Source organism: Camelus dromedarius, chromosome 9, assembly GCF_036321535.1.
Source record: "Camelus dromedarius isolate mCamDro1 chromosome 9, mCamDro1.pat, whole genome shotgun sequence".
Taxonomy (NCBI): Eukaryota; Metazoa; Chordata; class Mammalia; order Artiodactyla; family Camelidae; genus Camelus; species Camelus dromedarius.
The window spans coordinates 49,566,168-49,692,946 of record NC_087444.1 but is presented as its reverse complement, the minus strand read 5'-3'; the positions used below and the strand labels follow the sequence as shown (position 1 = coordinate 49,692,946).

General features: G+C 47.5%; 2 protein-coding genes across 17 annotated transcripts; one reads left to right on the top strand and one right to left on the bottom strand.

Moving 5' to 3' along the window:
* The first annotated feature begins 5,169 nt into the window (after nucleotides 1-5,169).
* On the top strand, nucleotides 5,170-66,920 carry ADCY7 (adenylate cyclase 7). 14 transcript variants are annotated; one of them, XM_064489179.1, is made up of 26 exons: nucleotides 5,170-5,305; nucleotides 38,875-39,310; nucleotides 40,654-40,857; nucleotides 42,130-42,291; nucleotides 43,054-43,203; nucleotides 43,514-43,662; nucleotides 44,671-44,782; nucleotides 48,193-48,320; nucleotides 49,767-49,925; nucleotides 50,140-50,272; nucleotides 53,254-53,448; nucleotides 53,792-53,826; nucleotides 54,346-54,429; nucleotides 54,714-54,786; nucleotides 55,932-56,122; nucleotides 57,051-57,135; nucleotides 57,578-57,703; nucleotides 58,547-58,645; nucleotides 59,575-59,768; nucleotides 60,658-60,748; nucleotides 61,135-61,290; nucleotides 62,025-62,171; nucleotides 62,794-62,898; nucleotides 63,258-63,372; nucleotides 63,972-64,096; nucleotides 64,308-66,920. In XM_064489179.1, the coding sequence occupies exons 2-26, from the start codon at nucleotides 39,140-39,142 to the stop codon at nucleotides 64,452-64,454; spliced, it is 3,336 nt and encodes a 1,111-aa protein (XP_064345249.1). In that variant the 5' UTR covers nucleotides 5,170-5,305; nucleotides 38,875-39,139; the 3' UTR covers nucleotides 64,455-66,920. The 14 variants fall into 14 exon arrangements, 13 of the variants coding, with proteins under 13 accessions (XP_064345249.1, XP_064345248.1, XP_064345247.1 ...); XM_064489178.1 differs by having other exon boundaries at nucleotides 5,174-5,305; nucleotides 38,872-39,310; XM_064489177.1 differs by lacking the exon at nucleotides 5,170-5,305 and adding an exon at nucleotides 5,806-5,883.
* Nucleotides 66,921-67,975: 1,055 nt separating this feature from the next.
* BRD7 (bromodomain containing 7) lies at nucleotides 67,976-108,316 on the bottom strand. 3 transcript variants are annotated; one of them, XM_064489184.1, is made up of 18 exons: nucleotides 108,032-108,316; nucleotides 107,386-107,594; nucleotides 94,753-94,882; nucleotides 94,350-94,407; nucleotides 91,591-91,735; nucleotides 88,219-88,329; nucleotides 83,644-83,828; nucleotides 82,504-82,627; nucleotides 81,763-81,838; nucleotides 79,185-79,292; nucleotides 78,650-78,785; nucleotides 76,424-76,535; nucleotides 71,695-71,751; nucleotides 69,550-69,664; nucleotides 69,107-69,250; nucleotides 68,736-68,879; nucleotides 68,358-68,422; nucleotides 67,976-68,140 (listed from the first exon to the last, which is right to left on the bottom strand). In XM_064489184.1, the coding sequence occupies exons 1-17, from the start codon at nucleotides 108,078-108,080 to the stop codon at nucleotides 68,367-68,369; spliced, it is 1,959 nt and encodes a 652-aa protein (XP_064345254.1). In that variant the 5' UTR covers nucleotides 108,081-108,316; the 3' UTR covers nucleotides 67,976-68,140; nucleotides 68,358-68,366. The 3 variants fall into 3 exon arrangements, with proteins under 3 accessions (XP_064345254.1, XP_031314347.1, XP_031314348.1); XM_031458487.2 differs by lacking the exon at nucleotides 67,976-68,140 and having other exon boundaries at nucleotides 68,186-68,422; XM_031458488.2 differs by lacking the exon at nucleotides 67,976-68,140 and having other exon boundaries at nucleotides 68,186-68,422; nucleotides 69,550-69,661.
* Nucleotides 108,317-126,779: the final 18,463 nt, after the last annotated feature.

The following is a 126,779-nucleotide window of genomic DNA, read 5'->3' as shown; positions in this document are numbered from 1 at the left end:
AGCACTCAAAGTAGCTGAAACGTTATCTTCACGCACCTATGTTTTCTAAAATCCAATTCAAGAAAACTGCTTTCATCTAAGTAGGCAAGACATCTCCACAGGGAGACCCAAGTGATGGGAAAAAGGTGACCCAGAACAGCCTGTGCAGACAGGGGTGCAAAGCGGCCAGGCCGGCACAAGGGGACCCTGGGGAATCCGGCTAGGCCCTGTCAAGAAAGTGCAAAGCAGGTGGATGGAGAACAGCAGTTTTGTTATAGTTTAAAACCAAGTTGTCTCCCCTTCCCTTCCTCTGCTTTCTCCCTATCCACTCCCGACTTTTGGTGGGTTTTTTTGGGAGGAGTGGAGGGGGTGTGGAGAGTTTACCTCCATGTCTCTAAATAATATACCTCTAATGCCACTTCTTGATTTTTTTGTTCTTGAAATTTTTTTTTTTTTGTTCTTGAAATTACGTGTTGACTTCCCACCACCCCTGACCTTCTGTGCCCCGAGTTCCCAACACAGTTGTACCGGATTTTGTTTAGCATGATACACAGTGGTTATTTTATTGTGACTGTGTACATGCTGTTCTTACCCATTCAGCTGTATGCTGAAATATGACTCTTGTTTCTGCATCTTTTGGGGGGGTGCTTTTTTGGAGTTTTTTGTTTTTAGTTTTCCATGTGCAGTCACCCCAAACTCTGCCAATTTTCTAAGCCACCTCAAACACTCGGGTGCGTTAGTTATTTTATCCCTTTTGTCTTTTCAGAGGTGTCTCTCCTGCAGTTTCTGGCCAGCTGTGCCTGTGCACACGTCACCCTGGTCTCTGCAGCCTCCACCTGGATGTTCCCTTCATGTATCCTGTGTTGCAGCTCCTGTTCTCTGTATCCCGTGTTTAAACTCTCTCCTTTCATCAGCACACATCACCCAGTAGCTTCCTGGGAAAGGGTGCATGGCCAGTACACATCTGAAAATGTCTTTGTTCTTCGTTTATGCTCAACTGATAGTTTAGCTGGGTATAGAATTCTGGGTTGGGAAATATTTTCCTTTCCAAATTTGAAAACATTTCTTCGTCACTCCCGTTGTTGTTATGAGAAAAGCTAGTGTAACTTTTTTTTTCTTTCTTTCTTGAAATGTTTAGGATCTTTGATTCCTAATAGTCTAAAATTTCACTACTATTGAAAGTAAGTGGTTCTGTTTCTGTCTGTTATACTGGGCACTAGATGGTAGGGACCCTTCCGATCTGGAACTGCATTGCATAAACTTTATGACTGGGAAATCTTGAATTCTTATTTTTATTTTCCACCTTTCTGTTTTCTGTTTTCTCAGGACCTCCACAATTATTCAGATATTGGGTCTCCTGGACCAATCTCTTGCTTTCTTATCTCTTCTTCCCCATTTTCCACTCTGACTTCTTATTCAATTTCATTTTCCAACTCTTCTGTTGGCTTTTCATTTCTGCTATCATGTTTTTCACGAGTTTTTTTTTTTTCTTCTGTCCTTAGATGTTCCTTGTTAGAAATAGTATCCTGTTTGATTTCATGGTTATATTTTTTGAATCTCTAAAGATATTAATATTATTAACAGTTTTTGTCTGGCTGCGTAGTCTCTGTGAACTCTTGTTCCCCTTTTCTTGTCTTGTTTTTTGGGTTAGAGGCTTTCCTTGGACTCCTGGTGTTTTCTGGTTGCCTGCACATGTGTACGAATGGGGCCTAACAAGCTCATGGGATGCTCTGGACTCAGGGTGGCAACCAGCTGTGTGCTTCTCTCAGGGTGATCAGACTTGGTTGGGGGGAGGAGAGGATCTTCAGGGATTCCTCAGAGAATCCCTCCAGCCTGGGAATAAAGGTCTGGCTGCCAACATCCTGGGAGCTGGCTGAGTCCCCGGGGAAGAGGGCTGGCTTGGGGGTGTGGGTAGGGTATGTCTCAGCTTCCTGTATAAATCTGCCTTTTAAATTCCTCTTTTCCTACAGCTGGGCTTGGTGTGGTCTAACCCAGAGACTCTCTATTTTAGCTTTTCCAGAGAAAAACCCTTCAGCTTCTGCCTGGGTGGGGATGGGCATTTACTCAGCTGGGTGGTGGTGGCGAGGGATGGGGGAGAAGTTGGCACTCTTAACTGCATCTTAGGTTTCCAACCTACCTCCTTTCCTTGAGCTCTACCCTGCTTCCTGTGATACCTGGCACTTCGCCTTTCTCAGACTTTGGAGCTTACTCCAGTGTAACTGGCACTGAGTCTTAGTTTTCCCAGCTGTCAGTGAAGGATTCAGTTTCTTCTGTCTGCCAAGTCAGTACCACTGGTCCACTTGCCTTCCACCTTCCAAATTCGTATTGTTTACTTCCCCTTTCATTTTCTCCATTCTTCAGGCCTTAAAAAAGTCCTTTCATTGCTGTTTTAGTGGCTTTAAGGAGGCAGCAGGAGTAGATGACGGGTTCATACACCATCTTTTCTGGACAGTTATTTTTTCCCCCAGTTTTATTGAGCTATGACTGACATACAGCACTGTGTAAGTTTAAGGTGTATGGCATGATTTGCTTTGGCGAGTTTTCTAATGTAAAATTGGGTTGCCAGGGAGAAGGATGTAGAAAGAGTATGCCCCAAACACTGAGAACAAATCAATCTCAGGGAGTGGCATGAAGGAGAGGAGAGAGTTCCAGTCCTTCACATCTTTGGATTGTTTCATTTTTATACTGTGACACACGTATCCCCTTTCTAACATCCACAGCTGCATAGCCCGTCCACAGGTGCTCACACGGCATCTGTCCAAGCAAGCACTGCTGGAGGGAGTGAGGGCAAGGAGGAAGCTCCTTCTTCCCCAGGGGTAAGGAATAAGGACCACCTGGCTGGGCAGGCTAGCGCTGCGCCACGCGGCGATGAGCGAAGTTGTAAACCTCGGGACTGAAGCCTCGTGAAGCTTGCCTGTTGCCCCGCTTGGCCGGCTAAAGAGAAGGGTTGAGTTCACTGAGATGAGCGAATCATAGCTTCTGTTGCGGTGATTTATTTTAGATTTTTGAATCTTCCTACACAAGTGAAACAAGGCCCCTGAACTGCTGCCTATCACAGAAATCCATTCAGGCAACAACTGCTGATCATTCTCCAGCAGCACACACTGGCCCTGCGTGGGGGACACTGCCCCTAGGGCGGTTAACGAGGGAGTCTTCAGGCAAACGTGCTCTGGAGGTTTTCAGCACAGTGGATGATGAACATCACAAACATACTAGGTGTGGACATTCGGAGAGTCCCCTCACCCGGATAGAGACAAACCTTTAACTGCAGCACTTCAGTGTGGATCTGATTTCCTATGCAGTCTTCTCCACTCCAAACCCATACTAAAATATCTTCTTTTACAAGGTTTGTCTTCATACACAAATATCTTTAACCTATGGGTTGGCTGTTGATGTTAATGCTGTTGTTTCAGTCTGGTGTGAGGTGCTATCTATTAGTTTTGCCTCAGTGGTAGCCAATTCATCTGACACTGCGCATTGAAGAAACCATTCCTTTGGTATTGATTTCAGATGCCATCCTTGTCACTAACTAAACTCACTTGGGCTTTTTAGTAACGCATATTCGCAGACCCACCCCAGGATCAGAATATTTGGGAGTAGGATCCAACCATACCTGGAGACCAGTCCCTGAGAACCAGAAGCATCCTCATCACCTGGGAGCTGGATAGAAGGTAAAACTCTTAGTGACCGCGCCAGAACTGCTCCTTCAGAAACTCGAAGTGGAACCCTGCAGTGTGCGTTTTCACCAAGCCTCTGGGGGGTTCTGATACTGGCTACAGTTTGAGAATCTCTGACTGAGGACTGAGGTGATTGCCCCTGAGGTGACCACAGTGCAGAACGGGGTGGTGGAGGTATCCTGGCACTTAATGGTGAACACTGATGCAAATGTCATGTTTAACTCACTTTCTCCAACTCTGCTTTCCTGTCTGCTCTCAGAAGAGTTGTTCGTGACACACACATGACAGGGTGGGAAGTCATAGCATCGCTCCTCGCTCCACACACACATTGCAAAGGGCTGAGGGCTTCTAGCACTCTGCTCAGAGGCCAGTGGAGAGAGTGCTGAGCGCTCAGGTCCTAGCTGGGCCATTCCATCCATGCCCAGGGCTCCACTTCACTCTCCAAGGCTGACCTCCACCAGCAGAACACACCGCCTCTGGGCTGAAGCACTCACTGTTCCTGTGGCTTTGGGGCAAACAGGTGGGTCCGCTCACTTTGTGCTTGGTTGAGGGGGCGGGGCTGTGGGAGGTAGGCGGGGCCCAGTTCCCAAGTTGGCTCTGCTGAGGAGGGTCTTTAGGCTGCAGTACTTCCCATTTCCCGTGGAGTGAAGTTCTAGCTGCTGGGGGGTCCTTCCCCTGTGAGCCCTTGGGAAGCAGCAGTGTCCTCTACAGGGCTCCAGCCCAGAGGGCCAGGGGCCACCATCTGGACACGCAGAGGCTGAGGGAGCCCAGAGGAGGAGGCTGACCCATCTCTGGGGGATCAGAGAGGGCTTGCTGCTGAGGGACAGAAGTCTCAGCTGGGATCTTCCCACTCGCCACGTGGAATTGAAATCAGATTTTCACCTTCCAGCCTCCCATCATCTGATTCCTCCTAACAGTTCCAGAGTACCTGGCCTCTGTGCCGGGCTGTGGGCTCAATGCAGGGGGTCGAGGCTGTGACACACCCAGGATCTCTTCTCTCTGGGATAAGCTGGGGTACCTAGCTCCAGGATTCCACCACAGGGTTCCAAATGGAGTTCATGAACGTGAGTTCATCAACCTGCTTGTCATAGGATCACCCCGGGGGCTCGTTAAACAGCAGATTCCCAGGAATCTTTCCCGTGGGGTTCTGGCTAGGGCCTCTGAAGTTGGACCTGAGAAATGGGTGTAACAGATGCTCACCTGGTTCCTCTCAGCAAAGTGGGAACCCCTGGCTACCACAGAGGGCATCCGTTTTGGACACGTGGGAAGGGAGAAACTCAGAAAGGTCTATGAGTAAAAGGCCCTCCTGGTCTTGATTACCTCTTCAGTCAGCCTCCTTTGTCCCTCCCAGCGGTGACTCAGAGGAGTGCTTTCTTGCTTTCCCAGCCTGGGTGCCTCGGAAACAGGACAGATTTTTTTTTTTTTTTTTTTTTTTTTTTGCTGCCAACTCGGGCCCCACCCTGGCTTTAGGCAGCAGTGAGTGGGGTCAAGACGAGGTTACGACACCTACTTTCTGAGGACAACTACTTTCTGAGGCGGGCTTGGTCTTCCTGGTGCCAGAGAAGACACCAAGAAAGGCCCGACTCCGGCGGGTGCTGGGGTGGCTCCCACCTCTGGACCACCTAGGAGTTTAAGGCCCGAGTGAGACAGTAGGTTTCGACTTCTTCAGTTTCCCTCATCTTTGCAGGAGGGCACTAGATCTCAGTCTGGGGATCCTTCTAGAAACGGGCGTTGCTGGCAGGGGTGGGGTGGGAATCTGGAGCAGAAACAGCTGAAAGAGTTTGCTAGAAAGTGTTTCCCTCTGGGGGTGGGGCTGCACCTGGCTCGTCCGAACACGTGCGTGACTTTGAAGAAGAAAGTGTGTTTTTAAAAGGCTTTATTTCCTGCTCACGTTCCAATAAGATGCCTGGCCGTTCGCTTTCACAGCCGCGCTGGGAGGCGGGCGGCGGCGGTGGGATGTTTGTGCGTTTCCAGCGTTTCTAGAGAAAACCGAGCAGGGTGGCGGCACGCGGCGCCTGAACCGGGGCCGAGGCGTCGGGCCGCTCTCCCTCCCCGCCGCGGGGCTCGGGGCTGGGCCTGGCGGCCAGCGGGGGGCGCCTGCGGCCGCTCCACCGTCCCCGCCCGCACAGCGGGATCCCGCCCGCGGCCGCGCGGCTACTCGGGCGGCGGCGGCGGCGGTGGCGGCAGCCGGAGCGGGAGCGGAGCTGAGCGGCGGCGGCGGCGGCAGGTGAGCGCGGCGCGGGCGGGGAGCGGCGCGGCGGGCCGGCCAGGCGGAGGGGGCGCGCGCCTCACTTCGGGGCCCGGGGACTCGCCCGCCGGCCGGGTCCTTCCTCGTCTTGCGCCCGGCCGGCCGCACCCGGGCGGAGGGGTGGGTGTGAGTTGGGCGGCTGCAGGCGGGCAACTCACTCGGCCTGCCTTCCCTGGCCCCGGGAGCGGCGGAGAGGTGCGGGGCCCACCGACCCCCCACGCCAGGCCCGCGGAGCCGCCCTTTCCCCGCCCCCTTTCCCGGTCTTGCTCTTTCTCCGGCCGAAGCTTGCGGTTGGTCTTCTCAGATGTCCCCTTTCTCAGGCACTGCGAAGGAGGTGGGGGGGTGGGGCAGTTCACAGGCAGGACCCCAGCTGGCAGGGACTGGGGCCCAACCCCACTTTCCGGATGACAAGACTGAGACCAGCCAGGGACGTGGCTCTGTGCCCTCCTGGGCCCGGCACCCCCGGACCACCCTGTTGGAGCGCCCATTGGTTTATGACGCTAAAGAGGGGCTGGTTTGTAAGGTTTTCCAGACTCTGGCAAGGCAGGGGCCTCTGGAGGGTCAGTATATCCTGTTTAAAGTGAAAAATAACTCAAAGGGAGAGCACTCAGTTGAAGGCAAGACTAGGGTTCAGGTTTGGAAGCAGTCCAACCACAGCCAACAGTGAGCAGCACCCTTCACCAGCTTAGGGGGGTCGTTATGTGGATGGGAGAGCCGGCAAGGCATTTGCTCCGACTTGGATCCCCAGTGGGGAAATTCTGAAACCTAACCATTCAATTGAAGGAGATGGGCAGTGGTGGTAACCCACCCTGGTTGGGGGCCAGATAGATGCCGGAGTCTTTCTCAGTGTGGCCTGGAGTTGTTCTCTCTTTTGTTTTATATCTTGGGTCCTCTCCCTCAAAGGCTAAGAACTCGTTCTTTCTGAGTCCCAGAGCCAAAGTTGGAAAATGAGAGTTTGGGGCCCTGTTCTTAGAAGTGGAGCCTTTAAGATGAGGACCACAGATGCCTTTGGTGGTTGGGCTGTGCTTGGAGTGACCAGATCTGAACTGGCTTTAGGTTCAGGGCCCTCATCACTTCCTGAAGCCCCCCTCAGATCTGATCCAGGATGCTGCTCAACAGAAGTATGAATGAATGAATCAGTGGATGACCAGCTGGACCACAGGGGTCTCAGGGTATGAGAGTGAGGGGGCTTGGCAGGCTGGGGCTTTGGGCTCTGAGATGAGAGCCTCTAGTATTGTCACTGCTTTCACACGTGGGCAGATGCCCTCATAGGAGAGGGGAGCATGTCTGCTGTGGACCTGGAACTCTGGGGACAAACCCTCAGTGTAGTGAGGAGGTCCCACCCAAGTGGCCAAGCTGGGCCTGTGAGGCAGAGATGGGTTCACAGGGAGCTTTTTGGAGCTGCCTCCCCCAGTGCTGAAATTTCAGGATCTTCAGACAGCAGGTCTCCTTCCTCAGCCCTTGCTGCTCTCAGGCTTTCGAGAGAGATTGCTCTTGGCCTTTAATGGAGGAAGGCAAGGAGAGGTGGGAGAGCTCCAGTTTCTGAGGTCAGATGGCTTATAAAGCTGTGGCATGTTCCTTGTATCGTTCAATCCTGTGAGTTAGGGCTGGAATGATCAGCACCATTCTGGGTGGGAAAAGCTGAAGTCATCAAAGGTCTCATAGCAAGTTAGGCCTGGAGCTGAGACTAGGGTCTGGGCTCCTGGTCTTCCCATCCTGTTCTGGTCTGGTTCTGGTAGAGTCCGTTTGAGTACACATCGGGAGCCTGATCCCACCCCAGCAGGCAGTCTCAAGAGGGCCCGTTAGATCCCCCTCAAGGACAGAACATACTGCCTTCCTGCCAACCTGTCCGCTCTCCCTTCCTCCTATTCCTACCCCATACCCGGGGATGCTCTGGGGCTTTGCTATGGACCCCATCTCTTGGAGCCCCTTCTTCTGTAGCTGGGCTCAACTGGACTGCTAGTTTGAGGATAATGGCTTATGTTGATTCCGTGGCCCACTCCAGCAAGGGTGCCTGGAATGGCCTGCCTGGGCAGGAGGCAGAGAAACAAGATAGGCGTGGTCCCTGCCCTCATAAGCCCACTGGCCAAAAGGGGTCATGGAGTGATTACACCTTGAACCCAAATACCTGTAAAGAGAGACTCACACAACAGGCAGGCCAGTCTGTGCACTGGGAACTGGAAGGATTGACAAGAGGGGTCTTCATTGGGATATCTTTGGGGGAGTTTGTTGATAGATAATTTTCTTATTTATTCATGCTTTCTGTATTTTCAAAATTGTCTACAATGAAGAAGAAAAGCAAAACTATTCCTTTTTTTATTGTTTTGGGAAACTTTCAAGAGCTGTTCTGCTTCTGAAAGTTGGAATTGGGTTTGCAGGTGAGGTCTGGAAACTTCTGAATTTAATAGGGCTTCCAACAGGAATGTCCCAGGATTTGGAGATATTTTAGCACAGATTAGCCTCAAAACCCAACAGAAGGGCCCGGAACTCATTTGACATTCTGATTGATCTGTTGCAAAGCTTCTTGCTGGCAGTGGCGCCTTTTCCCATGTGAGTTTGCTGGTATCTGGGTCTCATGACTGAGTGTTGGAGAGCTATCTGATGGGCCTGGCTGGTGGGTGGACTCCTGTCCAGGGGTGATGGTGCCCTCTCTTGGGAGAGACACCAGGCCAGGGGTGATGGAGGCAAGGTCGGTGGCAGCTTCCAGGACCTGAGCCACATCCATCTGGGAACCAAAAAGAGTGGTTTTCTAAGCTGATGCTGCCTGGCCTAGGTTGGAATTGGGGTTAGGGGTTTCAGGCCCCAGAGGAGTGGATGACTCCACATTCCTATGGGTCCTCACTGACAAAGCTGAGTCTGTGGAATTAGCCCACAGCCTGCTGCCGCTCTTTGCTCGTACCACAGGCTGAGTGATGCTCTCCAGAACTGAGTGCTTTCTGCTCCCTGCTGTGAGAAGTCAGCTCCCACCTGCAGCCCTTGCTGTTCCATCTTCTTGTAAACTCCTCCCTCCAATGCAACCCTGTCATGTCTGTTAGAAAGTGCTCAGCCCCCTTTTGGACAACTGACCTCAGGGGTCCCCTTCAGTCCTGGTGATCTGTGGGTCAGGGACATGGCCTTGGGGGCCTTTTGGCTTCAGTCTCTGTCTCTGGGGTATTTGCTTTCCTTTGATTTTTGGACATGAGTATTGGAGCCTGGGCTGTCACTTTAAGTGGGGAAAAAGTAAGTCAGGAGCTGTGGTTCTAACCGCCCAACCCCCTCAGCTCTCCACTGCCCTGCTTGTATAGAGGGGCCTAAATGAGGCCCTGCAGGGTAGGGAGGCGGACATTATGCTAGGGCCACTGCCAGGTGCAGGGACCTGGTGACAAGAGGTCCAGCCAGTATGTGCATAGGAGGCCACTCTTTCAGTTAATGACCACCTGTTGAGTGAGGTGGCTATGAGCAGTCATCTACATGTTTGCAGAGGGAGCCACTGTTTTTAATTATTAACAACAAAGGCTATTATTTGCAAGCTTTTAAGCCTGGAGGACAAGAACACAGGCTCCGGAGGGAACCCCCTGGGCTTGAGTCCCAGCTCAACATTTCCTAGCTGTGTGACTTCAGGCAGGTACTTCAACCTCTCTGAGCTTCACTTTCTTATCTATAAAATGGAGACAGTGGGAATAGTTGCCTCAAAAGCCAAGGAATAGTTCCAATTAATAGAGTGACATGATAACCAAATGCAGTATGTGAACCTGGGCTGAAAAAAAATGTATGAAAGACAATATTAGGGCAGTTGATGAAGTTGGATATGGATTATAGATTAAAGTAGTGTGTCAATATTAAATGACCTATAAATGTTTAAATGGGTCCTTGTTCTTAGGAAATAAGTACTGAAGTATTTAGGGGTAGAGGGGCACAGTATAAGCAAACCACTCTCAGGCAATAAAGAGAAACGGATATATAGACAGATAGTAAAGAAAGTGAGACAAAATGGTACAAACAGGCAAATCTGCATTAAAAGTATAGGAGGGTTTTTTGTACTTTTCTTGTAACATTTCTGAAAGTCTGAAACTATTTAAAAATACAAAGGTAAAAACATGCCCATCTAATAGGATGAATGAAATAACATTAACTCTTGTTACTTAGAACAGAGCCTGGCACTCAGCGGACATTAGCTGCTACTGTTACTGTTGCTTTTTATGACCATTAATATGGGCGAAGTGTTATCTTATCTCATTGTTAAAATACCCAGTGTTAATCTCCACTTTACAGACAACAGTGGAAGCTCAAAGAGATTGAGTGGTTTGCTCACGGCCATGGAGTAGTGAGTTTAGAACACTGATAGGAGAACTGCTTAAATTTTATTTTGGATTAATTGCTAGCATCTGAAACCAGGAGATTTTACATAAAAGCCCAGATTTCTTTTTTTTTTTTTTTAAGAGATATATGTGTGTGTGTGTGTATACAATTTTTTCAGATTCTTCCACATTATAGTTTATTGAAGGTGTTGAATATAGTTCCCTGTGTTATACAGTGAATCCTTGTTGTTTATTTTATATATGGTGGTGTGGATTTCTTAATCCCATATTCCTCATTTGTCCCTCCCCCGGCTGCCCTTTTCCCCTTTGGTAACCGTAAGTTTATTTTCTACGTCTGTGAGTCTGTTTCCGTAAGAACTCAGCTTTCTGATTTCCTTTGATAACTCAGAAGGCCTGCAACACTGGCCACATCCCTTCGCGGCAGTTATGGGCTGAATCTGGGCAGCAGCTCCTCTTTACACAGGGCTTGGGCCTCCAGTTTGCCCCTGTCCCCACCCATCCAGCCAGCCTCACTGGTTGATGTCCTGTCTGGCCTCTGGGGGTCAGGGTTTGTCGTCCTGGGGGAGTGCCATGGTACATCTGACCCCAGGGTCCCTGGCCCCAAGGCTTGGGTTCTTCCCCTCCTCCCACGTTCACCTTGGGTTCTCTGCTCCCCAACGCACTCCTCCGTCCAGAAGGTGCTGTGTTGTACCTCCTTTGATCGATCTATACTGGAGTACCTACGCGTGTGTGTGGAGAGGCTGGGGGTTGCAAGGGAGGAGGAGGAGTCTGAGTTTTGTGGCTCCAGTCTGCTGTGTCCTGCCATGTTCCCAGTCCTCCTTCAGTCCTGCCTGAAGCCCTAAGCAATGCGTCTGGCTCTTCAGAAGGGGTAGAGGGTGGTTTAATGACACCCCATGAGGAGGATGTGGAGGAACTCACAGAAGGGCCCCCAGGCTGCAGTCTTCATCTTGGTTTGGTGTTTGAAGGTGGGTGGTTATTTCTCTTACCTGAGATTCTGTTTCTTCCTCTGTAAAGTAGGGGTGTACCGCCTTCCTGGAGGGTGGTCAGAAGGACTGGAGGGGCCAGCCTGTCAGGCTCGGGCTGGTGGAGGTCTGCGGATATGGTCACGAGGGTTGTTTCATCCCGTTTGGCCTCTGATGCTGTTGGTCCCCACCAGGCTGGGTTCAGAGTCAGTAGGGGCTCAAGAGATGCAGGAATGAGCAAAGGCTAGAAATGGGGGTACCTGTCCGTGGGGTGGCGGGGGGAGGCTGGGCGGGCATTGTTTACGTGGCCCTGTCGATGTGCCTTATCATCCCATCTCACAGGGGAGGGAGCAGGCTCTGTGAAGAGGTGGGAGGAGCTCACTTGGTGGGTTTGGTGTCTGACAGATGGGGAAACTGAGGCTCAGAGAGGCAGTGTGACCTCCTGTCTCCTGGGCCAAGGCTCTGAGCTGCATTCCCAGAGAGGAGGAGAAAGTCAACTTATTCCTTATTTTCAAATGGCTTTAATTTTGTGTTAATTACAGAAATAATTCATATTTAATATTAAAAAAAAAACCTAAGTAGTAAAGTGGAGAAAAAACCCAGAATCTGCACTCATTAATATATATTAATGTGTTGGGGTAGGTCTTTCCAAGTGACTTCTTGTTTTTTTGTTTAATATATGATGACAAAAAACTGAGCATCACAGCATTTCTTACTGTGTCTGTCCATCTTGCCCCCAGGCTTCACGAGTGGAGTTGTTGGGGTTCCCAGGCACGTCAGGCTCACCCCAGTATTTGGTACACGAGGAGCCCTGGTTGACTTTTCCCTGTCCTCTGTTGCTGGCCATTCAGGTTGTTTCCAGTGTTTTTGCAGGTAGAGCGCTGTAAGGTAGCCAGGTCGTGGGCAGCTAGGTCTTGGTACACGCCGGGGGGTCTCTTCTGTAGGGTAAATTAAGACAGGTCCACTTCTCTTTGTGGTGCTGAGACTGGTTGCAGGTTTGTGGTAGGGCTGCATCCGAGGGCATGGAGGTCCTGGGCGCCTGCTGCCCCTGGTAAGCTGCTTTGTGGTCAGAGAATGAGACGGGGAGGGGCTTCCACCAGAGGGCTTTGCCAGGAGAGGGGTTAAGGTGCCGCCGTCCAGGCTGGTACTGGAAGCCTTTAAGCTCCTGTGGGGGAGGTGCGTGGAGGTGGAGGCAAAGGAAAATGTGGCCTCCCTTCCAGGCTGGTATGTGATGGGGGAGCCTGCAACCCTGCAGCCTCCCGTGCTGGTCCTGGGTCGTCTCTGCCCGTGCTCGGGGTTTAGGCTGGGAGCAAGTCTGCGTGGTTCATTGAGCGGGGCGGGGGCTGGCAAGCTGTCTCCCACCCCTTTCAGTCAGAAGGAGGGCTGAGGCTGATGCTGTGTTACTTGCTCTGAGACTCCCTCTCAGAAAGGGTGGGGGCATTCCTCATCTGCAGGAAGGGTCTGAAAATGACCTTTTCACTGAGTGAGACTAAATGAGACAACAGATGCCAGAGCTCTTACAGGGACAACGTTTCAACATTTCATTATGGAAAAATTAAACACCCACAGAGAAAGACAGAATAGCATGTCCACCCCCACATACCCATCCCTGAGATGTCACGGTTTCCAGCTCTTGGCCAACCTGGGTCATCTCTACTCCCACACACTTCCCCTCTCCAGACCTATATCACTTCTTCTGTAAAAATTGTCGTACAGGCATACTTTGTTTTATTGCACTTTGCAGATACTGCGTTTTTTTTTTACAAATTGAAGGTTTGTGGCCTCCTTGCCTTGTCAAATGATGGTTAGCATTTTTTTCAGTGATGAAGTATGCACATTGTTTCTTTAGACAATGCTATTGTACACTTAATAGGCTACAATGTAAACATAACATTATATGCACTATAAAACCAAAAAATTTGTGTGACTCACTTTATTGCAATATTTGCTTTATTGTACTGGTCTAGAACTGAACCTACAATACTGCCAAGGTATACCTGTATATATCCCTAAAAGATAAGGACTGAAAAAAAAAAAACACCAAGAGTAGTATTACCACATCTAAAACTTAGCAATATTCTTTTTTTTTTTTAAGTTGAGTTATAGTCAGTTTACAATGTTGTGTCAATTTCTGGTGTACAGCACAATTTTTCAGTCATACATGAATATACATATATTCATTTTCATATCCCTCCTCACTGTGAGCTACTACAAGATCTTGAATGTGTTTCCCTGTGCCATACAGTATAAACTTGTTTATCTAATCTATACATACCTGTCAGCATCTACAAATCTCGAACTCCCAGTCTGTCCCTTCCCATCCCCCTCTGCCCTGGCAACCGCAAGTTAGTATTCAAAGTCTATGAGTCTGTTTCTGTTTTGTATTTAAGTTCATTTGTCTTCTTCTTCTTCTTTTTTTTTTTTTTTAGATTCCACATATGAGTGAATATCGTATGGTATTTTTCTTTCTCTTTCTGGGTTACTTAGAATGACATTCTCCAGGGACATCCATGTTGCTGCAAATGGCATTATGTTGTAATTTTTATGGCTGAATAGTATTCCATTGTATAAATATAACACAACTTCTTTATCCAGTCATCTGTTGATGGACATTTAGATTGTTTCCATTTCTTGGCTATTGTAAATAGTGCTGCTATGAACTTTGGAGTGCAGGTGTCTTTTTGAAGTAGGGTTCCTTCTGGATATATGCCCAGGAGTGGGAATGCTGGATCATATGGCAAGTCTGCTTTTAGTCTTTCGAGGAATCTCCATACTATTTTCCACAATACTGCATTGCCACCAACAGTGTAGGAGGGTTCCCTTTTCTCTACACCCTCTCCAGCATTTATCATTTGTGGACTTTTGAAGGATGGCCATTCTGACTAGTGTGAGGTGATACCTCATTATAGTTTTGATTTACATTTCTCTGATAATTAGTGATACTGAGCATTTTTCTCATGTGTTAGCAATATTCTATAAGATCATAGCTACCCAGTGTATTTGGTGTTCAAATTTCCAGTTGTTTCCTACATGTCAAAAATATGTATTATTTTAGTTTTTAAAAATCAGGATCCAAAGGAGGTCTATGTAATGAGATTGGCTGATATATTTCTCAAGTCTTCTTTTATCTGTGGAATTGATATTCATTCATTCTCTCTCTTATGCCATGTTTTTTTTGAAGCCGTGGCCCTTTTCCTTTAGTAGAGCTTCCAATAATGCTTAATATGTTTTTTATCCACTAAGCCTTGGTAGTTGTATCTAAAGCCTTGTTATAATTTCGTTTTGATTTTCCTTTTTTTTTCATACAAGAGTGCCTTGGAGATGGGGTTGCAAACTTCTCCTGGGAGGCTTGCATTGTCTACTTTAATTTCTTTTTGTGATGTTCAGTGGCTTTAACGTAGTAGTATTTTTAATTATCATAAAAACCTTCCATTTTCACCTGGTTATAAGTGGTGCTGAGTTTGGCACTGGGTGGAGAAGTCTCAGGCCATTGTTTTTCGTTTTTCCTGCTCTTTCTCCATTGTAGTTGTTTTTCTTTTAATGACATGGGTAGTGTATTTTCATTAGAGAAAATTGGAAAACAGACATAAATAAGATATGAAATTAAAACTGTGCTAAATTTTATTGCCTAGTGATAGCTCCTAAAATTAGAAGTATATTCTTCCAGATTTTCTTATGTGCAAAAAAATACATGTATTTGTCTGTGGTATCATTAAATAAAAGATCGCACTCCACGCGCAGGTCTGTTTTTACCTCGTGGCATCTCCATAACCCCCATCCCAGGAACTGTAGTGAGGGACGTGGTCTTCTTCCCTGTCCCTCCATAGTTCACACCAAGAGGGGTGTGGGGAGGGACCGGCTGCCGCTGGTGTAGCCCAGCTGCCAAGTTTTTCAAAGGAAATAAGGACTTTGGGTTGGCAGGGCAGTTGCTTTCACATCTGTTCTTTTAGGATTCTCTGCTGTTACTCAACACACTGTGACCCGGGCTGCCCTTCTCCTGTTCCTGTCCCTGAGGCCTGGCAGAGGCTGGGGCCATGGGGGTCAGGGGAGCCAGCCCCCTGCCCTCCAGCAGGCTGTACTGCCAACGTGGTGCAGAGTTGTTCATCTCTCCTGACTCTGGCGTTGGAGCTGGGGCAAACAGCAGCTATTTGGATTTCCATGTGGGAAGGGCAGTGGCTAAGGGGAGCTGAGTTTGGTAGCAAAGATGCTGTTTACTTATTAGCACATGTGTTTTTTTGGAGTGGCTTTGTGGCTCACCTCAAGTCACCCCTTAGGGCCACCACTGATTAAGGGTGAAGGCCCTTTTCCATCCTATAACTTGTAACCGGTTGCATAACCTCGGTCAGCCCCTTCTCCTTTGGAAACTCAGTTTTCTGTGTGTTCAGTGAAGGAGTGAGCCAGAGCACCCCCATATGTTCCCAGCCTGGGGAAGGAAGGGATCCTAGCACACCCCGAGCCTACAGTCATCCGGGAAGAGATGAAGGCAGAGGGGCCAGAGGTGAGTCGCTGCATTGGAATGCAGCCCCCACCCCCCGCCCCCGTGTGAAAAATCAGTCTGGGAGGAGAGTGAGTGACAGGATCACAAGGCTGTGGCTGCTCCAGCAAGACTGTCTCCTGGGGGATCTCACTTCAGTCCTCCTGGCCCGGAGCAGAGCGTGGAAGAGCTGGGGGCATGGAGGAGGGCAGCCAGCAGACCTGAAACCAGTACTCAGCCAGCCTGCTGTGTCCTCCCAGACAGAGTGAGCGCTATTAGCTGTACAGAATAGATTCTGCATTTCTGCTCTGTGTTCTTGTTAGGAGACTCTGGGTGCAGATCAGTATGGCAGAAATGTCATCAAGTCCTCTGGAGTACCAGGTGCTGGGAGGGGTGGGTCTGCTGGAAGAGAAGAGGTGACCCTCCGTCACCCTGGTCGGACAGGGATGCTACAGAGTGAGTGTGTCAGTCCAGTCTTGACGGGGGCTGGAGGATCTGCTTCCAAGGTGGCTCAGTCACATGGATGGCAGGTTGGTGCTGGCTGTGGGCAGGAGGTCTCAGCTTCTCACCACAGGGCTGCTTGAGTGTCCTCACTACATGTTGGCTGGCGTCCCCCAGGGTGAGTGATCCAAGAGGGAGCAAGGTGGAAACTACATTGTCTTTCATGACTTCAGAAGTCAAACAGGTGATTTCTGCAGTGCTTTGTTGGTCACCCAGGTAATGTGGGAGGGGACCATACAAGGGCATGAACACCTGGAGGTAAGAGTCTTTGGAGGCTGACTACCACCGTGGCAAGGATGGCCACAGCAGCTTCCAGCTCACATCCTACCAGCCTAGTGAAATGACAGGACCTTTTTTTTTTTTTTTTTTTCCACTTAGTTCCAGCAAGTCTCAGAATTGAATCTCATTGGACCACTTTGAGTCACCTGTTCATTCCTCAATGGGCACTGGTCGTGAGCCCACCCCTGAAGGGCTGGTTTCCCCATAGGAATAGGGAGCTGTTACTAGAAGTGGAAATGGATGCTGCAGAAGGAAGGGAACAGTGTATATCCTCTAAGGAGAGGCTTGTGGCACTGTGGCCCAGAGGAGGTGATGACAGGGCATCACTTCCTGAAAGAGGTGGCATTTATACTTGTCTTGGCATGATGAGTAGCATTTTGACCATTCCTGGTGGCAGAAAGGCCTGAGCCAAGGCATGGCAGGGTGAGGCAGCTGGATTATGGGGTCAAAGGAGATCAGGATGGAAAGATGAATTGGGCCAGGTGTGTGTGTGTGATGGGGTCAAGAGGAGGAGCCAGGACTGGACTCAGGATTCACCGTGAAACCATGGAAGGTCTTTGACCAGGGCAGGCATACAGTAGAGCCACGATCTAGGGTTTGGAACTAGGAGAACACCCTCTATCTGCCCACTCTTGTGTTTGGCTTTAATTGAGCACTTACTATGTGCTTTATACACATTTTTCACTTGACCCTCATGGCCTCCCAAGGAGTTGGATGATATCGTCTGGATTTTACAGATGGGCTCCCTGAGCTGCCAAGATCATGTAACTTGGCCGAGGTCACTCGATGGGGGCCCTGACTGCAGGTCTTTTGGCCTCTTCACCCCACGTGCATGGGACAAGGGGTGGGGTTGAGGGTGAGTTGCCAGCCTTAGTGCTCAGACCCCCCTCAAGGCTTCTCTGGGGTGTGGTGAGCCCCCTGACTCTAAGGGAAAGAAAAAGATGAGGTGACTGTAGTACAGACGGTTTTCCTGCTCATGCCCTCTCCCAGAAATCTGCCTGCAGTTTGAAATGCACTGGGGTGCTGTGGGGTTTCTTCCCGAGGGGGACGGGCTCCACATCTGGGTTTGTCACACGGGGCCAAGCTGTTTGCTCAGCGCTCAGCATTATTTGTCTCTTGGCTGGCTGCCAGACGTGTGTGTCTTGTTTTTGCTGCAGTGTTATTCCTTCTTGCCCACTATTTCACCTCCTTGCCACTCTCTGTAGCCTACTGCTCCCACGCACCAGTCAGGGATCGGCTGGGCCATCTCCTGGGCTGGGGACACCCTGTCTCAGGAAGCCCCGAACCTCCCCTACCTGAGTGAGGTCTCTCTCCCCCGAGCTCCAGACCACCTATCTCGCCTTCATGGACGCTTCTCCCAGATCTTTGTGCCATGCCATTGGTGGGCATGACTCAACATGGAGCTTGCCTGGCAGGGGCTATGTCCAAGTCATACTTGCGTGCCCAGCACTAGTTGGGGGTCCTGTCCACGGGAGAAGGGCAGGTGTTGCTGAGTGGAACAGGAAAGGGTCGGGCTGTGCGTTGTACCTGGCACCTTGAGTGAACAGAAGCCAGTCTTCCCTGTCTGATGCGGAGAAAGCCCACAGCTGCCTTTGGGGGAGTTTGTCCAGCAGGTTTGGGAGCACTGAGGCCAGGGCTTGGAGGTCTCAGGCAACCTCTACCAAAGAGGGTGTAGAGGGATGTGGAGCAGGCTGTCTCTAGGGAAGCCCTTCTTTGCTTCTGGGGAGGGTCATGGTGTGAGTGGTTGAGAGCACAGGCTGTAGAGTCAGACAGACCTGAGTTTGAATCCTGATTTTGCCTTTTTATTAAAAAAAATTTTGTTTTTAGCTGCGTGTGCTTGGGCAAGTGAGCAGCCTCTCTGAGCCTCAGTTTTCCCTTCTGTAGAATGGGCATAATGGCAGGCCCTCCTCATGAGGCTGTGCACGGTGCCCAGCACACAGTTAGTGTTTAAATGCTGATCTCAGGGTGTGTTAGCCTGTGTGCATAGGTTCTGCCTGCTGGGACCTTGCACTTGGTGTGAGGGATGGGGCGTCCAGTGCCAGGTGGCCAGGGCTGGTGGTGCAGCAGGTCAGCAGGGAAGAGTCTGCCTCCTCTGAGGAAGGAGCTGGAAGGGAGGCCTGCAGAGAGCAAGATGTGTCAGTGGGAAAATTGGGCTTTGTTCCCCAGTTTATTACTAAACAGTAGGGTTTATTGTCAGGAGAAAAGGTAAAAAAATAATCCCAGGTCCCCAAGTCACATGCTCAGAGGGCTCCCTGAGGACCAGGCGGTATCCTCCCCGCTCTGTTTTGGGAAGTTTCTGCACGCCACTTCCCAGTCCTTCCTAGTCTGCTGCCTCAACAGTGAGCACCCTGTGACCCCAGTGGGGAAACAGGCCTGGCAAAGCAGAAGGGGCTTGATTCCTGGCCTCCTGGGGCCCAGGGCAGCTGGGGTTCTCTGGGGGCTGTTTGGGACAGGAACTCTAAGCATGGGCCTTGGCCTTGCCCTCTGGCCTGGCCCCAGCATGGGGACAGCTGTGAAATGGAGAGGCAGCAGGCCAGACTGGAGCCCTTTGACCTCTCAGAGATGGACGAGGCCCGTCACTGTGTGGGTGGGAAACTGAGGCTCAGGGCCTATGTGAATGCCAGGCTGCTCTGGCTTCTAATTGCTCATTAAGGAAGCATTTACTCCTTGCCTCCAACTGTCATCACCAGGCTTCTAATGGAGGCTTTTGGCGCTTGTTTTATTTTTACTTTTTGAAAATTGTTCCAGCTTGAAGCCTCCAATTTCCATGAAGTCATTGGAGCCAGGAGCCTGGTCTGACAGCTCCCCTCCACTCCTGTGGAGGGCTCCGCTGGGGCCCCCTGCACACCCCGAGAGGCACTGAGCTGAGGGTTCAGTGTTAGCCTTTCTGCTGCTCCCGCCGCCAGAGCAGGAAGTGGTGGGTCCCAGAGGTGACTCACTCTCATTAGGTAGCTGGTGGAAGGAGGCTTCACATGTGTGAGCCTGGACGCTGGCCGAGGAAGGGCAGGCAAGGGCCAGGCCACCTCTAAGTCGGCTCTGACCCTGGCCTGGGGCCCTGGAGGAGAGCCAGGTAAAGTGGGGTATGGGTATGGGCGCCATCCGTCCTAGTGGCCTGGGCCTGAGGGGGCTGCTGGGCAGTCCCCCTCCCCACCAGGCGGGCCTGGCCTGGGAGTGGATGGATAGCATGTGGGTTGGAGGTGGGGGAGGCTTCTGGAGCCTGCTGGACCGACAGCCAGATGTCAGGGGGTGGGGGGGTTCTCCAGGACAAAGAGAGACACCTTGTCACTTGCTTTCTCAGCCTGACAAGAAGGTGCCGTTATTAACTGTGATGGCCTTGGTCCACCTGGAGTTCCACATTTCTTTTCCAGGTTGTAATTTTACACTTTACTTTTCTCAATGAAAGTAAAAGTTAGCAAGGGAAGGGCAATTGAATTAATTTTGTTAGATTAAAAAGAATAAAAACCAAACTCTGAAAGTGATGTATGCCCAAGAGGCAGAGAACCAAGGTGTCTCAGGAAAATGGAACAGTCTCTCTTCCCACCCAAGTCTTCCCAGCCCAAGGTCCTGGGGACCACCAGCGTGGACCATGGGGAGTGGGTCCTTCTGGATCTTTCTGCCCCCTCATCTAAACACATGTACACAGACAGGGTGAAGCAGGCTCCTCTTTTCTGTGTTATCACATGGGGTTCTGGACAGCTGACCCACAGGGCTTCCTCCCTGGCCAGCCCTTGGGTGAGGGGTGAGGTTGGGGAAGGGGAAAGCAGAGGCCTGGGCCGGGAGTCTTGGAGACAGAGTCCCTGGCCCCAGGGCCTGGATGGGTGGCTGGAGTCCAGACTGGCTCTGGCTGGAATGGCTGTGACTGTGGGCTGTCACCGGCTCTCTTGGCCACAGCTGTGCCGGTGGACCTTATGAGGGGTGACTAGACCAGCATTTCTCAGTGTGGGGACCCTGCTCCTCAGATGGTTTCAGCCTGTATGTGGATGAATATGCTTACAATGTGCATATTTTAATACATTTTAGGAAAAAAAATGTCTGTAAGTAGGACATTGAATCTGTGACTTCATGCATGTATTTCTGCCCCAGACAAGACTGAAGAAGACACTGAAATGAACTGGGTAGACTTAAGAGATGGTGTAAGGGGATTGGCTCTGCAGGAAGTGGGGACATCTGTGTCGGGGCGCACAGTCTGGAGGGCCCGTCTGAGCACCCTCGTTTCTGACTGGGCTGCAGGCCTCCCCCGTCCAGAGGGGCCTGGGGCTTCCTGGGGTTTTCCTCTGCCTCCTGGTGTAGGGGAGGGCAGGGATTCCTGGCCGGGGATGGTGTGAGCTTTGTTGGGGAAGTCTCCAGGGGCGCTTCATTGAGAAGTGGCTGTTTGCTGGCGGCCATTTTCCCAGGGGGTAGGGGTCAGGTAGGGGGTGGTCTCTCAGGGCCTCTTTGCCAGGAGTGGGTCTGGGGAGAGGGAGTCCTCCTGTGGGCCCTATGGGAATGGGGGCTAGTGCCCTGAAGGCCTTGGCAGTTAGCGGGCTGCAGGAGTGGGGCCTCTAAACAGGCCCAAGGTGCTTTTCAGGAGGAGACAGAGGTCTGACTGGATGTCACTTTGGGGATGCGCAGTCCCCTTTACAGGTTTAACCCATTCCCTGCCTCCCCTCACCCATCCTGTGTGGTGGTGTCGTCTGCCCCCAGTTTACAGAGGAGAAGCCAGGGGCCCAGCAGGGTGCTGTCTTGTCCTGGGTGACACAGCGAGCCGGTCCCCAGGGGCGACCACTCACGTGCACTGCTTCTCTTGGAAAGCTACCATGTTCGAGGCCTGGGAGATGGTCAGCACACGGTGCCTTGTCTTTGAAGAGGCTGTGAGGGTAAAGCTGAACAGGGAGGGCTTGTGTGGGGATCCTTACTGGAGTGTCTTGTCTGCACCCACCTCGGGGTGGCCGAAGCTGAGTCAGGGCTCTCGCTCTGGCTGGGCTATATGTTCTTGGACACGTGCTTGAGTTCTGCCTCAGCGGGGAGGTGGGAGACCCCACCCTCTGCATTTTCCATGACTTGCCATCTCATCATTACTCAGGGTCTTCCAGGGGTGGCTGGTGGCCCTTCCCTCAGCGTTGTCCCTTACCTCTCTTCTCCTGTCCTGGGGCACATTCACGCTGAGCTGAAGGCCACTTTCCACATCCCATTGTCCAGGTGAGGGCAGTACACAACTTGGCCAGGAAAGTTCCAGGACCTCTGAGGGAGCAGGCAGAGCGGGTCACACTGGACACCTGAATCAGAGCCGCCGGTTCTAGCCTTCCATGGGGCCGAGTGTCAAGGATGAGAGGGAAGTGCTGATGGTGGATCTCTGGGGCATTTAATGTCTTTAAAAAGACCTATGTAGCCAAGAGCTGAGAGTTAGTTTGGCTCAGTGAATGAGCTGAATGGCAGCCAGAGAAGCAGGATCTTCTGGAGGTCATCGGGTCCAGCCCTCTCCCTCTAGGCAGAGCCAGATAATGCTCAGGTGGTGGCCTGGGTTCAAGCCCCACCCTGCCTCCTCCTGGGAGTGCCCAAGATGAGCAAGGGATTGAGCCGGTTCCTCGCATCTTTAAAACGGGCTGCTCATGGTACCCGGTGTGCAGGTAGTTGCAGGATTAAACAAGGGGGTGTACATGGTGCAGCTGGCACAGAGGAGCCACTACCCAATGGGAGGTGTTTGTCATCGTCTCTGTCAGGGGGCTGGGTTTGGGGCTCTCCTCTGCCCCATCCTGCCTTGGGTGGGAGGGTGGACATCCCTGGGAGAGGGTACCTGGGAGGCGAAGGTGGGCAGGGCCAGCTGAGGGGTCTGACTGAGGGGCCTCCCTGGTAGCCTGTAGCCCTTGGGCTGATCGCTGTCTCTCTATTCCTCAGTGTCTTCATCTGTAAAATGGCAGTGTGCAGGCAGAGTGCCGGAAACATTAAATGCATGAGAAAAATGCCTCCCAGGCATCTGAGACCAGCAGGCTCAGGCCTAGAGGTTCTCGGCAGTGGCGAGCCCCCTAGCCTGTGTGTGTGGAATCCTGCCAGCCCCCTCCTCTGCCCAGGGGCCCTCTGGCTCTGCCCCTACCCTCCTAGCCAAGCCCGCTTGCTCTCCACTCACCTGCCTGTGGCTCCGCCTGCCACCCCCCACCAGAGAGGGTGGCACGGTGCCCACCTGACAGCCATCGGCATCCGGCTTGACCTGCCACTGCCCATGGATTTCACAAGGTGCTACGTCATGGCTGGGGCATTGCCCAGTCCCGGGTGCAGACCTGCTGGGCAGAAATGCCTCCATTCCCTGCCCTCTCCTTTCCCTACCCCCTAACCCCCTCTAAGCCTTTGTAATACAAAAAAAGGTGTCAGGATGCGGTGGGGTGTGAGCCCTAGACCAGAGGTGGGCTCATTTCCTCTTTGGTGACCTCCTCCCTGTGACATCTGGGATCATCCTTTCTCCCGCCGTCTGCTGGTGTCTTTGATGTGTCTGTTTCACGAGCACCGACTACGTGCTCTGCTGGGAGATAGACGTGAGCCCACTCTGTTGTCAAGATGGGATGGGATGGCTGATCTTGGGCTCTGGAGAAGAGGCCTGTGGGGTTCCTGCTTCCTCTAACATACACGTCAATCAGCTTTTCCTGTCTGGTGTCACATTTGTACCCCTTCTCTTGGCTTCTGGGCACCTCCCGGTCCTGGTCCACCCTCTCTCTCCAGTTCTGTGTCTTGTGACCTCTCATGCATTCTGGGTCCGCTTCCTGGCTTGGTCAGCAGACTGGCTTGCCTCTTTCTGCCCTTTGCCGTGCAGTTCCTTCTACTTGGAGTGCTTCCTCACCTCAAATGCCCTCTTGCCTTGTGTTACAAAGAGGGGCTCCCTTTTCAGGGGTCCTTGGGCTCAGGAGAAGAGGGGGCTCAAGTGTGTTCTGGTCCACCCCCTCCCCTGTGTTGAGACTCCCGTCTGGCTGGTGCCAGTGCTGAGGGCGCCAGGAGCACCCTCCTCTGTGCCTCCCTCTCTTTATGCCTCTGTGTGCCAGCCCCCCTTGACCACTAGAAGAGATTACCCTGCAACTGTGCCTGAGGGAAAAGAAACAAAATTGAGGTCTTTGTTTCATGACCCTGGCCCCCAAGGCCCCTCCTCTGGCCCTGAAGGACCCCCCCCCCCGGCCCCCAAGGGCCCCCTCTGGCTTTCTCATGGGCCCACCTGGAGGTGATGGGGTGGGAGTGCTTGTGACCCAGGGGACCTTGTGCCTGCTTGGGGTGGCAGGCCTGGCTTCTGGGGGGGGGTGAGGCCCCTGGGGGTGATGCAGTAGGTGGCGCCCTGACTCACCTCGCAGGACCCTGAGTACCTGATTGGGGCCTCTGTCTTCTTGCCCTTGGAAGTGGCCTAGTCTCCACCTCAGGTGCAGCTGACTTGGGTCAGCGGTTCCTGGCATCACTGGCTGGCTGAGCAGGGAGAGGCCCAGGGTCCTGGGGTAGGGCCCCTCTCTGCACAGGTGAGGAAGCTGACGCCAAGAGGACTCCGCAGCCTCAGGGCTGGTGTGCTCTCCTGGTTGGCGGGGAGGCACGTCTCCCCTGGCTCACTTGTGGGGGATGTGGTCGTCCCCTCCTCCTGGCCTCAGTCTCCACACCTCCCCATCTCAGGCTGTCTCCTGTGCACCTCCCTGCCACGTGGGCCGGAGACCTCCTGAGTCTGCCCATCCCTGCTCCTAGTCCCCCAACACCTGTCTCCCCTGGGCTCCATCCAGCTAGAGAGGAGGAGCCCTGTGAATTTGGTTGGAGGCACTGCTTTAATGGGGTCCTGGGCTGATGGGGAAACACCCAGACTCCCTGGAGTCACTGCTCAACTCCCCTTAGGAAGGGGTGCCTTTGTGCCAGGCCGGGGCTGGAGCAGGGGCTGGCTCTTGGGCATCCCTTTGTCAGACCCCACTTGCTGGGCAGGGGAGCAGGGGACGAGAAGCACTTATGGGGGCCGACAGGAGGTGAGGCCGAGACCCCTGAGGCTTGAAGTGTGTCTCCTGGGTCTTTGTTGAGGTCTGCATTGCAGGTACCCTAGTCCTCAGCTGTGTTCCTGGCCCCCAAGGCCCACCTCTTCTCACTTTCCTCTGGGCCTGACTGGAGTTGATGGGGTGGGAGTGGTTTCTCAGGCTGCCCACCCCTCCATTCTGCAGATGAGGAAATGGAGGCCTAGAGAGGTTAATTAACATGCCCTAGGTCACACAGCTCCTCTGATGTGAAGCTGGGGATCTCCCTGTTTGGCCTCAGAGCCTGTGCTCTCAACAACTAGGCTTTCCTGCCTCCCTGGCTGCCTGGCTTGAGGCTGGGTCCTTGCCTGCCCTGGCATTTCCTTTACTCATGTGGCTCGTTTGGCACATGCCCCTCCCCTCCCTGCAACATGGGCTCACAAAAGACCCTGCATCCGTATTGTTTGTGGTAGCTTCAGCACCTCACCTGGTACCTGGTGTGGACAGGAGCCTACCTGTTGGATGGCGGTGAGGGGGACTTAGGCTGGGGCCTTTGTCCCTGTAGTAGAAACAATACAGCAAGATCAGCCCCCTTTCATGTGCAAAGTTTCTGGATTTATAAAGAGTTTTCATAGCCACAAGGTCACTTTACTGCCAGAACAGGCCAGGGAATAGGAAAGAGTTTCATCTCCATCACTCAGGTGAGAAATCAAGGCCTGAGAGGCAGGTGGCCTGCCAAAACTCACACGGACGGGACTAGGGACACTAGGACTGGGGCCCAGGCCCTGACTGCCCGTTCAGGGTGGGCTGTATTTGACTTAGTCCACGGGTTTGGGATTTGGGATTTGGGTGTCCCCTTTGTGCCAAGCAGTGTTGGGTTCTGGAAGTGGAGCAGGTCATGGCCAGACATCAGCCTTGGGAGAGGTGCCACACAGTCAGGCAGTGACAGGCCAGGGGCCCTGTGCTGTGGAGGGAAGTGCAGGCACTGAGTCCAGGTTGGGCAGCCCTCCTGGAGGAGGTGGCAGCTCAACCTGGCTCTGAAGGGCAGGCAGGAGTTTGCCAGGCAGAGGGAGTTTGGGGGTGAGGAGGTAGGCAGTGCTTTTAGGCTGCCAGAGCCTGGAGACGAAAGGGTGGGGCTTGTTTGGGGAACCGAAATAAGTCAAATCACACAGCCACGAAGAAGGCTTCAGGAAGCCCTGGAGGAGTTTGTTGGCCGAGGGTGAGCAGGACTGGGCTCATTGTTCTTGGGGTCTTGGTCAGATGTAGGGAGTCCTGGTGGGAAGTCCCAGGGGAGGCCTGGGCTTGTGGGGCACGGGGCTGCCATGGACGGAGGCTCCATCACAGCGGCTTCTGTGCCCAGTGGAGCCTAGCTCCAGAAAGCAAGAGTTTGTGGATGGAAGGAGTCACCGAGCAGGAGTGAGGGGTTTGGGCTCTGGGGACAGCCTTAGGGAGGGGCTCCTAAGCCCCTGTATTTGCAGCTCCGGAAGCCAGGCTGTGGTTTTGAGGGGTGTGGGAGAGGTTGGCTGGGGCTGCTTCCCCTGCAGAAGGGCTCTTCCGGGCTCTGGTCCAGGCTTCACCAGGCAGCCCTTCAGCCCCACATGCACCCTTGGCCTCACACAGGTTCTCAGGAAGCCTTGGGGAGGTGGGGGTTCTCAGCACCTTGGATCAGGGTGCCTGGCACTTTGGGAGTCAAATGGGGGACCTTTGGGCTAAGTAAGCAGTGGCTCCGGGAGCCTGAGTACACAGTGATGCCTCGCTGGGCTCCACGGATGTGGGGGGAGGCCATGGCCCCAGCAAGGCCTGCGGAGATCTGTGTGGGGTGCCTTTCCCACTGGCCCCACTGTGGCTAGCTTCCCTAGTAGTCTCAGTGAGAAGGGCCCTCCCAGACCCTGGGGGCCTTTCCTTACCCCTCACACCCCACCCCGAGGAATCAGGCCCCGAGAGGGCGAGAGGCGGAGCTGGGCTGGCCCTTAGGTCTCCTGACTTTCGGCCCAGGGCTCTATCCCTTTTTGCCTCTGGCAGGTGGGGAGACCGAGGTACGGAGGGGGAGCACTTCCCTGCGTTGCTCGGCGAGGCAGGAAGTACGACAGGAGGGTCTTTCCTGGTCGGTGTTTAGTGCTCTTTCCTGCTTTCTCTTCCCCAGGGCAGGTTGCTTCCCCAGCTGAAAACTGCCTGCGGGCAGGGGCCAGGCCTCTCCTCCAGTCTGCCGCCTCCCCAACCCTGGGGGCCAAGCTCAGCCCAGCCCAGGGTCGGGTGGAGGTCAGGGAGTGGGGCTCCAGCCTGAAGGAACTCCCAAGCTGTCAGAGAAGGGGCAGATACTGGCCTTTCTGGGCTACAACTGCCCAGGGAGGCTTCTTGAGGGAGGAGCCCGGAACTGAGTCCTAGAGATGCTGAAGTCAGCATTTCCCACAGGGGATTCTTTAGAGATTTAATGCAAAAAGAGCTTCTTGAACCAAAAAGACTGGGAAACGTTTAGCTATGTTTATTAATCAGCAGCTTTCATTCCTGCTAATTTGCTAATGTGTCTTTAGAGGAGGAGGAGGAGAACGGTAAGCCCAGTGCTGCCTGTGACCAGAAACTGGTATGTGTGTGTAGCTCTTCACGGCCTGCTGTAGGGCAGATCGCACCTCAGGAAATGCAGGCATAAGGTTAAGAAGGAGCTTGGGCCTTGAAGTGGGCAGATCAGAGTTTAAATCCCAGCCAGGGGGCTTGGGACGAGTAGGTTAGGATCCCAGAGTTGGCTCCCCAGGCTGGAAATATAGTGAGAGCGCCCCTCCCTGGGGTTCAGAATGCCAGGGCCTTGCCCGCTCCCAGCAGGTGCTCAGAGGCTGGCGGGTCAGGGATGCCTTCTGGCTGGTTTCCTGCCCTCTCAGCGTCCCCGCTGGATTCACAGTTTGCAGAGCCTGTCTTGAGGGCTGCTTTTCTCCTCCCTGCAGCCCTAGAGACTTTGGGGTGAGGACCCAGTGCTGCCGGGGATGCTGCCCAGAAGCTCTCTGTGGCTCGGGCCACATCCCTGCTTTCCCTGACCCAGCAGATGGCTGCTCCCTTGAGGCCCAGTGAGGTGCCGCATGGGGGCATCAGTCTGTGATGCTGCTCATGCCCCCAGAAGGCGGTCCTGAGGTGCTGACACTACTGTGTCCACCCCAGAGGCCAGGCCACTTCTAGAGCAGAGCTGGAGGGAGGCCAAGGCTCCTTGACCCCTCCGGTGCTGTGGTCTGTGACAGGGTCAGGTGGAGGGGAAGGTTCTGGGCCCACCCCCGGACCTTGCGGCCCTTTCTGCAACTTGTTAATACTTGTCACCTTGACTTCAGCACCTTGTGCCAGGTGCAGCCCCACACTCCACCTGCATCACCTCCACTGAATCCCCTCAAAGCCCTGGGCGGTCAGAACGTTATTCTCCCTTTTTCCAGGTGAGGAAACTGAGGCACAGAGAGGCTAAGTAACCTTTTCAGGGTCATGCAACTTAGACGTGATGGACATGGGGCTTATTTTTCTTTTCTTCTCTTTTTGTTTGTGGGTTCTATTTGTATGTGTACGCACCTACACACACACACACACACACACACCAAAAAACATACCAGGAACATATCTTTCCATGTTATTGTATTGTAGTGTCACCTGAGTTATCAATTGCTTTATGTTACCCTTTGAGTTTTTCTATTAAGGTCTTTATTTTTTAGTTTATACGTTAATTTTTTTTAAAGCCCTTTATTGACATATGAGTGACATACAAAAAGCCGTGCATATTTAATGTATACAACTTCGTTAGTTTACCCATGAACCTATCACCACAATCTATTCCAGAAACCTGTCCCTCATGGCCAAAAGCTTTCTCCTTTCTCTTTATTTATTATTATTATTTTTATGATAAGAACATGTAAACTGTATCATTTTAGAGACAATTTTAAGTATGCAATACAGTGTTGTTAACAATAGGCACTATGAATATGGTAGATACTGTTTTTTCTATTGAAAACAAAAAAAATTGCACAAGCTACATTGTGATAATAGAAATAGAAACTGAAAATGAGGAGAAGATTCGTTCACTCTGCCAAAGCAGCAGTTTTGATTTTTCTGTCTTGGTTCAGTCCTAATCCATTCTAGGTATTGCTGTTACTATGTGGATTTTTCACAGAATATCCTGTGATAGTATGGCTCAAGCTGATGCACCCTTTTTGACAGCTGTGTAGTATTCCATGTGAAGTATGTATTGTGATTTATCTTCACCAGACTGATAGACATATTGTTTGCAGTGCAATTACAAATAATGCTGCAATGAATAATCTTGTACATACATCATTTCACACATGTGAAAGTGTTTGTAGGATAAATTACTTGCAGTAGGTTTGCTGGGTCAAAAGGTGTGTGCATACATTAGCGACATTGTTAGATATGACTACACTGCCTGCCCCAGAGGTTGTGCTGAATCACACACCTGCCAGGAGCGAGTGTGGGTGTCTATTTCCTCCCCCAGCCTGGCCAACACAGAGATTTATGAAATGCTTGATCTTTGCTTACTGGGTAGGTAAAAATGGTTTTTCATAGTTGTTTTAAATTGCATTTCTCTTATGGGTGAGGTAGCTTCTTTTCAAATGTTTAAGAGCCATTTGTATTGTTTTTCCATGAACTCTGTTCATACTCTTCTCCCATTTTTCTGCTGGGTTATTGGTCTTTTTGATTTGTAGGAACTCTTTACATATGAGGAAGATTAGCTCCTTGTGATAAGAATTGCAAATGTTTCCATAATCTCTTGCTCATCTTTTGATTTTACTTTTGATAGTTTTTACCATGTAGAAAAAAAAATTTTTTAATGTAATTGAATTTATCAGTCTTTTCATTATGGCTTTTAGGTTTCATGTCAGGTTAGAAAGGACTTATCCACTGCAGCATTGTATGAAATTTCTTTCATGAGTTATTGCTCACTTTGGAAATCATCCTGGTATAAATTATGACTCCAGCTTTCTCTCCCTCCTGGGATCTGCTGCCTCTTTAAATAGGTGACTAGCAGTGCAGGAGTTAGAACTTTTTTTTGGAGGGGGAGGTAATTAGGTTTATTTATTTTTATCTATTTTTTTCATTTTTCAGTTATATTAAGTAGAATTGTTACAGTTTGATTGCACATTTCAATATATTGCATGCAAATACGTAGATACAATATACTGCACGTATTTTTTTTTAACTTTACATATATGTACTGATCATTCTTTTCTAAGAACAGATTAGAGCTTTAGCTTTTTAAACTTACATAGTTATCAAAGGAATAAAGCCAACCACAAAATAAGAATCAACAGAATGCAGTAATCCAATCATAAATGACAGTCAAATGTGCTTACACATATTCAAGAAATTGGTGGGGGGAGGGTATAACTCAAGTGGTAGAGTGCATGCTTAGCATACACAAGGTCCTGGGCTCAATCTGCACTACCTCCTCCAAAAATAAATAAATAAACCTAATTACTATCCCCTCTCCCAAAAAACCCCCAACAAACAAAAAGAAGAAATCAATGATCTAAGTTATAAATAATAAGTAGTTCATTTGTGTCCTTATTTTTTTTTTTTTAAAGATTCTGCATATAAGTGATATCATATGGCATTTTTCTCTTTCTGGCCCACTTCACTTAGAATGATGATCTCCAGGTCCATTCATGTTGCTGCAAATGGCATTATTTTATTCTTTTATGGCTGAATAGTGTTCCATTGTATATGTATGTATGTATGTATGTATGTATGTATGTGTATATATATATGTATATATATATATATATGTATATGTATATATATATACCACAACTTCTTTATCCAGTCATCTGTTGATGGACATTTGGGTTATTTCCATGTCTTGGCTATTGTAAATAGTGCTGCTATGAACATTGGGGTGCATGTATCTTTTGGAATTTTATTTTTCTCTAGTATATGTTCAGGAGTGGGATTGCTGGATCATGTGGTAAGTCTATTTTTAGTTTTTTAAGGAACCTCAATACTGTCTTCCATAGTGGCTGCACCAATATACACTCCCACCAGCAGTGTAGGAGGGTTCCCTTTTCTCCACACCTTCTCCAGCATCTATCATTTGTAGACTTTTTAACAATGGCCGTTCTGGCTGGTGTGAGGTGATACATCATTGTAGTTTTTATCTGCATTTCTCTGACAATTAGTGATGCTGAGCATTTTTTCATGTGCCTATTGGCCATTTGTATGTCTTGCTTTGTCAAGCATTGGAGAATTGCTTGTTTAGGTCTTCTGCCCATTTTTGGATTGGGTTGCTTGTTTTTTTGATATTAAGGTGTATGAGCTGTTTGTATATTTTGGAAATTAGTCCCTTGTCGGTCGCATCATTTGCAAATATTTTTTCCCATTCTGTAGGTTGTCTTTTTGTTTTGTTGATGTATCCTTAGCTGTGCGAAAGCTTTTAAGTTTAATTAGATCCCATTTGCCTATTTTTGCTTTTATTTCCATTACTCTGGGAGCTGGTTCAAAAAATATATTCTGTGATTTATGTCTGAGAGTGTTCTGCCTATATTTTCCTCTAGGAGTTTTATAGTATCTGGTCTTACATTTAGGTCTTTAATCCATTTTGAGTTTATTTCTGTACATGGTATTAGGGAATGTTCCAATTTCATTCTTTTACAAGTAGCTGTCCAGTTTTCCCAGCACCACTTATTGAAGAGACTGTCTTTCCTCCATTGTATATTCTTGCCTCCATTGTCATAGATTAATTGACCATATGTGTGTGAGTTTATTTCTGGACTTTCTATCCTGTTCCATTGATCTATGTGTCTGTTTTTGTGCCAGTACCATACTGTTTTGATTACCGTAGCTTTGTAGTGTAGTCTGAAGTCAGGGAGTGTGATTCCTCCAGCTCCGTTCTTCTTTTTCAAGATTGTTTTGGCTATTAGGGGGTCTTTCGTGTTTCCATACAAATTTTAACTTTTTTTGTTCCAGCTCTGTGAAGAATGTCGTTGGTAATTTGATAGGGACTGCATTGAATCTGTAAATTGCCTTGGGCAGTATGGCCATTTTAACAATATTGATTCTTTCAGTCCAAGAATGCAGTATATCTTTCCATTTGTTTATGTCATCTTCAATTTCTTCATCAGTGTCTCAGTTTTCAGAGTACAAGTCTTTTGCCTCCTTGGGTAGGCTTATTCCTACCCAGTGCAGGAGGTAAGACTATTTTTGGTGGGGAGGGTAACTAGATTTATCTATTTTTATCTATTTATTTTTTTTAATGGAGATACTGGGGATGGGACCCAGGACCCAGGACCCAGGACCTCATGCATGCTAGGCATGTGCTCTACCACTGAGCTATACCCTCCCCCAGGAATTCAGACTTAAACCTAAGTCCTCCTGGCCCTCTCCAGGGCAGTGGCTACTCTTGATTGTATCTGCTGTCCCCAGTGGACCCACCGTCTGGGTGGGCCATGGGAAGCCCACTGCCCTGCCATCCTGGGCAGGGCCAGCACCGCGTGAGGTCTCTGAAGGCCAGCTAGACTTCCGCTTTCTGTTCTTCCTACTGAGGGGAAAGGGGTAAGGAGTGAAGCACGGGCATGAAAGCGTTTTCCTTCTAAAGAGGAACTTAGTGAGGGTAGTACTTAAGGAATGACTCACTAATGATGGGATTTCAGGCAAGAGTGGGGGGAAATATCGCTATCTAGTCAACACTAGGCCCTAGCTGATTGGTCAGTCAGTTAATAAACACTGTTGCCTGAACACACTGAGTGCAGAGCCCTTGTAGACACCTGGGGGAGGGGAGCACTGAGGTGTCTGCCTTCTGAAAGCTTGTGGCTGGAGCTGCTTCCCTTTTAAGAGCCTGGCCTGGTGCCTGGCACACAGAAGGTGTTGGTGCACATCTGCTGAGGGAGTGAACGCATGAATCCCTCTCAAGCTGAATGAATGACTGGATGAACTCTTCCCAGGCAGTCACTAACCATCATTAGAACTGGCACAGGAGATAGGAAACCAAATTTATTATCCCTGGCAGCTGGAGCTTTGGGGGTGAGAGCTGACAAGGTGTCTGTGTTTTAGAGGAGAGACCGACTAGGGTAATGCTTATTGCAGAGGAAAAGTGGAAGGGAGAAGTTCAGGAACAAAGAGTAACTCCCTACCCCAGCACTAGATCTAGCCCTCTGGGGCCAGGTGACGACACACAGGCTTTTCAGCTTTTCCTCCGTTCTTGTTTTATGATTCAGCCTCCACTCCCTGCCCAGCCTCAGAGTTCTGACATAGCCACTCCTTTATGAGAGGGGAAGCCGAGGCCCAGACCAGGTACGGGTCGCAGAGCATGTTGGTGGCAGAGCTGGGGCTGGAACACAGGTCTCTGGACCCCGATACTGAGTGGCAGCCTGTGGTCCCGGGGGTTAGGGTAGAGTCAGCTTGGGGGTCCTTGGGGAGCAGGGCTGGCTGGGGCATAATTATGCTGTTGTGGCTGTTTCCCCTGCCTGGTGGCCTTACAGACTGTCCAGGCTGTGGGGAGATATCGAGTCCTTGGGGGCTCTGCCTTTTTGCACTCTGTCTGTCCTGTTGGGGCTTCCTGGTTGGGCTTCCCCAGCTCTAGGAATTGCCCCTTCCTTCTGGGCTCATTTGCTGTTTTATCCTCACAAACTTGGCCTGTCAGTTGTGAGGACCTGCGCCTCACTCTCCCCCCAGCTTGGGTATCAGCACCCCAGTTTACCGATGAGGAAATTGAGGCCCAGAGTGTGAGAGACTTTGCCATTCATATGGCCAAGGGTAGCAGAGATGGGATGTGAACCCAGCCTCCTCCCTCCCGGGTACAGCTTACCTGGGGAAAGGTGTGATGCAGCAGGTGCTTCCTGTTCAGAGAGAGACCCTTTCATCTGGTTTCATCCTCTTCTACTCAGCCTCCTCGCCTTCCTCACCAGAGCTGCCCGGCCTGCTTTTCCCCACCTTTCTGCCCAGTTCAGGATTGTAGCTGGTTGACTCACCCCTCTATCCACCTGTCGCACAAGCATCAGCTGGGCCCCAGCTGCAGGACACAGTCACAGATCCCATGACAGCTGGGTGAGCAGTTGCTGGGATGTTTGACAGGTGTCTCGGAGCGGAGACATGCCTGGGAGAGAAGGGTGTGGGGCGTGAGGTCAGGCCCTGGCATGAGCTAAGGCATGGAGAGACCCTTAGCCCTTGAGGTTTCCTGGGTGCCCCTTTGTGCCAGGCCTGGGCTGGGCAGAGCAGCTGCTGGCTCTCCTTCACAGAGATGCAGGTCCCTGAGGGAGGTGGCACTAACTGAGACTCCCTCAGCAAAGGAAAAATCTGCCAGTGACCCAGCCCACCAAGTGCTGGGTAGGCCTGGTGGGTGAGACTGTGCTTGTGGGTTCCTGGGGGCAGCAGTATGGTCACCTGAGTGGGGTATGGGCACAGGGTCCACCCTGAGTGGGGCCTCTCCTCTCCTTAGGCTTGCCTGCCCCACCCCCCACCCCCAAGGCCTCACTTCCCCTTTCTGGGGCTGGTACAGCTCCGGGCCTGCCAGGGCAGGGTCAAAGGAAACCAGACTGGGTTCCTGCCAGTACTGCTTGGGTGAGGAAGTGGGTACTCTGTGTCTGTGAAAGCTGGGGGTGGACTAGACTCCCCCAGGGGTGTGGTGGGGCTGGGGCTGCTGCCAGATCAGCCGGTTCTGCTGGAAAAAGATTTCCTGAGCACCCCTGAGGGCCCAGTTTTGCAGTCATAATTTGAGGTCCCAGCCCCCTATTTCCAGCAGTTCTTATGGCTGAGAAACTTGGAATCTGCCTATCAGTATTTGGCAAGAAGACCCCAGTCCTGTCTTGGTTGCAAAGAAGGGAGAAGATGGTGTATGTGGGTAGCTCAGAGGGCTTCCTGGAGGAAGAGGCCCTCCTGGATCTTGCTGGCTGCGAGGAGGCTCCCTGGCACGGTTGCCTGACCTTGCCTCTCTAAGGCAGAGGGAGTTTCCTTGATGAGGTCCACTTTGTCCCCACCCTCTGCACTTGGCCTTGAGGAGGGAGGGCAGGAAGGGGTTGGCATTTTGAGATGTTACATGTTCTGTGGATGTCAGCACCATGCAGGTGAAGGGCAGGACCCTGGATGACCTGTATTCACCCTGTATTCTCTCTTTTACTAGCTGTGTGACCTTGGGCAAGTGATTGAACCTCTCTGTGCCTCATTCCCACATCCATAAAACAGACACAGTAGTCATCCTCACCTATGGGACAGGGGTGCGGATTTAAAGAGACTACAGTGCTAGGCATGCAGTAAGCACTCAGTAGATTTTGTTTAGGGCATCATTTGCCCCACTCAGTCACAGCCTCTGGGACTCCAGGGGCTCAGAGCCCACCAGGACAGCTTGTGGAAGAGGAGCTTGATTCCCTTGGTATCAGTTTCTCCCTAAGCATACCCTGGGCTCCCTAATTCCTCCCACAGGGCCACTGGGGGTCACTGGAGGCCCCTGGAGAGGACTTGGGGCGCCCCCTGCCCTGCCTCCTGTGGCCCTGGGCCTCCTGCTGCCCTGCTGCCTGGGTCTTCTGTGGTCTGGCCTGGCCTGAGCTGTGCAGTCTGGGACACAGTGACAGAGGGGACATGGGGTGGGCATGGGGGGAGGGTTCCCCTCCCTGGCCCAGCCCCCTTGCAGGGGGTCTTAGCCAGGACTGGCTGCGTCTGCAGGGGCCCACTCCCACCTCTGAGCTAACTCCCCCTGACTCTGGTCTCATCAAGGGGCCATGAGGGCTTTCTGGACACAGCAAACTGGGAGGCCCAACATGGACCTTGGGACTCTTGGTTGCAAGGGCCAGAAGCTCACACTGGCTTCAGCTGTGAGGTGCATTGATTATCCCATACAAGTAAATGTCTGGGGGTCGCTTGAGCCCCTGGCAGAACTGGATCCAGGGGCTCAGGGGTTAGGTTCAGGACACTGTCTCACTCCAGGTCTCTGCATGGGCTTTGGTCTCAGGTGGCCACTCAGATGGCTGCTAGCAGCTCCAGGGCATCTCTTCCCCGTATCAACAGAAGTCCCAGGAAGGATTCTCACTGGCTTGGTTTTGGTCACATGTCCATCCTTGAACCAGTCGAGGGGGCTTGGGAGAGACTGTGCTGGTGAGCCAGACCTGGGTCACATGGCCCCTGAACCAGGGGCTGAGAAGGTGGGAGAGGACAGTGCCCAGCAAAAGCAGGAAACACCCTTCCAACTGGACCCCCTCTTCCGTAAGATGGGGCTGCTCTCCTGCCAGAGTTCTCGTGAGGTGTAAGTGACAGTGAAGGAACTTTGGGACCAGTCCCCCCAGGTGAAGGGGCCTCAGTGTCTCTGCTCTTGGTTTTTGGAGTTCAGGCAAGACAAGCAGGGTGGGGGTGAGGGAGCGACAGGCAGACTTAGCTTGACCTCAGGGAGGACTTACAGCCAGAGTGGTGCCCAGTGCTGGGAAGACTGCCCTGAGAGGTGATGAGCTCCCTGTCACTGAGGCGTGCTGGCTGAGGCTGCAGGAGCATTTGTTGGAGACGTGGCAAAGAAGTTCCTTCATCCAGGGCTTCAGACGGGCCCTCCCAGTTGCCAGCTGAGTTGGCAAGAAGAACTGGTGATGGGACAGAGGGACATTGAAACTGTCCCTAGCAGAGGGGGCCTCTGGGTCTCATTTTGAGGGTGGCTCCTGGAGAGGGGCTGGTTCTGTGGAGATGCCTGTTGGTGCTGGGTCATCTCCAGGAGGGAGAAATGCAGTCTTTCCTCCCTGCCCTGCCTTGTGCTGCTCTGTTTGTTCCAGCAGCTGGATGAGGTCCCTGGGTGTGCTGAAGTCTCTGTGTCCAGTGCTGTCCAGTTCTGTCCATTGTCCACCTCCTGTCCTGCCTGCCGTTGCCCAGGAAGTGGCCTAATTAGATCACTGAGAGGAGTGTTTACCAGGCCTGGATTCCCACAGACCCTCGGGAACATTTTGCCAGGTCCCACTCTCTCCATGCCTGGCTCAGCCAGGTTTTTTGTGCCTGGAAGGGCAGGTCGGCATCTGGGGATGAAAGGCTGTGAGGTGCACGTGTGCTTGTGCATGTCCTGGCCATGCCTAGTTCTGGCCTCGGAGCTTTGCCTAGGGGATGGAGCAGCTGTGGGGCGTTGCCCTGGCCCCTTGGGGTTTGGGATTTCTCAGCCTGGCAGTCCTTGTGCACTGGTGTTTGGCATCTGGCCAGAGGGACAGGCAGTGTTGTGTATACTTTGGGCAACTGGTTCAGTCCCCAGGAGCTGCTGCTTCTGGAAGGAGCTCCGTGGGGGAAGTCTTTCTCAGTTCAGTGAGACAGCGAGATTGGGCCGGGAAGCCCTGGTTTGGGAGCTGGCTGACCTGCCTAGGTTTGAGTCCCAGCCCTTCTACCAACCAGCTCCAGCTGTGTGATCGTAGTCAAGTCACTCTACCTCTTTGGATTCACTTCTGTGTCTGTAAAATGGCTGTGACACCTTGGCCTTAGCAGGCTGTGAAGGGGAGAGTAGAGATGTGTGTGTGTGTGTGTGCAGGCACCTGGTGGAACAGCATTACAGCTGTTCTAGGGGTGCCCTGGAGTGGGGGCTTCTTAGGGCGGGGGCCTTCTCTTATTTTGTGAACTCTTTAGCACAGGGCTGTTCCTACATCATTAGTGCTCAAAAAATGCCTCAGAGGGGTGGGAATAGCTCAGTGGTAGAGCACGTGCTTAGCATGCAGAAGGCCCTGGGTTCAATCCCCAGTACCTCCACTAAAAGATTAGTTTAAAAAATGTTTAAAAATGCCTCTTGTGGAACAAAGACTGGTAGGTGAAGATTTAGAGGTGGCACTCTAACGAGTAGGCTGCACCACTCAAATTTTAAAATTTAGCTGCCAGCATTTGAAAATTTGTGTTTCATGTAGGAAACAGATTTGTAGCTTGTCCAAGCACTTTGGACACTTTGGCAGCCCTGGCCCAACCCCCCAGGGTTGCCTGGATTAAACAGGTAGTTGCCAAGGCTTGTGGACACCTGCCTGGGCCTAGAGGGAGCAGAGGGGCCAGAACTTCGGGCAAACAGCCCCTTGCTCCTCCCTCAAACACGTGTTTTTTTCCATTTTGTTCCTGGGTTTTGTGGAGTAGGAGCTCCCAGATGGAATAGTGCTGCAGGTGGCTCCTGGATCTGAGGTGGCCCCGGGTTACCCAAGGCAGCTGGCATTCACTGGGGGGGGGGCTTCACTCAGTTGCTGTGACTCTGGGTACCCCACTATTCTGCCTTTGGGGGCTCTGGACTGACTTTCCATTGCAGCTTCCACAGGTGGTTATTTGCATCCTTTGTAATTGCCCTGAGCTTCCTCATGTCTTATGGGCTCCCTGCCCTCTGCCACCTGCCCTGTCCTGGTTCCTATCTCTGAGGCAGGCCTGGAGTATGTCGAGGGGGCGCTGGATTCCCCATCCAGGGCTGCTCCCTTGACACAAAGTTCCCCCTGGGAATATGGCAGCCACCCCAAGCCCCAGTTGCTGCATGTAGGGATCGCACATTTTTTGGGTAACTTTCTCTCCCTGGAGACTGGGAGCCTTAGAGAGGGAGAGAGAGCCAGCCTGGCACACAGGAGGTATAGTGGGCCTGGTGTGCCACAGGCATGATTAACAATCCTTTTGGGAATAAATGAATGAGCAAATAAATGAATGGTGCTGTGCAAAGAAGGAGCCCCTCTGGGCTGAGCATCAAAAGCCTGGGGTCTGCTCTCAACTTCATCATAAAAGGTCCATCCACTGTGTTCTTCTCTGAGGTTCAGGTTCTTCTTCTATGAAGCAGTGCTTGAAAACATCTTGAATTCTTGTTACTGAGCCCTTTTTATAAAATTTCAGTCTTACGTGGAAGTGTAACATAATATGAATGCAAGAGGGATGCTCTGGGTGAAGGAGGCATTAGAGTCTGAGACACAGGACTCACTAAAAGGCCCCAGTCATTGAGTGAATGTGGTCTTGGCATGAGGACCATTGGAACAGAAGAAAACCTGCAAACAGAATTCACATGCACAGTCACTTGACTTAGGACAAAGGTGGCTCCACTGAAAGTCTTCATGGAAGGATTGTGGCTTCACTAAAAGCTGCTGGGATAATTAGATATCCATTCAGAAAAAAGAAAATCAGCTTGATCCCTGCCTCACACCATACGCAAGAATTCCTTGAGATGGATCAGAGCCCTACACGTGAAAGTAAAACAGTCAGTGCTGTTCAGTGGCAGTTTCTGGAAGACAGAAGGGTGCTGTATCTGCACTGCCCAATATGGTAGCCATTCTCTGCATGTGGCTGTTGAGCAGTTGAGATGTGACTGGTGTGGCTGAGGGACCGAATTTTTTATTTCACTTTAAATCAACTTGAGTTTAATTTTAAAGTTAAATTTAAGTTAATTTTAGGTAGCCATGAGTGGCTAGTGGCTACCATATTGAACAGTACAGTTATAGGAAACACCAGGGAACTAGCCTTCTGACTTCAGGGTGGGTGGAATTTTAAACACGACCTAAGAGGTTTGGGTTCAGGTTGATAAATCAGACCTGGGGCTGTGAGGCCTGGCCCTGCTCTCCAGTCCAGGTCAAATCCTGGTTTGCTTTGTGTCTCAGCAGAGCGGAGGACTCCGTGTGTCTGTTGAATCGGTCCTGGATGCAAAGGAAGATGTCGTCGGTGCAGTGAGCGCAGCCTGGGAGCTGAGGCAGGGCAGGCCCCACGTGCCCATGGAGCTGCAGGCTGAGGGGGCGCCTCCCCAGCCCCGCCTGCTGGGCTCGGAGAGTCTGGAGGCCTAGGCACATGGGGTGGGTGTCGGCAGACAGATGCTCCCCAGGCCCCAGGGTGTCCTGAGTGGACTGCTAGGCGGTGTACCAAAGGTGGAGGATGCCGACCAAGGGGCGCTACTTCCTCAACGAGGGCGAGGAGGGCCCCGACCAGGATGCACTCTACGAGAAGTACCGTCTCACCAGCCAGCACGGGCCGCTGCTGCTCACGCTCCTGCTGGTGGCTGTCACTGCCTGCATCGCCCTCATTGTCATCGCCTTCAGCTACGGGGTACGTGAGGGCAGCCGTGGGCAGAGCGGGCTTCTCTGGGCTCAGCTCTGATGCTTTGTACCTGTGAGGCCTTGGGCAAGCCTCTGTCTTCTTTAAGCCTGAGTTTCTGCAGCTGTGAAGTGCTGTGGGGAATATTTAGGCTGGAGGAAGACACATTTTTTATTTTTATTTTTAAGTCTGGAAGTGGTTTTAGATGTGACATTAATCTGGCCAAATAAATTACCCTCACTTTTCTCCACAATGAACTTTGATTCTATTGAAGGCCTAGGTCAGGGCTGGCCTGTGTGTCATTGCTGCCACTTCCAGTACCATGGCAGACATCATGAATCAATCCCCGCACTCCTTCTCCCAGATCCTGGCTGTGGTCTCAGAATCCTTCTCATCACAGCTATTGAGGCAGATGCCACTAATATCATCTCTGATCTAGGCCTTGCCCTGCTACAGCCATTCCCTGTGTGTGGCTGTTGAGCACTTGTGGCTAGTATGACCGAGGAACTGAATTCTTAACTTTATTTTTAATTAGTGGAAACTTAATTTTGAATAGGCGCATGTGGCTAGTGGCTACTGTGTGGGACAGTAAAGTTCTAGAAGAGGACATCAGAGACTAGAGGGTGTTGGCAGGGTGATAGGTGTAAGGGGGCCAGCATCCAGTAGGTGCTCCGTCAGTGCTGCCTGTTTCTCTGTGGATATAAACCCAAGGACATTTGTTCTGTCACTCAGCACATAGGTGCTAAGCACCCACTGCGTGCTGGCCCCCAAATCAGTCTCTGTCTGCATGGAGTTCAGGGGCCCCTGGGGGAAACCAGGTGCTGTCCAGCTGAGAATCATCTTTCTTGTTACCCCCCGCCCCCCTAGTGTCACCTCTGTACCCTTCCTCAGCTCTTCCCCTGTCTGGGACACCTTTGGTCATTATTTCCTCAAACAATCATTCATTCTTTAAGAGTCAGGATCAGTGGCCTCTCCTCCAGGAGGCTTTGCTCCTGTGCTCTTGTACCTGTCCCCTGCAGGTGTGCACAGAGCCCCTCGGAATCCGGGGAGGCCTGATGGAGGGGAGTGGGGAGGGAGAGCATCACAGTGCTGGGCTGGGCTGGGAAGGATGCTTAGGACCCTGTAGACGACTGGGGAAAGGTGGTGGTGAAGGCGCCTCTAGTAGAGGCAACAGCACAAAGCTTGAGGTAAGAAAGAACCTGATGTTTAGAGGGAGGTTGGACACCACGCATGTGAAGGAAGCCACAGGTTACCCTGCTCAGGGGCTGGACAGGCTAACCTGGCAGACTTTCTGGAGGAGGTGACACCCCAGTGGGGAGTGCCATGGCATTTCTGTGCATGTTTGCCCCACCCAGGAACCCTCGGAACACCAGGCTGTCCTGGGGACGGCGTTCTTGGCACTTGCTGTGTTTGTGGCTCTCTACGTGCTGGTGTATGTTGAATGTCTCGTCCGGCAGTGGCTCAGGGCCTCGGCGCTGCTCGTCTGGGCCTGCCTTGTGACACTGGGCTACATGCTGGTGTTCGATGCATGGATGAAGAAGGCCTGTGCGTGGGAGCAGGTAACAGGGCGGGGCCCTAGCATCCCTGGGAGTTGGATGCCGCCAGCCAGTTGTGCACTTAGTAACTCCTGGCCTCTCTGGGCGTCAGGTCCCTCTGGAGCCCGGGTCTGCTTTGGGTGTGCCAGCCACGGGCCCTTCCCTCTCTGCGGGCTGTGGCTCTGTGGCTGAGGATGGTCCTGGGCTGGGCTTGGGCTGGGCTGGGAAGGATGCTTAGGACCCTGTAGGCGACTGGGGAAAGGTGGTGGTGAAGGCGCCCCTAGTAGAGGCCACAGCACAAAGCCTGAGATAAGAAAGAACCTGATGTTTGGGGGAGGTTGGACACCACCCATGTGGAGGAAGCCACAGGTGACCCTGCTCAGGGCAGGCTGGCTCTTGTTCTCAGCTCTGTGCTGATAAGTGGGGGGAGGTGGGAGGAGTGTCCACTCTGGCTGTGGCATTTCTGGAAATGACACATCTCCGACTCAGAGCGGCAGAAAGGCAGAATTGGCTCATGTCCAGGAAGGGCCCAGGGGTCAGTCCTGGCGCTCCAGCAGGATGGCCGGGTCCTGGTTTCTCTCGGCTCTGCTTTCCTCTGTGCTGTTTCATTCCTGGGCGGGGCAGAGATGGCCACAGTGCCTCCAGGCTGCCTGACTGGCAGCCTCCCCAGCTCAGCTGAAAGGAGGAGCCCTTTCTCAACTAGCTTGAGTCGCACTGGCTGGCCTGGATCATGGGCCCAGCTCTGGATGGTTGCTGTCACCAAGGGGTAGCCCCCTCTGACCGGTGGGACTGAGGTGGGGTGAGGCTCTTGGAAGCTCGGGGGAAGGTGCTGTTCCCAGAAGGTGGCGAGTGCAGGGCAGGCAGGAGAGCCACAGCCAGTGAGAGTGGACGGGGCAGGTGGGGCTGCACTGCTGGAGGTGGCAGGTGAGCCGGGCCTGCCTCAGCCTTCTAGAGGTTACCATTCCTGCGGAGGAAGAGCGGCAGACAGTGGGTCACGAGAGCTGAGGAGGTTGGGCCTTGGCCAAGGAAATGATGCTGGCTGGGTGGATTTTGACTTTTTCTTATTCTATTGTGTCTGTCACTGCCCCTCACCACACAGGGTGGGGGGAAGGGGCCGACCTGAGGGCTGAGAGCAGAGGGCACCTGCGGCCTGGACTGGCTGCGGAGGACTCAGCGTGCAGGCTTCTGGGGCCGAGCCCGGAAGACAAGAGGCAGCAGGGCGATCCCGGCCCAGCCCTGGGCTGTGTCCTGGTGGGGGCGGCGTGGCGGGCTGCGCTCATGACACCCCGCCCGCAGGTGCCCTTCTTCCTGTTCATCGTCTTCGTGGTGTACACACTGCTGCCCTTCAGCATGCAGGGCGCCATCGTGGCGGGCCTTGTCTCCAGCACCTCCCACCTCCTGGTGCTTGGCGCTCTGATGGGGGCCTTCACCACGCCCAGTGTCCAGCTGGGGCTGCAGGTGAGGGGTGTGGCGGGGGTCTGGGCGTGGGGGCCGGCGGAGGCCTTTGGGTGGCTGTGGTTTGGGCTGAGGGCAGTCACGGCCCAAGTGAGTGATTTGAGGCCTTGGACAGAGGTGTTCGCAGACACACAGCCTCAAGGCCAGGCGCCCTGCCCTGCAGCCTTGTCTTTGCTGGCCTACGGTACCCTGGAGGCTCAGTCCCTCACTCGAGCCCTGCCCCTTGGGCCTCCCTGAGTCCAGAGCACTGCTGTCAGGTGAGGCCCTGCTCCCGAGCTTTCACCTGTCACCCCAGAGCTCCATCCAGACAGGGCCTGTCTTGTGTCTCTATGTTGCGTGATGTGAATAAATCATGGTGTCTTACAGATGTGACTTCCCCCTGACCTGGCCTGGTGTCTGGTCTGGGAGGCAGAGGCCGGAGCTCGGGGCAGCCAGCGCAGCGCTGTGTCTTCTGGGCTCTGAGCTGTGTAAGGGGACGTGCTCCTGCCTCCCCGGAAGTGGCTGGCTCCTCCAGCCTCTGGGGCACGAGCCCTTCTACACCAGGGAATGCCTGGCAGATGCCAAGACAGGCCTAAGTCCTGGTGCTGTTACCACTGTGACTCCCTGGGCCACCAGCCCCTGTTTAGGCTGCAGGTTCCCTGCCTGCCCCGAGTGGACTGGAGGCTAGGGAATGGGGAGCGGGTGCCATCACCAGCCCTCCAGGGGGACCAGTGTCCCGGGGGCCTGGCCCGGGCCAGATCTGAGCCCTGCTTGGTCTGCCCGCAGCTGCTGGCCAATGCTGTGGTCTTCCTGTGCGGGAATCTCACGGGCGCCTTCCACAAGCACCAGATGCAGGACGCCTCCCGCGACCTCTTCACCTACACTGTGAAGTGCATCCAGATCCGGCGTAAGCTGCGCATCGAGAAACGCCAGCAGGTGGGGACCCACCTCCCCCTGAGCCACAGCCAGGCCCTGCCCGCCCTCAGCCATCACCCAGGCCCCACACCCGGCGTCCCTTCTCTGAGGACGTGCTCATTGAACAGCATCTGTGTGGGGCACGTGGCTGGAGACCTATGCCGGCCTCACCTTGGGGGCCGCTGGGGACATGGGAGGGTGTGTGCCCGCCCGGTTGATGGCAGGATGTAGGCCAGTGGTGTTGTGGGGCGTGGCGGGCAGAGTGGCAGGAGGGCAGAGAGGACGGAGGTCGCTTGGGGCCTTACGTCGCCTGCCTGTGCCCCGTGTGCAGGAGAACCTTCTGCTGTCCGTGCTGCCGGCCCACATCTCCATGGGCATGAAGCTGGCCATCATCGAGCGGCTCAAGGAGCACGGGGACCGCCACTACCTGCCCGACAACAACTTCCACAGCCTCTATGTCAAGCGGCACCAGAACGTCAGGTGGGCGGCCGGCTGGGCCCGTGCGCACTGTCTCCTGGGGAGTCTCGGGCAGGTGGCCCCCTGCCCTCCTACCAGGAGGCCAGGCCCCAGCCCACACAGGGACTGGGGGGAGGTAATCCAGGCTTCTCTCTGGGCCTCGGTCCTCCTACTCATTTCCCCAGGGGGGTGGGGTCAGATTAGATTGGTTTTTGGGGACATCTACCACCCCCTCAAATTGTTAAACTCTGAGCACAAACACGACTATTGAGAAGAAAAGGGTCTTTTCAGATGATTCTCAAAGGGCACAGGTCCCCCAAAAGGAGATGAAGCCCCCCTAGATCTCGGTGGCTGCCAGGGGCCCTTGACGCCTGTCTTTGATTGAATTGAAGGGGCTGTTGGAGCTTGGCTGTGCCGGCCTAAGGGAGGTGTGGCTGTAGGTGCTGTGAGCTCCCCCTGCTCCTCTGCCTGGAGGTCCTCTGCCTGGCCCGCTGCCTCTGTGCTGTGGACCATCCAGGACTGCAGACTTAGAGCTGGGAGATCTGGTGCAGATTGCAGCTCTGGCTTCCCAACAAGTCTTAATCTCCCTGAGCTTCAATTTGCGCATCTGTAGATTAGGGGTCCTATACGGTCAGTGTGAGGACTAGATGTGCGAAAGTGCTGGGTGTGGAAGTCGGCTGGAGGGAGTGTGGGGTCGCATCTTACCAGGGCTTTAGTTCTGAAGTCTGCACAGAGGTTAAGTCCAGGTATGGGGAAGGAGGGAAGTCCCAGGGTGCTGGAGAATCCGCAGGTAAGGGCACCGTTCAGTCATCTGCAGCAAGGGCTCTGAAGGGACTGAGGGCTCCAAAGGGCCCCCACAAACTGGAGTTTGCTTTAACGTGAAGCCTCTGGAACTTTAATTCATCTTTATGGCCAGAGCTTCTCTTCCATCCCTGTGGAGACTGAGGGCTCACAGGGGTGTTTGGATACAGGGCTGGCGGATGCTCAGGGGCTCCGCTGGCCCTGACTCCCACTGGCCCCACCCCATCCCAGCATCCTCTACGCTGACATCGTGGGCTTCACACAGCTGGCCAGCGACTGCTCCCCCAAGGAGTTAGTGGTGGTGCTGAACGAGCTCTTCGGCAAGTTCGACCAGATCGCCAAGGTGAGCCTGCCGACCTGTGCTCCCTCCCCTCTGCTGATGGTAAAGTCAGAAGCCCCTGCACCACATCCATGGGATGTCCCATACCCAGCACTATGCTGAGATCGGCATGGGGAGGTCTGGGCTGAATTTTAGCCTTCAGTCAGCAAATGCTTCTGAACGCTCCATGGTTGAAGTGGGGGTTGAGTGGTGGCCGAGGCTGCCAGGATCCTGTCCCCCAGAGTGTGAGATCACTAGGGAGACTGACAGTACACACCAGGGAATGCATGGGGACTCGGGAGCTCCGGAAGGCTGCCTGGACGAGGAGATGGCTCCATCCTCACTATGCAAGGTGAGCAGCCTCAGCCTCCCCTAGAGGCATTGGAGGCCTGTGGAATGCCAGGCCTCAACTAGAATGTGCCTTTTGGCAAGATTGCAGGTGAATAGTGTGCACGTTAAAGTTTGAGAAACCTTAAAAAAGACCTGAAGAGGAAAGGGAACAATGTTATGGGCAGAGGGAACAGCATAGAAAGCCTGGAGAAGAAAGCAAGCTCTGTTTGCCCACGCAGTGAAAGCGGCTCAGTGTGACTGGGACAGAGTGTGAAGGGGGCAAGGTCACAAGGTCAGACATGCAAGGACTTGAGGGCTGAGGTGAGGAGTGGGACTTAACCTGAGGACCCTGGGGAGAGTAGCAGGGGAGGGCATTGGGCAAGGAGAGTCTCCAGGGTACAGCCAGGGTGGGAGAGGTCTGGAGACCAGACGGGGCTGAGCTGGGATCTTACTGTTTTGTCTTCATGAGCAGCACCCAGCTCAGGGTGTGTGTGTGCATGTGTGCGCGCACGTGTATTGGGGGGGAGGGGCCTCAGTTATTCATTAATTTACCGCATGGTCCCAGGACCCACTGAGTGGCAGCCCTGGACTCACGTGGGCCTCGGGCTGCCCTAAAGTTGCTCCCTGGCCTACGTGCTGTGTGGTTTGAAGAGGGTATGGGGGTGGGACTGGGGAGTGCCTAGCCCAGCCCCCGGGGGTCAAAGGCTTCCTGGAAGTGGTGGCCACTAAGTAGAGACCCAAGTGTAAGATTTAGGGCAGTGGCTTTCCATCCTGGCTGCATGTTTGAATCCCATGGAAGGCTTAAATAAATCACCAGTACTTATGCCCACACCCTTGACAGTTTATAAGAGCCATCCAAGTGACTCCGTGCGTGGAAATCAATGGTCTAGAACCCAATGGGAGGCAAGTTCTGGCCCCATGTTAGGAAGATTTTTTCACAATCAGAGCTGCTTAATCTTGGGAGAGACTGCCTCACCAGAGGTGGGCCGCATATCAGGGGATGAGCTTCCCGTCATGGGGTTAACCAAACTGCAGTTGGACACCACTGGCCAGGGGTGTCCCCTCTGGGTGCTGTGGACTGAGAGGCTCCTGGAGCCTTCCTTCGGAGCTTCCTTCCTTCAGGATGTCTCCCGAACCGGCAGGTGGGAGTTCCTAGGGGTTGGGCCTTATAGGGGGCAGGGAGCCAGCTTCTCAGGCCACAGCTAGCCCTTTCTCTGCCACAAAGCCCAAGGACCTGTCTTTGCCTCCCTGGACACAGCTCTCCCTCCGGGGCAGGCCCAGGAGGCAGCCCCATTGGACAAATGGGAGGAGGGAGGCTGTGGCAGATGCCAGTCTTCCGGCCTGAGTGTCCAGTCTCTGGGCAGACACAGGCAGGGCTGGACCCAGCCTTTTCTCCTTTTGGCAATCAGATTCCAGAGCTGTAGCCTCCCGGTGAGAGCTGGGGCCTGCTCTCAGAGGTGTCCGCATTGCTTCTGGGCTCAGGCACTTTCTGCCCCCAGCACGCTCACACAACTTCTCCGGTTTGTAAGTGTCAGAAGCACAGTGGAGGAGCAGCCTGGGGAATGTGGCCTTCTGTAAATCCCGACAGCTGACAGCTGGGCTGGATCCAGAGGGCGATCCTGTGCCTGGCCCTAGAGAAGATAAGCCCAGTGGCGCCCTGAGCCTGAGCCTGAGCCTCCTGGGTGTCCTGGCCCTCGCCAAGCTTCCTGCTGGTTTCTAGGAAAGCACTGTCCTCACCTGCCTCTGTTAGGCCGTTCAGAACCCAGCACGTGCCAGACGGGGCCCAGCGGGAAGCAGCTGGCACACACTCAGCTGGGTCATCGAAGGAGGTCTTAGCAAGGGGCTGCTCCTGGTGCCTGGCCTGGTCATTGGTGCTGGGTGGCCACTCAGGCCTGGTGGCCTTGCCAGGGAGTGGACACTGGATCTGGAGACAGAGTGTGTCTTGGTTCTGGGGGAGGGGGCAGCCAGCCCTCTGGAACGCTGCAGCAGGGAGCTGGGGCGTCAGTGCTCTAACCCCCAGCCTCCCTGACATCAGAAGCCAGAGGGCAAGGCTGTCTGCCGGGGCCTCTGTGAGGGGTGGGGTGGGGAGTAGACTGGAGCTCTTATGCGGCAGTTCCTCCTTCCTATTCTCTAAAACCGCGCCCCCATGGCCTCTGTGTGTGCGGCCACCTTTGCCAGGGGCTAAAGGGGGGGTCTCATGGCTACAGCACCACCCTAAATGAGAACTCAGATAGCCTGCCTGAGCCTTCCCTTCCCCTCCATGTGCATTTTCTTATGTGATCCCAGCCTCTCTCCCCACCTTCTTCTTTCCTCTCTGCCCCCCAAACCCTGTGTACCTAGCAGCATGGCCATCTGTTGAGTCACCTTGGCATCTGCTGATCACTTAGCTTATGGCACCTGCTACCTCTCTGTCCCTATCTCCCCTTTTCACTCCACTTCACCCACACTGACTGCTGGGCTATGTCTCAAACAACTTTCTTGCCTCAGGGCCTTTGCACATGCTGCTTCCGTCTCCCTGGACTGCTCTTCCTCCAGATACTGGCATGGTTTTCTCCTTTGTTTCTTTTAGGACTTTGCTTGAATGTTACCTTCACTTAGAGGCCTTCCCTGGCCTCCTGGGAACTTTCCCTTCCCTCCCATGCCTCATTTTTCTTCTTAACACTTATTGTCACAGGTATCTATAGGTTTTATTTATCTAGTTTAATGTCCACCTCTGCCACTGGCTGCAGGGACTGTTTTCTATTTTGCTCACTGCTGCGTCCCAGTGTCTGGGGCAGGGCAGGGCACTCAGTAGCTGCTCAAACATTGCTCAGTAGATTGCTCATTCATTGGGTGAATGAACCAAAGGTAGTCCTTCCCCAGAGTCACTCAGATGGCCACCCTCAGTAACACTTTCTTTCATCCCTGACGCCTGCTTAGGGCTCCTGTGGAGGGCCCCTGTCTCCAACCTTTTCACCAGGCCCAGAGGCAGCTACTGGTGGCTGACGCTGCAGGAGAGAGCCCCTGGCCGTGAAAGAGCTTGGCTCACCCTGGGGGGTGTGGGGAGGTGGCTGGTCCCTGGCACCCAGGCAATCTGCTGACCAGGCCTCTCTCTTGCCCTGCAGGCCAACGAATGCATGCGGATCAAGATCCTGGGGGATTGCTACTACTGCGTGTCAGGCTTGCCCGTGTCCCTGCCCACCCACGCCCGCAACTGTGTGAAGATGGGGCTGGACATGTGTGAGGCCATTAAGTAGGTACCACGGGCAGGCCCGAGGCACTGGGGCTGTCCCTGCCATGGAGCCCTCCTGCTCTGCAAGGCGTGGTGGGGAACGCATTGTTCCCACTCTGCCGATAAGGGAACTGGAGCTCAGGGAGTGGTGATGGCTTGCCTGGACCACTCTGCAGGTTGTGTTTGCACCCTTCCCTGTGGGCGCCCTGGGACTCCCAGTCCCAGAGAATCTCAGAAGCTCAGAGCTGAGGGGCCTGAGGATGGGCAGCTGGGCTCCTTTCCTCCGGAGACCGTGCCTCTGCAGCAGCAGGGGAACTGGCAGACTCAGAATCTGGCCCCAAGCCCCCATCTGCCTCCTGCTGCCCCTGTGGAGACCGAGGAGTCGGGGGACTGACCCTCAGAGCTGCAGGGAGACCCCCCAGCCTCCCTCAGCTCCTTGCCACCAACACCCAGCTTCCCGTGAGGCTCTCTGGAGCCGCAAGCAGCTGTGGTCTGTGTTGGTCCAGCGGTGGCGGAGGGCCAGGTGGGCTTGGCCAGACCAACCAGTGTTCGGGGCAAAGCTGGTGCAGCTGGGCTGCCCGAAGGGGCACACTCCCTTCCCGATGTAAACCCATCTCCAGCTTGTCTTCCTCCTGAATCTCACCAGAAAAAACACTGGCCAGGCAGTCAGTGGTCTGGGTCCTAACCTGGCTCTTTGTCCCCACTTATGCGACCTCGGGCTGTGCCCCGCCCTCCCGGGGGTCAGTTTGTCCCTGGGTCATGCAGAGGTTATGCAGGACCCTCTGCTTCCTTTGGCTTTGACTCTGGCAGCCTCAGTCCATTGCCAGCCTGGTGTGGGTGGACACAGGGCACCAGCTGTTCCCTGGGCCCTCACCCACATGTCAAAGGGACCCAGGAGCCTTGCTCATGTTTGGGGGTGCCTTGTGCCCCAGGAAAGCTCTAATTTGGGTTTCCTTGTACTGAGTGGTGCTAGCAACTCTCAGTGCTCTTGTTTCCTAGAGATGGTGGGGTGTAGAAGGCCCCCCAAGGCTGGCCCCATGTCCTTTGTTTCTGCTGAGTTTGGGGTGGTGCCTGGACCCCTCTGCAGACCCCAGCTGGGGCTGCCAGGTGGGGAAAACACCCAGTTACAGTATTTTAGGGCCTTCAGCAAGAGCCACAGTGAGTGACCAGTGACAGTTGGAAATTCCTTCTCCTTTTAACAGCCTTTGAGCTTGGAGGCAGCCACATCCATTTGCACACTCCCAGAGACGGGGTGCTCGTCCTTTTTTGATGAGGCAACCCTTCAGGCTGAGAATGTTCTCTCCTGTGAGCTGGGCTTGCCCTGTTCCCGCACGCTCCTCACACCCTTGCTCTGCCCATGCCCCATGCCCCATGCCACACCCGCTACCTGGGACCTCGGGCCTGTCCAGGGTTCAGGCCCCCCCCCAGCAGCCGTGGCTGGAGTGGGGTGACTGGCCTCTGCCCCAGGCAGGTGCGGGAGGCCACAGGTGTGGACATCAGCATGCGTGTGGGCATACACTCGGGGAACGTGCTGTGCGGTGTCATCGGGCTGCGCAAGTGGCAGTACGACGTGTGGTCCCACGATGTGTCCCTGGCCAACAGGATGGAGGCGGCTGGAGTCCCTGGGTGAGGCTCAGCCAGATGGCGGTGGGTTCAGACGCCGGGGGCTGACTCCGGGCTGGGGGCGGGGGTCAGGGTGGAGTCAGAAGTGGAATCAGTGACCTCAAAGTGGGGGAAGCCAGCCTGGGCTCCGGCCTGCTCGGCCCTGCCCGCTGTGCACCCCTGGGTGGGTGCTCGCCCTCTCTGGGCCCTGCTGCTGTCTGATTCTGGTCTCCCCCAGGCGGGTGCACATCACAGAGGCAACACTGAACCACCTGGACAAGGCGTATGAGGTGGAGGATGGGCACGGGCAGCAGCGGGACCCCTACCTGAAGGAGATGAACATCCGCACCTACCTGGTCATCGACCCCCGGGTACGTGGGCTCTGACGTGGTGGGCCGTGGAGGGGTGGCTGGAACTGTGCTGGGCCCACGCCTGGGGGGTGGCCCCCTTGGAGGGAGAGTGTTCTCCTCTCCAAGGCTGTGGAGAGGTAGGAAAACACCTGCCCGGGGTAGGAGTGAGCACCCCTTCACTAGGTATGTTCTAGGCCCCATGTGATGCCTTCTCTGGGCATCAGTGTTCTTCTCTGTGAAATGGGAATGACAGCAGGCCTGCCTCAGAAGAGAAAAGCTGAGTGAAGCCCTCCTTGTGAACTAGGTGCATCATAAGCATTCTAGAAATGGTAGTCACTATTAGTTTATTTTCTATGAGGTTGTCACTAATCTTCCAGATTTTCAAAAGACACGTTGTAAAAACATGCTTTGGACGAGAGTCAGGGAAGCCAGGAATGGCCAGGGTCACTGGGCAGGAGACTCTGTGTGTCCCGGGTTCTGACCTGCCGTGTCCGCCTGCCTGGCTGGTGCCTCCACTTTCTACGTCAGCCCCGCCTTCTTCGGGACCCTGTGGTGGGGGAGCTGTGGGGCTGCTTCTAGGTGGGTGGGCCCGGTCCTGCCCCCAGCCTGACTGCGTCTGCAGGGGCCATTCTTTCCTGCCCGTGGGAGGCCAACTTGTCTGGAGGCCCTTGGTGAATCATCCTTGGGGCTTACTCAAGAATGTCGGCCACGGCTGGCCGTTTCCAGCTCCCTCTCACTCTGGCCTTAGCTGTCCGCAGGGCTGGCCCGACTGCCAGTCTCCTGGGGAGCAGAGGGCCAGCCTGTGAGCCTCCCCAACCCCCTCAGGCTTTGTCCTGCTGACGTTCCCAGGGTGCCCTTGGTGGTCATCGATGCTGAGTTAGCACCTAGGGAAACGCCTCCTGGGTATCTTGACATTGCTCCCTGCCCATCATCATGGAAACCCTCCAGCCCCTCACTCTGTCCCCACAGCTCGGAGCCCCATGCCATCCTCCTGTCCCTCCACTGCCAAGCTCTTTCCACTGCAGGATCCTCCACAGCAGGGAGTCACTGCTGCTCCCTCTGCCCAGACCCCTCCTCCCCCATCCCCCGTGTTCCCGTTCATCCTTTTTCACTTGTGTATTGTCAGTGTGAGCTCCATGTGGGCAGGCTCAGGGTGGAGGTCCTTCTTCTCTAGGCTCCACCCCTGTGCCTAGAACAATGCCTGGCATGGAGCAGGTGCCCAGGTAGTTTGTGAATGAATGAAGTGTCTCATGCAGGGTTAACTGGGCATCCTGTATTTTATCTGGCACCCCTACCTCCCTCTTCGTTGTTTAATTTTATTCATTCACATAGTTGAAAATTCAAAAAGCATGAGGGGCATGTTGTAGAAAGTTTTCCGCGCGTCTTTGTTCGCAGCCAGCACGTTCCCTGTAAAGGGGACCCACGTGGTTGAGTTCCTTCCTCTGGAAGGTGTCTGTGCACATATAAGTAGATGGAGATCCTTGTCTGCCTCTTTGCTGTAGCTCGGCCCCCACCGGCATGTACTTGCTTTCTTCACCAGACGTCATAGCTTGGAGACCTTCTCTTCTGTGCACAGAGACCACCCTCATCTTTTCTCACTACTGCACGGCACACACCACAAGGATGCTCAGGCGCACCTCCCGTGGTGGACAGGGAGGTCCTGCCCAGCCCTGGCTTCTGTAGGCTTACGTGTGTGAGGACCTCGGAGACGAGTGTGCAGAGGTGGCTGTGGGGGTGCCTGTGGCCGGTGAAGGTCACAGGTGTTCTCCCTGTCCCCAGCCTGGGTCTTCAGTACACATTTCATTTTCAGGGGCAGGTGTCTGTCCCCCTGCCCTAAGAGAGGAGTGCCAGTGACCTTGAACTTAAACAGCTGGGTGCCATGTAGGCAGAATTGATGACATTGGAAGGGGAGACTGAGAAATGTGACCCCCCCCCGGGCTCCTCGGGGGTTCCTCACCCCAGGTACATTCTCAGGACTCTCCTCACAAGGGCTGAATGCCATGCCATTCCCTCTGGCCTGGCAGACAGACGCAGCTCAGGGTTTAAAAATGTTTCTATCCCAGAAGGAGGCTAGAGGTTTCCAGGAAAGTTGCTGCTTGCGGCTTAGCGAGTGCTTGTGGCTCTAGGTGCTGGGCCCTGTGGGGGTTTGTGGGGCCGCAGGAGACAGGGACCGCTGGAGGGCAGACTCAGCGGGACTTGAGACAGCCCAGGCTTGTCTCTGGAGGCCTTGGGGGTCTTCCTCTCCCCTCTGCCTTTTCTGGTCCTGCCTGGCCTCCCCAGCTGGGGAGGGTCCTAGGTGTGTTACTGCTCTTGGGGGTGTTGGGGTGAGGGAGGCAGGGCTGGGCTCCTCATTCGGGGCCTGGCTGAGCCACAGTGTCCCTGGCACGGCCATGGCAGGCACGTGGCGGGTAGCAGACCCGTGCTGTGGGTTGCAGGCCGTACGGGTGGAACGCCCTGGAAGGCTGCCCCATGGTGGGGGCTCTGGGTTGGCATCTAGCACTTCTCTTCCTCCTGCTGCTCCCACAGGAGGGACGTGTGCCTGCCACACGGGGGTGGGCTGGGTAGGATGCCTGTGGCTTCCCTGGGCGCCATCTCCCCGGGGTGCCTGACGCGGAGGGGCGGGTGAGCTTTCAGGCTCAAGGAGCTTCACAGGCCGAGTGGGGCCTTCGGGCTGAGGAGGTTACCCTGCCTGTTGCCCTGGAAGCTGAGAAGGGTCTGAGAGACTGTGCAGTTGTGTGACCCCCAGTCTCTCCCCGGCCTGGGGCAGGGACAGGACCTTGAGCTGGGGCCTCCCCCTGAGCCCAGCCAAGTAGCACGCTGGACTTCCTCCAGTCCCCAAAGGGCTGCAGACCCAGCAGATTTCTTTTTGGCCATTTCCCGTTCTTGCCCGATGGGCCAGTGCTCTGGGTGGCATTGTGTTTCTCGGGGAGCAGGATGCCGGTGGCAGCCCCTTCCTGGCTGAGAGCGGAGGGGTGAGAGGCCGGGTCTGTGTCTGCCCGCAGAGCCAGCAGCCACCCCCGCCCAGCCAGCACCTCCACAAGCACAACAAGGGGGATGCGGCCCTGAAGATGCGGGCGTCTGTGCGCATGACCCGCTACCTGGAGTCCTGGGGGGCGGCGCGGCCCTTCGCACACCTCAACCAACGTGAGAGTGTGAGCAGCAGTGAGAACCCTGTCCCCAATGGGCGCAGGCCCAAGGTAGGACCCCTCCTCCCGGAGAGCTGGGAACAGGGGCCCCGGAAGGGGCCAGGAGAGCGCATGCTAAGGGTGGCCTTCCATCCCAGCCTCACCTCACTCGCTCCACCTGTAGGATGGGGAATTGCAGGCACCTGGAGAATGCTCTGGGGTGGCTGGGGTTGATCCTGGCCTCCTGGTTCCCCAGATCAAGTTCAGCTTCAGTTCTGGGTGTCTGCAGCTTGCACAGTCCCCAGTACCCTGCCTGTGCATCTGAGAGTGCCAGAGGTTGGTAGGCCCAGTCCTGGGACGAGCATCAGGGCCCTGAGTTCTGGAGAATAACCACCTCCCCCTACTTCCCTTCCAGGCCATCCCCCTGCGGCGCCACCGGATCCCTGACAGGTACGTGCCCTGGCCCCTGCCTTCCTGACCAAGTCCTGTCCCAGTCACCTTCTCCAGGCAGGCTACCCTGACCAGCCTCTGTCCAGGAGGGCGTATCCATGAGGCCCAGCCCTGACCCTGGGTTTTGTCGTGGCTTGGCTCAGAGTGTTTCTAACAACCAGATCATAACAATGATTGAGTGCCTGTTGTGTACCCACCCTGTAGTGGGGTTGTAGAGTCAGTGGGAGGGAACTCTGAGGTTTAGTGGAAAAGGCCTTGCACCGCAGGCTAGGAGTCTGCCCTCTGTTTCTTCCTGGGCTGCTGGCCAGCTGGGTAATGCTGTGTGATGCTGGGCCATCACTTGCCCTCTCTGGGCCTCCACTTGCCCTCTCTGGGCCTCAGTGGGACCCACATATCCCTCCGTTATCCTGCATGAGGCTCTGGGAACCCCACTTGGGTGAATCGTCTGCTCCACACCCTGCCTCTGGGAGAGTGGACATGGGTCCCTGGGGTGATACCATTGTGGGTGTCTGATTCCAGAAGTGCGTCCCCTAAGGGGCGGTCAGAGGATGACTCATATGATGATGAGATGCTGTCAGCCATCGAGGGGCTCAGCTCCACGAGGTGAGGCTCTGAGACCTCTGTTTGCCCCTGTCCCCCTCAAATATGGACCCCTGTGTGCGCAGGCCTGCCTCGTGCCTCATGCCCAGGTCCAGCTGTGTCCACAGTGCTGCCTCCTGAGGGCGAGGCCTGGTCCTCCACCCACCGCTCCCCTCTCCCCACTGAGGGTGGCCCCCACCCAGCCCTTACTCCTCTCCCCACTCCCACTCCCCTCCTGAGGCTGGGTCTCCTCCCCGACTCTCCCCGACTCTCCCCACCTCTCACTGTCCGTATCTGCTGCCCCACAGGCCCTGCTGCTCCAAGTCTGATGACTTCTACCCCTTTGGGTCCATATTCCTGGAGAAGGGCTTTGAGCGAGAGGTGAGGACCTCTGAGCAGCCCCAGGAATGGAGGATCCAAGGCCTGAGGTGGGGTGGGGGTCCCAGCTACGGGGCAGCAAACAGCCCCAGAAGGTCAGCTCAGGGAGCGTGCTGCAGGATCGTGCCAGCTGCCATTGGGGTGGGGACGGGGCTCAGTCCAGCCCCATTTGGGCTCTCTTCCTGTCCACCTCACCTCTGAACCTGGCGTGTCCCTGTTAGCGTGTTCGCCCGTTTGGCTTGGGAGACTTTGCTCCCTTCAAGTGCCAGCCAGGACCTCAGCTGATACTGGCCAGCGCACACCTTAGGCTGACGACGTTGGCCTTTTTAAGGAAATGCCCCAAACGCAGACTCAGCATTGACGGGGCCTGGCTAGCCCTCCCGTCTGGCTGCTGTAGCACCGTGCTTTTGCTGGCTGGTGGCCACTCACTTACTTGTTGAGTGCCTGCTGGCTCTGGCAACATCCAAGGCACACACGTATGTCATTCCACCCTCACCCCGCTGGCCAAGGTGGGCACTGGTACCCATTTCACAGACTTTCAGGTTTCAGGGTGTCTTGGCCTCAGGTATAGCCCATCTGAGAGGCACTTTGGTGTTGGGACTTCTCGGCCATTGCAGCCTCCAGGCTTGAAGGGGCTCCTTAGACGGGGAGCGTGGGGTCTGGAGGGAGGTGTGGTGACCAGCAGAGCCACCGGGCAGGCCTTCCACTGGCTGTGTGGCCTGGGCTCCCTGAGCCTCAGTTTGCTTATCTACGGCAGGAGCCCTGTGGGCTGAGATCTTGAGATGGTGCCTGGAGTGGAGGGCCAGGCAGCACAGGGTCCCCCACTTGGCAGCTCGGGGCTCAGGCCTGGCCCTGCTCCTTGGTTTGGGGTGAGAACAGACCCACCACTAACCCCAGTCACAGCAGCCCCAGAGCTCACGTTTGTCTCTTGTCCATGGACTTGAGACATGGGCTTTTCAGGGACCTTGGAATTAAAGGCAGAGATCTGAGAGGAGTAGGGGAGGGGAAGGTATCCCCTCTGACTATACACCAGAAACTGCAAAATGGAAACAAATGAAAATTTTTTGTTCATGATAATGTAACATTGTCCCCTGGAAGTCAAGGAGGGCGTGTAAGTTTTTTTTTTTTTGTGATATTATTAACTGGAGCCAGGGTGGAGCCCGAGAAGGGGTCGGAGCAAGTGGCCCTGCAGGTGGGGCCTCAGCGGCCCAGCCGCCCCTCACAGTGTCTGTCGCCCCCAGTACCGCCTGGCGCCCATCCCCCGGGCCCGCTACTACTTCGCTTGTGCCAGCCTTGTCTTCATCTGCATCCTGCTCGTCCACGTCCTGCTGATGCCCAGGTCAGTGGCGGGGTGGGCCGGTGGTCAAGCCCACTGGGGTCAGGCTAGGAGGGGTGGTGACCTTGCAGAACCTGCTAGAAAACCTGCAAGGGGCTTTGTGACTGGCAGGACGGGGCTGCTGTTAGAGTTAGTAACTCTAGTAACTTTATACCTTCGAGCCCCAGGAACCTGGTTGGGTGTTTTTGGTTTGTTTGTTTTATTTGAATGGCATGCCGCAGGCCTCCCCACTCCCAGATGCCTCTCACCTTCAAAGTCACCTGTTATCTGTGTGGCCCTGTGGGCACTTAAGTTTGTGACCCTTGCCTTACCTTAGGTGTTTAGGGCCTTAGAAGGTCCAGCTCCCCAAAACCGTAGCCATCACCATCTTTCTCTTAGATGTGAGAAATTGAGGCTCACGGGGGTTAATGCCTTATTCAGGGTGTGGGGCCAGGACACAGGAGCTGCTGAGTTTCCTGCTTCTGCCAAAGGCTCTGTTGGTAGGGGCAGGGGCAGGGGCAGGGACAGGGGGCTGAGGTCAGGGAGGGAGTAAGGTCAGCTACTTGGTGGCTTCTGGAAGGGTGGTTAAGCCAGAGGGTCCACTAGGATTGTGGTTTAGGATGTGGTTAATAAAGACGAAACAGGGAACACTTTCAGATGGTACTTATGTGCCAGACAGGAGCCTAAAGGCTGTACAGTCACCCATTTCTTATATACTTGGCCCAGAAAGGGGGGTGTGATGTTGACCTTGGTCTTGGAGTCTTGGCCAGGCTTTGTGTGTTGTGGGTGGGGCAGCTGGACCATGGTGTTCAGAGGCTCCCCTTTGGCTGAGTATAGGTAGCTGTTTTGAGGGGGCAGAAGGTGAATTGAGGTGGTGGGGATGGGGAGCTTGCCTGAGGCTTGGCCCTGGGCAGAGGGTCCCCTAGAACTTGTGTTTCTCCATCCCCTCCAGGGTGGCAGCTCTGGGTGTGTCCTTTGGGCTGGTGGCCTGCGTGCTGGGGCTGGTGCTAGGCTTGTGCTTTGCGGATAAATTCTTGGTGAGTGGGGAGGCCCCTGACCGGGTGCCAGGCTGTGTGGTGGGAGCCTGGCCCCACTGCCCCTGCCCCCACCTTGGTGTCCCCCAGCCCCCCACCCCTCCCTGTGAGCTCTGCCCCTCTGGCCTCCAGGATAATCTGCTGAGTGCTCAGAGGCTTCTCCTAGGATTCTCTTTCCTAGGTGCTAGTGGTCCCCAAGTGGCTGTGGCTGTCCCCGGCCCCAGGGGTGGGGATGTCCCTTCTGTCTGCACTCCACATGTGTCCTGAGCTCCAGGCTGGGGGTACACCACCACCTGACTCTCCCCAGCGGAGGTCTCAGAAGCTCTCATGCCCTCAGGGCCCTTGGGATGGGGGCCCCCTGGCCAGGCCTCCAGCAGGCTCTCCCTCACCTCCGGGTGCGGGTGCAGCTGCGGGTGCTGGTTGACTCGACCCTGTGACTCCACAGAGGTGCTGCCCGGCCTGGGGGACGCTCGGAGCCATCTCTGAGAGGGTGGAGACACAGCCCCTGCTGCGGGTGTCCCTGGCTGTCCTGACCGTCGGCAGCCTGCTCACCATTGCCGTCGTCAACCTGGTAGGTTCTGGGGGTGGGGGAAGGCAGGCCTGGCAAGGACCCCTTGGGGCCGTGCACACTTCCTGGGGGAGGGAGCCAGTCTCTGACCCTGGGAGCTAGATTCTAGAATCCTATAATCCTGTTGCCTAAAAATGGCATCTGGCGTGACCGTATCCAGAGCCCCATGGGCGGGCCCTGTGGAGTGTCTGGCAGCTCAGGGCTCCTCACCCTGCATTTGTCACATGAGGACTTGGCGCCCCTAGAGCTCTTGTGCGGCCAAGCTCATACGGTGAGATGTCTTGAGCCGCCACAATGTCCTCGTGAACATCTCAGTCTTTCTTCTCAGCCCCCTGGGAGGAGGTCCCGGCCCAGCCTCTCCGAGACCCAGTTTCCTGGGCATGAGCATGAGCTTGGGGCCTGCTTCTCGGGCGGGCTCGGAGCTCCATGCTGAGGTGGCACTTGTCTTGGCCCGACCCCCCAGCTCTGACATCTGGATTCAGTGCCTCTTTCCCACACTGCCCGCCCCCTGCACTCTGGACTCTGTGATCCCCTCCCTCAGCATCACCTGGGGAGAAGGGACCTCACTGAAAACATTGCTCCCAGCTTCTCCCGCTGAGTCAGCCTCTGGGACAGGGCTCTGGGGGTGGCGTCCTCATGTCTTCCTTTGATACCCTCTCTCCGCATTGAAGCTGCCGGGCTGCGGTGGGAAGTCGGGGCTCCATGGCTCTGTGCTAAGCTTAGAGCTGGGCCTGGCGGGAGTTGCCCACGGTGCTCATGGAGGCCCAGGCCCTGCCCTCTGGCTCCTCCAGATCCCCAGCCCGGAGCCCCTGGACAACATCTCATGGGGACCTGTCTTTTCTGTAGCCGCTGATGCCTTTCCTGGTCCCGGTGCTGCCTGCTGGGAACGAGACAGGCCAGGGGGCCGCCAGCAGCCGGGAGAGGACCCTGTGTGAGCTCCTCCCGGTGAGTGTGTCCTCACTGGGATGGCCCCTGTGTGGACAGGTGTGGAAGAGCTGAGTCCAGCCTCTCCCAGGGGAGGCCGAGAAACCAGGGCCCGTGGGCCGAGGGGTCCGGGTGCTGGCATGCTGGGTCGAAGGTGAGAGGGTGGGAGCACCCTCTGCTGGTGGCTGTCTCCTGACCACACCCATCGTGACCTCCACGGCATCAACAGGGAAGCGGGTGCACAGAGGCTGATGCATTTGCCTCACAGGCGGTAGAGCCAGGTGGGAGCGCCCTCCTGGACAGGATGAGGGCTGTGGGACTTGAGGGTGGTGGTGGTGAATTTGAGCTGGTCTCTAAAGGGCAGAAAGTTATGCGATGGGGGGATGGGAGAAGGGACAGTGAGAAAAAGCTGAGGCAGCTAGTGGACACAGTAGGTTTCAGGTGCTTCATGGGGAGGAGGTGGGGGAGAACTGAGGATGAAGCCAGAAGTAGGTTTGATCCAGCTCTGAGTGGAGTGTGAGAACTTGGTCTTTATTCTACGGGTAGTGGGGAGCCACAGCATGATCTTGAGCTGGAGAGTAACATGGGCAGAGATGCACTTTGGGAAGGGCCAGCTCATGGCAGAACTCAGACCACTGCCCTGACCTTGTCACAGCCACACCCCACCTGCAGTTTTATTTAGTACATTTTTATCCCTTGAAGTAAGCTCTCTTGCCATAATTAGAAATAAGAATACAGTAAAAACAACACAATACTAAAACGTTTTAAATTCTGTTGCCTGCTCTTTGTTAAGGGAGGTCAACAAGGCAAGAGAGTGATGCTGAAGACACACTGGCTCTTCCCAGGTTCCCCCATGGCTAAAGGTGCCCCTCCCTTTGGTGACCACTGGTCCAGGAGGTGCCTCTTGGTGACGGGAGGTAGTGAGGTGACCAACATCCCTGTCTTCCCAGTATTACACCTGCAGCTGCATCCTGGCCTTCATCGCTTGCTCTGTCTTCCTGCGGATGAGCCTGGAGCTGAAGGTCGTGCTGTTGACAGTGGCCTTGGTGGCCTACCTGGTGCTCTTCAACATCTCCCCATGCTGGCAGTGGGACTGCTGTGGCCACAGCCCGAGCAACCTCACCAAGACCAATGGCACCCTCAGGTGGGGCCCAAGTCACTCACTGCCAGGACCCCAGTCCCCCTGCCTGTCTTGACTGTAGCCCATTGCAGCACTTTTTGTTTTGCTTTGTCTCAGTGTCATTTCAAACTAAGGTGCTTTTGCATTCACAGTCCCCTCTGGACTGGACACCTTGTGGGGTGGTCTGGCAGGCGGCATGGTTTCCACTTCACAGAGGGGAAGTGCAAGACTCAGAGCTGAGTGTGACTCATTTGCAGGGGGATGTCCCTGGTCCCACAGAGGTCACCTGGGTCATCCTGTCTCTCGGCTGGTCTCCGGGGGAGCAGGGAGGAGGCAAGGCTTCAGCTCGAGCCCAGGTCCCTGCTTTGAGCTGTGTCCTGGATCTCCAGAGTTCTGGAAAGAGCCGCTGTCTATAGTCTATTCCCAGACAGATGGGAGGGTCTGGTGTGTGTGCATGGTTCCGAGGGGCTTTGGACCCCAAGTGGATTGAGACGGGCCTGGCTCCCCTTCAACTAAAAGGCAGGAGCTTGAGGACCCAGAACAAGGTTGTGCCTGCACAGTCCTGCCGACCTGCGAGCCCTGCTCACCTGCAGGAGCTCTGGCTGCCTTTGGCTGCTCCCCCGCCTGCCTGGAGCACTTTCCTTCAGACTTTGCCACGGCTCTTCCTTGCACCAGGTGTCAGCACAGATGTCAGCTCAGAGAGGCCTCCCCTATCTCCCTGTCAACCTCCACCCCACAACACTCTTTTCTCTACAACCTGAAGCCGTCTTGTTTGCTAAGCATGAGGACATGATCTCTGCTCTCTTGTTCACTTGCCCGCGGGCTGGCACTGTGTCTGGGCCCCTGCCACCTCCTGTGCCTGGGGGGCTTTGAGGGGAACTGGAGGCGACACCTGCCTTTCCCCTTCATCCAGCAGCCCCCCATCCTGTTCGTGGGATCTGAAGACAATGATCAATTTCTACCTGGTCCTGTTTTACACCACCCTCATCATGCTCTCCAGACAGGTACAGCCTGGAAATGCCCACTGCTTCCCTAGCTTTTCTCTCTACTTGGAGAGAGGATGGGCTGGGGCTGGGGCTGGGGCTGCCTCAGATTTGGAGCAGCACGCAAGACAGCAGTCTTTAGGGAAGCTCTGGCCCCTGGGTCTGGGGTCCTGAGTAAGTGTCCTTACCTCCCATCCGGGCATGAGTGACATTTAATCTTGCGAGTCACTCGAGTCATGGGTGACTGAGGTTTTAAGGCCCCTGGAGGGTGCCTACTGAGTTGGAGACCTTTGCCAGGGGCGCAGGGTGGGGGTGCTGGTGGGCTGGCTCCGTCACCCCCAGGGTTACAAGTGTGCCCTGTCATCGCTCACTGTGGCCAGGACTCTGATGCTGCCCTCTGTCCGCAGATTGATTATTACTGCCGCTTGGACTGTCTGTGGAAGAAGAAGTTCAAGATGGAACACGAGGAGTTTGAAACCATGGAGAACGTTAATCGCCTCCTTCTAGAGAACGTCCTGCCAGCCCACGTGGCCGCCCACTTCATTGGTGACAAGTTAAACGAGGTGTGGGCGAGAAGGGGCTCAGTCACTAGGGCAGGGAGCCTGAAGGCATAGACGCTGTCCCGTGGAGTGAAGTGTTACAGCTGCCACATGCTTTCTGCACCTGCTTTCTGTGGCTCTTGGGCCCCACGGTGCGCCCAGGAGGCCATGGTGGTATCCGCTGTAAGAACACAGGCTTTGGAGTCAGAGACCTGGGTTCCGGTGTGATTGTGGACAAGATGCCTCATTGCCCTGGGCCTTGATTTTCACATCTGTAAAAAGGGGCTGACTGCTTGGCTGGCAGGATTGTTGCAAGGAGCAAATGTCCAGGGCTTTGTAATCTGGACCATCTGTTGATCAAAACATGCATTTCTACCAATTTTGTGTAGCAGTGAGCTTTACAGATGTGGAAACCCAGGCCCAGTGCGTATGGAACCCAGGCCTCCTGCCTGTTACCTTCTACTGCCCCGGGGCTCTCAACCCCAGCCATACAGACCCAGGGTACTTAAGAGCCCAAAACTAATCTGAGCTTAACCCTCCCCGACCAACCGATTCAAAACCTATTCTGTAACAGCCCCCAGGTGGGTCTCAGGTACAGGCAGGCTGGGAACCACTGCTCAGCACCCCCCACCCCTGACCCCCTCCCCATGCCAGTAACATCTGCTCCTGGAGCGGAATCGTCTCCAGGGCCTGCTTCCCCGCCCCCACACGAGGCCGGGGGGTGCCGCAGAGTCTCACTTCTTCTCACCCCAATCCAGGACTGGTACCATCAGTCCTACGACTGCGTGTGTGTCATGTTTGCGTCTGTGCCGGACTTTAAAGTGTTCTACACAGAGTGCGACATCAACAACGAAGGGCTGGAGTGCCTGCGCCTGTTGAATGAGATCATCGCTGACTTCGATGAGGTGCGCCCCAACCTCCCCGCTGCCTGCGCGGGCGGGGCTCCCCCCCACCCCCGCCCTGAGCTGGAGGAGAGGGTGGGGGCGTCCTGCACCCAGTTAACACACATGGTGTGGCTCCCTTGGGAGGAAAACACATTACACAAACTATAAAAGGTACATACAAATTTTGTTTTTTCAATAAGTATTTTGTTATCTTCCCTGTGATGGGCAGCTTGCTTAGATTAGATTTAGGTCCTTGTAGAACAGTCTGATTTCCTGCTAAGCCAGTGTCATCAACCTGTTTCAGAGGAAGTCAGTTTGGGCTTAACTCTCAGCTGCAGACAAATAATCGACATTCCTGTGTAGATACTGTTGGGTGGTGTGTCTGCTCCTTAGCAGGACCAAGAGCAGATGAGGATGGAGGAGACAGGGAATGTCAGGGAACAGAGATGAGAGGAGGAGCAGAGAGAGAACCCAGAGGCTGTGTCCCCACTTGGACGGAGGTGTGAACTCAGCTGGGAAGGGCCCAGCATGTGGAATGTGTGCACGGGAAGTGGTGCTGGGAGGGAATCCTAACCCTTCTCAGCATCTGGGACAGCCCCGGCTGCAGCTGTGTCATGTGGCCCTGCTTCCCTTTGTCCTACAGCTGCTGTTAAAGCCCAAGTTCAGCGGTGTGGAGAAGATCAAGACCATCGGCAGCACATACATGGCAGCGGCAGGGCTCAGCATCCCCTCAGGGCACGAGAACCAGGTACTCCGCCTACTTGGTGGCCTCCCGTCCCAGCCCTAGACCTGTCTTTTACCTGAAAGGGGCACCTCCCCATGCCCCATCCTATGGGAGAAGGACAAAGCCTGAGGGAGGATTCTGGTGAGGGTCTGGGGCATGTGGCCCCTCACCAGGAGGGGATCTTCAGTGGCAGAGCAGGTTCTGGAGCCTCTGCAGAGGGTCCCATCAATGCCTGCCCCACTACCCCCGCCACGGGTTTCATGGCCGGGCTCGGGCACAGCACTTACCAGCTCAGGGGGCTTTGGAGTGTCCACCTGACACCTGGTGGAGGCAGGAAGGCGGGTGTGATGGCCCCGGCCCCGCGTGCAGCGCTCTGTCCACAGGACCTGGAGCGGCAGCATGCCCACATCGGCATCATGGTGGAGTTCAGCACCGCCCTGATGAGCAAGCTGGACGGCATCAACCGGCACTCCTTCAACTCCTTCCGCCTCCGCGTTGGTGAGGCCCTGGGGAGGCGGGTGGGACTGTGCAGCCCCTGTCTCCTGGCAAGCCCACTCTCAGCCCAGTGTGCACTGCTATCAGTTATGATAAGTTGCAGAATTCTCTCTGACCCTACAACCTCAGCGATTACCCAGTCGCTCCTTGCATACTATTTACAAAGTTATTTTTGAAAGTCTTAAATAAATACGAATATATCACTACAGAGAATGCAAAGCTCAGATTCCTGGCTGTAAGCAGGTGACCTTAAAATACACTTAGAACAAAGCAAAGTCAATAACCTAACTAGTCATTGTTAGCTAAAAGGGTCAGTGCCCAAAGCCTATTCACTCTTCGCTAAGAGTTAGCAGACATGAGGAAAGTGTTAACACTGGACACAAGCTTCTCCTCGAGTAAAGCAGAGTCTGAGAAAGAACTGTCAAGGTTCGCCCTCCTCATATCCTAAGTACCATCTCCTGTCCCAGGCTCAGGAAGCACTGTTCCAACATTCATTTCAGTTGTGTTCTGTCAATGCCTTCTGTGGTTGCCGGGTGGATTCTGTGGCCTTACAAGCCTGAGGTTTGCCTCTATGATCTGCCAACTGCAAACATTATCTTCAGGCATAAACCACGGGCCCGTGATTGCTGGAGTGATTGGGGCACGGAAACCTCAGTATGACATCTGGGGAAACACGGTCAATGTCGCCAGTCGAATGGAAAGCACTGGAGAACTTGGGAAAATCCAGGTAAAAACTCACCTGGGGAAACCTGTACCCAAGGGGAAGAGACCTTCGCAGAGGTGAGGGAACCCGGGTGTCAGTCAGCTGTGGGATTCTAGCAACAAAATTCTTGAGGGAAACCAGACACGTATGCTGCCTGTCGGCCGACTTCTGTCTGTCCCTCCCACGGCAGGTTTTCTTCCTGCCTCTGAAGACTTAGCTTTCTTTTCCTTTTCAGGTTACGGAAGAGACTTGTACCATCCTCCAGGGACTAGGTTACTCTTGCGAATGCCGCGGACTCATCAACGTCAAAGGCAAGGGTGAACTGAGGACTTACTTTGTCTGCACAGATACTGCCAAGTTTCAAGGGTTGGGGTTGAACTGAGGGCTTTTGGTGGATGCAGAACATGCTGGAAGCCCGTTTCCTTCCCTGAAGCAAGCCAGGGGGAAGGCGCAGCCCCACACCAGTCATAAAGGCATTCCAAGGGCGTGGCCACCACCACCCTGGCTGGTGGATCTGTGTGGCTTCCTTGGACTTGCACGAGAGGATTTCTCAGAACGTGTGGCCTGAGGCGGCTCCCGAGCCTTATCCTGCACAGGCAGCCGGAACCTCTCTGTTGGTCTGCGATACGTCCTCCACCACAGCAGGAGAGGGCTCACTTGTGAGCTCCAGACCCTCATCCCCTCAGTGCCGTGGGGGAGTCGTCAGAGCACGACCCGGAGCACACACGCCCCTGGCCGCGGCCTGTACGCTGCGCAGGCGAGACTCACCCTTTCTAGTCTAGGGGGCTCCTTTCTTCCCAGCGGACCAGCTACAAGATTCCACATTTCTCACACAGGCATTCTGGTAAACAGTTGAAAGGGTGTCTTAAATCGATACATGGTTTCAAGCAGTAAGGAGAAAACCCCACAAGGGACACTTCTGACTTCTTGCCATCTCTGGCATGTGTTTGTTTTAAGTGGATACATTATTAATGGCGGTATCATCTTTTTTAATGACTTCCTGGATGCTAGACAAATTCTCTTCCCTCCAGTATAGTCTTTTTGCCTTTGTACCCGCTGGCACAGAAGTGGGACCACTGTCCAGTGTGAGCGTCAGGGATCAGCTCAGCTGTGGGATGGAGCTCTGAGGAATGTGACTCAAAGCAGGAAGGCAAGGAGCCTGCACAGCCTGGGCTTCGAATCAGACAACTCTGAAGCCAGCATTCTGAGGTCAGGTTCAGTAAGCAGAAAAGCCTAGGAAATAAGGTATAAGCCCATAGCCCTTCCCTGACTCCTGCATTTTTAAGCGCCCCCTGCAATCTTCAGCTCTGTCTCAGTTTTGTATTGGAAAGGCGTGGGTCTGTGGAGAGAGAACCTGGACAACCTGCAGTACTTCCTTCCTTCTCTTCAGTCCTCAGAGCTAGCTAGTGTTTTGAAGAGCTTTAAAACTAAAAGGCGTGCTACCCAGCATAAGCACGTACAGAGGTTCCCGTGTCTGGGAAGCCAGCCCTCTCACAAATGTTGAGACGGTCTTGTTCTGAACCGAAAGAATTAAGGCAAGTGCTAAAAACTAGGTTTGTGAGATGTGGTCTTAACAGTGCTTCAACTCAGAAAAAATCGAAAGAAGTCAGCCTGTGATTCCAGGTAAGGAATAACCAAACTGCCCAGTCCCCTCTCTGAACCACAGTGTCCCCTGGATTTCTAATACAGCTGAATTTTTAGCTAGAAGTCACCCAGGAACTCCCCTGAAATTATACAGAAAATCTTGCAAACATGAGACTTTGAAAGATTACACAAAGCTGCAGACAGGTGACTGAGCAGCCAGGCTTCCCGGGACAGCGGGCCCGGGGGTGAGACGCCACCCCAGCCACGGGCGGGGGAACCGGAGCCGAAGCTGCGGCCGGCCTGCGCTGTGTCTGGCTTGGGGCTGGGCGGGCTGGTGGCAGTGCGGTGCACCGTATGAAACTGGAATAGGTATGAATAAATCATAAGAACTTGGTGTCCTAAAGGAATTTTATGGCAAAAACGCTGGTAAAGGAAATAAGCCTTACTTAAATTGCCTTTTTTACACACCAATTCTTCATGTAAAGGGCTGGTTTCAGGTGAGTACTACACTGAAATCTATACCCTGAAAATCATCAGTGACCAGGGCTGCTCAGCAGGGCCTTCCTGGGGCGTCAGGGAGGTTCTGTCGCTGGTACAGTGTAGACACACATCAGTGCGCGGGGCCCCTCTGAGGGGGACATGCTTCTTTCTACTCTTGCAATATTCAAATTACCTTTTTCCTCCAGCAACGGAAATCCCAACTGGGAGTTTAAAAAATAACTGGTTACCACTCATGTATTTTTCTTTATTTCCAATGAAAGTACTGTGCTTGGATAAGAATATTAAGGTTTTAACTTTTGATGTTCAGATCATAGTGTATAACTGACCATAAAAACCACTTAGTTATTTTTTATAAATCTGTTTTCCAAATACCAAGTCATTTCTTCATAGGTGTCATTTTGCTTTATGACAGGACAAGTATCTTTTCAAACACTGACCTTCTCTAGGGGTCAGGGACTTGCTTCAAGTTTCTACTAAGGTGGGCTCACTGACATGAGTAAAAGTCACACCTGAAGTTTTCTGGTTGGCTTATTAAGAAAATTTCCTAACAGAAAAGAGCATTAACCACTGTATACATTGTACATATGTACAGAAGTATGCTTGGAGAAAGCACACACAAATGACTAGGGGTTATGCTATATACTGAATATTTATAGATCTGTAACATTTGTTTCAAAATGTTGTATTTCATTTTTATAAAGTACCAGTATTCCTACTTTGTTTAGCTTTTCACCGATTAAATTAGCAATTTAGAAAACCTGAATAGCCTGAAGTGTTTTGAATTTAAATGTTTTCTTGGCCTTTGGTAACTTACCTTAGCTAAGTAGATCAAGTTTAAGAATTAGTTATGACCTGAATTACACTGGAGAGACAAACTCTAAAAGGACCTGATAAATACTTATTTGAACTGATTCTTTAATTCTCTTGGCATATGATTTCAAGTAGGTTTTTGGAAGATTAGGTCATTTTAACTCTCTTGAGAGAATCAATTTTCCTTCATCCTACTTGTTAAATGTTAGTTTTCAAAGTCAAGAAAATAATAAAACGGCTTCCTGCCTGCGTGTTTTACAGAAGGTCTCCCAACAGTCTGAGCAGGGTCTTAAACTTAATTTGTTCACTAAACTAGGCTACAGTCTAGTGCCTGGTTATAAAAGAGAGCCACATAACATGGTATCCTACTTAAAGAATTAACCTGCTCAGGCACTTGGCCTTTGCATTTCAGAAACAAGTAGATGAGTATTAGTTTAGGGGCATGGCAGGGGCGTAGGTGACCTGTGAGAAACAGAAATGTAAACTTTCCTTTAAGCTTGTTTATCCTTGTGTATTCAAGAATGCGTTAGTTTGTTATCTTATCTGTCTTATCCTTTTACTATAGTTCCAAATAACCCTCTGACAAATGGCAAAAACCACTCAAAGAGGAACACCAAGTAAGTTAATGCTAGGAAACTCCTGGTAGGTTTTTTTTGTTTGTTTTTGATGGTATTTGTTTTTGGTAGTAGCAGAAAGCCCCTAATCACTTACCTAATCCTCCTAGATGGGGACATCACTCCCAACAGGTATGTAGGGGACATACTAGTAACTTCTAGAGTTGCTTTAAGTATTTTTATCTGTAACAATGGAAAAATCTCACTGGATGGGGATGCTTAAGGAGTTTCTCAGGTACCGTCCTGTCTGTGAAACGTAAGGAAGGAGCACTATCCTTATTCTGAAAAAACTCTGCCAGGTCTACTCCCACCCACTTTCTGCCTGCTGTGGTGACAGGTCAGTCATGTTCCTCCTAAGGCCACTTTCTGAATAAATCATCAAGGTGTAATCTGGTAAGTTAGGAAACATTTGGTTATAATTTCCTTAATGAAAAGTATGGCAGATGTAGAAAATGAGGGATTTCAATTATCTGGAGGAACTTCTTTTAATGGATCATCATGAAAAAGGCTGTTTCATTTTCCAAGCTTTCCTCTATCACTTCATCCTCAGATTCAGCGCCTGAGGAAGGTGAAGGGGTAACTTAGCTGACACGCACAACACAGCTCGCAGCCCCAGGTTCAGCTTTATTACCTGACAGAAGTCCAATCTCTGGAACATTAAAATTAACTGTTCCAGAGTTTAATTAAAAACACAATTTACAAATATTTAATATCTTCTGAAAAGCATGTCCAAGTTAAGAATGAAAAAAATATATACATAATATATACTCAAATACCAGTTAGCTTCAAATCCCATCAGGTCCACACTCAGTAACATCAGTCTTTTTAGGTTCTTCAAAATCTGGGGGGGAAAAAAACCTTCATTCAGCCTTTTTTCCTTTTAATTAAAAAAAGGATGTGAAAGAAAAGAAGAGTAATTTGACAGCACTTCTCTACCATGTCAAAGGGTCAAGACTAGGTACTCACTGTAGCTTTTTTTTTTTTTGCAAATGTGTGGAATCTTTATTCTTTAGACAAGATGGAAAGAAAACTAAAACAGTTTATACGTTAACATGCAGAACAAAACCTTTCAGATGTTACTTGGAGGGAGAGGACTGATGTCTCCTTTTACTCACACTTAGCTCTCCAGTCTCCCAGGGACACAGGGCACGTACCTTCTGTTAAATCTACAAAGTTGTTCTCAGTGACCGGGGCAGGGACGGAAATCCCCATCGCTTTTCGGACTCCGTACGTGCTTACAATATCACCTGGAGTCACTTGCTGTGCAAGTTCTTTAAGGTTATTGGTCACTTGTTCAGCTAGAAAGAAAGAAAAAAATCAATATAAACACAGTTCAAGGTACTGAAATGTGATTCCTTTAGATAACTAAAAAAAACAAAAGCCCAATAAATATATAAATGCAAAAAAAAAAACCCTCCCCCAAACTGTCCATGAATATTTCAGGGTTACTTCCCAGTGGCATCACAACTCAAAGAGTTCTTCCTTTAAGCACCCCAATTCTCCTCTTGCTGGAGGTACAACATACCGAGATGCATTTCTCTGTATGAGGGACCCAAGAGACAGATCATGTTGGGAGGGGGTCTTGTGCTCAGGCGCTCATTCTGGGCTTCCTGGAGCTCCCGGAGCAGTTTGGTGGTCTCGTCAAGTTTCCTCTGGAACACTTCAGCTTCTGGGTGGTAAGAAAAATAACTTACTAAAGACCACATGGACATATTTGTATTTGATCTTATGCAGTAAACTGAGTACTGTGCCCTGGGGTTTTGCTATTTATTGGTTAGTCTCCTCTCCTCAAAGGAGTAATCCCCCTCAGATGAAATCAATACCACAGACATGCTTTACTCTTCACTGACACATGGCCACCAACGTGCTCCTATAGTGAATGGCTGTGTTCATCTGTGCTCGTGTGACATTAAATCTTCACTGCCTGTGTCATGAAGTGCTTCCTTCAAACCCTCTGGAGACACTCACCTTCAGAGTCAAAGACTTCAACTGGAGCTCCGAAGTTTGTTACTGCTTTCAGTGCTGTGAGCCTGTCCTGATTACTGGGGTCTAAACGCCCTGGTGGCTCAATTTCTGTAACCTGCTTAAAAAAAAAAATTATTTGAGCTTGCTAAGCCCTGACAGTGCTAGAATGAGCATGCTAGTAAGATGGCTTGTGTTTATAAGCCAAGTTATTTCACCTATTTAGAGTTATAATTCTGATGCCTACAAAAACCTTTAAAAAACCATCCCCAAATCCTGGCAGACATGTTCGTGAATCTACACTTCTGTAATGGAATGGCGTGTCTCACACAATCTGCATCCTGTGTCTCATCACTACTCTGAAGATAAAAGCCCTGTTCCTGCCTGCACCGGGAAGAGCTTCTGCTGACTAAGACAGTGCATCATGTTGCCGAGGTTCACTGGCAACGTTCCCGTCTACACACTTGCACTCCCTGTGGAAGATCTTGAACATAAGATATCTCCTGGGTCTCCTCTGGGGCCCATAGCCAGGCTGACAGTATTGCACGGGAGAAAAAAAATCCTAAAAAAGGTGGAGTCTTATTTGTGGAATCAGAAGACTCAGACTTCCATACTCCCAACACTGCTTTTTGGGAATGGATAAATCCTGATAATGAGTCACCAAAAGCTGATGGTCCCATTTAGACTTTGGTATTGCACTCTAAGCTCCATCTGAACACCCAACTTCTCTGCCTCCATGCAGCCTACAAGTGTGTAGTGGAGAAAACCGTATCAGTGCATACTAATGGTCTGCCATTCCAGCTGGGCTCTTACAACGCTACTCAGTATACACTTCTTACCCTGCTTTCTTTCCCATTCTCAAGATCTCTTTCATTCTTGTCTGCTCACTAAGCACACAATGTTGCTTGGCAACTCTGTCTTGAAAAATGCCATGGTTATGTAAATACAATCTACATTTGCATCTATCTTTACTTGATCTCACACCTTCAGGTCTTCTTTCCCCTCAAAGGGCTTACATCTCTCTGATCTTTAATGTCCCAGTTTTCCTCCACTCATTTAACTCATGGAATCTTTACCTTTTGTCCCCACCATTTCACTGAAATTATTCTGATTATGATGACAAATGACATCTGCTAGACTCTCTTACTGGGCTTCTGTGCAGCATCTGACACTGCTGGACTCTTTCCTGCATGCCATTCGTTCATGGTTTCCCCACCTTAACTGCTGGTCTTCTCCAAGGCTCTGTTCTTTGACCCTTTCCCAGTCTACAAGTTCTGCCTGGATGATCTCATTTACCTTAATAACTACAGTAATTCTACCCTGACACCAATGACTTCCACACGCTGCTAATAATGTCCTAAACCACACACAGCCCTGCAACTGAATGAAATTTCTCTGCCTGACAAAGGTGTGCTCCTTTTCCTGTACGTCCAATATGAGCTAACGATATTATCTGCCTCATGCTCCAGCTCCTGACAATTGTAGTTCTACCGTATTTTTCTTTGTTACACATCTTTATTCTCTTCCTTTATATTGTTATGCTAGTTAGTTTTCTGCTGAGTAAATCCCATAGCTTTTCACTGGTCCCCTCCCTCCAGCCCCTCTCTTCTCCACATTTTATCATAGCATCCTATCTTCAAAGATAAAATCTCAACTTCTCAGCACTGTTATGTATGACTCACTATCATCTGGTCCTCACTACCTTTCCTCCTCTCTCCAGGTGCCCTGTGCTCGCTCACGTTCTGGGCGCTCTGCACACCTGGATCTGTTTATGTCATTACACAGGCAGTTCAGTTCTACCCGCTGTGGATGCCTGGCCCTGCTGCTGGAGAACGCCTGTGCATCCTTCTAGACCTGGTTCATCCAGAAGCCCCTGTGAGGCTCCCCTCAGCTCTGCAGAGTGGCTGGGCCCTCCGACCTGTGTCCCCACGGCGCGCACACTGGCACTGGGTGGTGACTGGTGTTGGCTCCCTTGTTTACATGCTCGTCGACTGCACAGCTATTACTGACATTCCCCACAGGCAAAAGAGTTCTTTTATCTTAGAAGATACTACAATAATTATTTTTCCTTTAAAGTAAAAGCTTTATCATTTAGGCTTTTTAGCTTATTCTCTATTTAAATATTTTTTATAAAGCATAAAATATAATCACCTCCATTTCTTTTGCTGTGTCAAGTGTCCCAGCCTGGACTTCATCTTCAGGTGATGACTATAATAATAAAGAAAAACACTTCATTAAAAGATGAATAAGGCAAATATCAAGGAAACAAAAATATCAAGAATTTCATAATAAAAGAAATTAAGAATATGGATTATTAAAATAGAATTTTAAACTAAAAATGAATTAGATATAATTGTTAGCATTTTAAGAGTATTTTGTGAGTCCAGAGTACCTATACTGGCGACTTCAAGATTTGACAGTCTAGGGGAGGTGCCAAGATGGTGGAGTACAGGGACTCCAGGTCGCCCTCTCCCACGAATACACCAAGAACTATGTCTACAAACCCAGTGAATTGCATAGAACACCTACTGAACTCTGACAGAGTGTCCCTCGCTTTGAAAAACTGGAGGATTCTCACAAAATCCAGTAAGAGAAAAAAAGAAAAAGAAAAAATCAGTGCGGGACTGGTCCTGCAGGGAGTGAGTGGCAAAGGAAGAAAGGTACCCTCATGCTGGGACACATCCTCTCCAGCCAGGAGGTCAGTGGGTCAGAAGTGGAGCTTCCGAGGCTCAGAGGAGAATGTGCTGGCTTCTTGGCAGACAAAATGAAGACAAACTCCCATGGAGGGTCCTTGCGATCCCTGGCCCTAGACACGAGCCAGCAGGGACAAGGCGGGACCTGCTGCTGGAGATTGGTGAGGAGCCCGGGCAGAGGGCCGGGGCCCACAGCACAGAGGCAGCCTCAGGGGACTGGAGGGTGGTGTGAGCTCTGGCTGGGGGTGTGTGTGGAGAACTGCTTGGGACCCTCCATAAAAAGGTACCACTGCTGGTGTTCGTGGCAGGGAGGAGAGTGAGGCAGCTGTGCCATCACCGCTTTCTCCACTTGGCTCTGTTGTTGGTGTGTTCTCTCGAGAAGAGAGGTGGGGCTCGGTCACAGCCACTGCTGCTGCATGGAGACAGGGCTGCAAGCTGAATCCATACCCAGCAGCCCTGCAACTTTACAGCGGGGACTTACAGCGGGGACTGAGATTTGTTCACAGCCCCAGGCAAAGAGGGCGGATTTGTGCTCTCTGGACCCTGTGCCTCTGGGAGGAACAGGCAGTGAGTTCCAAACAGTGGGGGTGGGTGTAGTATACAGTATGCAGAGGCGGGGCTGAGGTCTGTGCTGACCCTGTGGCACCACGGATTCAGGTGTGTCATTGCACACTCACTACGGTGGCTCCCAGCACCAGACACTGGTGGGTCTGTGCTGGTGGTTCCTGGGGCCCAGAAACCTGGGGGACACCAGAGTGGGTAGCTGACATTCCCACAGCTAAGGCAGGGACAGATGCAGTATCAACAAAGAGCACTTTCTAAGCCCACATAATAAGTGACAGACAGCACCACAGAAAGCACCTCGCAGCGTACATCTCCTGCGGAGGTACACTCAGCGACTCTTCTTCCCAGCTGAAGCCCTCCAACACTGCCCACCACACACCACAGCTCAGAAATAGGTCTAGAAGCCTCTATGCCAGCAACAGGGGAGCAGACCGGCCCCCGTCAAGGCTGTGACCACAGAACAAAAAGAGAGGCCCCACTTAAAAACACTCAGGGTAGGCTCTTATCGCCATGACACCAACCACACCCCCAATCAAAGGGATAACAGACCGCACACATGGAAGAAAGATGTGGCAACCATCCATACTAAGAACAGCCCTTGCACCAAAACTATTAGATGCACAGTCTACACAGGAATGCTCCCACTTTAAATAAATAAAAACAACAACAAAAAATAGCCCTTCAAGACCACAGTAGATAACCGATACTCCGAAATCCATAGAGCCAGAGAAATATAAGTAAAACGAAGGAGCAGAGAAACCACTCCCAATTAAAAGAACAAAAGAAGTCCCCTGAAAGAACAATGAGACAGACCTCAACAGTCTACTAGATCATGACTTCAAAAAGGGGGTGATAAAAGCACTGAAGGAAATAGGAGAGACTATGAATAGAGACAGAGAATACTTAAAAAGGAAACAGACACTGTAAAGAGGAGCTAATTAAAACAAAACACAATGGCTGATAAGAGCTGAGCTAAAGGTAGTCAAAAGCAGACCAGATAATGTAGAGCAATGAATAAGTGATTCAGAAGACAGGATAAAAGTCACCCAATCAGAAGAGCAGACAGAAAAGCAAGTAAAAACCAATGAAAGCAATATAAGGGACCTATGGGATAATATATAGTGTGCCACCCTATGCATAATAGGGGTCCCAGAAGGAGAAGAAAGAGAAAAGGGGACTGAAAAGGTATCTGAAGAAATCATGACTGAAAACTTTCCATACCTAAAGAAGGGAACAAATATCCAAGTATAGGAAGCACAGAGGGTCCCAAACAAGAAGAACCTAAACAGACCCACACCAAGACATATTATAATTAAGATGGCCAAAGTTAAAGATAAAGAAACGATTCTAAAGGCAGCAAGAGAAAAACAAAAAGTTAGTTATAAGGGAACCCCCATAAGGCTCTCAGCTGATTTTTCTACATAAACACTGCTGGCCAGAAGGGAGTGGCAAGATAAATTCAAAGTCCTGAATGAGAGAAAGCTGCAATCTAGGATACTCTTATCTGGCAAGACTACCCTTTACAGTAGGAGAGAGAAAGAATTTCACAGACAAGAAAAACTAAAAGAATTCAGCAATACTAAACCTACCCTAAAAGAAATACTGAAAGGTCTACTCTAACTAGAAAAGACGTAGGAAGCTATAGAAAAGAGAAAACCATAATTGGAAATGCAATAACTACAATAAGGGAATAAACATGAAGATATAAAAAAGGACACCAAAATCATTAAAGGTGGGAGAGGGGAACAAGAAAACAAAGTTTTTTTTTTCTCTTTTTCTTCCTTTTTCCTTCATTCTTTTTAGGATGTGTTTGAGCCTACATGACTACTAGTCTAAAGCAAACAGATACAGTAATGGGTTAATATAGTTGAAAAACAGGGTAACCATAAATCAAAAGCATATAATAGTCACAAAACCCAAAAAGAAACAAAGTTAATACAAAAGAAAATTATCAAACCAGAAAAATACTGTAGGATATCACTTACACGTGGGATCTAAAAGACAAATGAACTTATTTACAAAACAGAAAGAGACTCACAAACATAGAAAACAAACTTATGGTTACCAGTGGGGAAAGGGGGTAGCAAGGGATAAATTGGGAGTTCGAGATTTGCAGATACTAATGTATATAAAATAAATAAACAACAAGTTCATACTGTATAGCCTAGGGAACAATATTCAATATCTTGTAGTAACTTATGGTGAAAAAGAACATGAAAACAAATATATGTATGTCCATGTATGACTGAAGCATTATGCTGTACACCAGAAACTGACACAACACTGTAAACTGACTGTCGATTAAAAAAAAAGATTGACAGTTCTATGCCTGATCAAGAAGCTACATGCATGTGTAAAAAGGTATTTGGTAAACAGAATACAAGGACTCAAATGGAATCTATTTTTAATAACTGGTGGTTGAAATCTCTGACAGAGAAGACTGGAGAACTCTAGGGCCTATTCTGCATTAAAAATGGCAATACTGTTCGACATCAGAGGATTACTGTAAAATATTTAAATGCTATAGAGAACGCGAAAGCCTCCCATAATCCTAGTCATGTGCAAAAATCAGTAATCTCTTTTCTTTTTTTGAAAGGTTATATTGTGATTTACTTAACCAAGTCCCAGTTTTAAAAAACTGTAAACACTGTATCCCTTATATATTACTTATTTTCTTAAATTCTGAGAAGAGGAACTGCTGGATCAAAGGGCAGAGAAACTTTAAATTTGAAAAATATTGCCATATCAACCAGATGGAAGATACTCAATTTTAGTTCAAGACTTTTAATTAATTCAGATTGATGGGAAGAGAATAGTAAAAATATTTTTGAATTCATGTAAATCTGAGTATTTTTTAGGTCTTGTAAAGAAAGCAGTTCATTTATGTGCTAAGACTGTGAAGCAGTTCTCACTGAACCTCGGGCGCTGACTCAGCTTTGCCAAGAGGGCAAGGACCAGCAGCCACAGGTAGTGAGGGCAGAGGACAAGGCAACTACAGTCACAGCCTCCAGGAAGAGTTATGACCCCTGGGGATACAGGGTTCCTCTAATTATGGTGACAAGGACATTTCTGAGATCAACTCTCCTGTATGCCAGAAGGAACATTTTCTGGTTCTAATCTTTGAGCCAAGTCTGAATTATCCTGGATTATGAACTACATCCAACTGAACTGGAGCTAGTTTACAAGTGTTAATAAAAGACAGCAATGAGGAAGCTTTTTACTTTTTCACTTGAGGCTCCACCGTGTTATTACTACAAAATAAGGAAAAGGACATTCCCTATCATTTTAGTCAACTCAGTTTCAAGCCAGTGAGCAGGACTTCCTTTTTTTTTTGTTAGGGTACATAACACAAGTTGACTTCTGAGTTATAACCCCCATTTTTGATTCCTACATTCCCAAGATGAGGAGATAATGACACTCCTCTGGCCCTCACAGATCCTGGTAGCCGAGTTACTCGTTTCCGTTCATTGTCCTCCACCCATGGTCTCCACCCAGGCTGGGCTGTCTTTTCAGCGGAATGGAGTTCAGCTGTCACACTGGTTAATCCCATGGTTTCATAACACTGACGACTAACACTTGAGAGCCAGTGATAAAGCACCCTGTTTCTTTAGCAGCATTCTTACCATCTCCGACTCTTGCAGGATTCTAGAATGTCCTCCTTTTGTTAAGACATCCAGTAAACCATCTGCCATGACATATGGATAATCTTGGCATGCGGCCAAAAACTCATGGATGCTGAAAGAGAGCGTGTTGGGAAAGTCACTTTCATATAGAAATCATCTCTACTGGTGTAATCTACTACCAGAGCCAACTGTTTCATTAGATGCCCTTAATTTATACACCATGACGTGAAACTTTCCATCCAGGCACAACACTGTACTTACATATTACCAGTGATAAATTTATCATCATGAGAGAATTAAACAACATCAAGAACACCGTGAAAAAGAAATGCTCCTGGGGAAAACTTCAAAGAAAAACAAGACTTGTGATGGCGGGGTCCAGGGCTCAGCGTGTGGAGCTCTTTCCTTCTCCCCTTCACTTCCCCACTAGGTGATTCATCTCAGGACTCTCACATGTACTAAAAGACTCTCAAAGTTCCACCTCCAGTTTGGACCACACTCTTTGGCAGCTCCATCTGGAGGTCTAACAGGGATCTCAAAATGTCCAAAACTGAGTTGCTGGATCTTCCTCCCAAAGCAGTCCCTCTAAAATCTTCCCCATCTCAGTCAATAGCAATGCCATCCTTCTAGATTCAGTCTAAAGCCCTGGCGTCCTCCTTGACTTCACTCTCTCACACCCTGCTTTGATTAATCAAGAAATCCTACCGGCTGACTGTTGATTCCTTCTCATCACCTCAGTGCTACTCCTATGGTCCAGTTCTCATCTGGATTATGACAGCAGTTCCCGTTTCTTCCCTTGCCCCCATGAAATCTGTCATCCAGATTTCAGCAGCCATAGTGATCGTTTTAAAATTATAAGCTAGATTGGGTTACTACTGTGCTCAAAATCCACGAGTATTTTCCCATCTCACTTTGGGTAAAATTCCAAGTCCTTAGAAAGATCTAATGCCATCTGTTATCTCCCCTACACTCTTTCTGCCCCATACTGCTCTTCTTGGTCTTTAAATGTGTCACGTAGGTTCCCACCTCAAGGCCTCTGCACAGCTGTTCCACAGGCTGGAATCTCTTCTTTCAGACAGCAGCAATGTTTGCCTCTTTACCTCCTTGAGTTTTTGCTCAATGTTCACTTAGCAAAGCCTTCCCTGACTACCCTATTTAAAACTACTCTCCTTCTCCCAGTCTTAGCACTATCCTCCTTTGTGTCTTTACTTTTCTCCAAAACACCTGTTACCATCTGACAGGAAGGCACAGGTCTTTGCAAGTACTGTTCCCTTGTGGAATCCCCAGCATCTAGAATGCCTGGAACATAAGGCACATGAAATGCCTATTTGTGGAATGTATGGATGAATAATCCAGAAAGAATTTGTTCAAACTGGCCAGAAGATATGTGAAGGATACAAATGGCCTGATCTTAAACCAGTCAGTCTCTGACCTAGGGACCCCTGCCTTGTAAAACCACTGCCCCCACTACTACCATACATATATAAAAGTGAACAGCCCTCCCTTTGTCAGAAAACCAGGAGCCTGGTTGATCCATGGAGTTAAATCATTACACATAATGAAAGCTAACAAGGTGCTGGTGCCAAGGAGGAATAACCCAAGCTCAGTGCCCCGCCACAAGCCAGAATCCCAGTAAATCAAGATGATATCCCATCCTGGGATGCAAAGTACCCAGCATCCTAAATAAGAGCAAAGAAAGTTATCTTCCCACAGAAACATGCAGTAAGAGATGGATGAGTGTAATTGCAATAGTTCACTGGTACATGACGGGTCTAACAGGCACGGATATGGGCTGCCTTACGAAATGAATCCTGTCCTATCTCTTGGGGAAAATGTGCTGTGGGTTCCCAAACTGAGTAAGTGTGGAACAACTCACTGACACACAAAAATGTTACAGCAGAGCAGAAGACACATCAACATTCTGAAGCAACAAGCTCCTGAATTTTAGTACGTTGAGGTACACAGCATCTTTAAAAAGATATTTTTGTAAGAAATAAAATAAAATGCCAACATCAGAAAATATTAGGGAGATAAACTCTTTAAAATATTCAGTTGCCATTAAAGGATGATGATAACTAAGGGTCTATTTAATTATTGTCAAATTAAAAAAATCACAACACATTTTCTACCCTTTGAATTACTCTGTAAGTCTATCAGTAGGTCACTTAGGTGTGTTAGTACTTTAGGACAATGCAGCACTCTAACACTGATGAACCGGTGACTCACCTGAAATCGCTCGGGAGCTCAGAGTCTTCCCCATACGTTGAATAGATTAAATCAGAATCGTCCTTGCTGATATTTGCAAATGTGGAGTCATAATGTGGCGCATAAGAACTGTAGGGTCCATAATTCAAATACAACACTTGAGAAAAGAAAAGAACCACAATTAAAAAAACTATAATACTATTCTTTAACTTGTATGTCAATCTATTTTGTTGTTTTATTAGATTCCTGCTAACTTTGCTACTGCATTGACTGGCATACAAATCTAAGGTAAGTACCTTCTCCCAAACATGTACTTGTAAAGTCGCAACTCAAGTGAAATTTTCCCTATGATGGGAAAAGGAAAAAAGAAGTAACAAAACTCATTTTGAATATTAACACTGATTTTTCAGTTTCTTAAGTTAATAAAATAATTAATGTTACAAAAATACCGTGAAGAAAGTGTATAAAGTAATAAATGGTAGTTATGCTTCTTTTCCCCAACTCCTTGAAAGACAGAAGAAAAGAGAAAAAACATGACCAACATGTGGGGGCTTACCTGGAGTTACTTTGTTCCTTTTATCTTCTTTGAACCCCTGCAAAGTATTCACTCCAGACTGAAGTCTTCCAGTCGTCATCCCCAGTCTCACGGGGCAGTAGCCTGGTTCTGAAACATGAGACAGTCATGGTGGAGTGGGCTCGTGTGGTAACGAGCCAAATGGTGCTCTGCAGTCTGCGAGCACACTGTGTGGTGCCATCCACAGGACGCTGGGCAGCCCTCACTATCCCCATTTCTAACGTAAGAAAACCTGAGCTTAGAATGGCAGGAATGCAGCCAGGACCAAAATCTGGTCCTTTCCATTATATTCTACTGCTTCCTGGAATTCTTTATAATCATGTGGCACACTTCACTTTAAAAAACATGTTTAAAAGCTGGACCTTTTAATGTTAAGATAGTAGAAGTAAAGCAGCAGAAAAGGTCAAGTAAAAGACTGGGTAAGGGAAAATACCCAATTAATGACAAGAATCCATAATACAGTGAGGATAAATTAATATTCACAACAGACAGACTTGTAGTGCAAGGAAGATAGCCTTTAAAGATGTGAATCAGGGATGAACCCCCATAATGACACTGGAAATCTGTGATATAAGCACAAGAACTGAGAAGGATGATAGCAGGAGAAAACGTGGTCTCCAGCAAAATCCTACAGGAAGGCTGTTGTCTCCTCAAGAAGAGTCCTGGTTTTTCTAACACGACCACACTGCAAGAGATTCTATTGCCACAGGTCATCAGTGTGACAAAATAAAAGCACTTGTGAGAACCTTCGAACATCTAAATCAGATCTTCTTTCCTTGGTAAGCAGTCTGGAATTTGGTGTCCTAACTGGTACTGGCACCTCCAACCAGGAGGATGAAACTCGGGGTGGACAGGGGCATCTTCTACTGTAAGCCAGAAACTGGTCTCTTGAGGGAGCTGCTCTAAGTGTGAGAAGTCAAATTTTGGCCACAGCTGATAATGTCTACAGGAATGGGAAACCCAGAAAATCACACCAAGAGCAGAGACCAGAACCTCAGGTACAAAGAAAGGGGTAGATCTTTTTTTTTTTTTGGCATACTTATTTTTATTGAAGTACAGTCAGTTTACAATGTTGTGTCAATTTCTGGTGTACAGCACAATGCTTCAGTCATACGTGAATATACATATATTCATTTTCACATTCTTTTTCACCATAAGTTACAAGATACTGAATATAGTTCCCTGTGCTATACAGTATGAACTTGTTTATCTATTTTATATATATCAATGTCTGCAAATCTTGCACTCCCAAAGGGATGAAGGTCTTAAGGTGTCACCTAAATCAACCTAGCTGCATCTCTTATCAAAATTTCCCCACAGCTATACTAGAAAGGGCAATGTTCTTAATTCTGTGGCATTTTCTTTGACCTGAAACCCTAAAAAATTCTACTATGAAAATTTCATAAAAAAGTAAAAAAATGAGTTTTGTTTGAAAACATAGCACCAGTTCTTTTTCTTCTAAGTACAGGAGCCTATCAGTGTTCTCCTCTGCACAATCAAGAGTGGATGCTGAGAACATCGACAGGCTCGCCCTTTCAGTCTTCAAGTGCATCAAGCTCTTCTCTGCTTCAGTTTCTTCTACCTGCTATTCCCCAATTCCTTACTCACTATTTTGGGATTAACCTGAACATCCCCAGACACTAGACACTCCTGTTACAGACTACCACAGCTGCTCCGTTCCTCTGTCGTACTGATTCGTGGTAGATAAGGTTTACATTATTTTTGCTTGTGTCCTCCTTTCCGCACCCCACAGGACGCAAGAGGAAGGGACTTGTCTCTTCCTGTTCTGTTCCCTTTTTACACCTAGCTGCACCTCATGCTCCTAATACAGAGCCTTGCTCACAGCAAAACAGTAAGTACTGGAGACTATTTCCTAACTGTCATAATTCATTTTTGTATCTCCAATTATCTCTCTCCTAATGACAGTATGAAAACAGGTATTTATAAAACAATATTCTCATATTTGCTTGTCACAACATATGATTTTTTCCTCTCTCAGAATGACAAAAATTTCCCATTCTTACATCAAATTTCAAAATATTCCCTATATTCTCTCCATTAACATATCATTTGAGAAAATATAAATATGACCGAGGTTCTAAAACAGTGATTCCCAACCTTAATAAACTTTCTATCAACCACAGGGAAAGACATATACATTATTCCATTACCATTAAGGTACTGTATGGCATATATATTCATTCTATTCACGGAAATTAAAACGTCAAGTTAAATTTATTATGCCATGATCTGAGGCCTTTGAGATACTTCAAGAAATAACTGAGTCTTTACCCCACACCTAGGGCTAGAAATTAATATTTTGCTTTGTTAATGGTGAATATGATATTCCAGGAACTTTATATTTTAATAAAGTTGATCTGCTGTACCTATTTTGGGATAAAATAAAGTTAGGCCAGCTGTTACCATGAAATACACAATGCCTGGCCAAGTTCTTTGTGGATAATAATATAGTTGGCTTTAACAATATTCAGACTTGTTGCTTTAAAACGTTAACCTAGGTAGCATCAAGTTCATGCACAGTCTGATTTTGTGAACGTACCTCCTACAACAGGATCCACAGGATGCAGGAGACCTAGTGTTGTTGTTCCATCTGGTTTTCTCCTTTCAAATTCACACTGCAATGACCCAAAGTATTCAGTTGGTATAAACAGTTTTATATACCATATACAGATACATATATAGCTCACCAGAAAACCTTACCTTAGTTTAGTCAAACTAATATTATAGATGGCTCCATCATTACACTCATATCAACTTTCATACCTGTCTCTATGTACACAAGTGCTCATGGGTTAAAGAAATGAAGGTTAGAGAAATCTCAGAATTTAAAGAGCTGTGTGGGTCCTTAAGGCCACCTAATTCTGCTTACATTATTAAAAAAGGACACTGAATACTAGGGAAGGGGAGTAACTTGCCCAAAGTCATGTATTAATTCATTTGGTTTTAGAAACAATGTGTAAACAATATGATTGCAAAAGACCAGTGATAAACGCTTTCTTTTAAGCTTAAAATACATGGTTCATTTTCCAACTTTAGAACACATTATCTTCACTTAAAAAACAAAACAAAACAAAACCCCAAGTCCTTCTACCCAGTAATAGAGGATAATATTAATCATGTACTTTTACAAACAAATACATTATTACTTTTTCTTCTATGTGTGGTCCTAAAGAGTTCTATGGCAGATACGGATTAAAAGTACACAAGAAACTTAAAAACTTAAAAGTTTCAGACAACCTGAAATCAGTAGGTAATGAAAAGAAAGGAAAAGCTCGATCACCTGACTATTAGCAAGCCGCCTGGTCAGCTTTCCTCCAGATTCCTTAACAATGCGGTCAATCTGCTCCTGCTCTCTTTCTAAATTGTTGCTTTTAAATTTATCTTCAAGTACATCTTTGTCTTTCCTGAAAACACACATTAATACTAAGTAAAAAAAAAAAGAATAAGATGAAAACATTAAAATGTAATTCCAAATATGAGTACAGTTAAAGTAGAGGAGACATTTGTACTACTGACACCAATTAAAACTGTTCCTTAACAGTCTGGTAAGGGGCCCTAATAACACACAACTAATAAGGCAAACCAAGTATACTGGTTAGTTCTTTCCCTTTTTGTGTCCAGTGTTATTTGCTTTAAATGCTTTTCTTAGTATGTTCATAAAAATGAACTCTACATCAAATATATTTTAAAGAAGGGGCGCACAATTTGTTTTATAATTTGTTTCAAGTTCAATTTTTAAAATTTAAATTTAAAATAAACATACATTTAAAAATGTATAAGTCTTAGAAATATAGCAAAACCCTGCCACAAGTTTACCTCCACTGCATTATGACAGCAGAAATCCCAAACTGTTAACTACAACCCCCTCCCAGGGTTGACAGCAAAGTGCTGGGCATCAGGGCTGGTGGGCTGTGGTGTGAGTGGGACATACATGACTGCATCTGGCCGTGCCAGCTGCTGCCTGGTAGGACCAGTGGTTCATTACTGCTCCTACCAACTGACATTGAGTGGAAAACACGCACACATCCCAGTGACAGCCCATCTGTTTAGAAAGTAGCTCTAACTGTGCTTAGGCTTAAAAGTACTGTCTCAATTCCTTCATAGAAAAAGGTAAAGAAAACACTTTTTTTCTTAAACAGATAGTTCTATTAAAATAAACTCACTGACTCTAAAGATCTCTAATTTATTGGTTTTAAAACTACTTTCATAAAGAATACATATTCAGAACTACTTTCTGAGCTGTGTTGGGCTAATTCTATGTAGTGCTCTGTATGAGAATATGGGTATCATATCATCAAAATGGACTTTCATGACAAAACCCAATCCACCACCAACCTAAGGCAGGGCCCCAGTCAGTATTTTCCCCCCTTAACTGGCTTGAAAAAGACTGCTTAACCTTAGTATTTCAAAGATTCTTTACTTTTTATTTTCCTTATTGGGGCTCTTGAAGGCTGGTGCCTCAGCGTCTCCGGAGTCTTCCCTCTCTCTCTGCCAGCAGCCGCTGTCCTCCCCACTCTGAGAGGTGTCTATTTTATCTTTCTGCTTTCGACTTTTCTGCAAGTCTGCCATGAAGTCTATGCTCTGCTTCAGGCTCTGAATTCTCTCCTACAAATATTCAAGAATATTCTTATTGCATGTTTGTCATTCATTTTTAAAGTAATGCATTCTTTTTTCCCACAAGTTTGCACTTATGCTGTCATTAACTAGGGAAGAAAAACAATTAAATGTAATCATACCAACAAAGGAGAATATTTAGGAACCAGGACAATAATATCTGTTCCTTTAATTCAGATCATTTCCGACATAAGAGAAAGCTTTTTATAACTTTACTGCATCATCAGAAAGTTCACAGAAGAGAAACTTTGAATAAAGACTAAGTATTCTTTGCAGCACTAAATTTTAAAAGTAAAACTTAGTTTAATAGTATGTTAAAATTTTATATTTAACAGAATGAGTTCTCTTTTGAAATTTAAGAAATATCAGATATTTAAAATCTGGAGCATCTGAACACGTGAAGATCCCTTATATTCTGGTACCAAGGGATGATCACTGATGACTTTGGCATTCCTCTCTGTGAAAACATGCCTCAAGGAGAACAAAAGGCTGCTAGCATAGCTTCTTTCTCAGAGCATATAATGTTCTAACCGAAGAAGTCTTGTTTTTATTTTGTGAAACGTGCTGAATTTTCCACTGCACTGATATGCTGTGAAATTTTCATCATGGTTAAGGGCTTGAGGTTTCTGGACAAATGTTAAACAGGCAGATTTGTTCCTAGTGACTGTTCTCCCTTTTAATTCTGAGTGTTGTCACTGGATAAAATATGGAGTGCAGTCTCCTTAGGGCTGCATAGCAACAGCAGGGAAGACTTCTACAGAATAATAAAAACTAAGAACTGGACAGGACCAGAAGTAATTCAAATAAGAACAATGTAGCCCAGAAATGCTAAATGACGCACCTAAGGTCACAGAAAAAGTGACTAAGACCAGGGCTCTTGACTCTCATGATGGGGCCTTTCCTCATCATACTATGCTGTGTTAGCAGTGTGAACTGTGAGAGCCTCAACAAATGGACCCTTTTTTACTGGACTATAATTTTAAAATATTGTAAAAATAATTTTAAAATAACTATTTAAGTAATATTTTTTATTGTAGACAAAGATATGGGTAGAGAAAATAAAAACCTTGTTAATTTATTATTCAGATAGGAGAAATGTTAACGGGTTTATCATTCTAGTATTTTTCTAAAGATTACACACATTAGCAAACTGGAATTATACTGGACATTTTGTAACAAGCAAAAACTTTTTTTTTCAGTTAATAAATTTCAATCATCTCCCCTCTGTATCATTAAATAGTATTTCATCCCATGTGCATCCCATGGTTTAATTAACAACTTCCTATTGGACATTCAGCTTATTTCCAAGTTTCCATTATTATAAATAAGTTTCTAGGAATCTCTATCTCTTTAGGATAAATCCTAGAAGTAAAAAACACTAGGTCAAAGGGGATGAAATACTATTTACTGCCAAGCTGCCTTCCAGGAAAGCTATATTAACTTATATATTAGTATTTAAAAGTTTTACCAGTGTTTGAAATTTTCTCTGTATGCCTGGCAAACTGAATGGTACTACTATTTTTTAAAAAGACTGCTAGCTGATTTTTAAAAACAGGTCTTATTTTAACATAAGATAACATAACATAAAAATATTAGTGAGTGTGATTATTTCTGTATGTGTTTATTGGCCTTTTGTGTTTCCCCTTGTGTATGTCATGTAAGCCATTTCTTAATTCATTTATTTCTAGTACCTGAAACAGGTTGGCACATAGTAGGTATTCAATAGATGTTGGTTAAATGAATGGGCTTAGATGACAAAGTTCTCGGTAACCTCCTTAATTTCCATTCTAGAATTTTATAAAGCAGAACCTAAGTTAAGAATATCTGGGGAATCTTTAAAAACATAATATGTGTAAAATTAAAATAATTCAATTAGACACATTTTCCAAATTTCAATACATCACAGAAAAAAGGTGAGTTTCATTATTTTTACTCTGAAACCGATGTCCTTCTGTTTTGGCATTAAAATGTCTAAATCAGCATACTATATCAATTCTCAATTTTACAAATGACTAAAATGGCTTGAGTCTTTGCTGTTAATAATAGCTAATACCTACTGAGTGCTTACCCGCACACCAGGCATAATTCTGTGAGGTAAGTACTACTGTTAGGCCATTTTACATGACTGGAAAAAGGCTGAGCAGGGTTATGAGGCCTGCCTAAGGTCACACTGCAGCTCAACAACAGCCAGGACTTGAACCTTTATTAGTCTGGTAATTAGCGGCTGGTGAACCAAAGCCACTGCACTACAAATAATACTGTGTATACTATAATGCAGCATTTACTATACTTAGGAGATCAAAAGTGTTATTCTATACATGTACATTCTTTATAAAAATAACATATCTATTAATAGTCACTATTTGTGTGTAACTGAAAAAAATGATGGAAGATCACTCTATAATCTTTACACCGAAAATTCAAGTTAACTTTGAAAAGATACCATTCATGGAAGGGTGTGCTGGGCTCTCTTGGGAAATGTGCTATTAGAAGAGTAACTCAGAAGGTCTAAAGTTAAATGTTTAAAAATCACTGCTGTTAAGGATCCCTCCCAACTAGGGTGGAGAGAACAGTCAACAGGAAGCTATAACACAGGATGGGTAGGGCTCCTCAACAGGAAGATCTGAAAAAAGGGAAAAAAGCGAGAGAGAAAAGAGAAAGTAGAGAAGAAAGTTTATTTCCTTTGCTTCCAGCCATCCTACCTCCAGTAAAACGCAAGAGATACTGGACTCTTTTGCATGTTATAGTAACTACATTATTTAGAGATGGGAAAACAGGGGTGAATCAAACTTGATAAATTTACTTTGGATATGTCATAGTCTGCAAATTACAGTTTATCCTAAAAATTCAATGTACATATTTTGGAGTGACTAAAGACTGCATTTGCTGGAGGCATTTTTACTTCAAATATGAAATAAAAGTATTAGCAGGTTTTAAAAACTGGAATATGGCTTGGTTTTAGATTCTAAGTCTCTCTCCAAAGATTGAGATAAACACTTTATGTTCCTCTTTTCTCTGCAGATTTCGCCAAAGACAGGTAACTGGCTTACATTAGTTTCTCAAGTCTTCAGGAAAGGGTGGGAACTGATGCTGTCTAAATATTAGGAGTGCAAGGATGATCATCAATTCTCAAATGTTTTTCTTTCCCCAAATAAGCAGATCCAAGAATCTTTCAGAGCCAATCACCCAGACACTCAGACATCTGCACACCAAGGCAATTCTTTAAATGTAAAACTGCGATACAAATGATCACCATAAAACTTGGAAAACCATGTGCATCTACACATGACTCATTTCTACTATCCTCTAACTCCTGAGCCTGAGCTCAAGTCCTTGACTGATTTCTTTTTTATTCTTCCAATGTCCATATACCCACTCATTTCTTCTTTGCAAAATCCCTCTCCTATCTTGTCCTTCTTGGTTTCCTCCCTACTCCAGCTCTTACCTAGAATCAGCACATTAATTCTAGCAATCATCTTGGAGATCTCAGATTAAACCTTCTTCTCTAAAGATGAGAACACTGCGGCCCAGAGAGGTTAATGTCTTGCCCAAGGTCCACAAGTTAGTGGAAAAGAGCTAAAACGCCAGGAATGTCTTAGTTAATTTCCCATCTTACTCAGAGCTGGGAGTAAAACCTCAAAAGAAGTGACTTATTTTGTGAGTGCTCCTTTCTCACAGTAGATGTATACAACCATAAATTTACCCTTCAAGGTCTTTCATCAGCCATTGCTCCGAGGGGAAGCTCCTAGAACTTTCACCCCTATGTACAGTCTCTCTGTTCTGTCTAAGTTATCTCGTTTAACCTCCCTCATGAAGCCTGATGATGTGTCTGTGTCTCTGCGCACGTCTCTCTCACCTCAAATGCCTTACTATGCACCAGTTCTTGTCCTTCAAGGGAGAGTCTGCTCCTGTGGGGAGGTGGCTTTGAGACAATTTCAAGTTATTGCTCATTAGTATATTTTGTTTCTTTCTTTCTTCAACTCCTGTACTTTACCAGAAAGTTAGATTCCACCCCTACAAAGGGAAATAAGAGAGCTTTCCTCCTACAAGATTTCATTAGGCATCTAATCTATCCTATCCGGGAATTCAAGTTAATGTTTCTTTCACAGCAAACATAAGTCTATCTAGTGAATACCAATTCAAAAGCCTCTAAATAAATAATTACAAGTGAATGAAAATATTTATTTGTATCAATTCCAAATGAGACTCTTCCTGCTTTAATTTTCTTCTCTATGTTAAATTTTTTTCATTTAATATTTCCTACTTTAATATGACCTGCCTATAAAACCAGTACTGTACTAGATCTGTATCACTCAGACCAAAAAACAAAGGGATACAAACTTTATAATAATTATTATTTATGAGAAAAAATTTCCTTTACCTGGCTAAGAATTTTCATCCCTGAGTGCAATAGCTTCTTTGCAGCTTTATAATAAATGGTCTCTGGTTTATTGTAAATCATAGCATTAGTACACATTAGTTTGAAGTTATCCTGCAGAGAAAATAGTAAAGGGGCAATGTGTTAAAATGAAATAAAGTACCCTTCTGTCCTGGTTTGAAATCATGCAGGTCCTCAAAAAATTAAAAACAACAACAACAACAAAACCCCTAACCTTTTCTTTTATTGTTTATTAAACAACATTAATAGCAATTTAGTATGCTTTAAAAATCACTAAGAAAGCAAACACTGCTAAATCAATTTAAATATCCTATTATATTCCTTTCCAAAATTCTTAAACATTCTATAGTAACTATAAAAACTTTAGTTCCAGGGTGAAATTTTAAAATGGTTTCTTCAGTATGATCTTACTGCACACAAAAAGAATGAGAAGAAAACACTTCTACCTTATACTTAATAATTTTAACTGAGTAGTTCATTTAATTAAAAAATACTCTTAGCTTTCAAATAAACTTTTTAAAAGGCTTTTTCTAAAATTAGTTTTTTGTGTGTATGTGGGTAATTAGGTTTACTCATTTATTTAATGGAGGTACTAAAGATTGAACCCAGGACCTTATGCATGCTAAGCACATGCTCAACCACTCATCTATACCCTTCCCCACAAAACAAACATTTAAATTTTCCATTTATGAATTAAATATTTTATTTCAGATCTTGACTGAAAACTGAATCAATGCTAAATTATTACAATATTTTCCACCAAATTCAAATTAACTGAGCAAAAATGGCAAAACATTTACATTAACTTTCTTTTAAGTATTTGGATACTATTATAAGTTAAACATAATTTGCAGAATGTTGTAAAATCATGCCAACAAGAAATAAACCATACAACTTCAAAGAGTTGCAACATGTAACTGGAGTAGGCAAATTATCAAAACTGTACTTTTGGTTTAAATTTCAAAGTATGCACATGTGCTGGAGAACTCAATTCCACTGCATATTTTCATGGTTATGTAATTTATACACTGAATAACCAAAAGTACAGTGATTATGCCAAGGCCTTACTAAAATGATAAAAACTCAACAAAAAAGAATCTGACCCCCCAAATTCCTCCCCCAAACTTAAAACATTCAAGCCCTACTATTTAATAACTAGTGACGATGACTTAAAACACTTAATGTAAACAAGTAGACTAAATATTATTTAAAGGCATATGAAAACAGGGAACTATATTCCATATCTTATTAATAATCTATCATGGAAAAGAATCTGAAAAAGAATACATATATAAATAACTGAATCACTTTGCTGTACACTTGAAACATTGTAAATCAATTACAGTTCAATTAAAAAAAAAAGAATGCATGAGAAGACTGATTCAAGGGTCACAATAAATTTGATACTATATCTAAAGCAGATGAATATATATACATACAGAGGTGAACACAAAATTTTTAATGTAATTTTGTAAGGTTCTCGGTCCCCCTAAAGGTTCACCCATGGCTACCCAAAAGACCCCAGGTTAAGAACTGTTGTTATAGATAGTCTGAAAAACTTCCATTCCATTATGAATTATCAAATACATATTTGGGGGGAGGAGCGGCAAGTGAAGGGAGACACTAGATGACTATTAACGTTAAATGACCACTGGGCCTTCAACTGGCCAGAAAATACTGGATTATCCTACCGATTACAAGTGTAATCTGTTAAGACAATTTGTGGATTCCATGAATCTTAACTGTCATGTGTTAGGTTTTACTGGACTTTTGTCTATTGGCACTTGGTCATTCACAAAGCTGAATGACCTTTCTGCCTAATCTTCATGTAATTAAAAAAACAAAAAACAAAAAAATAAATAACTCTGAATAGCCTAATGAGCTGGATAAGCTAATAAACATTACAACGGGCTACTGAATTTTCCTGAGGAAAAAAAAAATGCAGTAATGTAGAAAACTCCAAAAAATTAAAAATACTTGTTTGTTTCAATTATGATAAATCTTAACCATTTGCTCAAAAACATTTAGTGGGCATACTTTTACTCCTTCCTGTCATCATAAGAGAAAGATCAGAGGAAAACTATTCACAAAAAGAAAAAAAAACTGTGAAAAATTTTCCATTAAGCAATAATAAGGTCAGAAATATGCTGAAACAAACAGTTCTAGCCTAATTTTTACCAGATGAAAAGTCGGGAAAAATCTCCATTTCTCTGAATACAATTCAGTTTTTTCAGAGCAAGTGAAATATTATCTGTACATTCAAGTTGATAGTAAAGATAGAATTAAATGCTGGTGTTATTCATAAATTTCAGCTGATCAATGTGGATGAAAAAAAGAGAGCCCAAATAAAGATAATGTTAACTGTCTACAGTTTTCCTTCTGTAACTGAATAGGGTCTAGCCCTTATGTCAGGTGAACACCGTAACCTGACAGAAACAGAAAACAGAACAGAAAAAATAAAGCTATAGCTGATATTACCTAAATCAGTTAAGTTCATGATGGTTTAGTACAGAGCAAATTGAAAAAAAACACATCGTTATTTGGAGGATTAAAATGGAAAGTATAACTCTGAAATCAACATAAACCAAGGCTATTTAAAGAGGGAAAAAGCTTCAACTATAACATTAGGCATATACATCACCTTGGTGGCCTGGAATATCTTTACTTTTACATTTTAAATTTCTTTCTTCTTAAAGTTGAAGAAAATATGCTAAACAAATACAGCCAAAGTGAACTCATGGAGCAACTGACTTTCATCAAACTAGAAAATGTAATTAAACCTCTCTTTAGTATTTCTAGACAAGCCAATTTATTCTCTATTTTAGAAGATGTCCCTAGAAACAGAAAAAAAAAAAAACCTACTCTAAGTCAGCTTCCATTAAAATATCAATTTTATTCAATATCTTGTAATAACCTATACAGAAAATAATCTGAAAAAAAGTAACTGAATCACTTTGCTATATACCTGAATCAACTATACTTCAATTAAAAAAAACTGATTTTACCTGTGTTGATCTGAAATTAAAAATTAAACACCTTTTCATTTTAAAGGTTGAAAAAATATTTTGTAGAACAAATGAAATTCAAAGTTTTACCAAAACCCATAAAATAATGAAAGACTGCAGATGGCTTATTTTGCCTGGTTTTCTATCACCAAGCTCAAAAATGTTTTCTAAGACAGAAAAATACAGATTTAGATAAACTTTAGGGAGATTATGAATACCAGACATGCAGATTTCTATCAAGATTTTGTATATACAGGATCCAAGAGCTTGACTCTCAATTGAATAGATATGTTACTTTGTAGCACAGCTCACTCTATTTCTCCAACACAACATAAATAACCAGAGTTACCTTTAGTTCTTCTATGGACTGGTAATCATTGTTCTTGATCTTTTCTTTCATGGTACTAAAATCCATTGGGTGTTTAATGATCATGGAGTAGCCAGGAGCAATAAAATCAGTCACAGGAAATGAAAAGAAAGCACTTGGATCTTTTCTGTGAAGACAGGAAAAAGACAATTTTATTTCTACTACAAACAAATCTACTGGTCAAGGAGCAGAAGTAAGAGGAAACTCTTCAGATGTAGAAAGAATCTGTTGTGTGCTAATATGTTTTTCACTGAAAACTGAAATGATGATTTTAAAAACTAATAACTATGTAACAACAGGGTTAAGATATTTTACATACAAATTGTACCCTTAAGGCAGAGAATCTTTTAAACTATAGAGCTTAATTAATTTGTAGCATCTTACATAGGGAAAGATGAAACAAAATAAAAAACTAGACTAACCTAGATCAATGCTTTATACTCTGGGAGATTAGTACTATGTATTTTTATCAACTATAGAGGAAAAGGCAGAAATAATAACTATGAATGCACATCTCCAATCTTCCATATTGGTTTCTGACTAAAGGCTTAGACTCTTGGGGGGCCACAGGAGTGGTACATCTCCGCGAGTACAGCTGGCCCTCTTTATCTGTGGGTTTCCCAAATGTGTGATACGGAGGACTGACTGTATTCACTGCACCACTGCCATTTTATACAAGGGATTTGGACATCCTTGGATTCTGGTATTCAGTGGGACTCCTGGAATCAACTCCCTGTGGATACCAAGGGATAATTGTATATACCTTCTCTTAATGGACTTCCATTGTGTGTGTAGGGGGTGCTCAAAAAACTGGTATTAAAAAGGTCCTCATAATACTCCCAAAACTAGAGACCCAGTGCTTTCTATCTCAGGTTCTTAACTCTGGCTGTGCATGAGAATCATTAGAGGAGCTTTAAACAAAAATCCAGTGGGGTGGGAGGCTTACCCTAGAGACACTACATGAGAATCTCTTGGGGGAAAGGAGGGTGGGTCCAGGCATTGGTTTTTCTAGGGTTGACTTTTGGTATTTCCAGTATTGACAGGGTTGAGAACCACTGCTCTATATGATTAGCCCATTAGTCAGATATTTTCCTCTGGAAATTTGGCAAAGCAAAGCTTTCTTACTACAAATAATCATAGCAATAAAAATGGTTTAAAAAATAATAATAGCAATTAAAAAAATGTATCTACCACATGCCAGGACCACTGGTAGGGAATTGATGTATTTTATATCTAATCCTCATAGAGGCCATCAAGGAGGTAGTACCCTCACTTAGAGATGAGCATACTGAGGCTCAAAGGTCAAATCATTTAGGTCATAAATCCGATAAAAGATAGAGCTGGAATCTGAACTCAGGTGTGTGTGAATCTGCCTCTGTTCTTCCCAGAAGGATGCATAAGGAGTGACACTAAAAATTGCTGAGAATAAGCAAAACTATCCAGTCTGGAACTTACATATCCAAATGCATGCTGTCCATAGTAGTTACCATGAATAACACCATGAAGTATCTCTGGAGGACCTCTTCAGAGCAAATTACCTACATCCCCTAAAATTAGTCATTTTAATATAGAGTCCCACTTGACCAAAAATATTATTACTAAACTTGCTTAATTATATTCTTTACCACCATTTATACTGAGCCTCAAGGATGAAGAATCACTAAGACTATTCAAAAAAAGTGGCTCTGGGTTCTCCCAAATGTTCTAAGCAATGTGAATGTCCCTAGTCTAAGACAGACCTTGTTAGGTAGATTTCTTTTAAAGTGACATCATTAACCTACATTCTGATCTTATGTTGCAAGAAACAAAATTAAAAGGTAACCGAAACACTTCATAGTCATATATTCTAACTGAGTTGGAATGCTCAATATTTACTGGTTCACTCCTTTGGGACAAGTAATGAATGATTCATTCAAGTGTAAATACTTGAGATACAATTTTCTCAACTGTTCTGTAACAACAAAAAAGGAAAGAGAGGCCACTAATTTCTGATCTTAACTGCAAAGCTGAATAGGTGTTGAACAGACAGCGCTAGAGGCTTTACTTCAAATGTTACTTATGATGTGTTCTGGGGCTGACATACAAGTCCAACACAGTGAGGAGAAAGTTTATTGTTAGAATGCGTGCCCATACCAATGAATCCTCTGCAAATAATGTCAATGTCTTTGAGCTAAAAATTCAAATTCTGAGCAAAAAGAAATATCAAATATTTTAATAAACATTGATTTATTCTTTTCCCTTTTAAGAACACTGGTTTTATCTAGATATTGTAATTTTCAGAACAGATTTCTGCATTTAAGAGAGGGTCACAAATGCTATTAATGGCATTTGTTTCTTCCCCCAGACTTAATAATTGTTGAATATTCTTGTACAAACATACAGAATGTATTTTTATCTATTAGCAAAGTGGGAATGTCTGTATTGTTTATTCTTGATTTAAAGCTTTAACATCAGAAGTTACTTTAGATTAAGGAGAAATTTGCCATTAAGAGTATTATGTAACACTCTTCAAGCTGCCAGTTAAAACAAACCAAACAAGAACATCTAAAAGTCAGCCTCTTGGAGTACTTCTATTGCCAGGCAAAATATTTATCATCCACTTTAAAATCAAGTACATTTGGATTTAGACCACAAAATGTGGCTTTAAATAATAATAATAATAATAAAAAAAAGAGAAGTGATCTGGATCCTATATTTCCCATTTCAATTTCCATGTTATAAAAATGTTGGAAAAAATTTACCTCTGTAATTGTCTCATCAGTTGATTCAAAGCTTCTTGAAGGGGTGTCTGTTCTACTTCTAAAGTGAAAAAGAAAGGAAAAGAGTGTTTTAAAAAGGAAGGATTCTAGAGAATATTGTCTAGCTTATTTTCTTTCTATACATGACTAACATCCATCATTAAATATCTCATAGAGAAATTCCACTTATCTTACAAATATGCCGAAGAACGAGAATATCAACTTCAAAACTGAAGCTAATTCTAAACGCTTAAGCAGTGACAGAAATAAGAAAAGTTAAAAAAAAAATTAAACAGCTTTTAAATTTTAACTTAAAACCTAAAAACCCAGTCATTTTCCCTGGCTATGATCCTCAAAATAATTTCAGGCTCCTCATTCAGGACAGTCAATTCAGAGTTATTCCAACCTTCTTGTTTCGCTAAAGAGCTTGCAAGAGGCTTCTCAGGAGGCAAGTCTAATCCTACAGGAGCCTGACACTGGAGGTCTTTTTCTGCCTCACTGTCCACGTGGTCACGATCTCGCTTCTTTTTATCCTCCTAAATGGAACAAAGGGAGATAATTTATAAATACTTTAGAATCAATACCTTTAAAACAAATCATTTTAATTTCAGTGGAAAAAGACACCACTGAAAGAAAAGATTAACAATGAAATCTTAATGTATTTTACTGCCATCTACTGGAAAAGGAGAGAATAACATGTTCATAAAGAAGAAAAAAAGTGCTTCTATATGCTAGAAATAATTAGAAAAATACTGTTATTCACAAAAGAAAATATACCTAGGAGTAAGTCTAATAAAAGATGACAAACACCTTTTAGGAAAAATTTTGAAAAATTATTGAAAGGCCATTGTGGAAGACCTGAATAAAGGAGATATACCATGTTCATGAACTGAAAGACAGTCGATTCGTTCCAAAGTAATCTATAAATACAATGTAATGCCAATCAAAATTGCAAGATAGGATTTTTCATGAACTTTGGCAAGCCAATTGTATAATTTATCTTGAAAAGTGAATCATCAAGAATAGAACAGTTTTGAAAAAGTTTACAATAAGATGTTTCTTATCAGATATTAGGTATTTGTATAAAGTGGTAATAGGACAATGTGGCTCTGACACAGGGATAAACAAACAGACCTATGGAACAGATTATAAGCCCAGAAACTGACCCATGCACATAGGAAAATGTCTTGATATATTACAGCAGTGGCATTATAGACCAATGACAAAAGGGTAAAGCTGGAACCGGTTATCTATATGGAAAAAAAACATGAAATTAGATCTCTACCTCATACCACATGCAAAAGTAAATTCCAGATAGACTTAACTGTACAGAGCAAAGCTTTAAAACTTGAGCTAAAATAAAAGAATCTTTATGACCCAAGAGTAGGGAAAGATTTTCTTATCCACAAAGCTAAAAGATGAGCGATTGACTGAGATAAAGTACTTGAAGCACAAGTAACTCAAAGATTACATAAAGAGCATCTACAAATTCATGTAAAAAGGCAAATCACCCAATAGAAAATGTGTAAAAGATATCACAAGTAATTCCCAGAAAAAAAAATCGGAAATATTAAGAAACATGAAAACTACCTTCAAGCTCTCTAGAACTGTGGGAATTATAAATTTAAAAATGGGAAGGCATTTCATATCTCTATGGTAAAAATTAAAATGTCAAGTTTTGATGAAAATGTAGAAAATTGGGGCTCTCATACCTTGCAGATAGGTGAGTAATAGGTATAACCATTAAGAGAACAATTAACAATATCTAGTAAAGCTGAAGCTACTGTTACCCTACTTCTCAGCTATTCTACTTCTGGGCATATACCCTAGAGAAACTTTCTGTCACAAGTGTACATGAAGACATGTACAAGAATATTTATTGCAGCACTCTTTGAAATAGTAAAAAAATTTAGGAACAACCCAATGCCTACTAAAAGGAAAATGGATTAATAAATTATGGTGTATTTACACAGCCAATAAAATAAGCTAAAGTTACACTGTATCAACGTGTATTATATTCAGAAACAATTTCTAGAGGAAATAGCTGATAATTGTTATGTAAAATCTGAAAATATGTACTGAATTTTACAAATGTATGCAGAAATTGTAAAATTATAAAGACAAGTTTGCATGTGATAACACCAAACTCATGGCTCCCTCTAGGGAAAGAGAGAGAGGACTGGAATTCTGGAAGGGCACACAGTAGGCTTCATCCATGTCTGTACTCTAATTTCTTAAAAAACAGACAAACAAACCAAAAAAACCCCAAAGAAGCAAAAGGCAAAATGTTAAGATTTGCTAGGTGGTAGTTTTTTTTTTAATTCTCTTTTCTTTGCATTTAAAAAATTAAATTTTACACTAAAATTGTCCCAAAATGTCTATTCTATGCTCTTCTCAACAGGATCTGACTGACTCAAAAACAATTTTCTTGGCCTATGTCCTAATTTCTTATTCTAGTATCTAGAGCACTGGTTCTCAAAGTGTAGTTTCCAGACCAGAAGCATCCAGCATTATCTGGGAAATTGATAGAAATGCAAATTCTGAGATCTGATTACGGTTCTCAAACTTCAGTGTGCATCAGAATCATCTGAAGGTCTTGTTAAAACATCAAAAACTAGGCCCTGTCCCCAGAATTACTGATCCAGTAGGTTTACAGTAGAGCCTGTGAATCTGCATTACTAACAAGCTTCTAGGTCGTGTGGGTATCACTGCTGTGGGGAATCACACTTTGAGTATCACTAATACAGAGCTTAAACATTCTATTCCCAGGGTCCCAGGATTCAAATCTAATATAAAATATGTGACTGGTCAAAGCTCAGAGAACATTACAAACTGTAAGCATTGTGCACCTGATGTCAGTTTCCATTAAACTAATTTTTTCATGGCCCCATGACAAGCAGTAATTTTTGGCTCAGGAAAGTTTTATATCTTTTTCTCTGAGAAACTGGCATGAATCTTTCGTAGGTTGTAAAGTTCAGAATATCTGTTCAATGGAAAATGGACCCCCAGAGACAAGAGCTCTTTCTATTAAATGTTAATTGTGGAGAGAGGACAGCTTGAAAGGCAATAAGCACTCTCCTAGATGGAAAGAACTAGTACAGGAAGTCTACAGTAGGGGTTGGGAAACTTTTTTGGGGTAAACAGCCAGGTAGCGTATATTTAGGCTTTGTAGTACACAGTGTCTGTCACAGCTATTAACCTTTGCTGGTGCAGCAAGGAAGCAGCCACAGACAACATGTAAAAGAATAGGTGTGGCTGTATATCAATAAAACTTTATTTACAAAATCAGGTGGTGCTGGCTATAGTTTGCTGACACATGGTCAACACACTCAAGTTATAGCTCTAGCTTCATCCTTAACATACTTCTCTAACTTTCACAGGCACTCTCACTAGACTTTTTTTATCACCTGCAGGGTAGAGACTTAAATGTTGATTTTTGTTTATCTTACAGTTTATGAAATGGTGAAATGACCATGAAACAGAAAAGCCGAAAAAACACCAAAGGAAAGTATGTCTCTGAACTACCCCTACCTAGAAACTTTATCTAGTCAGCCCGGTCTACAGTAACTGCTTTACTATTCTGTATGGCAAGAGAACATATATAGCCTTCTGGGCTAGAGTCCAAAAGAGAAAAAGAATATAAAAAACATCTACCTGGAAACTACCCCAAAGTGAATAGAGATACTGCTGTATGTTATTGATTGACTAGGTGTTAGAAGATCTAGCTTCTAATTTACTGAAATATGACCCTAGACAAGTTACCCCACTATTTTAGTCTCAGTTTCACCTATAAAACAAGAGGCTTTGATCTCCAGTTTTCTCTTCACACCTAACATTCTGATTCCAACCTTCCAATTTTCCTTTTTTTATGATTCATAATATACCACAGAATCCTACTTTTAACATCAGTTACTAAAAGCAATAGATAAAGCCAGACGTTAACACAGTTCTGGTTAACAGTAGTGTATTTTGCTAATTACATATAGAAAACTAAAGAAAAATACTAGAACCATTTAATTTCAGGTAGCCAAGGAAGGAGGGTTTATAAGTAGTTTATAAAATAGGTTCAAATTCTGGCTTTGCCATTTACTAGCTATGAGATTATGGATACACTAAATGATTTTTTTTGGGGGGGGACTCACTTCCTCATCTTTAAAATAGACACAATACATAATTAAGAAGATTGTTCTGAGGATTAAATACGGTAATGTATGTGACTTTTTAGCCCAACAGCTAGTACACAGTGAATACTCATTAATTCATGCATTCAATAAATAAATGAGGTTTTACTGTGTGGATACACATTGGTGGATAAAACACATACAGTCCTGCCCTTAGGAAGCCAACAGTGTAAAAACAGAGGCAGACATCAAACAACTCAGTAAAAAAACCCAAACAGATTTCAAGGAAAGAATAACTATTGGATGAATCTATCTAATTTACACTGGAGAAGTGTGGGAAGGCTTCTACAAAGAAGTTAACATCTAAGCTGAGATCTGAAGGAGAGAGAATTTAGCCAGGCTGGGGTGGAAATCGGGGTGGGAGTGACGTGGGAATGGAATTTCAGGGAGAGTAAATCTCCTGTGTGCAAGAAGGTCTGAGGCAGGAGAAACAGTAGTTATTTCCATGACTACAAACTTATTTCAGACTAGATTATAATTTATCCATGACTCAATGGCAAATTATTAATTTGTGAGCAATACTTCTGAAACAAATCTTTGCTCATTTTATTAACATTGTAACACACACTGCACTATGTTATAGACACATTTGCCTCTTTTCACTAGAGTTCTTTGTGGGGAGGGGATCATTACTTATTTAGCTCTGTACTTCCAGGCTCAATAATGCTTAATACATAATATTTGCAGAATTAATTCATCACAAGAGACAGCATGAAATAGGAACATGAAAGCATGAGAATTAGCAGCTGAAGTCCTACGTAATTAGTACTATCCTTCAGATTAGCCACTTTTGTAGAAGATACATATAGCTATACTTACATTTAAATAATGCTTCCAGTATGCAAAACAATTTCAGAACTTCACTTTAACACCTGATTTTAGAATTTATTTGAAAAATCAGTTTTATTACTTTGAAGCTATACCTCATCTTTGGCCTTAGGTTGAAAATAGGATCTGCTGCCCAATTTAGCTCTTACCTCTATGATGCCTTCCCCTAGTTCTCCAAGGCAGAATGAAAAACACTTTCCTCTGGACTCCCAAAACACTTCATTCATATAGCCATAGGGAGGTCCTGGGTTCAATACCCAGTACCTCCATTAAAAAAAATAAATAAATAAACCTAATTACACCTCCCCCTCCTCCAAAAAAGAATTTATAAGGCCATGAATTTTATTTATCCTTTTCTGTCTGATTCCTCAGCCCACTCCGAGCTCCTGTAAAGCAGGAACTGTATGTTATTTACCTTCATCATTCGAGTCTAGTACATAATAGATTTCTGGTATATATTTGTTGAGTAAATAAACAAATAAATAATACTATTAGAGGACCAACACTACTCTTATGTCCTTAGTTAAGAGCCCTTTCTTCTCTGGGAAGATCTTCTGTGATCAAGAGGACCACCTCAAGAGGGAACAACAGAGTGGGAAAAAGGGGGAGGATTTTCTGCCAACCTGAATAATCCATAGCAGCTGAGATCATGTATGTAGCAGATTCACACAAAAGAAGTCAACGAATTGTGTTATGACAGAATTCCATTTTGCTAAATGATTACAGTCATTCATTTCTCCTCCCTAGTAATAAGCTACCTCATCCTTTATGCCTCAGTTAACTCAGAAATAAAATGAGATACTAAAAGTATCTACACCATAAAGCTATTAAGTATTAAAACAGGAAACATAAAGAACTCAGAACAGTGCCTGGCATATGGGAAACACTCAAATGTTAGTTTTTATGAGTATGTATGCCCCTTGGGACCTGGTATAATGCTTTAATAAAACAGGTGCTTATTGGAATTTACTGTATATGAATAAGTTTTAAATTTTCATTAAGTTTTACTTATACTAATTTGAAAATATATAACATTCCTATGTTCACTGAAGCATTAGTTACAACAGCCAAGATATGGAAACAACTTAAGTGCCTATCAATGAAAGAACGGGAAAAAAGATGTGGTGTATATATATACAACAGAAAATTACTCAAAAAAAAAAAAAAAGATGAAATTTTGCCATTTGCAACGTGGATGAAAGATGAGGGTTTTATGCTAAGTGAAGTAAGTCAGACGGAGAAAGACAAACACTATGATTTCACGCATATCTGGAATATAAAAAACAAAAAACAAAATAAATGAAGAAAACCAAACCAAAAAAACACAAACGCATATACACAAAGAACACAGTGGTTACCAGAGGGGAAGGGGGATGGGGAGGGTGAAATGGGTAAAGGGAATCAACTGTATGTTGATGGATGGAAACTAAACTTTTGGTGGTGAGCTTGCTGTACTCTACACAAAAGAATATAGTGCTATAACACGTGAAACTTACGTAATGTTATAAACCAATGTTGCTGCAATAAAAAATAAAACAAATTTTACTTAATCCCAGCATTATAAATAATATCCTATGTAGGCTAATACTCATGACTTAAAAAAACTTTGCAGCTTGCAAAGCTGTGAAGACAGAATTTGGGTTAGGATTATGCTTGCAAAGCTGTGAAGACAGAATTTGGGTTAGGATTATGCTTTCCAGAAGAATAGGTTTGAGTTTCAATGAAAGAATTTAGAGCTCTCATCTGAGCGATTTCAATGAAAAGCCTTCTTAGTAGGTCTCCTTACACCCAGTGTCTACTCTCTTTAACATCTGCCAGATACTGTTAACATATTAACATTACTAAGGCTCAACTTTTTACCATTCTTGCACTCAGAAAGTTTCTGACTCCCCACAGCTTACATATCCAAGTTCAAACTCCCTACTCTGATATCTCAACTGCCTTTCAGATCTTATCTTATACTCCTCTTCATGTATTCTGTGCTTAAAAAAGAAAACTACTTTATGTCCCTATATATACCCCCACATTTGCCCACCTTCATGCTACTGTTCTTAATTTTCTACTTGATGTACAAGCTTCCTTACCTCCAAATTTCTGTGCAGTAATGCAGCATTCTGTTCAGGCACCAGCTTCTCAAACCAGCATATAAATGAAAATTGGGTTGTCAGATTACCTTTGAGAAGTACCTGAAGTAGCCCATGAAGCGTAACATTCATGGCTTTATGTGTACAATCCTTTACGTTTAATGAAAAGAATATGAAAACAATATTTCTATTACACTACAATAATAGCTCAGAATATATAATTGACCCCATGTTGACTGTAATGCAACATCACTACACTCTGATTTCTAAAGACCAGCTCAAATGCTACTTCCTGAGCAAAGTCTTCTGTGATTCTCCCAGCTCTAAGGAATTTCAGGAGCCTCAGAACTAGAATCCTGCCTCTATTCGTGCACTGATTTTATTCTTCCATGTACTGTGAAGGGGGTAAGGGGGTGGAGGTTGGTGTTCATTTTAACAACTCTTTTAGACTAATGACCTTTTAAGGGCAAGATTTGAGTTCTTCTGGCACTGAATGTGTGACCTTGAGCCAGCTACTTAACTTGTTTGAGACTCAGTTTTCTCATCTATAAAAGAGAAGAAAATACAGTCCAGCAATTCAACTTTTGGATATATATCCAAAAGAATTAAAAAAAGGCTCTCAAAGAGATACTTGTATACTCATGTTCATAACAGCGTTATTTACAATAGCCAAAAGGTAGAAGCGAACCAAATGTCCATTGATGAATGAATGGATAAACAAAATGAGATATATCCATACAGTGTAATATTATTCAGCCTTAAACAGGAAGGAAATTCCAACACATGCCATAACATGGATGAACCCTGAAGACATGTTAAGTGAAAGAAGCGAGTCACAGAAGGACAAATACTGTGTTACTGTACTCCACTTATATGAGGTATCTAGAGCAGTCAAACTCAGAGACAGAAAGCAGAACGGTGGTTACCAGGGGCAGGGGGAGGAGGAAATGGGGAGTTGTTTCATGGGTATGAAAAAGTTCTAGAAATTGGTGGTACAACAATGTGCATACACTTAACAGTATTGAACTAGACACTAAAAATGGTTAAGGTGGTAAATTTTACACTATGTGTATCTTACCACAATTAAAAAAAAAGAGAGAGATGATAATACCATTCTCATAGGATTACAGTAAGGAGTAAGGTAAGATAACATACATAAAGCACTAAGCACAGAACCTAGCACGTAATACATGTTTCAGAAGCACCAGTCGGTATTTGTAATGTACCAATATGTAGCTTTTAGTAATCATAATAGGTGTGTGTGTGTATGTATATATATGGTTGTACCACTTTACTAAAAATGATTTTAGAAAACTCATGTAATTTTTATAAATCATGACTTTATCAATATAATGGCCCACAAATAATTTTACCTTGTAGACCTTAGCTTTATTTAACTGTCCTCTTGTGCCTAATTACTAGATCAAATGGTGTGAGCATTTTTTCTAAGTTTTATTTTATTTTTTACATAATGTGGGAATGAACGACTTGAAAACCTAAGGCTGGATCTTTAGGAAAGGGTAATGTTATGTAGTAAGAGTTATGCCAGTAGGCAAATTCTTTGCCAACTGCTCAGCATTCAAATGTTTAAAAAAAAAGAAAAAAAGAAAAAAAAAGAAAGAAAAAAAAAGAAAAAAAAAGGGAAAACACACTCTCATAGGGTTGGTATCTCGATTATGGTCTGATTAAAAATAAAGCATGTTGTATTCTTAATGCTAAGATTGGTATTACATAACCAATGCTCTACAAGGAGAAACACAGATCTGTCTGTTTGGGGCATCTTAAACTAATATAATCAGAGCCTTCCTACTCAAAGGAAGAAAATCACTTAACTTTGAGACATCTTTGAACAATTTCAGGGTTCTGTGTTGTGTGCTTCCCCAAAACTTTATCTTCTTCTTACTTTCCTAAGTAACAGATTCCTGATTTTTATTAAGATCCAATACTACCATCCCCTCCCCCCAACTAAAAGACTCCCAGCCTCCCTACCAGCTAGGGTGCCTAAGTGATCAAGTTCTGGCTAATGAAATATAAGCAGAAGTTATGAATGCCTTTTAGAAAAACACTTTAAAAGGGAAAGGGCATGCTTTATCTTTTCTGTGTGTGCCTTCCTCCTTCCCACTGCACAGAAGTGACAGAAGAACCAGTCCCTCAGAACCACATGTACTCCAGCCCCTTCAAGGCCCACAGGTGTCACACAGCTACTTTCCCCAAGAAGAGACCAAAGGCAACTGCTGTCCCTAAAACTCCCTGGACACCCAGAGATAGTTCAGAGAGAAGTGTCCTTCTGAAGTCTCCCTAGCAAAGAAACTTCCCTTCCCCCACCCCCAGTCCAGCCTGGAAAAAAGGGATAACCCAAACAGCCTCTACTGAACCAATGACACCCCCAGAAAACGTGGAAATGTCCCATGGTCCCTAGCCCTGAGTCCTGGAGAAGTGGGACCCTGGGCAAATTCATTTTACTTCTTTGAGTTTCCACTTTACCTTTTGTAAAATGGAAACCATCTACCTACCTGCCCTACTCTGCAGGATGTTACGTCCAAATGAAACTGTGGATGCAAAAGCACCTGAATTTGCAATGAAATAAAAATATATAGATGGCTAATGATATTGAGAGCCAGGGTCAAGAAAGGGCAGAGAGGGAGACTTTCAGAACATATCTTAAAGATACCCTTATAAAAGTATACAGAGAAATATGAACAATGAGGTTCAATTCAGCATTATTTGTAACATATAAAAGTTACATAAAATAAAATATGGCACATCAATACAGCCAAATACAATGTAGTTAATAAAAAGATGAGACAACTGGTAAAACAAGAAATGAAGAGTGTATCAGTTGGCATAATGGTAGTTATTGCCAGAACTAAAACCAGAAGTGGTTAGAAGGGGTTACTTCAACTTCCAGTTAAACGAGATGATGGCAGGAACAAAGAGTTCAGAAGAGACAACAGTGGATGAAAGATGTCAACACACCTGGGAGATGAAAGGCAAGTGAAGGAGTCTGCAGATCAAAGAAAGCAAGATACCTCCTGGTCAAGGAGGTAGACATCCCTGAGAAAAGTTCAAACCCCAGAAACCTGGAAAAGCTCAGAACCTGGAGATACAAGGAAGCAGAGAATCTCCAAATCTGGACACCAGTCAGAAGTGGGGAGAGATGCTGGACTGTGAGCAGAGCACTGGATAGGAAGACCTTCAGCCTCCTTTCCTTGGTTGACTCCCAAAATACCAGCAGCCAGGTAAGATCCTTCTCGCAAGAGGAATTTTTCTCTGGAGAGACCAAAGAGCCCTGAGAAAATATCTGCAGGGTACAGACATTTAGTGGTTCCCCACCAAAATGATCAGGTCTCTGTTTAATGACGCTACAGTGAAGTCCATCAGTGGACAAACTTTATCTAGGCACAAAGCATAAAATCAGCCTTTTCATAATACACATTTAAATATAAACAGATTACAAAGGCTCAACACCTAACTGAATGATGCTTTTAATACAAAAGGAGGAGACCAAATAAATAACTGAAAAACTTGAGGGGAAATAGAGACAATGAAAGGAAAACATAAAAACAGCAAAAAAATGCATCAATTAATATCCTCAGAGAAATAAAAGATATTGCATGTACAAACAAGAACAGGATGCTATTTAAACAACAGCAATTAGAGAACATGGAAAAGTTCTTGGAAATTCAAAGTACAAGATCTGAAATAAAATTCAATAGCAGAGTCAGAAGACAAAGTTTAAGAACTCTCCTTGAAAGAAGAATACAAGAAAAGAAGAGGAAAAAGAGGAGGAAAAAACATAAGAAAATCAGAGGATGAGTCCAGGAGTCCAACATCTAAATGGCAGGGGTTCTAGCAAGAAAGAAAAGAGAGAATGGAGAGAGGGAAACTATCACAGAAATATTTCCAGCAAACATCTCAGCGCTGAAGGCAAGATTATTCATTGTGCAACAGAGCACTGAAGATAAAGGAGAAGATCCTAAAAGTTTCAAGAGAGCACATGCTGGTCACACACAAAGGACTAAGAACCAGAATGGCAACAGACCTCTCAATAGCAAATCTGGAAGTCAGAAGATAACAGAGCAATGCTTTCAAAACTCTAGGACAAAGTAATTTCCAAACTGGAATGCCATGCTGAGTCAAACAACCAATCTATATGAGGAGACTACATGAAAGAAGAATAAAGATTTTCAAACATGTAAGAACTTACAAAAATCTACCTCCAATGGACGCTTTTTTACGAAGTTTATAGAATTAAGACTTCACCAGAAAAAGGGAGTAAATCAAGAAGAGATGGGATCCAGGAAGCAGGCAAAGAAGAGTCCGAAGAGGTCTACAGAATAACCGACCCAGACTAGAGCAGGAGGGGACAGAGGGCTGCAAGATGGATGTCTCAGAAAAAGGGGAAATGTCCAACCATGTGAAAAACAGAAATCAGAGGGGTTTTACAAATCTGTTACAGTTTGGGAAGAATTAGTACACGATAACCAAACAAATGAAAGCAATTAATCAACTGGTCAAGATCAGATCTGTATTTGTAAATTACATTTGTTTCCAATGAACAATAATTAAAAATAAATAATGAATATTGATTTAACAAAGAACTGTGATGTCTCTACACTGGGAGAATGTAGGAAGGGAAACTGGGGGCGTGGAGCAATATAAGAATGCTAATTTGAATTCTCCTCTTCTGTAACATGATGTTGGTAAAAGATGTAAACTGATAAATCAGTAAACAGCAATATAAACCTACATTTAGAAATGGAGGTAAACATCCGAAGACAAAACTAAAAAGTTTGGGAAGTAAAACTCTAGGATGGAGCAGGAGACTGCTTTTATATTACTCTTGACTTTTTAAAGCCATGGTCACGAATTACTACTAATAAATAATAATTAAAAAAAAAAACCTGATTACCTCTAGAAGGGGAGATTAAATGAGGTACTGGAGCGAGGAACTTTTTCCCTCTCCATTTTATTCATTTCTGTATTACTTGAATTTCTTTTAAAAAATCATTTTACATTTAGAAAAAAGACACATTAGACAATTCGAGAGACTGTCAGTCTAGAGAAAGGCAATAAACATTGGGGCAGAAAGGCATAGAGTTAAGAAATTTCAAAGAGAGACTCTAAAATTTAGTGATTTACCAATGTGTTTAATCACATGGATTAGAACACTTCTATATATATAAATACAGAAAAATTATAATACTAAACCTATGGAAATCTACCTTCAAGAGCCAGTAACTGATTTAGTAAGTCACTTAGCGACAGGTTAAATTTGGGAAGTGCAGAAGTCTAGGACAATTCCAGGTATGTATGTGATCATCCTTGGAAGGTAAGTTAACTATTTATACTATTTTACCCAGTTTACAGAGCTGTCAACTTTTTTTCTTTTCTTTTTTTCCCTATTAGCTGCAAATGGTCCAGAAAATGCTTATTTTTATTACTGGTGTCATATCCCCTAAAGGTCTCTGATCAAATTTCCTCTTCAATAGACTCAAATTTTTTTTTAGAAGATGAAAGTTGTTCATTATGTATTTGACATTAGAATATTTATTTCAGAACAAAATTTGAACCCCGGTACACCACATTCACTTTTGAAATGGCTGTTTTCCACAACCTCAAATATTGAGGCTTTCTCGAGCATGACTTTTTACCTTTCCTTAGATGGAAAAACTACTCTTTAAGGCAGCTCCTGAAAATAGGGAACTTGCAGCTCACTCACCTGATGTGTGACTACAACTAAGAGTACAATTAAATAAAGAGTTGTTGAAACGCACAGATGATTCGTGTTTCTATTCCACCCTGCTCCTCCTCAAAACCAGTTCGATTTTACAGGCGTTTCAGCATCTCACTAGACACAAACATTATTAAATGAGGTTGGCAGCGGGAGGCCGCAAGGCTCTGAAAGTGGTACCACCAGCAAAGCTGAAGCAATGCAACATTTACCTTTACTCGTCTCCGTTTTCTCCCCTTTTCTTCACCTGGAACCTGCTTCTCTCCTTTCTTTCTCTTTTTCCGCTTTCTGTCCTTGTGTTTGTCATGATCGTTTTTGTCTTCGAAAAGGCTGGAGTCGTGCCCGGAGCTGCCCGTGGAGAGCTCGGTGACTTCGTTCCCTCCCACTTTGAGGACCAGCTTCAAGGGCTTCTCTACATACTCTTAAAAAGAAGGAAAGGGCCTCGATTAAAGGAGGGCCTCGCCAGGCAGTATCCACAATGCAGAGGGACCCCTGGACGGAGAGAAGGAGGCGCCCAGGAAGAGGCGGCAGGGGGCACGCCGTGGGCGCCCCGCGAAGCACCTGTTGAATGACGGACACTCGCCAAGTGAGCGCTCCGAACGCTGCCGGGCCCCTCGGGGCCGTCTCACCTCCCAACAGGAGATCCGCCTGGGCCGGGGGGGTCCGGGTTCTAATGCTGCCCCCGCCTGGGATCTGCGGGGCTCAAGAGGGCCGCGCCCCCTTCGCGGGTCCGGGCCTGCCCGCGGGAGGTACGCCCCCCGGCCCACCTCGGAGGCTCGAGGGTCGTCTCGAAGGCACGAAAGCTCCACCGAGCCGCCGAGGGCCCGCCGCCCTCCCCCACCGCGGCCCACTCCTCACCCTCGTAGAGGTGTTTGTCGGACTTGTGCTTCTTGTGCTTCTTGCCCATGTCCGACCGGGCCCCGGTGCCCGCCCCCCGCGCCAGGCCCAGGCCGTGCGGCGCCGCTTCCGGTCCGGGCCAGGCGAGCGGAGGGCGGGAGCGGGGCCCGCGAGACCCCGCGCCGCGAGGCAGGGGGGCGGCGTGCGCCGAGCGGCGCGAGGCCCCTCACGAGAAGACAGCGCGCGCGAGACCTGGCCGGAGCCCGAGAGCGGCGGCGGGTCAGCGAGCAGCTGGCGCGGAGGCGGGAGAGAGGGCCCGCCGCGCGCACAGGGAGACGCCGGCTGCACTTGGCGGCCCCTGGCGGCTGGGGGTGGCCCTTCAGCCTGGTGCGCGGGGGCGGAATCCAGGCTGGGGGCGGGTCCGGGGCGGGTCCGGGCGGGGCCCACCGCTCTGAAACTCTGTTTTTCTTCTCTCCCTCCCTTCTTCTTCTCTCCCCCTCTTCCTTTTCTCTCTTGATTCCTTCTCTCCTTCCTTCCTCTGCTCTCCCTCTTTTCCCTTCTTCCTTTTTGTTTTCTTTTTTACCACCCTTCCTCTTCTCCCGCCTCCTCCGTTCTATACCACTTTCCCTAGCTTCTATCTTCCCTTCAACAATATTTGTTGACTCCTGTACCGATGCCGGATCCAGCAAACCTAGCACGTGACTAGGACTGGAGATGCAGTGGATTGTTTTAGTTTTATGCTTCTCCATATTGTTTGAAAAATATCTCATGTGTATGTGAAATTTTTTTGAAATTAAAGATAAATTTTAGAAATTAAATAGAAAAAATGATGCAAATATATCGATCTACATCAAATGGGGGTCCAGACTTAGACTGCTGCTCTGTAAATGGATGTCCACTCCTCAACCCTATTTTTAGCCCTTCTTCTCATTCACTCTTACCCTTAGATGCTGAGCCCAACTGGTGAGATTAGTTATTCACATTTCTGTTAATTAGCATTTACCCAAATGAAATGTTAAGATGTATTTAATATAGCACATCCAGGGATGTTGGCTGCAGGCAGACAGAATAATGTCAATATTTTTCTACATGATAACCTCGTAACATACGAAGGGCAGATATATTCTTATTCCCATTTTACAGATGAGGAAATGGATGTAATGTAGAAGTGAAGTAAGTTGCCAGTTAGTGGTAGAGCCAGGTTTCAAATCCAGGTTTTATGAATCTGAATTACAAGTTCTTTTTACTTGTACACATGATGAAGGATGTCTTAATTGTCTCTACTTTAGACTTACAGTGCCCTGTGTATTTTCAGATAAACCCATAATCATAGCCTGCTCTCAGAAAAGGAACTGACATTAGTCATTTATGCTTAAGTAAGAGTTTAGACCTCTGAATCACTTCTCCCAGGAAGATTTATAGCTTTAACTTGAACTCCAGTGGTGAAATGGTAGACTTGTAATTCAGGGCCCTATGGTTGGCAAATGACAGAAACCCAGTTTGAATTATTTTAAGTAAATAAAAAGATTTATTGATTCACAAGCCCAGGAAGGGTAGGAGGAGAGCTTACCTGAAGAAAGATGGGACCCAGAGATTTGATGCTGCAAGTTCTCGCTCTCTCTTTCTTTGTCTCCTCCCTGTGTATGTTGGACTCCATTTTTTTTCCCTTATATGACTGAAAACACAGTTACAGGCAGCTGCTTCCTGACCAATTGGGAAAAGGGTCTCTTCCCTGTCAGCTTCACTCAGGAAAAAATTCCAGGGAAGGGCTCTGATTGGCTTGGCTTGGGTCACATGTTTTATGGGCAAGGGAATGGGAGATTGCTCCAGCTTGGATACCAAGTCCACCTCTATGGCCAAGACGAGTCTGAGTCTGTGACTGGCAGTCCCCTGCAGACCCCAGGGGTTAGCCCAGGAAGATGAGATTCCTCTGTGGAGGGAAGCTGCTTTTTCATGAAGGTTAAAATTTTGTGTCTATTACCTCTCTGTAACAAGGTCTCTGGCATCTGTGAGGTGGAGGTCAGAATGGAGGAAGAAGTGTTGTGCTGGAGAAGGGAACCTCTGTTGCTCTGAAATCAAGCCACCAATGTACCCTAAATATAGGGCAAAACTTGGTTTCCACTTTTCAACTTTTAAGGTTGCTACCACTCTTTTTGCTTTAAGGAGACCTGCTATGCCAACTACTCCCATGCGTCTGAACGCCACTGCAGACTGGGTCTTGCCTCACTCCACGCTGAACCTGTGAGTTTTCCTGCCTTCTCCCCTACACCCAGCATGCTCCCTCAGGGCAGGGTCTGGTCTGGAGAAGCACAGTACCTTAGTGTCCACAGCACCCAGTACAGTGACCACCACTCTGCAAATGCCTCTCAGAACTAGCTGTGTGTGTGTGTGTGTGTGTGTACCTCTCTCTTCCTTCTGACCACCCTGTGATGGAGGAAAAGGGTCTGGTTAACTTATTTACATTAGAGAGTTAGTAACTTTTCCTCCCTCCTCAACAGAGATCTTACCTAAATCCCAAAGTATTCACAGTAGTGCAAAATGAGTAAGAACATGAAGCAGAAATTAACTCACGGAAAAAAGTTCCTGGGAGATAGAAACCCCAACTCATCTTTTTTTTATTCCCAGCTCCAGGACAGTGCCTGGCACGTTAAAAACACCAAAAAATTCTAGTTAAACTGAACCATTTCAGAGTCAGACCCTAAAATGACCCCTAAAGATTTCTGCCTCCTGGTAGACATGTCCTCCAGTTGAGTGTGGACTTGTGTAGAGACTTCTAACCATAGAATATAGCAAAGATGATGAGATGTCATTTCTGTGATCCAGTCCCAGAAGACTGTGGCTACCATCTTGCTACCCAACTCTGTTGTCTTCTTGGCTTGCATGCTTCGATGAAGCAAGCTGCCATGTTGGAGAGGCTCATGTGCAAGGAACTGAGGGCAACCTCTAGCCAACACCCAGTAAGAACTGAGGCTGTCGGTCTAGCATCCCTTGAGCCATTAGCCTTGCCAACAACCACCTGAGCTTCAAAGTGAACCCCTCTTCAACAAAGCATTCGGATGAGACCTCAGCCTGGCTCACACCTTGATTGCAGCCATTGAGAGCCCCTGAAGCAGAAGACCCAAGTAAGCTATGCTCAGACTCGTTACTCACAGAAACTGTGAGATAATAAGTGTATGTTTACTTAAACCACTAAAGTTTAGAGTAATTTGTTCCATGGCAATAGATAGCTTATGCAAATATCATCCCAGACAGGGAAACTTTCTGAGCCTGACACATATCTTAGTAAGAAGGACAGAAACTGAGCAATTGCCTGTGCAGGGTACTTAGCTGGAGTGTTTCCCACGCTGTCCATCCCTTTATCTTATTCTAGCTGGGTGAGAGGGGTACTTTTGTCCCCATCTCACAGGTAAGGAAACTGAAGCCTGGAGAAGTCAGATCATTTACCCAAAGTCACAGCTTACCTATCTGGGATCTGAATCCACATCTGCCTACCTCCAAAACCCACATTCTAACCATTAGGCAATACTGCTCTTCAAAAGGAGGGCCAGACAATTTCCAAAGTCCCTTCCTGCCTGTTTGGAGTAGCGCTAGATGAAAACAGATTCCAGAAGAGGCTCCATATGCTCACGTAAACGTGTAAGAAAGGATGTTTGTGCATGGAAAAGGGATCAGAAAATAAGTTAAAGGATGGAAATTGTTATTTTCTGTTTATGGACTAAGGAGAACCTGACCATAAAATATGACTGCTCAACTGGATGGAACAGCTCTCTAACAGCAGAACTTCAGGTTTTGTGATACCTGGGTAGGAGGATGGTTCCCATCTGGGCTGTGAGGGGAGACTTCTTGGCAGCAGCCAGTCACCCCCTCATAAGGGAAGGGAGCCTTATTGGTTGGAGAAGAAGAGGACAATCTTGGGAGAGGGCAAGGCTGGCTCTACCTTGCTTGGTCCTCTCCAGTACCTTCCTACATCTGTGGGCCCCTGGCACTTCCTTTGCAGCCGGGTTTGCTGCAGCTCTGTCATGGCGGCAGGATGAGTGCCTTCTCTTTTCAAGGTGGATTGGCCTGACATATTTCACCACATCCCTAGAACACAGCCTTGAAGCTTTGGGGAGAAATAGCTACTATGACGCCTGGGGAGCATCTGCTCAGACCCTTCCTCAGTGTCTTCCCTGCAACACCCAGAGGAGGATGAAGCGGGTCCATCTGACAGAGGCTGGGGCTGTGGCAGCATCAGGACCAGACAGGAGCCACCTATGTTACACAGCTAGCGGGTGGGAGTCTGAATGGGAACCCAGGCCTCCCAACCTCCTGACCAAGGCACCCCTGCAGCTCTGGAGAGGAACAGACTGGCTCAAGCCTCGGGTTTGTATTTACCACTTTGTAACCTTGGGCACATCATGTCACCACTCTGACCCTCAGGCTCCTCCTCTGGAACAAGGGCAAGGGAATCAGGCCACTGCTTCAGAGGGTGTTTATAAGGCCAGTGAAGATAATGTGGTCAAAATGTCGAGAGTAAGACCTGGTATAGCATAAGCGCTCAATAGATGTCAGCTGCTAATATTAATTTTAAAATAGTTTATAAGCTTTTAAAAGCATGATTCAGATAAGTCACTCCCCTGCTCAAACGGACTCATGGCTCCCCATCTCACTCAGAGTCAAAGCCAAACCCTTACTTTGGCCTGATCTGGCCCCATTATCTCCCCAGCCCAGCTTCCTCCCCCCATCACTGTGGCCCAGCCACCCGGCCTCCTCACTTGTCTGACACAGCAGGCCTGCTTCTGCCCAGGACCTCAGCCTCTGCTCTTCCCTGTGCCTAGAACATGTTCCCCTCAGCTTCTGGCCTGGCTCCTCGTCATCCTGGTCTCCAGGGTGACTGTCTCATAGAAGCTTCCGGAACAGAGACTCACAGCAGCACTTCTGACTCCTCATCCCTGCATGGCTTTGCTTCTTTTTGTGGAGTTATATCTCTGTTCCCCGTCTGTGTGCGTGTTCGCTCTCTCTCCCTGCAGGACTCCCAGCTCCTTGAGGACAGGGACCGTCTGTCCCACTCACGCTGTTTCCCCCAGCACCGAGCACAGTGCCGGGCCCAGTGCGGGCCCTCAAGAAATATTTATGGGATGCATGAAGGAATAATTCTTATTGTTCTGTGATGATTCCCTCCCACCCTCCTCCCCTGAGGCTCTTTTTGACTGGGGACAGGAGGTAACTTGTGTCCTCTGGGAGAGACTGAGGAGGAGGCGGAGGAAAGAGGCACTGAGGAAGGCTGGCCACTGGGGGGTGTGGCATTCCCAGGAAATGGCCTCTGCCCAGCTCTCTCAGGCCCAGGCCTCTCTGCAGTTGCCCAGGGGGCCTGAGGCCGGGGCAGGCCAGGCCCTTTGCAGACTCATTACCCTGAAGTGGTCCAGGCTCTCACCGCAGCTGGGCCTTCAGACCTCAGTGCTTCTATGGAGAGGGTGCTCTGGGACACAGCTGATGTCCTGGACACCTGACCTTGGGGTAGAGTGTGGCCTTCCTTGGTTGGGGGAATTCTGGGGAACTTATGGTAACCTTTAGAGGAACCCCTTTATAGTCGACAGATGTAAAAGGCTTCCTGGGAGCCGACCCCCCTGATTCAGACACACTGAAACCCGTGAACCTGACGGATGTTCAGGGGCTCCCACGGCCCTCACCGCTGTCCTGCTGTGGTCCTCCAAGCCCACTCAAGCAGCAGTGAACCAGGGCAAGGAAGATCCACGGCCAGTTGTCCTCAGACTGCTACTTCTTTTCTTGTTTCCCTTTGTCTGGTGTTTGTTTGTTTTATTTAAAATTTTAATTAATTATTTTTTTAAATGGAGTACTGGGAATTGAACCCAGGACCTCGTGCATGCTAGGCATGTACTCTACCACTGAGCTATCGTCTCCCTTTTCTTCCTTTGTCTGAACCTCAGTTTTCTCCTCTGAGGAATGGGCAGAACCCACCCTACGCAGCCTGTGTGGTTGGCCTGAGGGTCAGGGAAAGTAAGGAGTGAAAAGGCTTCTTGCACAGTGAAGGCCTTCCCAGGTATAAGGCGGGTGGGAAAGGGCCCCTTCTCCCAGATACTCTGGGGGTGCCTGGGGGAAGGGGAGGGAGGTGGCATTTCTCCGTCCCAGGCCCCAGCAGCTACAGCAGCTGCCCCAGTTTGGCAGCAGGCCCACCTGGCACCAGCCTGCTAGTGCGGGAGAGTGCCCAGGGGGCCGAGGCTGGGTTGTGAGCTGCTCTTTGGGGATGCGGTGGCCTGAGGTGATTTGCTGTGACAGGCTGTGGACAGTGCAGCTTCTGGGGTTGCTCATGGTCACAGGCAGATCTGTCCCAGCCACCTGCCTTTGAGTGAACAAAAGAGAGGCAGCTGATGGCAGCTGTCCATGTAGGGATCCTGGGTTGCCTCTGCCCTCGTGATCCCTGAGCTGCTTGCTGTGGGGCAGTGAGCCCAAGCCATAGTACCCATTGCTGACAACCCCAAAGTCATTTTGACTCAGATTCTGCCATGACAAAGATAAACCCGGAGCCCTTGAGCAAATAGGACAGAGGCTACACAAGAACCTCCCTCCCTCCCCTCCCTGCCTCCTCTCCTTCCTTCATCCAAGTATGTTGAGTGCGTACTGTTGTGCCTGGCACTGTGCTAGGGGCTGGAACACAGTGGGTACAATTAGACAAGGTTCTGTCCTCATGGAGTGTGCAGTCTGGTGAGGGACGTGCACATTAGTGGTTACTGGGAGGAAGGCGGTGGGAAGGGATAAACTGAGAGCTCGAGACTTGCATATATATACTACTATATATAAAATAAACAACAAGGCCCTCCTGTACAGCACAGGGAACTCTATTCAATATCTTGTAGTAATCTATCATGAAAAAGAATATGAAAAGGAATATATATGTGTATATGTATGACTGAAACATTATGCTGTACACCGGAAGTTGAGACAACACTGTAAACTGGCTATACTTCAATAAAAAATTTTAAAAAACCCAGATAACTTCACAAATAATTATTTAATCACAGTTGTGCTAACCATTATGAAGCAAAACAACAGGGTGCTGTTGGGACGGGACTTTGACCTGGCCTGGAGGTTCAGGCAAGGCCCCCCGAGGAAGCCATACTTGACCTGGAGGATGACTCATAGGCTGGGTGCCCTAGAAGGGAGCCTTCTAGGTTGATGGGATTCTGCTGATGGCAACAGGAAACACCAAAAAGGGGATGAGAGACGTAGGAAACGGCAGGAGAGAAGCAAGTAAGGATATGGTCTCAGCTTCAGCTCAGTCCACGGTGGTGGCATGGAAAGTGGGGTGAGAATACAGACGGCATCGCAGAATGGTCTCCGCGTGGGGAGGGGCCTGCCTTTGGTAGCCTAGGTCATGTGGTGAGGTCGGCCCAGTGGCCTCCCACCCCGGCAGTAGTCTCTGCGTTGTCCAGGGCAATCCTCTGCAGAAAGTGGCAGCTGCGGGCCCTTGGCAGACAACACTGACAGCTGCTGGGTCTGGGGTGCCCCCAGGATGGGTGACGTGAGTGAGGCACCAACAGCATCCACTAAACAGGCAGAGGGATCAGCATGTGCGAAGGTGGGAAAAAGTGTGGTGTGTTCAAGGAAGTGAGAGGGCCAGGTGAAGCAAGAGAAATGGGGGAGAGTGCTGGGAGATAAGGGTGGGCTGGGCCGAACCTCAGGAGCTGTGGCCAAGATGTTTGCTTTTATTTGGGGTGTCTCTGAAGGTAGCAGGGGTGGGCACATGACCAGGCTTACAATTTAAGAAGAATGCTTAAACATGCAATCCAGTGTTCACAGCAGCACTATTTACAATAGCCAAGATATGGAAGTAACCTAAATGTCCATCAACAGAGGACTGGATAAAGAAGATGTGATATCGTATAAATACATAATGGGACACTGCTCAGCCATAGAAAAGAATGAAACATTGTCATTTGCAGCAACATGGATGGATTTGGAGGATATTATGCTAAGTGAAATAAGTCAAATGGAGAAAGACAAATGATACCACTTATATGTGGAATATAAAAAATACAACAAATTAGTGAATACAACAAATTAGTGAATACAACAAAAAGGAAGCAGACTTACAGAGATAGAGAACAAGTTAGTGGTTAACCTGTGGGGAGAGGATAATGTAGGCATAGGGGATTAAAAGGCACAAACTATTCTGTATAAAATAAGCTACAAGGATATTGTGTACAACATGGGGAATGTAGCCAATATTTTGTAATAACTATAAACGGAATATAATCTTTAAAAATTACGAACCACTATATTGTACACCTGTAACTTACATAATATTGTACAGCAACTATTCAAGTTCAGTTAAAAAAAGGAAGAGTGCTTAGGTTTCTGAATGAGGAAGGAATTGTGCAGTAGGAGACAAGGCCCGGAAAGCAGCTAGGAGTTGGTACGGACTTGGGGGAGATAGTGGTGGCTTAGACCAGTGTGAGGGCTGTAGGGTGGTGCACCGGAGCTCAAAGGAGAGGTAGGTCTGAAAAGGCTTTTGGCCTAGAGATGTCTTTGGAAACTCCGGAGTGAATGAGACTACCTGGGAGATGAGAGCAGAGTGATCGGAGCTGATAGAGCCTTGAGGACCCTCAATATCCGTGAGGTCAGTGAAAGAGGAGAAGGCAGAGGTGGAAGACCAGGGAGAGTGGCATGGATGCCCCATGCCAGAGCTGGTGAGGGCTGTGATGGGGAAGGAGCTGGGCCGGGCTGCAGGGACTCTCCAAGCCCTCCCTGCAAAGGTCTGTTCAGGGCTGGGAAAGGGTGGATCAAACAAGTAGAACTGTTCAGGCAAGGACATCAAAGTGGGGATGCTGGGGGGGTGGGGGGGTTGCCATGAGAAAGAGAAGCAGAGGCATGGTGGCTGAAGCCTTGAACGCAGGCTCTAGAGTGGGAGCTTCACTCTGTAAAGTGGGATAAAGTGGATGGAACAACCTCCTTCCAGATGGCTGGGCATTTTGCTGGAGCCCAAGGCTGGGGAGATAGTCAGCAGCTCACAAACGGTCCCGCAGGTTTGAACACGGTTCATCACTGCTCCTTGGAGTCCTGCTCTGGGGATAGCACCCAGGATCGAATCCCCTTCACAGAAAGTCATTGTATGCTGTGGCTGTGGGATCTGGATCTGTGTCACCTGGATCTCTAAGGTCCCACAGCCCTGGCTTTGCGAACACCAGCTGTGAGACCTGGGCATGGCTCTTCCCCTCTCTCTGCAGAAGGAGGACTAGGCTGGTGTCTTCTGAACTCTGTTGGTTCTGGGAAGTACTTCTGAGGTTCTGTCAATATCCGAGAAAAGGTTTATTTAAAAGATTCATGTCAGGTTATGTATATACAGGTTACTATAGGTTACTACAAGATATTGAATATAGTTCCCTGTGTGCTGTAAGCCAGAAATTGACACGTTGTAACTGACTATACTTCAATTTAAAAAAAGTATGTATGTGTCTATTTTAGATTTGTCTTGGTTCTGTTATTTAGTTTTAAGCTTGTTTATTACCTAAGTAATACATATTCATTATAGATAACTTTGAAAATATAGCTAGGCATGAGGACGACATTTCAAATTGCTTATAATCCCACCAGTTTCTGTAACATTTTGGAATATGTCATTCCAGTTATTTTCCAATTTGTTTTTCTTTTTCTGTATATGTGTATTTATTTAAGTATAGTCAGTTTACAGTGTTGTGTCAATTTCTGGTGTACAGCATCCAGTTTGTTTTTCAAGTGGGAGTTTGGTAGTGATTCTCATCTCCTTGCTTCAGGAGATACATTCATGCTTTGTTGTGTATTCTCGAGCCTGGGTACTCAAAGTGGGGTCCCTGCTTGAGCTGCATTGGCAGCACCTAGGAGCTTAGGAGAAATGCACAATCTCAGGCCCCCATCCCAGAACTATGGAAGCAGAACTTACATTTTTAACATGATCCCTGGGTGATTCATATATAAGTATTCATTTTGAGAAGTACCATTTAGAGCATTAATTTTGACTTAGGCTTTATTTTCTTCAACAAGCAAAGGGGAAACTCTCTCCAACATTAGAACAACTAGAGCCCAAAAGGAGAACTTTGACAGAGCCAGACAAACTCATGTGTCCATGTTTTTACTTGAAAGCTCAATAGAAAAATAAAAAAAATCTGAGGGACTTAAAAATGAAAAAAAAAACTATTAAACTACTTTTAATTTTTAAACTATTTAAAACTTTTAAACTATTAAAAAACTGGTAATCACCCACATACCATTATATATATTATTTTAAAGACAATTTTAAGGGTAGTTTTAGATTCACAGAAAAATGAGAGGGAGGTACAGAGATTTCCCAAATACCTCCAGCTCCCAACACATGCATAACATCCGCTGTTATTAACATTCCTAATCAGCGTGTACATTTGCTATGTTTGGTGAACCTAGGCTTACACATCATAATCACCCAAAGTCCATAGTTCACACTAGGATTCACTCTTGGTGTTGTACCTTCAGTGGGTTTGGACAAATGTGTAATGACATATCCCCATGATTACAGTGTCATACTGAGTATTTGCACTGCCCTAAAAATCCTCTGTGCTCTGCCTATTCAGCTCATCGTCCCCCACAATCCCTGGCAGCCACTGATGCCTTTACTGTCTCTTTAGTTTTGCCTCTTCCAGAATGTCACATGGTTGAAATCGTTCAGACGGTCCTGACTTACAATGGTTCAACTTAAGACCTTTGACTTTGGATGGTGCGAAAGCAATATGCATTCAGTAGAAGCTGTATTATAATTTTGAATTTTGACTGTTGATCTTTTCCCAGTCTGGCGATTGGTGCTACAATCCTCTTTCATGCTGCTGGGCAGCAGCAGCATGAGAGTAAACAACAGATAAACACTTACAACCATCCTGTACCCACACAGCCATTCTGCTTTTCACTTTCAGTACAGTATTCAATAAATTGCATGATATATTCAACACTGTATTATACAAGAGGCTTTGTGTTCGAAGATTTTGCCCAACTGTAGGCCATTGTAAGTGTTCTGAGCACATTTAAGGTGGGCTAGGCTAAGCTATGAAGTTTGGTAGGTTATATGCATTTTCAATTTATAATATTTTCAACTTATGATGGGTTTATCAAGATGTAACCCCCTCATAGGTCATTGAAGATCTGTAGTATGTTGTATTTTTCAGATTGGCTCCTTTCACTTAGTAATATGCATTTAAGATTCCTCCATGTCTAAAGAACAAGTTTCTTCTGTATAGTATGGGGAACTATATTCAATATCTTGTAGTAACCTATAATGAAAAAGAGTATAAAAAAGTATATGTGACTGAAACATTATGCTGTGCACCAGGAATTGACACATTGTAAACTGACTACACTTCAACTGAAAAAAAAAAAAGGTTCCTCCATATCTTTTCATGGCTTGGTAACTCATTTCTTTCTAGCATAGAATAATATTCATTGTTTGGGTGTGCCAGTTTATTTAACCCCTCACCTACTGAAGGACATCTGGGTTATTTCCAAGGTTGGGCAATTTTGAATAAAGCTACTATAAACATCCTGCAAGTTTTTGTGTGGACATAAGTTTCAACTCCTTTGGATAAATGCCAAGGAACATGATCCCTGGATCAAATGGTGAGAGTATATTTAGTTTTGTAAGAAGCTGCCAGATTGTCTTCCAAAGTGGCTGTACCATTTTGCATTCCTACCAGCAATGAAGGAGTTCCTGTTTCTCCACATCCTCACCAGCACCTGGTGTTGTCAGTGTTCTGGATTTTGGCCTTATTAATAGGTGTGTAGTGGCATCTAATTGTTATTTTAATTTGCATTTCCCTGATGGCATATGATATCGAGCATCTTTTCATATACTTATTTGCCATCTGTAGATCTTCTTTGCTAAGGTCTTTGGCCCAATTTTAAATCAGGTTGTTCATCTTCTTATTGTTGAGTTTTAAGGGTTCTTTGTATATTTTGGATAATTGTCCTTTATCAGATTGTCTTCTGCTAATCTTTTCTCCCAGTCTGTGGCTTGTCTTCTTGTTCTCTTGACTCTTTCTCAGAGTGGAAGTTTTTCATTTTAATGAAGTCCAGCTTTGTCAATAATTTATTTTATGGATTTGTGTGCCTTTTGTATTGGAACTAAAAAAGTCATTGCCATACCTGAGGTCACCTGGGTTTTCTCCTTTGTTATCTTCCAGGAGTATTATAGATTTGCATTTTATTTTAGGTCTGTGATCCATTTTGACTTTTTGAAGGATGTGAGGCCTGTGTCCTGATTCATTTTTTCACATGAGGATGTTCAGTTGTTCCAGGACCACTTGTTGGAAGGACTCTTTTCTCCATTATATGGCCTTTACTCCTGTCAGTTGTCTGTACTTATGTGGGTCTACTTCTGGGTTGTTTTTCTGTTCTGTTGATCTATGTGTCTGTTCTTTTACCAACACCACACTCTCTTGACTACTGTAGCTTTATTGTGAGTTTTGAGGTTGCATAGTGTCAGCCTTCCAACTTTTTTCTTCTTTAGTATTGTTTTGGCTACTCTGGGTCCTTTGTCTCTCCATATATACTTTAGACTCAGTTTGTCAATATCCACAAAACAATTTTCTAGGATTTTGATGGGGATTGCATTGAATCTATATATTAAGTTGGGAACCACTGACATCTTCACAATATTGAGTCTTCCTACCTGTGAATATGGAATATCTCTCCATTTATTTTTTTTGATTCCTTTCATCAGAGTTTTGCAGTTTTCCTCATATAGATCTCATTCATATTTTGTTAGATTTATACCTAAGTGGTTCATTTTTGGGGAGTGCTAATGTAAATGGTATTATGTTTTTAATTTCAAATTCTACTTGTCCATTGTGGTATATAGGAAAAGGTTTGGCCTCTGCATATTGACCTTGATTCCTGAAACCCTGCTATAATCACTTATTAGTTCCAGTTTTTTTCAATTCTTTCAGATTTTCTACACAGATGATCATGTAATCTGGGAACAAAGATAATTTCTTCCTCTCCAATTTGTATTTTCTTGTCTTGTCTTATTGCATTGGCTAGAACTGCCAGGACAGTGTTTAAAAAGGAGTGTTGAGAAGGGACATTCCTCTTGTACCTGATCTTAGAGGGAAAGCTTTGTGTTTCTCACCGTTAAGAATGCTGTTAGCTGCAGGTTTTTTGGGTGGCTATTCTTTATCAAGATGAGGAATTTCTCCTCTATCCTAGTTTATTGAGAGTTTTTTTTTTTTAATCAGGAATGGGTGTTAGATTTTGTCAAATGCTCTTTTTCTATTTATATGATCATGTTATTTTTCTTCTTTAGCCTATTGATGTGATGGATTATGTTAAATGACTTTTGAAGGTTGAACCAGTCTTACATGCCTGGGATAAATCCCATCTAGTTGTAGAATATAATTCTTTTATACATCATTGGATTCTATTTGCTAATATTTTGTTGAGGATTTTTGTATCTATGCTCATGAGTGATATTGTGTGTAGTTTTCTTGTAATGTCTCTGACTGGTATTGGTATTAGGGTAATGCTGGCCTCATAGGATGAGTTAGTTAGTAGTCCCTCTTCTATCCTCTGAAAGAGATCGTAAAGAATTTGCATATTTTCTTCCTTAAATGTCTGGTAGATTTCCCCAGTGAACCCATCTGGGCTTTCTCTTTTTGAAGGTTATTAATTATTAGTTCAATTATTTAATAGATCCAGGCCTATTCAGATAGTGTATTTCTTCTTTTGTGAGTCTGGCAAATTGTATCTTTCAAGGAATTGGTCCATTTCCTCTAGATTATCAAGTTTGTTGGCATAGAGTTGTTCATAGTATTCCTGTATTAGCCTGTAATAATATCCTCTCTTTCTTTTATGATATTAGTAATTTGTGTCTCTTCTCTTTTTTTCTTGGCCTGGCTAGAAGCTTATTAATTTTTATTATCTCTTCAAAGAATCAGCTTTTGGTTTCATTGATTTTCCTCTGTTGATTTCCCATATAACCAATTTTTATACCTGGGAAACAAATACATTAAAATTTAGTTCATTGAATATAAAAAAGTAGATGTTAAAACTTTTAACTTAAAAGATAAAGTATATTTTCACTAACAAGACACTGCTTTTATTCCTTATACAGGAGCTTTGCTTAATATTTGTTTGAAGTAAGAAGGTGCTAAAAATCTGAAAACTACTCAATGATGTAATCCCCCGGGCCCTTCCATGGCTCAGTGATTCAGTTAGATTAAATAATGTTGTGATCAGATGTTTTTGTTTCAAAAATATTCACCTTTTAGTAAACCATAAAGCCATATAGATTAGTCAAGTTTGGCTATGTGGTTGGATAAAGTCACCTGGAACATGATACAGGGTAGAAGCACTGGACTAGAAATCAGAATGCCTGGTCCCCACCCTTGTATTGCTCAGCTTTCATTTGACAGTCAGAATGCTTTCATTCGGCGGTGCCAGAAACCCACCCCTAATGAGGTTGAGTTTTAGGTATGGCTACATTCAGAAGCTCAAATGATGTCATAAGATTCAGGCTTTGTCTCACTCGGCTCTGCTTCCTCTGCACCGATCCTACTCTTACACAGACTCTAATGGCCTCCAGCAGCTCCACGCTGACAGCCTCATAGATCCCAATTCGGAGAAAAGAGAACGCTCCTTTCCCCCAGCGGTCCAGCAGAAAGTCATGGGGTTATCTGATTGAGCCAGTTTAGATCACATGCCCACTCTGAAGCAATCACCGTGAAGTGGCAGGGTGTGGCCATGATGGTGGTGGATTTCATGACAAGCCAAATCTAGGTCGTAAGTCTATCCTTGGAACTTGAGTGGGAGGCTGGTACCACCTAAACCATGTGGCCTAAGTTGAGATTCCCCAGGAAAAATTAGGGTGCTGTTATCACAGGATTGAAGAATGGATGCTGGAATGGCAAAACAAATTCAGTAGAAACAAAACCAAAACAGCTTCTAAATTCAGTTTCTCTACCTGCCTTGAAGGGGACTGCTGTTGTGAGGGCTCAGCGAGAGGAAGTATGTGAACAGGGAGGACTGGTACCTGTCTTGAGATGGATGCAGTCTGGAGGCACGTCACTGTGCAAACTTGGTTGGCAGGCAATACCTGGTTGAATAGAAACACATAGAATTTAACAACACAACAGGCTTCACGAAATGTGAACTCTTGCCCCTCATGAGACTGGATCACCAGCAAAGAGCTGGCAGAGAGACTCTTTTCAACTAATCACACTCTGATTGGCTTTGTCAACACTGCCCTGCTCATCCCAGAAGTGAATGTGAGCACTTTCTCTGGGAAATGCAACCAGGGAAGATTTTTCTGCCCCTCTCTCCTGTGACCTTGTTTTTCAGAGGTCAGTGGGGATCAGATTCAGAATTGCTGACATTGTCAGCCCCAGGAGAAAATTTGTGAGGCTCAGCCAGATCTATTTATGCCAGATTTGACAATGTCATTGGGTTATGCGCATATGGAACTGCTGATGGTTTGTTACAATTGTTGTTAAACCCTCCGTGTAGGTGATTTGGAAGGCACTGATTGATGAATGCCCATTGCTTTGTAGTTTCTGAGGCGGAAAAAGGAAAAACAGGTTTTCCCTGTATTCGAGAGGAAAATACTTGGAAGGAGGAATTCAGCCTTCTCCTCCATTCCAGGCTTTTCAGCTTTAACTTGGGGGGGGGATCTCCTCCTCAAAGCCTTCACAGATGCCCCCATTAGGAGGAAATACCTCTTCATCTATGTATCCTTGACATTGACTTAGCAAGAGCCGCCATGTTTCCCAGCCTCCAGCCTGCCGCACTCTCCATCCACTCTCTCTGTGACAGCCAGAGTGACCTTTACAAATGTAGATTAGCTTAGACTGTGCCATCACCCTGTTTGCAACCCTTCGGTGGCCTTTCCTCACACTCAGATAAAACCTGAGCTCTTGTCCTGGGCCCTTCTTTCTGACCTAATCTTACACCATTATCCACTTTGACTCATTCTACTCCAGACATAATATCCTGAATTTCAGTCTGTAAATATGCCATGTATGCCAGAATTTTATGTCTGTAAATAGTCTTCCCATACCTGCTGTTCTTTTATTCTGGAAGGCTGTCCCCACATTCTTCATCCAGCAGACTCCTTCTCATCTTTCTCAGAAAGTAACCCACAAAGCCCTGCTGAAAGGAGTCCCTTATAGTTGCTTTCATAGTAGTCTGTGTTTTTCCTGTTTCCTTTAAACACATCACACTTGCAATTATACATTTATTTACTATCAGTCTCCCCATTAGATGAAGAGCTTCATGAGGGCAACAGCTGTGTCCATCTTTCTGTTTTGTTTACTGCTGTATCTCCTGAACCTGGTGCTTAGCATGTACATAATACATTTTTGTTACCCAAATGATTAGAGGCTTGGAGTTCTCTCTTATGGTAGGCAGGACTTCCTTCTGTGTTCTTTCTTCTGGCCACCACTGATCTCTTCTTCCAAGAGGGGAGTAGGGGTGAGGGGGTGGCGTCACACTTACCTCTTTCTCCCTCCAGGCACTTAGCCTGGTATTTGGCCCGCAGTGGGCGCTCAGTTGGGGTTGCTGATGACTTCACGTTACCTGTGCTCTTCCCCAAACCCCCCTCAACTGCACAGCACATGTTGGAAGTGACAAAGATAGAAACCTACAGGATGAGACTTCGGAGTTGCCAAGCCATTGCAAAATCTAAAGCTCCACCTGTGAGTTGTTGATCCCTGAGACTCGGGCACAACAGAGCCAGGGCAGGCTGTAAGAATCACCTTCCAAGATGCAGCACACCTGGACGAGGTCTTGCCTGAACTGAGGCCCGCGATCTCCTCCAGGGGCAGGGATGAGTGGGGTGGGAGGGTGGGGAATGCAGAGATGACCCCTGAGCCCCCAGGCTCTCACTTGAACAGATACTCATTAAGCAAATAGTGACTGTGTTAGAGTCTGTGGGGGCCTCAGACAAGAACAAGACACAGCCCCTGACCTCAGGAGGCTCAGAGTTTAGTAGAACAGACACATAACTTGCCCCTTTCTAGCTATATGGCCTTGGACCCATTACTTAACTTCTGCAAAGCCTCAGTTTCTTCATCTGTAGGATAAGGTAATAAATGTACCAGCTTCACTGGTCATAATTCAGTGAGTTGATGCACAGAAAGTGCTTAGGACAGGGCCGGGCTTAGTAAGAGCTGGCAGTATTTGTTATGCTCAGGCAAGGACAGGAGTCACCTGTAGCCCTCTAATGTAAACCTCCTGTTTACCATTGTCTCCAGGCAGAGCTGCCCTCTGGTGGTAATTTTGCAGAATGACCATCTGTCCTGGGACGCTGCCTCTTCTGCCTCGGTGCTGCTGACTGTTTTTCGCTCTTTGCTTGCCTGGTCTGTGATATTTCCCTGACCTTCCCCTTTTGCTAGGTTGGCAAGGTTGCCCTTCCTGGTCCACAGGGTTCTCAGGCTGCCCAGAGCTAAGAGACCAGTCAGAAGAAAGGCAGAGAGAAGCCTTGATGTTCACTGGTTGGTTATGCCAATACATTTTCTCGAGAACAGCATCCTGACCTCCCTCTGGAGACCCTCCCCTCCCCTCCAGGACCCAAGCCGACCAATGAAAGTATCATCACTGCAAGGGCCAGTGACTGGTTCTGGAGTGGGCACATGACCCAAACCTGCCAATGAGAATATCCCAGCTCCTGGCTTGGTGATTGGTGCAGGGGTAGGGATATGACTGAGGCTTGACTTTGGTGGGAACTTCTGGTGAAAATGTTTCTCCCGGGGTTGCTAAGCTGGTAGTATGTCAGCCTTGAGTGTTTGGGGCTTGAGAAGAGATGCTGCCCCATAAAAAAGGCGGCAGTAGAGAAAGCAGAGCCCTGAGCAGTGTCCTGGTGACGGTAGTTGAATTCCTGGATTATCAGCCTCTTAGACTTTTTAATCCAGTGAGTCAATAAATGCGCCCTTTGAGTTTTGGCTGCTTTGAACGGAATTTCTGTCAACTGCACCTGAAAGAACCCAGAGTCTGAACCCAGAGTTTGTCTTGTGTGTGCATGTGTGTCTGCACACCACACACACACATCACACACTTCATTCAGTACTTACTGAGCACCCTTTCTGTTCTGGGAACTGAGCACTGCCTGTTCTCAGAGCATGCAGGGGTGACCTGGACTCGCTCCCTGACCGCAGGACTGCCAGGAATGGGGATAACAAGGCTGACTCCTTGCTCAGCTGCTTTTGAAAGCAGCAGGACCAGGTACGTAATTTGCTGGGTCCAGAGCAAAATGAAACCATGGCATCCTTTATTCTAAGTTATTAAGAATTTCAAGATGGCAACGGCAGAGCATTAAACCAAGTGCAAACTCCCGTATAAGTGCCCAGGGGGCTTGCACATAAAGCCAGCCCTGGTTCTCAGCCTGGGACTATTTAGGCATATCTGTGAGGAAACGATCACATGAACTGTTACCAAGCAGTTTTAACTGAAGATATTCTAAGGGGCAGGAGTCCTGGGGATGGAAATATCTCAAGCTTGAGTGTGTGGGTGGTGGCAGTGAAAGGAAGTGGTGCTGGTTGGGCGCCCTGTTGGTTTCGAGCAGGACGGAAGTGGATATGGGAGGAGTCCACACTTTTTAAAAAGAAGAACCAGGAGTCAAAGAAGTTTGCCAGGCAGGCTGTGGTGTCCTGGTTCTGCAACCAGACATACCTGGGGTGCAGTCCCCTTTTGACTATTTAGTAGCTGAGTGACCTTGGGCAAGTCACTTGACTTCTCTGAGTGCAGTTTCATGGAATGGAAAATAGCAGTGATCTTACCAAATAGC

Coding starts and splice junctions, on each gene's coding strand:
- ADCY7 (XM_064489179.1), top strand. CDS start 39,140: ATGCCGACCAAGGGGCGCTACTTCCTCAACGAGGGCGAGGAGGGCCCC. Junction 54,787..55,931: donor AGAAGGGCTTTGAGCGAGAG/GTGAGGACCTCT, acceptor TATTAACTGGAG/CCAGGGTGGAGCCCGAGAAG. Junction 63,373..63,971: donor CTCCTTCCGCCTCCGCGTTG/GTGAGGCCCTGG, acceptor CATTATCTTCAG/GCATAAACCACGGGCCCGTG.
- BRD7 (XM_064489184.1), bottom strand. CDS start 108,080: ATGGGCAAGAAGCACAAGAAGCACAAGTCCGACAAACACCTCTACGAG. Junction 76,536..78,649: donor GAGCTCCCGAGCGATTTCAG/GTGAGTCACCGG, acceptor GCTCTCTTTCAG/CATCCATGAGTTTTTGGCCG. Junction 68,423..68,735: donor CTTTGTAGATTTAACAGAAG/GTACGTGCCCTG, acceptor TTTCCCCCCCAG/ATTTTGAAGAACCTAAAAAG.